Source organism: Microtus pennsylvanicus, chromosome 2 (assembly GCF_037038515.1).
Source record: "Microtus pennsylvanicus isolate mMicPen1 chromosome 2, mMicPen1.hap1, whole genome shotgun sequence".
NCBI lineage: Eukaryota > Metazoa > Chordata > Mammalia > Rodentia > Cricetidae > Microtus > Microtus pennsylvanicus.
The window spans coordinates 130,398,341-130,539,332 of NC_134580.1; the positions used below are offsets into that span (position 1 = coordinate 130,398,341).

General features: G+C 42.0%; 2 protein-coding genes across 3 annotated transcripts; both read left to right on the top strand.

Annotated features, from left to right (window-relative positions):
* Window positions 1-7,017: 7,017 nt before the first annotated feature.
* Itch (itchy E3 ubiquitin protein ligase) lies at window positions 7,018-96,777 on the top strand. Its single transcript, XM_075962650.1, has 25 exons — window positions 7,018-7,111; window positions 12,048-12,124; window positions 28,031-28,121; window positions 33,144-33,285; window positions 36,036-36,160; window positions 37,323-37,460; window positions 44,064-44,109; window positions 48,607-48,764; window positions 49,978-50,179; window positions 52,659-52,754; window positions 53,324-53,498; window positions 56,560-56,629; window positions 59,794-59,878; window positions 64,370-64,498; window positions 68,478-68,550; window positions 70,128-70,199; window positions 72,699-72,787; window positions 76,340-76,499; window positions 77,288-77,421; window positions 77,715-77,855; window positions 81,160-81,280; window positions 81,795-81,899; window positions 86,061-86,157; window positions 92,456-92,528; window positions 94,123-96,777. The coding sequence occupies exons 3-25, from the start codon at window positions 28,052-28,054 to the stop codon at window positions 94,220-94,222; spliced, it is 2,601 nt and encodes an 866-aa protein (XP_075818765.1). The 5' UTR covers window positions 7,018-7,111; window positions 12,048-12,124; window positions 28,031-28,051; the 3' UTR covers window positions 94,223-96,777.
* Window positions 96,778-102,032: 5,255 nt separating this feature from the next.
* Dynlrb1 (dynein light chain roadblock-type 1) lies at window positions 102,033-121,352 on the top strand. 2 transcript variants are annotated; one of them, XM_075962652.1, is made up of 4 exons: window positions 102,033-102,106; window positions 109,941-110,016; window positions 116,459-116,626; window positions 120,993-121,352. In XM_075962652.1, exons 1-4 carry the CDS (start codon window positions 102,104-102,106, stop codon window positions 121,034-121,036), a joined length of 291 nt encoding a protein of 96 aa, XP_075818767.1. In that variant the 5' UTR covers window positions 102,033-102,103; the 3' UTR covers window positions 121,037-121,352. The 2 variants fall into 2 exon arrangements, with proteins under 2 accessions (XP_075818767.1, XP_075818766.1); XM_075962651.1 differs by lacking the exon at window positions 102,033-102,106 and adding an exon at window positions 102,199-102,443.
* The last annotated feature ends 19,640 nt before the right edge of the window (window positions 121,353-140,992 follow it).

Sequence of the window (140,992 nt, forward strand, 5' to 3'; positions counted from 1 at the left end):
TCCACCTCCCAATGTGCTAGGATTGAAGGCCTGTGCCACCACTGCCTGGCCTCTATGGTTAGCTGGTGGGTAGTTCTGCCTTCTGATCCCCAGGTAAGCTTTATTTGTCAGAACACAAACAAAATATCATGCAACAGCTTGTTTGGAGACAGGGGTTTCTCTGTGTAGCTCCCTGGCTGTCCTGGAACTAGCTGTGTAGGCCAGGCTGACCTTGAACTCACAGAGATCCGCCTGCCTCCGCCTTCCAGTGCTGGGATTAAAGGCTGTGCCACCACGACTGGCTTCAACACAGGTTTTAAACAAGAGGGCTCTGAGGAAGAAGGTGCTTGTGGTGGTGGTGGGGGAACTTGGGGAGAGCATGGGCGTGGGCTGCTCAAAGGTGGAGTAGCTTTTTGTTTGTTTGTTTGAGACAGGGTTTCTCTGTGTAGTTTTTGGCTGTCCTAGAACTTGCTCAGACTGGCCTTGAACTCATAGAGAGTCACCAGCCTCTGCCTCCCAGTGCTGGTATTAAAGGTGTGCGTAGCCACCACCGGGCTTGGAGTAGCCTTTATAATAACTGTGCATAAAGCATTTTGGAGGCTTTTCAAAGTGTTGCTTAAAAACCTAGTGAGATGGCAGTGTGGTTCCTGGGCCCATCTGGCAGGGCTGCAGTTGATGAGGAAAGCATCTGGATCACACGGATGCAGGTTAGCAAAGACTTCTTGTAAACAAAGTGACAGGAGAGATGGCTCAGTGGTTAAGAGTATTGCCTGCTCTTCCAAAGGTCCTGAGTTCAATTCCCAGCAACCACATGGTGGCTCACAACCATCTGTAATAAGGTCCGGTGCCCTCTTCTGGCCTGTAGGCATACACACAGATAGAATATTGTATACATAACAAATAAATAAATATTTTAAAAAAAAGCAAAAACAAAAACCAAAGTGAATAGTCTTGTTTGTGGGTTTCCCAGAAGTGTCTGGGAGAGGAACACGGTCCTTTCCAAGGTCATATACTTTCAGGCCTGGAGCCTGGTTCATCGCTATTTTAACACAAAATACCTGTAAATGAAAGAAATATCTTTGTATTTGCCACCTTCTCAGTAAACATTGTTGATTATGCTCAAATTCTCAGCTGTAGAGAGACTTCAACCCCATTCTTAGTGTTCTTCCCATGTCCTTACGATTTTTTTTTTGTCTTTTATCCTGACTCATTCTGCAGGTGAGGAAACAGCCTCAAAGAAAGGAAATGATATAGCTATAGCCTCAGGGGTTCCCCTTCACATACTGCAGGGTCACAAGCAGTCAAGGCTCACCTGGAGCTCAGTGTATAGCTGAGGATGACCTTAAACTCTTGGTTCTGCTATCTCCACCTCTCTGGTGCGGATTACAGGTCTAAGACACCATGCCCAGCAAAAGGCTGATTTTCAGTATTTTATTGTGTGTGTGTGTGTGTTGTGTAGGTGCTTGTATATATATCAAGATGTACTGTACGGAAAGTCAGGACAACTTGTAGGAGTCTATTTTCTCTTTCCTCCATGTGGGTAGGTTCTATGGATTGAATTTAGATGATTAAAAATTTGTGGGCATAAGTTTCTGTCCTGCAAGCCACTCCCAAGTAACCACACAGAGGCTTAATGTTAATTATAAATGCTTGGCCAATAGCTTGGGCTTGTTATTAGCTAACTCTTCATTTTCTTTTTTTTTTTTTTTTTTTTTTTTGGTTTTTCGAGACAGGGTTTCTCTGTGGCTTTGGAGCCTGTCCTGGAACTAGCTCTGTAGACCAGGCTGGTCTCTAACTCTTCATTTTCAATGCACCCAAATTTTTATGCTTTGGCATAGCTTGGTACCTTTTCTCAGTATGTCATGTCTGTCTTGCATCTCTCTGCATCTGCTCACTACTCCTCTGACTCTGTCCTTCTTCCCATCATTCTCGGTTTGGCTCTCCTGCCTAACTTTATCCTGTTTAGCTATTGGCCAGTCAGCTTCTTTATTAAACCAATCACAGTAGCATATAGTCATACAGTGTAAAGGAATATTCCATATTTCCCCCTTTTTGTCTATTTAAAAAGAAGCTCTTAAACTTTAACATAGTAAGATTATACACCACAAAAATAATTATCAAGTAAGAATTACAATATCTTGTATTTGGCGAAATTAGAGAAAATATTCTATCATCTATTTATTTTACCTTTGTGACTCTAAAGTTTTATACCTAATTTTATTTTCATAGGCAAGGTCTAATGGTACCTCAGGGTAGCCTCAAACTCCCTTTGTAGTAGTCACAGATGACTTTGAAGCCATCCTCCCCAATGCTTGGATTACAGGCACCTAGCACTATACATGGCTTACATGGTACAAAGGAAGAAGCCCAGGGCTGAATGTAAACTAGGCAAGCACTCTACCAACCAAGCTTCAACCTCAGCTCCCCAGCCTTAGTTCCTAATTAGTTTCTGGGTCCAGATCCCAGCTCTCTGAAGCCCTGTAGAGTTTCTCTCTCCATCAGCACAGTTTTTTCAACCCTTCCCTGCCTGTGGCAATTAAAAGTGGAGCAAATCCAGGCAAGAAAGGGACAAAGGGACAGCAGCGTAAGTGTTCTGTAGGGACAGTCAGGAAGGGACAGGTGGCATGTGGGCCATTGGAGTGTCTTTCTCGATTCCTCCCAGTTCTCAGATGGGCTTCCTTCTTCCCCTCTTTCTCTTCTCTCCCCTCTTTCTGCTTCCTCATCACCCTCCTTCCCCTTCCCCCTCCCCCCCTTCTGTTCTTTGAGACAGGTTCTTATGTCCCTCATGCTGTCCTCAGACTCACTGTGTAGCCAAGGGTGACCTTAAGCTTTTGATCCTCTTGCCTCTGTCTTCAAAGTGCAGGTATTACAGGCATGCAGCCCCCTGCACATATGGGCACCGCCTCCCCTTGCCTATAGTCGGCTCGTTTAGACTTTGAGGCTTTGCTGTTGCAAGGGCTTTCTTTCCTGGCTGACCTGGTGTCCTAGACAGAAGGAAAATGAAAGTGGTTTGAGGTTTTATTAACCACCGTTTCTGCATTTTAATTTTTTCAGTCAGGCCAAGCCTGGGGTAGTTCTGAGTAAAGGAAACCGAGAGTCAGAACCACACAGAGTGAAAGAGTGAGGAAATGGCCTGGCTGTGATTTGCTGCCATGACCAATATAGCTTCTTGGAGAGCCATCAAGTGCTTATCTTAGGTCTGCCTGAATCTTCACAATATCCTGGGAGATGGGCTTGTAACCATCCTGGCAGGAGTGAAGACATTGAACGAGGTATTTGTACCCATCCCTTCAGCTATCAAACTACTGGGACAAGGGACCCCAAGAAATTAGAATAGAATCTTCCAAGAAGCCTCATTCGGGTGAAGGGAAAGGCCGTGGAGCCAGGCAGAGGAGAGCTTGTCTCTCAAAAAGTTGCCGCAGCGTTCTGACAACTTACTCTTTAAGAGAGACTGGAGTCCAGACAATGACCCAATGACCTCGCCTTAACCATGACTGCTTAGCTATGCATACCCCTTGCCCTCTATTTAAACCTAAACCTCACCTTAACCATGACTGCTTAGCTATGCATACCCCTTGCCCTCTATTTAAACCTAAACCCCACGGCATGACCCTAAATTTGGACTCGAGGGGTTCACTGGACCTCTTTGTTGTTCTTGTCAAGGTATTCATAGTGCATCAAATCTCCTTTTTCTGCTTGTCAATATTACTTTGTCTCTTTAGTTGGCTTTTTGGGGATAGATGGGCTAGCCTAGCTTGTGATGGCTGCCATGCGCTGGCTCTGACCCTCATGTCTCTGTTATAGGATCTACTATTTTCAAATGGTGATTTGGTTGTGGATGCTCAGATGACGGTGTCTGAGACTTTGAGAGCAAAGCAGCGTTGACTGCTCACTTGAGTGTCTCCATTGGCTCAGTTACTTTTTGTTTCCCTCCTTCTGCTGGGTATTCTAAATTCTCATTCTAAATTCCCAACTTTTACTTAGCCGATTAAGATGATAACTGTTAAGTAATCTTACTTTAAATTTACAGAACCTTGACCTTCATACAACATCGGAATGTTTACTGCCATTCCATATTCTCTGATTCTGGGCATCAGATAACACAAAACATGTAAGTTGCTATGATGCTTAGCTTGTAGGAAGTAGTATGTTTGTTCTAGGAGTTGCCCATTGCCACCACTGCCTTTTTCCCCTTCTTATAAAAGTCCTTCGTTGGGCTGGGAAGATAGCTTAGTGGGTAGAGTATGAGGATAAGATTCCCAGCACCCACGTAAAAAGTTGGCCTTGGTGGCACATACCTGCAATCCCCGCAGTGGGGAGGGAGAGAGAGGAAGATCCTGGGGTTTCCTGCCAGGCAGACTAACTGAATCAGTGAGCTCTTGGTTTTGTTAGTGACCGTGTCTCAGAAAATAGTGATTGAGGAAGACACTTGGCATCAACCTCTCTCCACTGTGCCCCTCCCCCACAGACACCACACACACCACAAACTTTGTGCCCCCAAGTTTCCTAGATAGGGCTCTGAGGCAATATGCCATATCTCCTCAGGGTGCCTGTCTCTGAATAGAATTGGTTTCTTTTCACTCAGTCTCTTCTCTCTAGAAGAGGGCTGGCATTCAGTGGCAAGCACCTGGACAGGGGTCCAGTAACTGCAAGGTGTTGGTAGAGGGACTGGATTTTTATATTTCTCGGAAGTCTGCATTGCTAATCCTAGTCAGTTCCTGCTCCGCAGATTGCAGCTAGCTCACCCTGTTGACACTGGCAGGAAGCTTATATGGCAGCACAAATTCAATGGTCACAAACCGTGACTTCTGGGGGTCAGCATCACCTGGAAATGTGCTTGTTAGAAATGCCCATTCTTGGTTTCATCCTGGAACTTTCGAATAACTTCTAGGGGTTGGGTACCATTCAGGGACACAACACACACCTAGCATGTCCAAGTCCCCCAGAACAATAATTTTTAAAAAAGACATTCCTGGGAGAGGTTTGGAGTATAGCTTTTGACTTTCAATACCACACGTTTACCTACTCTTATAGAATTTTTAAATTGTGGGGATGGCCAAATAATCTACAAATCTGACTACCAACCGTCCTTGCTTGATCCCTGGATCCCACAGTGGGAGTAGAGAGCCATTTCCTGAAAGTTATCCTTTGGCTTCTGCACTGATAATAAATAAAATAGGAAGGGAAACACACATGCAGAGAGGTTGAGGGTGGTGATATACGCTTGGAATCCCAGTGCTGGGAAGGTGGAGGGTGAAGGATCCTGAGTTTGAGGCCAGTTTGAGCTACATAGTGAAAATGTGTGCCCAAAACAAAGAAAACTTGTAGATAAAGACTACTTGGAAGTAGATGACTTGGCTCCTTTCCTTTTTTTCCTTTTTTTAAATTTTTATTTATTTGTTTTTTTAAGAAAGGGTTTCTCCGTAGCTTTGGAGCCTATCCTGGGCTAGCTCTTGTAGACCAGGCTGGCCTCGAACTCACAGAGATTCACCTACCTCTGCCTCCCGAGTGCTGGGATTAAAGATGTGCACCACCACCGCCCAGCTGACTTGGCTCCTTTCTTAGAGATCTTGAGCCAGTTAGCAATTTCTTCCATACTCGGCTTTCTTCTCTGTATAAAGTAATTAAGCACTTAATCTTATAGTGTGCCTGGTGACAAGAATCATCTGGGATGCTAGTTTAAAAAAACCCAGATTCCCCTGGAGCACACCACCATCTGGGGATAGAATCTTTGGGCCTCACCAATGCTAGGCAAGCATTCTACCAGTGAGCTACATCCCTCCCCTCCCCTCACAGCAGCATTCTTACCAGGGCAAACATTTGTTGGATGTACAGAAGAACTTTAAAATACTTAAAATTAAAAAAAAAAACAACCTCAAAAACCAACACCCCATGTAACCCCAGATGGCCTAGAACTCTTTATTTAGACCTGGCTAACTGCGAGCTATCAGAGATTCAGCTGCCTTTGCTTTTTCCTTGAACCTGAAGTTGTGTGGTCTAAGCTGGTTGATTAAGGGAGCTCCTGTCTCTGGCCCCAGTGCTGGTGTGTGGAGTGTGTGTGTGTGTGTCTATGTCAGCTTTTACATGGATGCTGGGGATCCAAGTTTAAGTGCTTGCAAGGCAAATGCTCTTACCTACTGAGCCATCTTTCTAGCCTGTAATCTTTATTTTATAATAACTCTCCTAGCACATAAAGCAGAATATGGTAGTCTCAAAGGTACTCCAAAAGTATGTGACTTCCTAGCTGGTTTCCTTAGGAGGAAACAGGCTATAACAATAGTAGCAAAAATGGATATTCACCAAGCGCCTAAGTAGTGCCTCTGACTGTTTGCACAGCCTATTAATTCTCTCATACGCGTCTGAGGGAGGTTGAGAATAGGCAAGATGCTCTTGCCTGGGTTTCTTATCCTACCTGCAGCTTAGCTTAAGTATCTGAAAAGGTAACAAATGGCATTTTCCTCATAGTTCTGGGGTAAGGATTAAAAAGTATGTTTTTCATTTTTTAGAACTCCTGCCGCTTTGGCACTATCAAGCTGTCACCGTCCTAAGAACGCCCTGTCAAAAGGTGGAGTAAGGAGAATCTGAGCCCAATCAGTGTAACCAGAAGGACTGAACCGGCATAGCGATTCCCAAATTGTGCTTCCTGCTGTCAGTAGTATCACTAGAGCGCTTGTTAAACATGAAAATTATAAAACACTCCCCACCCCATCCCAGATCTTCGGAGTTAGAAACTGGCGGTGGGGGCTCAGCAATCTGTTTTTAAAAGCTGTTGAAGTGATTCGAAGGCACACTAGAGTTTGGTAACAGTCTTTAGGGGTTCTAGCGAGGGGCGGGGGTTGGTGAGAAGTGTTCAGAAAAGAAGGGAGGAAAGAAAAAGGAAGACGGGAGGAAAAAGAAGGAAGAATATAAAAAAAGCCTTGGAGAATAAGGCTGGAGCGGCTTCACCTGGAGGTGAGGTAAACGAAATAGCGGGCTGGCGCGCAAGGCCTGCTGGAACCTGTAGTCCCGACTGAGCCTGAGGGGACGCGCCTGCGCACTGGATGCGAACTCGCTCTAATCGCTGTAGTCGGGGCTCGGGACCGGCTGCCATCTTAGTGGAGGGACCGAGGAGTCGTCGCCGCCCCGAGTCCCGGTAAACACCCGCGGGCGGACTGGGAGCAGTTCTGTGGTTAGGAGGGAGATTGGGTGGAAAGGCGCAGAGAGTGCGAGGGATAGCAGGGTGCGGTGCGCGAGTCGGGACCCAGAGCCGAGGCTGCTCTTCCCGCAGCCGGTGTCCGCGGGGGGCGCCCGGAGCTCCGGCTTGTGGCCCGAGCCGGGCGGCGGGTGGGTCAGCGGGGCGAGGCGAGCTGCTAGTGCCTGGCCTGGACGTCCCGAGACGGTGGCCGCTCGAACCCCAACTTGGGAGAGAGCCGAGCCGCGGCGGACGTGGGCAGGGTCCGGCCCCGCGCCCCGCTGCCGCGCCGGGGGGCTCCTCTCCTGCGGCCCGGCCTGTGCGCGGGGCCCGGTGGCAGCGGCCCGCCCGGGCGACGTGGCCCTCTGAGGGGCGGTGGCCGGGCCCACCAGCCACCTGGCAAGCTCTCCTGGGACTTTTCCAAGCTCCCACTCGCAGAGGACCCTCTCCCGTGGCTGCCTCCCCTTCTAGTCTTTCACTCCCCTCCTCCCTCCATTGTCCCCACTCATGGTGGTCCCGGCCCAGGCCGGCGCCGCCGACTTTTGCAGACGTGGAGCTGTCACTGTCCTTCCTTCCGAGAGCGGACTTTTCTTTAGCAAAGAAAAAAGTAGAGGCGAGCGTTATTTGAAGGGTCGAAGCCTGATGAGGACATGACTTTAAAAGTAGAAGATTGGAGTTTTGAGACATGGTTCAGGGCTGCAGCTTCAGAAGAGAAAAATATGTGTAAGGGTCAGTGCACCCGAAGTAGGCATTGGGCCTAAAGTTAGAGATGTGACCAGGTGAACTTTCAAAGTACCTGAAACTCAGGGTCTCCCAATCTCTTGTTTTCTTGGTTGTGTCTAGAATCCTAATCTTGTTGAATTTTCTGTTTCTCTTTAACAGCTGTAGTAAACTTGTTCTGCAAGGAGGAGTGGGGAGAAAAGAGTGAGGCCCCCCCCCCAAAGTTAGAGAACACAACCTAGCCACCCATCACTGTGCTCTTAGGTGCGGTGCTTCTGTATCCGTGAGATCTCCTAGAAGTAGGTACAGCCGTGTATGTTCACTCTCAGGGTTGGCAACTGGCTTGGTTCTCATCTGAAATGAAGTTTTTTTGGGGGAGGGGCAAATTGGATGAGATTCAGCCTTGTGTATCACACACAGGTTTACTTACGGCTTCATTTTCCAGGTTTTAGAAAAGATGAGATTCTTTTTTGAACAGTGAATGTACATTGTGAGTTCCTGACTTCAGACTTTAGAATAGACATCAACAAGGATATAATACGAAACCAAAAGCAAGTATTCTAGAGTAAAGAAGTCCTACATTCTTTTAAAAATGGCTTTATATTCATTAAGAGACAGACTCACCAATGATCCCAAAATTTATCCATTGGCATATTGCAAGAGCCTTTAATTTTTTTTGTTTTTGTTTTGAGACATGATCTTGCTATATAGCTGTGGAACGTACTGTAAACAGAGACTGGCATCAGACTTCATCTTATCTCCCTTTCTCTGCCTCCTCAGTGCTGGGATTAAGGTACACGCTGCCTCAGTGGGCTCAGGAAATTTTTAGTGTGTGTCATGAGATCAGAAGGTAATCCTCAAAAGTGTTTCCTCCTTCCACCCTGTGGGTTCCAGGGATCAAACTCAGGTCATCAGGCAAGTGCCCTAACTCGATGAGCTATTCTGCTGGACCAGGAGAGATTTGTTTTTTTTGTTTGCTTGTTTTTTCTTTCCTTTTTCTTTGGGGGGGGGGTGTTTTCTCTGTGGTTTTGGAGCCTGTCCTGGAACTAGCTCTTGTAGACCAGGCTCTCGAACTCACAGAGATCCGCCTGCCTCTGCCTCCCAAGTGCTGGGATTAAAGGCGTGCACCACCACCGCCTGGCTTGTTTTTTAGAGACAGTTTCTCTGTGTAGCCTTGACTGATCTGGAACTCACTCTGTGTCTAGACTGGCCTTGAATTTACAGAGATCCCCCTGCCTTTGCTTCCTGAGTGCTGGGAATAAAGGCATGTGCAACCACTGCCCAGCTCAGGAAAGATTTTTTAAAAGTAGGGTAGGCAGCTCAGTCGGTAGAGTGCTTGCTTGCCAAATACAAGGCCCAGGATTCTAAGTCCCAGTAGCGTGGGGAGGGGAGGCCAGCCTGGACTACTTGAGACCTTTTGGGAAAAAAAAGGGAAGATGTTTTCAGGTTTCATGTTTGAGATTGATTTGTAATCAGGATTGGCTTCTACCAGTTTATTTGAAAATATGCCTCAGGTATTTGGGATGGTCTTGGGAACTACTGAGGCAAACAATGGTTTGGCTGTACCAAGGACAGCTCAAAAAGCTTTGAGACAGGAGAGGAAGTGGCAGTGACCAGTGTGGGAATTATTGAAGGAAGTGGCAAGACCCATCTGTGAGGGCTAGGCTTGGTGGTGTATGAACTCAAGGTCAGTCTGGTCAACATAGTGGCCAGCCAGAGTTACACAGTGAGACTTTGTCTCAAAAAAAAAATTGCTATCTCAAGTTCTGTCTAGAATATCAATTCTCAATCACTTTGACAAACCTCTATCTCCAAAAATATTTACATTATGATTCATAACAGTAGTAAATTACATTTATGAAGTGGCAATGAAATAATTTTATGGTTGGGGGGTTACCACAACATGAGGAACTGTGTTAAAGGGTTGCAGCATTAGGAAGGTTGAACACCGTTGGCCTAGGGTTAAGTAGGAATGTGGCAGAGGTGAAGGAAGCGAAGGCAGCGCAGAAAGGAAATACCTTCATGTCTCAAGGCTGTGTGTCAGGCAGAATGTGGGAGAAAAGGAGTGCAGGAAGCAAGAAGCAGAGTGGAGGAGGGCATTGTGAGACTCAAGGCCAGAAAGGTAAAAGGAGCCAGTTCTAGAAAACTTCTAAGTTCAATGCTAATCGTTTTGAATTTTATGTAGTTACGAGGTGAAGGTTTTGAGGAAAGGAAGTGGTGAGGAAGTGATGTAAGTTGGTGTTTGTTTTAAGAAGACGGCTTTGGTGGTAAAAGCGAAAGGGCGAAAGCGACTGTAGCCGGTCTCCCTCATTTTGCTGACACAATAGTGTTGCCATGCTTTTTGATAGGATTGTTTTAGGGCTGGGCTGGTTAAAGGGTTCTTTTTCTCTTAGAATATGGTCATTAGCATCTTTGGGAAATAAGAGTCAAATCTCTGGAAGAGAGCTTGAAGTTTTGGACTATATGACATCAGCACATCAATTCATGTTTGCTCAATGTATTTTCCTTGTAGTCACAGAAACTTGGTTCTTGAGCCTTACAGTCGGAAGAGATTGTCTGCTTTATAGTAGCAAATATGTTTTAGGTTGTAGGCCAGCTTTGGTTGGAAATAACTTCTGGAAGTACTTACTGTTAGGGAGGATCCAGGCCAATCTATCCTTCAGTGTGAGATCCTTACTTCCCTTCCCCCACCAAAAAAAGTGGATTCTTGTGTTAGTTCTCTGGGGAAGTATGCTATGATTGATGACTGATATCTCCAGTGAACAGTTATCTAGTAGGTAGTCTGTGTGTATATGTGCATGCACATGCGTGCATCTGCCACATACATACTATTACATTGGCCCAGTCTCTTAGCATTCTGCTTTTGTGTTTGAAGACAGTCTACTCTGCCGGGCGGTGGTGGCGCACGCCTTTAATCCCAGCACTTGGGAGGCAGAGGCAGGCGGATCTCTGTGAGTTCGAGAACAGCCTGGTCTACAAGAGCTAGTTCCAGGACAGACTCCAAAACCACAGAGAAACCCTGTCTCGAAAAACCACAAAAAAAAAAAAAAAAAAAAAAAAAAAAAGAAGACAGTCTACTCACAAAGATCCATCTGTCTGGCTTGCATAGCTAGTTCCAGGTGAGCCAGATATACACAGTGAGAGCTTGTCTCAAAAAAAAAAAAAAGAAGAAGAAGAAGAAGAAGATAAAGAAGATAAATATTTTACCTAAAACTAGTCAAGAGTCAGAGCTAGATGAGAACCAAATGTTAAACTCTGGAGTTCTCCAGTTTGCCTAAGTGAGTGTATACCACTAAAAGCATCTATTGTCACTTCTGGTCTGTGCCTATTTATTGCTTAGAGAAGAGGTTAATGAGGAATTTTAGCTTAGAAACGAGTTTAGTTTACTCCTTTTGACTCAGGAGATTGGGTTAATATTAACAGGAAACTGCTAGTCATGAGGCTCCCTTTCCTTTCTTGGGTCGTACCTCTCTTAGTTTGGGGATTGGTTCCACTATAAGAACTAAGGTAAAAGTATTTAAGTTTGTTTTTTCTTTCTTTCTTTATAGTGCTTAGCCAAATGATGGGTTCATAATAAGCATTCAGTAAAGATATGCTAATTGTTGATAATGATACTGATTTTGAGTCAGTATAGATTAGTAAGGGACTCACCCAATAGAGTTGTGGCCTTCCCTGGTTGAGAGGTTTGCACTCCTGAAAATGAAGTTGCAGCTGTTCTCATGAGCAGCAGCACTGATGAGAAGCTGTCCTGGGCCCTGCCCTCCTCCAGTCTGTAGTGACCGTTGTTGGAAAGCCACGGCCAGCTTAGCTCTTTTGTTGCTTTTTAAAACCAATGATACTCAGCTAATCAGTGCTCCCCAGCTGTGCTCCTGTCTCCAGAGCATCCGACTTGTAGTAATCGACTTTACAGTGACCCTGTGGAGAGAATATGTGTATATACGGCCGTCCTTATTTGCAGATGTCCATCATATCCAAGTGGCTGTTTTCCCATACTGTGCATGAGTCATTTCCCCAGAAGTTTTGTTTATTCTATATACAAAATCTTTCTCATGGACTTTTTTTGAAGGTGTTATGCTGGGGCAAATAAAGACCTTTTTTCTTTTTTTTAGATTCCCACAGTAATCACAGGTCTATTTAACCAGAGTACTTTGTTAATGGATCCTTTTTTCTCTTTCAGGTAACATGCATTTCACAGTGGCCTTCCGGAAACAACGCCTTAACCCAAAAAAGTGACTCAGCCAGTGAAAACTTCAGGTGTGCTGACATTTCTGGTAGAGACATTTGGGGACATTTTGGAACAGGGGGCAAGTCTTGGTCTCATAACTGCTGTGGAGAGCTGTGTGGGAGAGAATGTTAGTTAGTGGTTATACCAACTGACTTTTTCCACTTGTGCTGTGTTATAAATATTTATCTCTTTAAACATACTCAAACATACGCATGTGATGGATAAGAGGTGGAGAAATTGCTGGGTGGTGGTGTGGCGCGTGCCTTTAATCCCAGCACTCAGGAGGCAGAGGCAGGTGGATCTCTGAGTTTGAGGCTAGTCTGGTCTACACAGTGATTTCCAGAACACCTAGGGCTGCACAGTGAAACCGTGTCTCTGATTGTTTATTTGTTTTGTTTTTCAAGACAGGGTTTCCTTGTGTAGTTCAGCTGTCCTGGAATTTGCTTTATAAACTAGGCTGGCCTTGAACTCACAGAGATCCATTTGCCTCTGCCTCTTGAGTGCTGGGACTAAAGGTGTGCACTACCACTGCCCGGCAAAACCCTGTCTTTGGGAAAAAAAAAATGGAAGAATTAACAATAAGGCAGCATAGTATAGTGTAGAAAATAGAAAAGATTGGGGCTCTGATTTGATTTTGCACTGTGTAACAACAGTTTGTGTAACTTCTTAGTCCTGCTGGCCTCAGGTTATCTCTCCTATATAAATATATTGATTCTGTTCTACCTTTCTGCGATTATTGTGAGGACTAAATGAAATAATACATATTAAATCTTCAGAATTGAAGATAAGGGGCTGGAGTTCACTTGTCGCCTAACATGCATGAAGCCCTAAATTCAGTCCCTAGTGCACAAGCCTGTGGTCTCAGGATCATCAGCAGTTCAAGGTCACCTTTGGCTGTGTAGTAGATTTGAGGCTATCCTGGGATACATGAGACCTGTTTGGAAAAAAAGGAAAGAAAATGAATTCATAGCTTAAGACATCTAGTTCTATAATATAGGATAAATTGGTATTATTATTAAGGAAAACGTAATATAGACTCACTTTAAGAGGACATAAAAGGGGCTGGAGAAATGACTTGAAAGTTAAAAACACCGACTGTTCTTCCAGAGGTCCTGAGTTCAGTTCCCAGCATCCACATGGTGGCTCCCAACCATCTGTAATGGGATCTGGCGCCCTCTTCTGGTGTGCAGGCAGACATGCAGACATGTTTATAAACATAGATCAAGAAAGAGCAGAGCTGTGGGTGGTGGTACACCTTTAATCCCAACATTCTAGAATCAGAGGCAGGTGGATCTCTGTGAGTTTGAAGCCAGCCTGTTTACAGAGCAAGCTCTGGTCAGCCAGTGTCACACAGTAAGACTCTGTCTCCTTAAAACAAAACAGAGTAGAGAAAGATGGGGGGAAGGGTAATGAGAAAAATATAAAATGAAGTAGTGCAGGTGAAAGTGAACTACCACTGTTAGGTAAGGAAACTTAAGAGGGAATTTGGGGGTATATGCCCAAAGGAATTATAATCACTACCTCTGAGAAATACCTGCACTGCTACAATAACCAAGATAATAGAAACATAGCTATGTCTGTTAATAGATAAATGGGTAGATGTGAACATACACACATATATGATGTGATGTATATGTGTAATAGGAAGTATCACTTGGCCTTAAAATAGAAGGAAGTCTGCCTATTTGGAAGAACATAGATAAACCTGAAAGACATTATGTCAGGTAAAATAGTGCACTGACAAATGTATGATTTCACTTATATATAGAATAAAGGCACTCTTAGAAATGGAGAGAAGGGTGCTACCAAGAGTTATGTATAGAAAATGGGGAAGTATTGGACAAAGGATACAAACTTAGAGTTACAAATGAATACAATTTGAATACCTGTTGGACATAGTGGCTAATAACTGTAATCCCAGCTCTTGTAAGACTGAAGTAGGAAACTTGTGAATTTGAGGTTAGCCTGGGCTACCTGGTGAGACTTTCTGTCTTCTTATCTCCTTCAAAACCCAATAATAATAAGGGACTTGAAATTCACTAATAGTAAAATTTGAGCTCTGGAAATGGCTTAGTTGGTATAGTGTCTGCCTAAAACTAGCATGAGGACCGGAGTTTGGGTCACCAGAACCCACCTAAAAGGCCAGGCACAGTGGCTTGTGCCTGTAACTCCCGCCCACACTGGGGAGTGTGGAACAGAGACAGACAAATCTCTTAAACTCATTCACTAGCCTGCCTAGAAATATCAGTGGGCCTCAGGATCAGTGAGAGTGATCCAGTCTCAAGAAATAAAGATGTAAAACAGGAGAGAACTGGGCAGTTGCTTATGGAACTAAGGCCACATAACTGTGTTAAATGTACCCTCTTCTCTGAGTCTTTCCTTTTCCTTTCCCTCTGTCTCTTTCCAAATCACACTTTCCATGGTACGCTGGGCTTTCACTCTTTTCTTTGTTTTTGAAGTTATAGCCCTCTCCCCACTTTCATCCGTACTGCTTGTCCATCACACGGCTAACCTCCAGTGCTGAACATGTTGGTGTAAATGGCATGCCTTTTTCTCTTCCTCTTGTCATTTCCCTTCTGACAGCTGCTGGAATTTGCAGCTTGCCTGTTCTCAGATTCTTCTTTTTTAAATTCTAATAAAATTGTCCTCAGGCTTAAAGATAGAAAGCAAGCAAGCAAGCTGACATCTGTCTACTTCTAGCTTCAATACTTATGTACCCAAAATACATGTATCCTATACTACACACATGAACAAGTGAGTGCACGCACACACACATATATACACATACACACAGAGCATTCATTACCAGTGAGATGGGGCAGCAAATATAAGTGCTTGTTGAACATCTTGGTGACTCAAGTTAGATTCCAAGACTCCATGGTAGAAGGAGAAAGCTGACTCCCAGGAGTTGTCCTGTGACCATCATATGCACACCCAGGGCATCATGGCACATTCTTCCTTTAATCCTAGCTCTTGGGGAGGCAGAGACTGGCAGATCTTTGTAAGTTACAGTCTACATAGTGAGTTCTAGAGCAACCTAAGCTGGATGATCCAGAGTGTAAGGCTATCCTTGTTTACATAGCAAGTATGAGGTAGCCTGCACTACCTGAGACCTCATCTCAAAAAATACACACAAATATACACCAAAAGAAGAAAAGCAAAGGCTGGGCGGTGGTGGCGCATGCCTTTAATCCCAGCACTCAGGAGGCAGAGGCAGGTGGATCTCTGTGAGTTCGAGGCCAGCCTGGTCTACAAGAGCTAGTTCCGGGATGGGCACCAAAGCTACAGAGAAACCCTGTCTCCAAAAACCAAAAAAAAAAAAAAAAAAAAAAAGAAGAAGAAGAAAAGCAAAGAATGAAAGAACAGAAAAGAAAGGGGTTCCTGAGGATTAATGCCTCATAACCTGGAGACTTAGTTGCCAATCACCGTCATTACCACGTGTGTTGGCATACCCATTCATGCTTTGTCCTCACTGTGAGTTAGTGTTTGTTACTCTCTCACCTGTGTGACCTTTTGATTTAGTTTATGTTTGTGTTAACTAGTTGCTTTATAAATGCTTAAGACAGAAGGCTTTGATTGGCTTATGTAAAGGAATCTCATTTGCTGTAATCAAATGCTTGCTTAACTGTGCTGCTCTTTTTGATAGCTATGGAGAGAAAGGAAGGATATGATGATGTAATTTGTGACTGATAATAGAGAGGAAATGGGTACAAGGGAGAGTAGTTAAATGAGGTCGCAAAGAAGTTGTTTCAGGTTGTTACAAGGTGTGAAAATGAAATATGTAGACTTTAAAAAGGGGGAAAAGAAGGTGTTATCTACAATAAAAGAAGCAAATTAACTTCCATCCCTTCAGTGATGGCCTATCTTACCAGAAGTAAAGAAGTTTCCTAAAAAGAAGTGTACTGATAAAGATTGTTTCTTTTTCCAAATATCTTCAAAATGTTCCTCAAAGTAGCCTTTTTACCCCAGCTCATGAAGCAGCTCTTTTTGGAAAGATACTTGGAAGACGTAAATTGTAGTTTTTGTATTCTGTAATCTTGAGCAGTTGATTTAAATCTTTCAGAGTCTTATATCCACCCACCACCACATCCCTAAAAAAAAAAAAAAAAGAAAAAAAAAGATTGGGTAGCTTAAAGCTGGCCTTCAGCTCACCGCTTAGCTAAGGATGGCCTTGAAGTTTGATCCTCCCAAGTGCTGGAGTTCCAAGGGTGCCCCACGCTCCCTTGTCTACTGAATGTTTGCCCGCGACCTCTCAGATGCCTTCTTGTCCACTTTGACTATGCCCTGGGTTTCGTGTGCTGAGTCACTACTTTTCTAGGGCTTTGTTGACATCATGATATGACTGTTACCAGTAATGTGAGGTTTTCTAATAGTCACTGTTTTACAAATGAGAAGCCAGAGCCAGACATAATTCCAACACTTGGAGACAGAGGCAGGTGGCTATCTCTGAGTTTGAGGCCAGCCTGGTCTGCCTGGTCTACATAGAGACCCTGTCTTCAAAAGAGTAAAATAATGAAAGGCTATGTTGTCTTAACTTCTGCTTTAAACTTTGGCACAAAGACTTGAAGGAAACAAAGCATAGAAATGTTAGTGGGTTTGTTATTGTTTGGAAGAGGGTCTCATGTAATCCAGATTGGCCTCTAAGTTGCTGTGTAGCTGATGCTGGTCCTGCACTCGTTAACCCCCTGCCTTTACCTCCCAGTGCTGGGATTACAGACGTGGACCACAACACTGGCTTAAGTTGATAATACTTCACAAGTGTTTGTTGAACTGCTTCTGTATGAGGTCCCGAAGGTTACTCAAACGTGAAATTCCCCCTGCTTTAAGGACTTTGTAGGGTTTTGGGTTTTTGTTTAGGAAAATAAAGCTACTTGCCACACTTCAATATAATAAATATTATTAAAAGGTTGGGTGGTATTGAAATTTAAGATGTTTATCTCATGGTTCCTGGTTTCTTTAAAATAATTGAATGTTATTCTAAGTGCCATTCTGCTAAGTACCAACCTGGACTGTATTTAAAAACAATAGTGAATTATGGTTCTGAGAGTGTAGGTAGACCACTGAGCCATTGCTTCAGCCCACAAGCATGGCAGAGTGATCCCAGCACTTAGGAGGATCAGAAATTCATAGTCGTTTTCAGTTATATAGCAAGTTTGAAACCCCTGGGTCTACTGAGACCCTTCTTAAGAGAAGAAAGGAAAAGAGAAAGCAAGAATAAAAAGCAGTGTTTGCTATGAAGAAACGTGTAGTCCCCACACCTAGAAACATTATCCTAATATTTAGATATTTTTCTATTCCAGAAAAGAGCAGCGTTTTCATACCCTGACATTTATAGTAGGAACTCCTGTGTATTGAGCTTAGTCACAGAAAGTCTAACAATGGCTGTCTTTCTCTTTTTTGTTTTTGTTTGGTGTGTGTTTGTGTGTGGTGACTGTACATGTGTGTGCCTATACTCAAAGGACAGAGGAGGACGTCAGCTGTCTTGTCACTCTGCACCTTATGCCCCTGACATAGAGTCCCTCACAGCAGTTGTCTTGCCTGGTGTTTGTGGTGTGGTCATCCCTGGCTTTTTATGTGGGTGCTTAGGTTTGACCTCAGTTTCTCACGCTTGTGCACAGCAAGTGTTTTATCCACTAAACCATCCTTCAGCCTCACATAAGGTTATTATCTGAAGAAATAGTTATTATTTTATTGGGTTTCACATTTATTAAAGAAAACTTTTTTCTTTTCTTTTTCCTCTCTCTCTCTCTCTCTCTCTCTCTCTCTCTCTCTCTCTCTCTCTCTCTTTTTCCTTGAGACAGGGTTTCTTTGTGTTACATCCCTGGCTATCCTGGAACTCTGTAGACCAGGCTGGTCTCAAACTCAGAAATCTCCCTGCCTCTGCCTCTCAAGTGCTGGGATTAAAGGTGTGTGCCACCATCACCCAGCAAAACTTTTTTATTGCGTGTGTTTGTGTCGGGGCAGACGTACTATAGTGCACGTGTGGAGGTCGGAGGATAAATTGCAGGAGTCAGTTCTCCCCTTCCACCCTGTGAGTTTTGGGGATCAAACTTGAATTGTTGGATTTGGCAGCAAGCACCTTTATTTGTCCTCTACATTTAGGTAAATTATTTTGTTTCTTAGTCCTTAGTGTAAATAAGGACAAAGCTCTAAAGTGCAGTCTTTATTATAGGAAAGGACACTAATCACATTATAGGGATTGACTGCTTTAGAGTTAGGGAGACTGGGGTTTTCATATGTTTGCAGTATGACCTTGGCCAAATTGTTTAACCTGTTTGTGCCCTAGTTTTCTCATCTGTAAATTAACACACACACACAATCCTAATTTTCATCTGTGATTTAGGGATATTCTTAGGGGTCATGTCTCTCCTTGAACCAGACTTAGCTTACAGAAAGCATGAAATGCTGTTTGTTATGGGCTGCCAGCATCACCTCAGCTTTGCTTGTCATTTAGAAAAACCTTGACTTCAAAGTTATATAGATGTAGAAAACCTTTGTAGGGAGAATGTTGTAGATTTGAGTGTTTGAAAAGCTAGATAAACATTTAAGTCTGTAATGGTATACCAGATTGAAACCTTTTGAACTTGAGAACTCTTGCTTTTCTAAGGGGACAACTGTTCGGGTAGCATTGGCTTCTTATTATTACCAGTGCTTGTTTGTTTGAAAGAAAGACTTGTGTTGTAGGTGGGCTTTGTGCTCCTCACATAGCAAAGAATGACCTTGAACTTTACAAATTTTATTTATTATTATTATTGGGTATGGGTGGGGTCATTTTCCAGTGGAGGTCAAAATATGTTTTGTTGATAATTCTTAGTTTTATTTTATATGCATTGGTATTTTGCCTACCCTTATGCCTGTGTGACAGTTGTGGGTGCTTTAGAAGAGCAGTCGGTGCTCTTAACCACTGAGCCATCTCTTCAGCCCCCAGAATATGTTTTAGAGTTGCTTCTCTCCTTTTACCATTATATGGGTTCCAGGTATTGAACATAAATTGTAAAACTTGTGCAGCAAGTGTTTTGCCGGCTGAGTCACTCACCAGTCCCTTTGACTTTGAACTTGTTGAACTTCTACTACCACTTTGTGATACTGGGGAATCAAAACTAGGTCTGCTTACCTGAGGAACTGTACCAACTGAGCCACATCCCTACCCTTTCTTGTTCTTTTTGAGCCAGGATCTTACTTGGAAGCCCAAGCTGGTATGCCATTCATGGGAATCCTCCTCCTCCAACCTCTCAAACATATTAATTAATTCTCTAGAAATAGAAGGCATACTTTTTTAAAATTTATTTATTATGTATACAATATTCTGTCTGTGTGTATGACTGCAGGCCAGAAGAGGGTACCAGTCCTCATTACAGGTGGTTGTGAGCCACCATGTGGTTGCTGGGAATTGAACTCAGGACCTTTGGAAGAGCAGGCAATGCTCTTAACCTCTGAGCCATCTCTCCAGCCCAGAAGGCATACTTTTTAAAAAAGGTGATAAATCTTTTTTTAAATATTTTTATGGTCTATTTAACTTTATTTTATATGCATTGTTGTGAAGGTGTCAGATCCCTTGCAACTGGATCTTCAGACAGTTATGAGCTGCCATGTGGGTGCTGGGAACTGAACCCAGGTCCTCTGGAAGAGCAGTCAGTGCTCTTAACCGCTGAGCCATCTCTCCAGCCCCCGAGGTGATAAATCTTGCTTATATGAAAATATATTACTGAGTTACTTTGGAAAATGTGTCTGTATTCCTCTGCATTCTTCTCTTCTTTGTCTTTCAGGAAGATATTAAGGTTTATTTTTCCTCTCATGTTGTAGCTCTTCCTTTCTACATTAGACATTCTGCGTGTCATATTTTCTAGCATAATAAGAAATGTTTCCAAATGATAGGAAGTATTAAGAATTGGCCCTATTTTAAGATTGTTTCTAGGCCGGGTGGTGGTGGCACACTCAGGAGGCAGAGGCAGGCGTATCTCTGAGTTCGAGGCCAGACTGGTCTACAAGAGCTAGTTCCAGGATAGGCAACAAAGCTACAGAGAAACCTTGTCTTGAAAACAAAAAGATTGTTTCTAATTGATATACTTATAAGCAATAGATTAGATTTAGAACTCTTATTTTCACTAGGTCGAGCACAGTGATTTACTAAGTTGTGTATTTCCTGTAAACTGAGACTGCTCTTTTGTTCTTGACTACCCAGACCTGAATAATCAGACAAAAACAATATTAATTGCTGGGCGGTGGTGGCACACATATTTAATTCCAGCACTTGGGAGACAGAGGCAGGCGGATCTCTGTGAGTTCGAGGCCAGCCTGGTCTACAAGAGCTAGCTCCAGGACAGGCTCCAAAGCTACAGAGAAAGTTTGTCTCAAAAAACAAAACAAACAAACAAAAAACCAAAACCAATATTAATTATAACACTGTTTGGCCAATGACTCAGGCATATTTTTAGTTAACTCTTATAATTTGAAATAACCCATTTTTATTAATCTGTGTATTGTCATGAGACAGCAGCTTACCAGAAAGGTTCCTAGTTCTCCTTTGGTAGCTACATGGCATCTCCTTGACTCTGCCTACTCTCTTGCTATATCTCTGTTCAGATTTCCTGCCTTGCTTTGTTCTGGCCTGATATAGGCCAAAATAGTTTCTTTATTAACCAATGGTAATAAAACATATTCATAGCGTACAGAGGGGAATCCTACATCATCTCTTTTGAAAGGTTTGAAGAATATCTGTCTATACGAAATATATCTCTGTACATCTAGAAAACCTAACAAACATGACTACAAGTTTGACTGCTATAAATGACTATTAATCTGTAATTTTAATTATACATTACACTTTTAAATGAGCTGCACAAACATAATACCTTAAACAAGAGGAGAAATACATATACAGTGTTACAAATTGATCTTAAATTTGTATTATTAGACCAAACTCCATACCAGTGTAAACTATTCATTTCTATCGTATATCCCCCCCCTTTTTTTTAGAAATTGGGTGTGACCATTCATTACTTATAATCAACCCCCTTTAAATGAAAACAGACATTTATAAACAACCATTTTGGGAATTTGGGCGTAGTTTTCTTATTTTAAACTTTTTTGCTGTGTGTTGGGTAAAGTATTTTTAAGGTTTATGGAGACCTTTTGGGGGGGGGTCTTGTTTTATTAAACCACATTAGTCTGGAAGGAATTTACAGGTTTTTATCTTTTGTGGAACCAAAAGCAGAACCTCTTTTTAAGCAACATTCTTAGACCCAAATTTTGAAGTCAAGATACCTTTAACACACATATGTTGGTTTAGCTTAGCATCCCCCAGAATCAAATGTCTCTCTGTTGATTGTGAAGGCCCCCCAAAAAATCATATATGCCACTTTTGGAGGCTTTGAAGTTTGAGATTAGTCAATACTACAGGACTCTGAGACTGTCTTAAAAAACTTATACATGGAAAGGCATTTTACCTCATAGGAAATTCATGCAGAGCCTCTATCTGTTTACCTTACATATTTTAGAGCTATGAGATGGAAACAGAGTTGAAATGTGGTTTAAAAATTCAGTATTTTGGGGGGTGGAGAAATGGCTCTATGGTCAAGATTTCTTGTAGAGGCTCCAGGTTCATTTCTCAGCACCCACACAACCTAAAATCTTCTGGTGCTCTCTTCTGACTCCTTGAGTATCAGGCATATGTGAAGTGTATACATGCATGCAGGTAAAATACCTATAAATAACAATACTTCATTAAGAAAAAAATCAGTGTCAGGAATGGAGAAATGGCTCAAGAGTGCTTCCTCTAACTAGATAGTGGTGATGCACACTCTTATTTCCAGCACTTGGAAGTTGGAGGCAGGTGGATCTCTTTGAATTTGAGGCCAGCCTGGCTACAGAGCGAGTTCCAGGACATCCAGGGCTATGCAGAGAAACCCTGTCTTGAAACCAATAAGTAAATAAAAAGGATTTTGGAGACATAAATTAATCAGATGTGGGTGGAAAGGAGGCTCTGCAAAAAGAGAATGAATCTTAGATCTTCCTAAGATGCAGGGGAGGGTTAAGGGTAATTTTGCTTTTTCTTTTTAATCTTTACTTATGTTTTTATTTAATGTATATGAATGTTTTGCCTGCGTGTATATAAGTATACTGTGTGTGTGTATGCAGAGTCTATGGAGGCCAGAAGAGGGCATCAGATCTCCTGGAACTAGAGTAACAGACATTTCAAGCTGCCATGTGGTACTGGGGATTGGTCCTCTGCAAGAGTAGCCAGTGATCTGAACCATGGAACCATCTCCCCTGCTCAGTTTTGATTTTTTCTTTTTAATTATATAAACAAGATTAACAGCTTTTTGTTTGTTTTAGACAGTGTCTTACGTTGGCCTGAACCCACTTTGTGGACCAACCAGTCCTTGGTTGGCCTGGACCCACTATGTGGACCAGCCTGTCCAGGCTGGAACTGAGATCCACTTGCCTTTGCCTTCTGAGTACTGGGATTAAAGTGGTTTGCCATCATGCCTGGCAGTAGCATGTTTTTGCTCATCACATTTGGAATACAGTTTTGCTTTCTTGGAATCAACCCTATTTTTTTTTTTTTTGATTTTTTTCGAGACAGGGTTTCTCTGTAGTTTTTGGTGCCTGTCCTGGAACTAGCTCTTGTAGACCAGGCTGGCCTCTAACTCACAGAGATCCGCCTGCCTCTGCCTCCCAAGTGCTGGGATTAAAGGCGTGCGCCACCACCGCCCGGCTTGGAATCAACCCTATTAAGATTATACTATATTTATCTTTTCAGTACACACAGTTCTTGGAATTTTGACAAACACATGTAAGAAGTCCTTTACTTTCCATCTTTTGTAGTTGTTTCCACCTTCACCTCCTAGGAAACACTTGTATTCTGACCCAGCAATTTTTACTCTTTTTGGTTTTTTGTTTGTTTGTTTTGAGACAGGGTTTCTTTGTGTAGTGCTGACTGTCCTTGAACTAACTCTGTATACCAGGCTGGCCTCAAACTCAAAGTGACCTCCTGCCTCTGCCTTCAGAGTGGTGGGATTAATGGCATGCACCACTACTGCTTGACTATGCTGCTTTTGAGCTACGGTGTTTTTTTCAATTTTGACATTTAAAGTGATATATACATATTTCTTTATGTAGCACCACATACATACACACAGACATACGAATAATTAAAGAGGCCATGAATTTGAGAGTAAGGGAAGAGGTTATATGGGGAGCATGGGGAGGGATTGGAGGGAAGAAAGAGGAGGGAATGATGTAATTATATTATAATCTACAGTAATTTTTAAAACAGAATTGTAGTGTGATTTCTTATTTGTCTTAATAGTAAAAATCCGGAGTCAGATAGTAGAGGGTGAAAACTGAAAGATTGGAGAAGCAGAGCAGCCAACCTCTAGTTCTTACCTCTATAAAATCCCCTGAACCAAGGGAGCAAGATCCAGTCTCCACGAATCCTCAGCCTGAATGCCTTGAGCTCCTGTCTCTTCCCACCTTATATTCCTCTTTCCACACAGCTGTAACCCTTCTTGTCTGCATCTCCCAAATGTTGGGATTAAAAGCAGGTGACTCTCAAGTATTCGGATTAAAGGGGTGTGAGCCACCACTGCCTGGCTTCTACGGCTAGCTAGTGGCTCGTTTCACACTGATTTCTTTTTTTTAAGGCAAGCTTTATTTGTTACAGTACAAACAAGATATCATCACACAGAGTACTATATGAAGCTGGTTCCTGTCTGTCATCCCAGCACTTGGGAGCCTGATAGGGGAGCATTGCCATGAGTTTTAGGCTAGCTTGAACTACAAGTATAAGAATCTACCTTAAAAAAAGAATGTTGTAGGGCTGGAGAGATGGCTCAGAGGTTAAGAGTGCTTCCTGCTCTTCCAAAGGTCCTGAGTTCAATTCCCAGCAACCACATGGTGGCTCACAACCATCTGTAATGAGATCTGGCGCCCTCTTCTGGCCTGCAGACACACATGCAGACAGAATACTGTATACATAATAAATAAATAAATCTTAACAAAAAAAAAGAATGTTGTATAAATACGAATGTGGGATATGGGTGTGTTGGTTTCCTAGGTCTACTGTAACAGTATAAGCTGGGCATGGTGGTTCATTCCTGCAATGCCAGCACTTTAGAGACTGAATTTGAGACCAGATGGGACCATGGAGTGAAACTTTGTCTTGTAAAAGCAGAAAGAAGCATCCCCTCCCTCAATTGCCCCAAAGTTGGAAGGTTATAAGTGATAAAACTTTAATCTTTCACAGTTTAGGTAAAAGTCCAGAATCTAAAACAGTATTTTAACCACTCAGGGGGAAAAAAAAAGCTGTCATCTTTTCCCTAATTGGTCTTAATCTTGCTGCTTACCAGCAATCTTTGGTGTTCCTTGACTTGCATATGCATCTTTCTTGTCTGTGACTCCTTTCTGCATGGCATTCTTCTGTGCCTCACACCTGCACTCTGTGCATGCCCTATGTCTGAATCTTCTCAGAATTAGGACCCAGCCTAATCCAGGGTGACTATATTGGATTGTGTTTGCAAAGACCCTACAAGAACAAAGTCACATTTTAAGATTCTGAGTGGATATGAATCTTGGGCAAGTACACTACTTAACTCATTTTCCACAGTATTGGACACACACATCCACACAATGCTGGGGCTTCATTCTAGGATCTTGAGCACATTGCTGGAGTTTAAACCCAAGGCTTTGTGCATGATAGACAGTTGCTTTACTACCAGTCTACCAGCCCAAGTGCTGTTTTATGATGTCCTGTCTGTCAGCCTACCTACCTGTCAATCTATTGCTCTATTGTTTTTGACAGAGTCTTACTGTGTAGGACATTCTCTCCTGACTCAAGCCTGCTGATTGCATTTTGGGATTATAGTCTTGTACTACTATGCCCTACTAATGGTTTTGTGTATGTACATACGTGAAAATGTGCATGTGCTTGTGGAGGCCAGAAGTCAGTGTCTGGTATTTTTCTTCTATTGTTTACCCCCATTCCACCTCCACTTTTTTGAGACATGGTCTCTTTCTGAACATGGAGCTCACCAATTGGCTACACAGTCTGGCAAGCAAGCCTGGGTGATCCTTCTGTCTCTGCCCATGCTACTCTCCCTATTTTTATGAGGGTTCTGGAGGTTGATCTTAGATCCCTGTGCTTGTATGTCAATTCAGCCAGCACTGCAGTAGCCTCCCATCCCCAAGTGATGTTTTTGTTTATTTAATTTTAAAAGTTTTTCAACATTTTTTTGTGGTACTAGTACTTAAGCAAGTGTTTTACCTCTGAGTTATGCTTCCAGATCCAGGGAAATTGTGTGTGTGTGTGAGAGAGGGAGGGGGTGTATGTAGAGTCAGGGCAGTGCAGGTAGTGGTCAGGATTTTTTTTGGAGTCATTTCTCATTTTTCCACCTTGTTGAGACAGTCTCTTTTGTCCCTTTCTGCTGTGTACAAGCGTCTAAGCTCATGCCTTCACTCCTAATATTTGGGAGGCTGAGGCAGGAGGATTGCTGGGATTTCAAGGCTAGTCTGGATTATGCAGTGAGTTTCAGAACAGGTGAGACCCTGTGTCAAAACAAACAAACAAAAATAGCAAACTAAAGAACGGGGTTGGAGAGATGGCTTGTGGTTAAGAGTGCTTGCTTGCACAATTGTGAGGACCTGAGTTTGGATCTCCGCATCTGTGTGACAAATTGCGTATCACCTGTTCCTCCAGCACCAATGAGGAGTCATAGCCAGGAGGATCACTGGGACTTGCAGGCTAAAAAACAAAACAACAACAACAACAACAACAGAAATACAAGCTTCAGGTTCAGGGAGAGACTCAGCCCCAAAGGAATAAGGCAGTAAATGATAGAGGATGGAAACCTTATGGCCTCTAATCTCCACACATGCATATGCCTGCATACACAAATGTGTGTACACCAAATATAATGCACAAAATTAGACAAGCAGTCTCAAAAAAAAAAAGAAACTAAATAAACGAAGCTTATAGTCATTATCTTACGTCAAAGTTTTTGTACTACTTCTGAGAAGAAGAAATTTTCCCATGTTCTTGGGGAGATTCAAACAATTGTCTAGTCACGCCAGATAGGGAGTCAACAATAGATGAAAGTACAGATACAAACCGGGCGGTGGTGGCGCACGCCTTTAATCTCAGCACTCAGGAGGCAGAGGCAGGCTGATCTCTGTGAGGTCGAGGCCAGCCTGGTCTACAAGAGCTAGTTCCGGGATGGGCACCAAAGCTACAGAGAAACCCTGTCTCGAAAAACCAAAAAAAAAAAAAAAATTGGGATGGAGAGATGGCTCAGAGGCAAAGAGCACTGGCTGCTCTTCCAGAGGTCCTGAGTTCAATTCCCAGCAACCACATGGTGGCTCACAACCACCTGTAATAAAATCTGGTGTCCTCTTCTGTACTGTAGGATACATGCAGGAAGAACCCTGTATACATAATAAATAAAAATCTTTAGCCAGGCAGTGGTGGCGCACGCCTTTAATCCCAGCACTCGGGAGGCAGAGGCAGGCGGATCTCTGTGAGTTCGAGACCAGCCTGGTCTACAAGAGCTAGTTCCAGGACAGGCTCCAAAACCACAGAGAAACCCTGTCTCAAAAAACAAAAACAAAAAAAACTTTGAAAAGTCCAGTTTAGTGAACCAATGAAGTTTTATTGGGCTTACTTACAGGAGTATGGGTGAAGGTATTTACAGGAGCAGAAATGGCCCAAAGATGGCTGCATCATCAAAAGCCACCCCAGCATGGGAGACAACAGAACATGAAAGTTGGAAACCTGGAGCTCACCGCACAATTTGGAGACAGCTCAATGGGTTGGAGAGTCTTTCTCAGGCAGTTCTGCTGGCCTGAGGAGTCTCTAAGCTGTCTTTCAGGAGGGAAGGGTTTAGTGAATGGCCAGCTTCAGAGACTTCCTGAATTTCCCCTCTAAGATGGTATGGAATATTTTGTTTTGTTTTGGAGGAAATTGCTACACAACAGTAACTATAATAGTGTAATAGTATTAACACATCTTGTTTTATACACACACACACACACACACACACACACAAACAAAATCTTACTATGTAGCACTGGCTGACCTGGAATTGACTATGTAGAACAAGCTGGTGTCCAACTCCTGGAGATCCGCAGTTGTCTCCAGAGTTACAGTAGTCTAAGAGGAGTTGTATACAATAAGGAGTCAATAGGAAGGAAAAAGGAAGAAATAATATTTAAATTACAAGGTTTCCTACCTACTCCCCTCTGTCTTATTTTAAGATCTCAAGGAATTTTGCTTCTTGCTTGCTTCTGTATTTCCTTATTTTTTTGTCATAGATCTTTGGTAAATAGTTTTTGGATATTGAGGACTAGGTAATAAACTAAAGAATGTTGGTGATGTTTCTGAGGTTCCCTTGGGGAATAGACAGTAACATCATACAATGCAGAGTTGAAACTTTTACATTATATCTCATTTCTCTCAAGATTAGGTGACTACTAATGCATCAGATATACTTAATTTGTAGGCAGGGAAGTTGTCAAGATAGATCCCAAAGTTTTTAGCTTGAACATCTAAAAGATAGAATTGAGACCTACTGATTCTCCATGTGGGTGCTGGGAACAGACCTGGGGGCCTCAGTAAGAGCAGCAAGTGTTCTTAGGCATAGAACCATCTCTTCTGCCCCAAGAAAAGGAATCTTTAAGGCAGTGGAGAAGAAATAATCAGAAGACCATAGAGCTAGAAAATGGGTCTTGGGAACTCAAGGGAAGAGCATTGTTTATACTAGAGGAAGAAGTTTAAATTTTACTGATAACAGACCAAATACTAGAGTTAAAAATTGTGTTTAGCAATGTGAAGACCACTGATTATTATGAAGCATTTAGTATGAAAGGCCAGGTCTAGCTATTTACATATTTTTAAATGGAAAATTTTGATGCTAATAGTATCTCATTTGTCTTGTTTTCAGGTTTGCTGTCTTATTGATGGTATGTCTGACAGTGGATTGCAGTTTAATTCAGTGGGTAGCTTGACCATGAAATCACAACTTCAGATCACTGGTAAGACTTAAAAAGGTACAATACCTTATATCTCTGCCTCTTCTATTAAAAAATAATCTTGGTGACTAGAGAGATGGCTCAGTGGTTAAGAGCACTTACTCTTCTTCTAGTAGACCCTGGTTCACTTTCTAGTACCAAGATCATACGTGGAGGTTCACAATTCCAACTCCAGAGGACCCAATAACCTCATCTGACCTTTGAGGATACCTAAACTCATATGTGACATTCACATACACATATATGCGTCTAAATTTAAAAAAAGAAATCAGCCGGGCGATGGTGGCGCACGCCTTTAATCCCAGCACTCGGGAGGCAGAGGCGGATCTCTGTGAGTTCGAGACCAGCCTGGTCTACAAGAGCTAGTTCCAGGAAAGGCTCCAAAGCCACAGAGAAACCCTGTCCCCAAAAAACCAAAAAAAAAAAAAAAAAAGAAAGAAAGAAATCAAAGTTTTCTTAAATCTTATGAGAACAAAATCTTTAGTGGACTATTACATCTTAGGCACCTAATCAATATTTGATGAATGAATACATGAACAGAATGTTGAGATATATAAAAATCATTTTTATCTCAAAATATTTTATAGATACATTCTCCTCCATTAAACTGGTATCTAGGCAATCACTGTTGGTTATTAATAATTTTATTGATTTATAAACAATTGAACCATTATCATCACAATCAATTTTATTATTTATTTATCTGTAAAAAAATTTGAGAATTTTGTGTATAAGTACTGCATTTACATTATTTCCCTTCCTCCCCTGTAGACAGGTTTCCAGTCCTGGCAGCTGCTTCCCAAATAACTATAAGAGAGTATTATTATTATAAATGCTCTGCCAGTAGGTCAGGCTTGTTACTTGCTAACTCTTGCATTTTAATTAACCTATTTATTTTATTTTTTTAAATAACAGAAAAAAATCTTTTTTCATTTTACATACCAATCCCATTTCCCACTCCCTCCCCTCCCCTTATTCCCTCCACCTTTCTCCTCCCACCCCTATCCACTCCTCAGAGAGGGTAAGGCGCATTGCTTTGGGGAAGGTCTGAGACCCTCCCTACTATATCCAGGCAAAGAGAGTAGGTTCCAAAAAGCCAGTACAAACAGGCATAAATCCAGTGGCCCCACAGTCTTCCCCAGCCACACAACTGTCACCCACATTCAGAGGGTTTAGTTTGGCCTATTCTGGTTCCTTCCCTGTCTAGCTGGAGTTGGTGAGCTCCCATTTGCTCAGGTAGACTGTTTCAGTAGGAGTCCCATCATGGTCTTGACCCCTTTGTTATATTCTCACTCTTTCTACCCTTCAGCTGGGCTGGGAGCTTAGCCCAGTGCTCTGCTGTGGTCTCTGCCCCTGTTTCCATCAGTAGCTGGATAAAGGTGTTCTGTGGTAACATGTAAGATAGTCATCAATCTGACTACAAAATTAGCCCATTTCTGTTAATCTGGTTGTTGCCCTGTGGCTCGTGGCTTTACCTGTCTTTCAAGCATGTCTTGTTCCCTCTGTTTCTCCTGGCAACTCTTATGACTCTGCCCTTCTTCTTCCTAGCATCCTTAGTTTGGTTCTTCTGCCTATTCTGCTCGCTTGGCTACTGGCCAGTCAGTTATTTTTATTATTAAACCAATCACAGCAACAAATCTTACACAGTTTACAAAGGGATTATTCCACAGCATTTCCCCTTTTGTCTAATTAAAAAGGAGAATTTTAACTTTAACATAGTAAAACTATATATAACAAAAGTAGTTATTAAGTAAGAATTGCAGTTACAATATCTAGGTCATTTGTATTTAGCAAATTTAGAGAAAATATTCTTAATTCTTACACTCCCCCTAACTCCTTTGTTCTTCCCTACTCAAATGTTTGACCTCTTCGGGCTGACTACTTGGAGTTGGGTAACTTAGGGTGTTTGTTCCTGGAGAAGACTGATTCTCCCTATTGTAGCAGTCATTAGTTGTCTATGGCTCTTCATCTAGGGGTGAGTCTTACAAGATTTCCCCTGAACCATGTTGGTGTCGCCTGATATTGTCATTGTGCAGGACTTGTTTAGGTGACAATATTGTTGAGATTTTATGTGTATAACTTTCCTGTCGTATATAGAAGAAAGCACTGTCTTGCAGCTGATCTGTTTAATCTCCATGAGTTTATATAATTACTAGAGATTGATGTTTATTTTAGATTTTATTGCATTGTGGCTAGATAGTATCCACAGAGTCGTTTCAGTTGCTCTGAATTTGTTATGATTGGTTTTGTGTCCTGGTTTGTGGTCTATTTTAGAGAAGCATCCATGGGCTCCTGAGATTTTATGTTCTTTGGTGTTTGGTGGAATAGTCTGTAGATGTTAGGTACATTTGATGTACCACGCTGTTTTTATCTATTTAGTGTTTTGTTTTGTTAGACAAGGTCTCCTAGTGCCACATATGATATGTGACCAAGGATGACCTGTTGTATGTAAGAAGGCCGCTTGTTCGTTTTCTGGCTGCTCAGCCCCAAAATAATCACACAGAAACTATATTAATTTTTTTTTTTGATTTTTCGAGACAGGGTTTCTCCATAGCTTTTGGTTCCTGTCCTGGAACTAGCTCTTGTGACCAGGCTGGCCTCGAACTCACAGAGATCCGCCTGCCTCTGCCTCCTGAGTGCTGGGATTAAAGGCGTGCGCCACCACTGCCTGGCTAGAAACTATATTAATTAAATCACTGCTTGGCCCATTAGCTCTAGCTTCTTATTGGCTAACTCTTACATATTAATTTAACCCATCTCCATTAATCTGTGTATCACCATGTGGCAGTAGCTTACTGGGTAAAGTTCTGGCATCTCTCTCCAACAGGGCTACATGGTTTCTCTCTAACTCCACCTTCCTTCTCCCAGAGTTCAATTTACTTTTTCCTGCCTATTTAAATTCTGTCCTATCAACAGGCCAAGGCAGCTTCTTTATTCACCAATGGTATTCACAACATACAGAGGAGAATCCCACATCAATGACCTTGTACAGGGGACCTCCTGCTTCCCTCCTAAGTGCTGGGATTGCAGATGTGCTGCCAAGCTTGCTTTAACAATTTTTGAATGACTTTTGACTCTCCAGAAAGAATCTTTATATCCATTAGCATCACAAACCATTTACTCTGAATAGTAACCCCAAATCTAGGCACTCACCTACTTTTTAAAATGGATTTGGAGCTCTCTTACACAATTTGTGACCTTTTATATCTTCTTTCACTTAGCATGTTTTCAAGGTTCATTCACATTGTAGCATGGATCAGTACTTCATTTCTTTTTATTGCCAAATAATATTCCATCATGTTAGTATACAATATTTTATTTATATATTTCTTAGTTGATGGATATTTGGATTGTTTCTGCTTTCATTTTCTAGATTTATTTGGTGTGTGTTTGTGTGTGTTCATTTGTGTGTGCATGCATATGGAAGCCAGTGAGCAGTGGTTCTCTCCTTCTATCTTGGGGTTCTTTGGATCAAGCTAAAGTCCTTAGCAGGCCGGGCGGTGGTGGCGCATGCCTTTAATCCCAGCACTCGGGAGGCAGAGGCAGGCGGATCTCTAGGAGTTCGAGACCAACCTGGTCTACAAGAGCTAGTTCCATTCCAGGACAGGCACCAAAGCTACAGAGAAACCCTGTCCCGAAAAACATAAATAAATAAATAAAGTCCTTAGCAATCACCTGTATTCTCTGTACTGTCTCGATAGACTTCTACTTTTTATTTATTATGGATAATACTCTATGGATAATGTTATGAATGTTTGTACAGTTTTTGTGAAAATGGGTGCTTTCTGTTTCTTTGGGTATGTATGTAGGAGTTGAATTGCTTGGTCATATAGTATCGACTCATGTTTAGCACTTTGAGGATTCCAAATTATTTTTCAAAGCCACTGTAATTTCATCAGCAATTTAAGAGGTTTCTAATTTCTCCATCTCTTGCCAATGCTTGTTATTTGTCATTTTGATTATATCCATCCTGCTAGCTGTGGTTTTGTTTCCCCAATAGCTAAGATGTTCAGCATGTTTTTGTGTACTTTTTGGCTATTTTTATAACTGTCTGGGTAAAATGGCCATTCAAATTTTTTGGTTTCTATTGGTAAGTAACACCTTTATCTTTGTTTATCCCCTCAACCATACTGTACATCATTTTTAAGATTAATATTTTAACTTGCCACCTCTTACGTTGTGTTTCTGCTCAGAGACCTGCACTGCTTCTTTTCATTGAGGTGTAGAATTTCTTAGTCTTAGCTAAAACTTTCTACATTGTAGCTCCGTGTGGTTAAGATGAGTTGCTAGATTCTTTTTTTTTTTTCATAACAAATGTGTTAGTTACTAGATTCTTTAGGTATGGCAGGCACCTATTACATAGTGACCCTCAGTCTCTTTCCCTTTAATACTTGTTGAATACAGAACAGTTCACGTCCTGATGTATTACTTAGTTTCTGCTATTCCTGGCTTATATCATCTTCTGGATTGTGAATGTGTTAGGCCACAAACCATATCCTTTTAAAAATTATGCATATATATGTATGTAAACATATGTGTGGCCTCTAACACATAATTGCTACATTCAATTCATCAAAACCCAAGGGCAAACCAGACTGTAGTGGACATGTCTTTTTCCCAGCACGCTGGTCAAAGTCATGCTAGAAAACTACTTGATCTGTGGAAGTCAGAGATTAGGGCCATCCCCTGGGCCTGTACTTGCTCAGTTCCTAGATGTTAGACTGCATGCTATGCTGACTGAGGAGCCAGGCATGGTGGACATGGTGGTCCTGGCACTGGTTATGGGAGCGGGGTCTCTTGGAAGTTATTTGAGTATCTGATGCGTAGAAGTCCTGTATGTATGTATATATTTACTAAGATAGGAAAAATATAATAAATATAAATATCATAAATAAGAATTATTAATAAACATTTTAGGGAACAGCTACTTCTAAATACAAATAACTGGCTTAATCTTTAATGAAATTTCATTGATCAAGGAGTAAAACTAATATTTCAAATGCTATTTTCTCGTTTCTTTTACAGTCATCTCAGCCAAACTTAAGGAAAATAAGAAGAATTGGTTTGGACCAAGTCCTTATGTAGAAGTCACAGTAGATGGGCAGTCAAAGAAGACAGAAAAATGCAACAATACAAACAGTCCCAAGTGGAAGCAACCACTTACAGTGTAAGTTCCCACTGTGGTCCTCGTTTAGTCCATGAGCAGAGATGTGACTCTGACATGCTTCTTTCTTTGCATTCCCTTTTCTCTTTTTCCTTTCCCCACCTGCTCCTAGGACCCCTTGTTTCCTTTTTGCTTTTCTTTAGATAATATCCTGTCAGTTCTGGCCTGTCTTCATCATCCCCAGTTTAGTTGGTAATGGTATCACAGTTGCCATGAAGAAAAGGAAGAGATCTATGTAATAGCTTTCCTTTTTAATTTCAGTTTTCTTAAAAAAAGCCATAAATTAGTATTATATTTATATCATTATAATAGCCTTTTTAAATTATTATTATTAAAATATAATAGCCTTCATAAAAGATTTTATTTTATGTGTATGTGTGTTTTGCCTGCGTATGTGACTATGCACCAAATGTTTATAGTGCCCTGGGCAGTCAGAAAAAGGTGTCAGAACTGGAGTTACAAATGGTTGTTAGCCACCGTGTATATGCTAGGGAGATAATCCAGTTCCTCTGCAAAAAGTAGCAAGTGCTCTTAACCCTTAAGCCATCTTTCTAGTTCCAGTAGCCCATTTCTTTAACCGGGGCTAAATCAGGCTCAGAGATTAACTCACTTTTTTATTTTATTTTATTTTTTAACTTTTTTGTTTTTGCTTTGTTCTGTTTGGAGACAGGCTTTTGCTTCATAGTTCAGGCTTGCCTGGAACTTGCTATGTAGCTTAGACTGGCCTTGAATTCTTTATTCCTTTTGCCTCAAGCCTCCTGAATGCATTTACTGTAGGTCTGTGCTTCTATGCCCTGCACCTAATGTAGTAATAAGGGCGGCGGGGCTGCGTCCCCAACACCCCGGCCGCCTGAACGGCTAGCTTTACCCTAAATAATTACATGGATACTGTATTCATTTAAACACTGCTTGGCCCTTTAGCTCTAGCCCTTACTGGCTAATTCTGATATCCCGATCAACCCATCTCTAATAAACTGTGAGCACCGGTCTTACCGAGAAAGATTCAGCATGTCTGACCTGGTGGCTTGCTTCATCGCGTGCATCTTCCTGGGAGCTGGGAGCATGGCGTCTCCCTGAGGCGTCTGCTCCCGAGAGGAGAGCTGTGGAGTCTGAGTTCACTTCCTCTTCCTCCCAGCGTTCTGTTCTGTTTACTCCTCCCACCTATCTTCTAACCAATGAGGACCAAGCAGTTTCTTTTTATTTAACCAATGACCTTCCTCCATCATTTCCCCTTTTTCGGTTTAAACAAAAAAAAAAGGCTTTAACTTTAACATAGCAAAATTACATATAACGACACAGTTATCAAGTAAAAGTTACAATAATCTTTATCATAACTAAGGAAAACTATAACTGTAACTAACTATTCTTAACTTCATCAAAGACTCCAGAAAGATACAATACTACCTAAGCAAACAAGAAAGCAACTTTTAAAACTCTAGAAATGACAGAGACATCTCGCTGCCTGGACAGTCACCCAAAGTTCCTCTGTACCGTTGGGGCATCCATCTTCAGCCTTCAGGCCCATGGTATCCAGCAGACATTTCCATAAAGCAGGAAAATTCAAAGTTAGTTCAGTCACTATCTGTTGTGTCCTGCAGAATGTCTCGCAGACTCTTTCATGAATCAGGAACCCCGAAAGATCATCTCATCTTAGGCAAGTTCAGTAGTCCTCTCTCTGTGGGTTCTCTGTGTCCAGTTTATGCAATAGTCCAGGCAAGAGCAGTTTCTTGCCCAAATGGCTATCAAACTCCACAACGAGCCTCTTCGATGCCCATCTTCCTCTTGAAGTAGATTGGTGCTGCCAGGAGCAGAGTGTCTCATTGTCATGAAAAGTCCTTAGTTATTAAAACATTAAATGTCCTATTCTGTAATCTTTGAAAGACATGAAGAATGTCTATCCCACTGGCCCCTATTTTAATTTATTTAAATTAATTTATTATTTTGTGCGATTATGAAGGGATACATGCTGTGGTATTCATGAAATTAGGGGAACAACTTTGTAGTCGATTTTTTCTTTGTGGGTTCCAGGGACTTCAGGTATTTGGATGACCTTGGCAGTTTACTCAACTTCTCTGAGGAGTTCATTTTTGTATTAATTGTTATATGATACACTTAAAGTGGGGATTAATGAAATTACTTCAAGTTCAGTGAAATACATGGTATAAGTAAGGATTTAATTTGTAAATTCACTATTTCAGAAAGTGCATTTTAAAATTGACACATAAAATTATGTATATTTATGAGGCATATTTTGTTTCTTTAAATATACTCCTTTAATAATTTGTTGCCTTATAAGCAGTTTTGTTTTGTGTGTGCGTGTGTGTGTGGGGGGGTATTATAGTACAATTGTATCCAAATATAGTTTTCATGAGATTTCAGAGCATAGACCACCTGGTTAATAGTAGACTTTAAGAGGCACAGTAGGGGGTTGTCCACATATATACCTCAGTAGGTAAAGTAGGGGACTGTCCACATACATACTTCAGTAGGTAAAGTAGGGGACTGTCCACATACATACCTCAGTAGGTAAAGGTGCTTGTCTCCAAGACTGACCGAATGGTGGAAGGAGAGAACCAACTCCTGCAAGCTGTTCGTTAACCTCCCTATCCAACTAAATAAATGTAATTTTTTTTTAATTTAAGAAAAATAGGCAAAATAAAAAGATTTTAGATATTAAAGCTTTATTGTAACTTATTACGGATCTCATTGTGATGTTTAATGAAAACACTCTTTTCCTCCTGTTTTACTTCCAGTATCGTTACCCCTACAAGTAAATTACATTTTCGTGTGTGGAGTCACCAGACCCTGAAATCTGATGTTTTGTTGGGAACTGCTGCATTAGATATTTATGAAACATTGAAGTCAAACAATATGAAACGTATGTATGTAAGAGTAACAGAAAATGTACCTTGCTGTTTTTTGGAAGACATTCTTATGTTACACATGTGGAGCATCTCACATTATTATTTGTCCTTAAACTTAAATGTTTATTGAGCTGGGGGTGGTTGACACGTTTAATTATAGCATCCAGGAAGCAGAGGCAGATGGATCTCTATAAGGTCAAGGCCAGCCTGGCCAATATATTAAGTTCCAGCTAGCCAGGGCTACACTGTGAGACCAAAGAAAATAAAAAAAAAAAAACTACAACAAGTATCTGTGTGGCTATTTAAAGCACTCTGAATAATCTTGGTTTGGTTATTCATTTTGGATGTACTATGTTAGTAAATATGTATTTCCTTAGTAAATAAATATTAATAAAGTAATACATGGTGAATTATAGAAAAAGTAAAAGATTTAAAGCAGAAATGAAGGAAAAATAATTCAGAGAAACAAATGTGATGTTAGGGTAAAGGCGTAGGAAAATTTCCCAGTGTTTGTTTATAATGCTTAATTTTGAAGTTTCCTTATTTTAGATGGTTGTTTTATTTTCATTTATAAAATCATAATTCATTTTAGTTAGATCTTATACTTTAAATGAATTGTTTTTCTATGCTTGACATAATTTTAAGAATTTTTTTCTAGCTGGGAGGTGGTGGTACACGCCTTTAATCCCAGCACTAGGGAGGCAGAGGCAGGTGGATCTCTGTGAGTTCGAGGCCAGCTTCGTCTACAAGAGCTAGTTTCCAGGACGGGCTCCAAAGCTACAGAGCAAACATTGTCTTAAAAAGTAAAAAAAAAAAAAAAAAAAAAGAATTTTTTTTTTCTTATTTAGGTCTTTATGATATATAAGCCATTTTTAAATTTTGTTTTCAATGTAACTCAAGTTTATATTGCTAAATAATCAATGTAACCCAAGTTTATATTCCTAAATCATGCTAGTTTGATTTATACTGTTTTTACAAGTGTGGAATAAATATAATAGATGATTTGGATTATTTAATATTTTGTATTTTATCTATTAAATATTATATATATTGGTGAAGTTTGTTTTCTTTTTAAAAAGCAATGTTCTGGTCTTATAGTTCTTAAACCTTTGTCTAGTAAAACAGTTTACACATAATTGAAAGAGTGATCTTTCTTGTATAATCGTTCTTTTTCAGTTGAAGAAGTAGTTATGACTTTGCAGCTTCTAGGTGACAAAGAGCCAACAGAGACAATGGGAGATTTGTCAGTTTGTCTTGATGGGCTGCAAGTAGAAGCTGAAGTTGTTACTAATGGTGAAACTTCATGCTCAGAAGGTAAGTGATTACTTGTTTGTTTGTTTTTGTTTTTGGATTCTGGTTTTGGTTTTTGTTTATTCAAGACACGGTTTCTCTGTATAGCCCTGACTGTCTTGGAACTCACTTTGTAGATCAGGCTGGCCTCAACTCAGAGATCCACCTGCTTCTGCCTCCCAAGTGCTGGGATTAAAGGTGTGCACCACCAACACCTGGCTAAATGGTTACATATGGAAGTCAGAGGACAATTCATAAGAGTCAGTTCTTCTACCATGTTGGTTTCAAGCATTGAACTCAGCCGATCAGGCTTGGTGGCAAGTGCCTTAACGGACTGAGCCACCTTGTGTCCTTCCCCCACCCCTCTCTCTCTTTTAAAAAGAAATTATACAATAGAAGAAAAATTCAGAAATGGTTATACTGCTTCAGAGTTGAAGTTCTGTTGAATGTTATTCACAGGAAATCTTTAATAGTTACGTTTTTGGATGTACACACATGCACGCACACACAAAATATAAATAAATCATGTTGTTAAGATACCCTAATTTATGCCAGGTGGTGGTGGCGCATGCTTTTAATCCTAGCACTCGGGAGGCAGAAGTGAATCTCTGTGAGTTCGAGGCCAGCCTGGTCTACAAGAACTAGTTCCAAGACAGGTACCAAAGCTACAGGAAACCTTGTCACGAAAAACTAAAAGAAAAAAAAAGAAAAAAGAAAAGGAAAAAAAGATACCCTAATAAGATACTTTAATTTACTTACAGCTTCATGTTTGTTTGTTTTCTCAGTAGCTGGCACTTCAATGCAAAAGTCATGCTAGTGAGTCTTTCATTTTAGAGTAAATCCACAGGTGTAAGCCATCTTGTCTGGCTTAGGTTTTTGTCATTATTTTGTTTTTTGAGAAAGGGTCTCTCTCACTTTGTGGGTTAGGCTGTCCTTGAATTTACTTTGTACCATGTATTGGTCTTGAATTTGAAGCAGTTGTGTTTTTTTGAAAAGGTTTTTATTATATTTATTTAAGTGTGTAGATGCATTGATGCATTTGTATACTATAACACCAGTGTGGAGGTCCAAGGACAACTTGCAGCTTGGTTCTCTCCTACCATGTGAATCCTGTGAATCATACTCTTGTCACTAGGCTTGGTAATAATTGCCTTTCCTAGCTGAGATGTCTCACCGCTCTGAAACAGTTCTTTTGTGTGTAGCTTCCTTAGCGCTAGAATTATACACATGAGTTGCCATACCCAGTTCAGCCCCAGGATCTTCTCTTTGTTATATATACTCTGAATCAGGGAAGGCTGATGAGATAGCTTAGCGTGAGGACCTTAATTTAATCCCCAGAACCCATGAAAAGGTGGAAAGAACTTCCAAAAGCTGTCCTCTGACCTCCACACGTACCGTGGAACACACATACAGTAAATAAAAATAAAATAAGCTGGGAACTCGGCTTCTATTAAATAACAAATGTGGTGCACACACATTTAATCTCAGTGTTCAGGAGGCAGACACTGGTAGATCTTTGTTGAGTTTGAGCCCAGATTGGTCTATATAGTGAATTCTAGGCTAGTCAGCACTACATAATGAGACTTTGTCTCAAAAAACAAGATAAAATCTCTGCTTATTATATGTGCCTCGTTACTTTTAATTTTAGCCTCTTGTATTAGACTTCAGTTTTTTTGGTTCCATTAAGCTTCCAGGTAAGCAGTTATTTCAGGTCTAAGTGTATTATTAGTACTTCTTACCAGGTTAGTAAGTTCTAAGGAACCCGCCTGAGTTCTTTACTTCATCATGTATTACTTCAGCTTACCAAATTGAGGGATTAATCAATTCATTAAGTCAGATGAACTCATCATCTTTGGAAATGCTTTACTAACCTCATAGGCATTTCTTTCCTTCCTTCCTTCCTTCCTTCCTTCCTTCCTTCCTTCCTTCCTTCCTTCCTTCCTTCCTTTCTTTCTTTCTCTTTCTTTCTTTTTTTATATTTTCGAGACAGGGTTTCTCCAAAGCTTTTGGTTCCTGTCCTGGAACTAGCTCTTGTAGACCAGGCTGGCCTCGAACTCACAGAGATCCTCCTGCCTCTGCCTCCCGAGTGCTGGGCTCTCATAGGCATTTCTTAATCCAGTTAAGTTGACAATGAAAAGTAACTGTTGTATCATATTAAATCATAGCTGAATTTTTGTGAGTGTATGTGTGTGCTCATCTGTGCTCGTATGTCCAGCTATGCACATGGCAGCTAGGTGACAACAGTGTTTGTCCTCTATCATCCTGCAAGGTCTTCTGTACTTGGAGCTCTGATATTTTGGCTAACTGACTACCAGCAAGCTCCAGCACTAACTCCTATCTCCTCTCCTCTCAGCCTGTGTTGTAGGCATGTGCTGGGTCACATACCGCTTCTTATGTGAGTGCTAGGTTCTGAGTAATGGTCCTTATGCTTGCACAGCAAACAGTTTTCTCCTCTGAGCCCCATCGTTGACATTTAGTGTTTAAACTTGTAGTGTATATCAGTACCTTTTTGAAGCTGAATAATATTTCATTGTATATGTACACTGCAATTTACCCATCTACTGATGGACATTTAGCTATTATAAGTTATAACTACTGCTATTAACTTTCAGGAAAACATTCTCTGTGGTGGTTTACTGTCTCTTGGTTTATACTCATGAGAAGAATTGTTCTTGCTTGTTTCACATTTTCTGGCTTTATGTGGGGGTGTTAAAAGATTGATTTAGTTTTTAGATAGAGTCTCATGTAGAACAAGCCTCATGTTCACTATGTAACTAAGGATTACCTTGAATTTCTGATCCTCAGCCTTCACTTCCCCAATGCCAGGATCAAGATGTGCGTGCTACCGTTCTTGATTCACCTGCTGGGGATGCTAGGCATCAGATCCAGGGCTGCTAGCATGCTGGGCAAGCATTCTGAGCTCTACTCCCAGCCCTCATCTTCAGGTTTTGGGGATAGGGTCTCCCTAAGTAGTTCAGGCTGACCTCAAATTCAGCACCCTGTCTCTAATTCTCAAGTACTGGGATTTCAATCATGTTCTACCATGCTCCATATATTAATTTTCTTTTAATCCACAATTTTCCTCTATATCTTCCAGTTAATAGTTATACTTTCTAAAACTTTTGGGGATATAAGTGATTTTTATTTTTTTTATTTTTTGGTGTTTTCATAGTCTTGGTATATAAAACTGACTGCCCCGGAGCTCACTATGTAGACAACCAGGATGGCCTGAAGTTTGCAACAGTTTTTTTGAATGCTCCTCTTGAGTGCTGAGTGCTAAAATTATAGGCATGCACCACCATGTTAACTTAGAAATGTTTTTGTTGTTCCCTTTATGGGGTTTGTTTTGATTTTTATTTCATGTTCTTTGATTGCAAATTTCCATTTTATCTTAGTCTATCAGAATTTTAAAGGCCTAATTTGGGAGTTCTTTGCTTCAGAGAAAATGTCTTTTGCTTTGGATAGTGCCAGAGTTTGCTGCATCTGAAAACATTTTATCTACTTTCTACAGTCCCTAGCCTAACGTCTGCTTCAGCACTCCCCACCTTGCTGCTGGCCTGAGGCCTTGTACTTCCTCATAGCTGGTAACTGCCACACGATAAAGTGTTATAAAGCTGTGTTCTGCTTCTATTCTGGTATGTTAGATCAAGTTTTTGTTCACCCTTGAGGTTGCCTGATGGCCAAGGACTATATGTTAATTTTTTTTGGAACTAGTTACTTTGTGGTGGGAGTGCTCTTTTAATTCAGCTCTCTGAGGCGGAGTCTTTATAGCTTTCCCAGAGTTCCCTGTGAAAACATGTGCATTTAGAATTTGGATGTTTTTCTTGTTTATTTATTGTGGTGTGTGTTGCACATGCATGAATGTGTGTGTGTGATGTATGTATGAATGAGATACCCCTATGCTGCAGCACATGTGTGGTGGTCAGTTGTGTAGAAGACAAGTTTTAGAGTTGGTTTTCACCTCCTACCTAGATAAGACAGGGCTTCTTCTTTTGGCTGCTGTGCTGCACACTCCAGGCAGCTGGCTTGAGAGATTCTAGACATTTCTCTCTGCCTCTGTCTTGCTCTAGGAGTGTTGGATTATGGATGCACTGTGTCTTGACTTTTCATGCAGATTCTAGAATTGAACTTCGGTTATGAGGGTTGTCAAATTCTTTTATCTGCCAAGCTACCCCCACCCCCACCAGTGGCTTTTTTATTATATATGTATGGTATAGTTTTCTTGTTCCACTTATGTCCCATATATCAGTCATTATAAGAAAATATAATACACATAAAAATACTGTTTCATTTTATTTTGAGACAATTTGACAGTGGAGCTCAGACTGACCTGTAATATATTGTGTGTCCCAGACTGACCTTGAATTCATGGCAGTCTCTTTCTTGGTGAGATAACTAATGGGAACTATCCACCTGGTGTGTGCAAGTGCTGGGGCTCAGAGCCCGGGTTTTATGCATGTTAAACAAACATTCTGCCAAGTGAGTTTTATCCACAACCCCATTTTGGTGTGACTTTTTTGTTAAGATTATAAAAACTCCTCTTTAATCAAGCTTATAACATGTAACAGATTTGTCAAGTAAAATGGAAAGTTTCCAATATATTGAAACGTAAATCCATAAGTCACCATAAATACAACTCCCAATACAGGAAAACCACAACAACAAATTCATACTTTCCCTGTAACAGCCATGAACTGATCCTTGGACACTTGCTCAGTGTAGCAGATGTGGCCTGCTGGATATGGAGCACACTATGGCTTTGGAGTCACATACATCTGACAGGGCTGTGGCATTGTTGGCTTGACTCAAGAAGCAAAGCAGGTACCAGCACATTCAAACAGTGGATTGAACGTCCTTTAAATATCACAGTGAGAAGAAAGCGGTATAGTCCCGCTGTCAGGAAGATGTGAGAGTAGGGACAGATGCATAAAGCTTGATGCTGAAAGGTGGCTCACAGCTTCCTTTCTTTGGCTTCTTGGATAATGGCTGCTAGAACAGTAAGATATGAGGTTACCCACCCTCCTGACTCTGCTGAATGCCAAGATCTCTTCAATCAGATTCAGACATCAAATGTGTTCTAGGAACCAATATGGCTGTGTCCTTGGCCAAGCTGATACGCTGGTGCTTGAACTCCTCAAGTCTATCTATCTACATGGTAAATTTGTTTGTACTATGTGATGGCTCTGCTGGCGGTCACTCAACCCCTCACCACCAACTTCAGAGAACTTTCTGCCAAACACTATGTCATGATTTTAGAGACCTCTCTTAACACTTATTAGAGTACATTTTGTATATCATAAGGCTCATTTCAGATGTATAGTTAATGGGTTTCTATAAAAATTGTTATTGTATTTATTACATGTGTTTGTATGTATATAGGTGTATGAGTATGGTGAAAGTATGGAGGTGAGAGGCCAACTTTTTTGAGTTGGTTCTCTGCTTCCATCAGATGGGGTCCAGGGATCACATTCAAGTCATCAGGTTTAGTAGCATTTACTTTTGCCTGTCATCTTGCCAGCCCATACTTGGCATATTTTTGAGGTAAAATGTTTTGTTCATTTGTTTTTAATTTTTTTATTTTTGGGGGACAGGGTTTCTCTGTAGCTTTGGAGCCTGTCCTGGAACTAGCTCTTGTAGACCAGGCTGGCCTCGACCTCACGAGATTCGCCTGACTCTGCCTCCCTAGTGCTGGAATTAAAAGCGAGCGCCACTACCACCGGCTCATTTGTTTTTAATACTGTAGATTTTTAAACATTTTTAATTACAAAGCAACTCCACATTTTATCTGTTCTACTGTGTCATTTTTAACTGTATATTTCTATAATCCCCAGTACTTAAAAAAGAAAAATAGTAGACTTTTACCACTCTTGCTAGCTGTGGCATAATACAGTTACGTGCTATGGTATGGTGTTCTAGTAATTTTACTGCTGGAATTGTGGCTGTATCTTGGGAGTTTTGTTCTTTGCCTGTTGTGCCTAGACTGTTCACCTTGAGTTCGTAAGCAGTTTTCAGTTTTCCTCTTCTTTCTGTGAATAAAATTGGAAGAATGCATGAACATTATGGCATGCCTTTGGGCCTCTTTGAAACTTACTTGGTTTTTGTTTTTTCAGATAGTCTTCCTCTCAGAGAGTTCTTGGCGTCTTTCATTTTCTCTGAGTTCTTTTTTTTCCAGCTCCTTTATATCAGGAAAGTTATTAATTGGCTTTGCTATCTCAGAGTTGTTTATATTGTCCGTTTGCTATTGTAGTAATTTTCTCCCGTATTTCAGATAAAATGGTTAAAAGTTGTGTATGAGCTCTTAACCCTAACAAAGCTGAGGCAGAAACATGAGGAGTTCAGTGCCAGCCTGAGGTTGGAAAATGACTTAATACTGGGTTTGAATTAGAGTAAAAAATATATCTAAAAAAAAATGCAGAAGTAGGGTGTGGGTAAAACAACTAATCTCCTATTGAATAACAATATGTATAGAATTGAACAATTTGAGCATCTTTGTATTTTCCCTTTAAAATTTATGTTTGGATAAGTACTAGAAAGGTTTAATCATTTAATAAAAGGTTTTGCTTTTCTTTTAGTTTTAGTTGAAAATTACTCTCTTGAATCTTATTTTGTTTAAATTTGTTGTTAAAGGTCCTTCACAGAATGATGATGGTTGCAGACCCAAAGATGAAACAAGGTAAGTGTTCATTGATTACTTACTACGGAATGCAGAAATATACAAGAAGGAATTAAGCTGTTTTAATTAATTTAAACTCAGGTTCAGGGGGTTGGAAAGTTGGCTCAGGAGTTCTGAAGTCTTCTGGCTTTCACAGACACTCATGTGTACACCTCTGTACACACATTCACTCACACACAGGCACACATGGGTGGGCACACACACACATATATGAATAAATCATTGCCAGTTTTCAGGTTCAGATTGATAAATTGTGGGCCAAGAATGCTGACTTATCTATGTGATCCCAGCATTTCGGTGGTTAAGGTAAGAGGCTGTCTGTGAGTTTAAAACCAGTTTGGATTGCATAGTGTAGATTTGGGCTAGCTTGGGTTACAAAATGAGAAATCCTGTCTTTAAAAAAATCATTACAAAGTTTGAGGTGTTGGTACACACCTGTAATCCAGCATTTTGGAGAAGAAGATAAGATTAGGAATTCAAAACCAGCTTGAGTTATGAGAAGTGTAGTCTCAGCAAAACCACAAAAAAGGGAGAGCTGGCTCAGCATTAAGGAATGCATGCTGCTCTTCCAAAAGATCCTAGTTCTGCCAGCACCCATGTTAGTGGCTCACAAACTACCTGTAGCTCAAGTTCCAGTGGATTCAACATGTCTTTGGCCTCTGTGGACATCCACATGAATGCATGTGCCTACATATGGATACAAAACCTACATATAAATAAATAATAAAATAAATCTTAAAATTTAAATAGGAGAACCAAAAAACCAGTGTCACAGGTCATAAAAGAAAAATCATCCTGAAAAGGTGCACCATGTTATTTCATTGCTGCAGGGATATCAGAGTTAGGGAACATGCTGCGAATCCCAGTACTTGGGAGGTAGAGTCAGGGGGGCCAGGGCTCAAAGACCAACTTGATTGCTTGAGTTAAAGACTAGCTTCTGCTATGTAAAGGGAAATAGCGTATAATATGGTTTGGAAGTTGGATAAACTAGTACAACAGGCTCCCATGTTATCTTTCTACTTCTTTAATGTGTAGAAAATTTCATGATAAAAATGTTTTAAAGGGCTTGGATATAATTCAGTGTTGGAACATTTTCCCAGTGTGTCCAAAGCCAGGGATTCTATTCCAAACAGGGCAAAAAAATATTTGACTGGGATTTGATATAATCAGAATTCTATAAAATTAAATTTATTTGGCAGTGATGTGTGGTGTAGTTTGTGTTTTGTGGTTATGAGTCTTGTCAGCAACAACAGGAAGACACGCCCCCATATGCTACTAACTACTTGAAGAGTTCCCTTTTCTCTTAGGATTTCCACACATTTAAAGCCTTACCCTGAGTATAAAGAGTTGAGAATGAGCCAGGGTGAATTGGACTCAGTTTATACGTGCTTAGACATACAGGAAAAGGAACAGAACATAATTCCAAGATGTGACTATGGGCTTCTTAAGATCGCCCTGTGCTTACATGGCTTTATAGTAGTGTTGTTTATGATCCTGTGGCTTTCTAAGTCTCATTCCTCAAAGGATGTAACTTATTAACAAAGTTTAAAAATCAAGCAAAACTTAAAATTTAAATAAAGTTTATAAACTAGGGCAGTGAGGTGATTCGACGGATAAAAAGCATTTGGTGTGTTTGCTCTAAAGACTTGAGTTTGATTTCTAGAACCTTGGTAAAAGAGGAAAGAGAGAACTCATTCCACAGCATTGTCCTCCAATCTCCACACACATGCCTCGTGACTCGAACCCCCCCCCCCAGACACACATACTCCATGGCTCGAACCTCCCCTCACACACACTTTGGATGCAAACAATAATAATAAATAAAATTTAAAATATTCTAATTAAATAAAAATGTATAAGCAAGTTCTCATTTCTCGCATCTTAAGGACTCTTGTAAATGAACCTGTAAAGTCATTTATGAGGTATGTGGTTTGTATTTAGGGACAAGCGTGAACAGTCTGGTAAAGCTCATGGTTACAAACATTCTAGCCCTCATAAGCATGGTTTGTTTGTTTTTATTATACTTTAAAAAGTTGTCTTTAGGAAAGTAAATGTTATCTCTCAAAGTAATTTGAGCTTTCTCGGTTGTGTTTAAGTTTCTTGACTCATCGACAGACATGGTAAAGTAGATCTCATGTCTGCTTTAAATTTTCCTCTTTCTATTGCCTCAAGTGAAGATTGGGAAAACAGACAGAAAATTAATATAGTAGACTACTAAAAGGTAATGAGGCGGGTGTAGTGGGAGAGTAGAGGGACTATGAAAGCAGAATCAAGTGGACTTGGAAATTAAGAATAACTGGAAGGAATGCCTTAGAGCTGGAGAGCTGTATTGTCTGCATTTTGTTAATAACTTGATACTTGGAGTTGGGAGAGAGTTCCACTAATTATAGAAATTTTGGCTTGTAGATAATTTTTAGAGATAATCTTTGAAATTATGAGATATGAGATCCTAGAGAAAAATCTGAAGAAGAGGAAGAATCAGAGGGTGATTAGAAATCTAAGTACAAGATTATAAAAGCAGAGTGACAGAAGTTAGAGAAAAATGGCTTTTAAAGACGGGATGAAGGGGCTGCAGAGATAGCTCAGATTAAGAGCTGAGATTAAGACTCAGGTTAAATTTCCAACTTGGTACATGGTGGCTCACAACCATTCATAACCTCAGCTCCAGGGGTCCAACAAACACACATGTGGTATACATGTATGCATGTCGGCAAAACATTCATACACATAAAGTAAGATAAATTCAACTTAAAAATCTACAAAAAAAATCTAACCTAAATGTTTAAGATGAAATAGCTGGACTTGGTGGCTCATTTTTTTTTTTTCTCCCCAGTACTGTGGAGGCAGAAGGGGATCTGTGAGTTTGAGACTTAAATACATAGTTAGTTCCAGGCAGTCAAGGCTACAAAGTGAGACTATACCCTGCCTCCCCAAAAAAGAGATGGGGTAGTACTGCATATGGTGGTATATTTGTAGTCCCTGTACTTGGGAGGTTGAGGCAGGAAATCTTCAGTTGGATGCCAGCCTGGGCTGCTTATTAGAAAAAGGCTCTTGTCTCACGAGAACAAAAACAAAACAGTAACAATAATAACAACAAAAAACCAAGAGTTTAATGAACATTGTCAAATGCTACAGAAGTTATTATGACCATAGGTTAATAGTCTAGGATAGTTGGCCATCTGGCAAAAGAAAAATGTAGCTACTGCCTTTATCCCAACACAAAAGTAAATTCTAAGTTGATTTTAAATAAATTAAAAAAAAATGAAAATATAAAACCATTGAAATAAAATGTAGCTAATTTATTGCTGAATTAATTTAATTACATAGAAATGCAACAATTGCATATTTAAAAATATAGCATGGAACTGGGCAGTGGTGATACATGCCTTTAATCTCAGTACTCAGGAGGCAGAGGTGAGTGGATCTCTGTGAGTTTGAAGCCAACCTGATCTACAGAGCAAATTCCAGGACAGCTCAGGCATTGAACAGGAAAACCCTGCCCTGCAAAACCAAAATAAATAAACAAATAAATAAGTGAATGAATGGATAAGGGGAGATATACACACAAACGTATGTATATATGTATATACACATACATACACATAAATTTAATGTATACTAATTTTATAGAAATATAAATAATGTAAATATATAATATAAATAATATATGTGTGTGTTTATATAGCATTGAAAACCAAAAGGAAAACCCCTTTCAAACCAGTGTACTAAGTCAGTATCCTTGGACTGTTTGACACTCTTATAGATGGTGACTTTTCTCATAGGAAATATAGAGGGGTGTTCATAGGCCTGTAGGTATTTTGACTATAGGCAGTAGGATTTTGAAGAACTTGATTTCATTCCTGCTTATACAGGGCATTCTGAAGCCTTTCTGCAGTCACATCTAGTAATTTCGAATGGACTCCAGTTGTATCCTTGAGTAACTCCTCACTGTCTAAAGGGTTGTTACTCTTCTATTGCTGTGAAGAAACATTGTGCCCAAGGCAACTCTTAGAAAAGAAAGAATTTAGTTGGGAGCTTGCTCATAGTTTCAGAGGTTTAATCCATTGTCATAATAGCAGGAAGCAGACAGTCAGGACACTGGAACAGGAGCTGAGAGCTTTCTGTCCTGATCCACAGGCAGCAGGCTGAGAGAGACTGGATCTCACATGGGTTTTTTAAACTAAAAACTGCCTTCAGTGACGCACCTACTCCAACAAGGCCATTACCTCTAATTTTTCTGATCTTTCTAAAATGGTTCCACTCCTTGGAAACAGCTAAGCATTCACACAAGCCTATGTGCAAGTCTCATTCAAACCACTCCAAGGAGTTGTATAAGACTTTCACCTATGGCCTCTTTATTTGATAAGACTGGCCTGAAATTAGAAAGAAAAAGATTTTTTCTCCAATTCTTAAAATATTAAATTTTTAGTTTCCTGCTGTTCTTAAATAAAGGAAGAACATTTGTTTTGTTTCCCTGCTCTCTCCCCTCTTTGCCAGAGTGAGCACAAATGGATCAGATGACCCTGAGGCTGCAGTGTCCGCAGATAACAAGAGGACAAATGGGAACAATTCTCCATCCCTTTCAAATGGTGGTTTTAAGCCTTCTAGACCTCCTAGACCTTCGAGACCACCTCCACCCACCCCACGAAGACCAGGTATATATCTCAGCCTTCATTGCTGTTTTGTAAATACTGTTCTTTTGGTAGGTAGGAAGAGTTGATACAGAGTCTCCAGGTGTTGCCTGTGCTAGCCTCAAATGTTTCCTTCCTTATCCTGGGATCATGAGTATGCACTACCATGCCTAGTGTTTTTAAATGTGTTCTGTTTGGAAACTGATCAACAGGTACGTATCAGGTCATTGGTGTTTTGTTTAAGTAGAATCTTACTCTGTAACATAGACTGGCCTCAAACCTAGAAATCCCTCTGCTTCAGCCCTCTTAAGATCTGGGATTGCAGGTATGAGCCACCGTGTCTGGCTTCTGGCTTTATATTTACATTTAAAGACTTGACTAAGAATGATCTTTCCATAGGCAACTAAGAATTGCTTTTTTCCTTTAAGTTTTTCTTCCAGGAATGAAGTTCTATAAGGAAATGCTTTATTAAGAATGAAAATAATATGTGTTATATAAATCATAGACAGTACAGTTAGATGGAAATCTGTGTGACTATAACTGGCATATCTTATAGTTAAAAAAATTGGTTGCTTAGTCCATTTTATCTTTGAAAGAGCTGACTGGGGGCTTGGAGAAAAGGACTCAGCAGTTAAGAGCACTTGTTGCTCTTGGAGAGGACCTGTGTTAGATTCCCAACACCCACGTGGTAGTTCTCCAGCATCCATAATTGTGTTTCCTCTTCTGACCTTTGCAGGAACACACATGGTGCACAGCCATACATGCAGGCCAAAGAAAAAAAAAGGGGAATAAATCTGATAATTTTGTTTGTTTTCTTTTGTTTTCAAGGCAGAGTTTCTCTGTAGCTTTGGGGCCTGTCGTGGAACTAGCTTTTGTAGACCAGGCTCACAGAGATTTCACAGAGCTTCACCTGCCTCTGCTGGGATTAAAAGCATGCACAACCACTGCCTGACTACTTTTAAATTCTTTTTTTTTAAAATTTATTTATTATGTATACATATTCTGTCTGTGTGCATGCCTGCAGGCCAGAAGAGGGCACCAGACCCCATTGTAGATGGTTGTGAGCCACCCTGTGGTTGCTGGGAATTGAACTCAGGACCTTTGGAAGAGCAGGCAATGCTCTCAACCACTGAGCCATCTCTCCAGCCCTACTTTTAAATTCTTAAGTTAAAATTTGATCCTGATTTTAGATTTCAGAAAACAAAAGCTTTTCTTACGTTATCCAAATCTCTCGTAGCATCTGTCAACGGTTCACCATCCACTAGTTCTGAAAGTGACGGTTCTAGTACAGGCTCTTTGCCACCAACAAATACAAATGTAAATACAAACACAAGTACATCTGAAGGAGCAACATCTGGGTTAATAATTCCTCTTACTATATCAGGAGGCTCAGGCCCAAGGCCACTGAATACTGTAAGTCAAGCTCCCCTACCACCTGGGTAAGTAACTGCTAACATTTGTTTTCTTTAAACTTTTGTGTGTACTTAGTAATTTACAAAAGATTATACTATATTCTTTCATTAATTGTCTTTTAAGTAATTGTAATTGATTTCTGGAAGTATGGAATCCAAGAAAGCTTATCATATTTTAAATACTACATCTTCCTTTTTTGGAAGAACAAAAATGAGCTAGGTATGTTAGCACATGCCTGTAACTTCAGTACTTGGGAATCTGAGACAGGAGGATTGTTGTGAGTTCCAGGTCAGCTTGGACTACAGCAGGAGACTGTCTCAAAAATGTTTTGTTGTTGTTGTTGTTTGGTGTTTTGAGGCAGAGTGTGATACAGCCCTCACTGACCTCAAACTCACGATGTAGTTGTGGATAGCATTGATCCTTCTGCTGCTGTTGCTAAAGTGTGGGTTGCAGGTGTGCACCATTACACCTGGAAAACAAAACAATTGTTAAAGGACACACACCACCACCCACAGAAAGTTAATGAGAGTCAAGCAATAGCCATGTGACTAACTGCTGCTTCTCTACATAGGGAAAAAGCAAATGCCCCTTTAAAATAGTTTTTATTATAAAATCATAGCAGCATAAAATTTAAACTGGTAAACTAGTTCCATAATTCCATTTTAATTTGTACTTAAAAGGTTTTTTTTAATTGGTATGTGTGTGTTCACATGTGTGTACACTTGTGCCTGCCTGCTTGCCTTGTCTCTGTGTGTACCACATGTGGACAGTGCCTGTAGAGGAAGGACATTGGACCCCCTGGAACTTGAGTTGTAGGCAGCTCTGAGCCATCTGATGTGGATTCTGGATACTGAGCCTGGGTCCTCTGTAAGAACAGAAAGTGTTCTTAACTACTGAGCCATCTCCCCAACCTCTATGGCTTTTGTGTTTTGTTTTGTTTTTAACAAAGATTTATTTATTATATATACAATGTTCTGACTGCATGTATGCCTGTAGTCCAGAAGAGGGCACCAAATCTCATTACAGATGGTTGTGAGCCATCATGTGGTTGCTGGAAATTGAACTCAGGACCTCTGAAAGAAGATCCTCAGACCCCTATTTTTAACATTAATAGTTTGATCAAATTGAGAGCTCAGTCAGGGCTAAGAGTTTAGCTTAGTGGTAGAGCATGTGTCTAGTATATGTAAAGTTCCAAGTTCTACCTTAAAACCATACACACAAATTGAAACAAAACCTCATGTTCAGGGCTCTGCGTGCCAATCAGTTATTTGACTGACAGGTAAATTAATAAACTCGTGCTGGGGATTTTAACTACTTACACAGATTATACTTGTTGGTAACCAGGCATTTTCATTTTGGAAAGCTTATGTGCTCACCAGTGCGACAGACCTGACAGAACCACTTGGGGGAGAGATTTTTCTTGGAACTGGTCTCCTCGCTGTGGTAGTTTGAAAGCAGAGAGCTTAAGTAGAAGCCAGTCTGGTTACAGCCTTCAAAGAGTCCTAACCCCAGCAATCTACTTCCTCTAGGTAGAATCTGTGTCCTGAAGGTTCTACAACCTTCCAAATAGTACCACTAGCTGCGGATCAAATATTCAAAAACATGAGCCAGTATAGTAGGTGGGGTGGTAAGAAAGGAACAGTTTATATCTAAACCATACTACAATGGCAAGGTAAATTAGAAGATTGTGCTTAAGAACAAACGATCCGGTACTGAGAGCTAGCTAGCCCTTGCTGCTCTCACAGAAGGCCTGGGCTCATCTTCCACATGCACATGGTGGCTTACAACCACCCATAACTCCAGTTCCAGGAGATTCAGGACCCTCTTCTGATCTCTGTGGGTACCAGGCATATACATGGTGCACATATAAACACAGGCAAAACACTGATACACATACAATAAAATAAATCTTAAAAAAATTAAAAAAAAAGATTTTAAGATTTGAAATAATGGTTTTGATTCTCAGTACCCACATGGCTACTTACTTATATTTGTCTGTAATTCTACTCTTAGGGAATCTAGTGCTCTCTTCTGACTTCTGTGGGTACCAGGCACAAGCATGATATACAAATATATATGCAGTCAAAGTACCCAAACACATAAAAATAAGTAAGCAAATAAATAATGGTGAAATTAACAGACTCTGATGGTTTATAGCTATTCTCTTCTCGTTGGCAACAAACCTTCCCAGCAGACTGGAGTACTTAGAGTGGGTAGTCTGTAACTCTTGTCTTATGTCTGATAGGGATATGCTTTGATTTCAGTTCTTCTAGAATATAGTCAGAATTTTGAGTATAGTCTGATGAGATTGAGGAACTTTGGTCTTCTGAGTGGATGGACTGACTCTGAAATGCATGTTATTTCCAGAGCACACACTTAGGAAAAGAAACCTCATTCGCTGTTGTGTGTGTGTCACGGATGGTCATTTAAAGTGAGACTGTGTAGACAGGGTTAGAAAGCCAAATAATACACAGTGCCCTCACCAGTCTTTGGTTTGTATTTAAGGTGGGAGCAGAGAGTAGACCAGCATGGGCGTGTTTACTATGTAGACCATGTTGAAAAGCGAACAACATGGGATAGACCAGAACCTCTACCTCCTGGGTAAGTGTCTGAATTTACAAACAAAGAAGAACAAATTGCATCTGTACCCAGTGTGCCCTACAATCCTCTTGTTCTCCTCTGTTTTGCTTTTTGTTAGACCCAGACTAGAAAGAAGAGAGCTAGAGAACTTCCAGCATGCTGAGGGGTATTGCTGTTGTGACTTATTCTCTTTTCGCAGACAGAGTCTTGCTGTGTATTGCAGAAGGAACTCTTGGTCCTTCTGCCTCAGCCTCTAGCCTTGCAAGTTCTGGGGTTGCATACCATGGCCAATGAATTTTACTGTTAGCACTTCTAATTTAAAGATTCCACGGTTCAAGCTGGGCGGTGGTGGCGCATGCCTTTAATTCCAGCACTCAGGAGGCAGAGGCAGCTGCATCTTTGTGAGTTTGAGGCCAGCCTGGTCTACAGAGTGAGTTCCAGGACAGCCAGGGCTACACAGAGGAATTCTGTCTCACAAAAAAAAAAAAAAAAAAAAGTCAAGGTATGTAGGCTAGAGAGGTAGCCCCAAGGTAAAAGTTTCACGTTTTTCACAGGTTTTTCTTAAATTAGTTGTTTCTTTTCTGGTTTAGTTGGGAACGGCGTGTGGACAATATGGGACGTATTTATTATGTTGACCATTTCACAAGAACAACAACATGGCAGAGGCCAACAGTGGAATCTGTCCGGAACTATGAACAGTGGCAGCTACAACGTAGTCAGCTTCAGGGAGCAATGCAGCAGTTTAACCAGAGATTCATCTATGGGGTAAGCAATCTATTGAATTATTGGTTATTGTAACTAATAAAAATCTTTAGTGTTTAAAAAGTTGCCTGCATGTGTCATCTAAAGCACTAAAAAGATGACATAGGTAGATGCTGATTTTGTTGTGAGTTCGGTGTTTTCTGTCATTGTTAAAAATAAACACGAAACAGAAAACAAGTTAACTGGGTGGCAGTGGCGCACGCCTTTAATCTCAGCACTTGGGAGGCAGAGGCAAGTGAATCTCTGTGATTTTGAGGCTAGCCTGGTTTATAAGAGTTAGTTTAGTTCCAGGACAGACCCCAAAGGTACACAGAGAAACCCTGTCTCGAAAAACAAAAATAAACCAACCAACAAACAATCAAAAACAGAAAACAAGTTAGAGCAATTTAAAGTTCATGGAGAAGATTAATAATAAGAATAGACCCAAGCAGTTTGAAAAGAATCAAAACAATTCAGTATGCAGAACTGCCTATAACTTCAGTTTCAGGGAACCTGATTTAAGTGGTTGCATAGAATTGACAGTGGGGTTGAGTCACTGAACACTCACAGATGAAGCTTACTGAATAAATTTTTTGGTGTGCTGCTCCTTTCATTCCTTATAGTAATACACTGTACATATATTTATACTGTATATGTTTGTAAAGTATTTTCTTTACAAAGCTGGGTTTGATGGTGTTCATCTATTACCCTAGCATTTGGGAAGTTAAGGTGGACAACTCACTTGAGCTCAAGAGTTCAAGGCCAGCCCAGACAATCAAGACACTGCTCAAAAACAAAACATAAAATAAATTACCCAGATATGGTGGTAAATGGCTTTAACTCTGGTACTCAGGGGACTTCGGAAGGCAGAAGTTAGATCTCTGAATTCTAATCCATTCTGGCCTAAGTTGTGAGTTCCAGGTTAGCCAGGGCTACTACAGGCTGTGTACAGAGACACTGTGTGGGGTGGGGATAGACACACACACACATACAAAGCACCCTTTTCTATATATAAATAAATGGATTAAATATATATTTTCCTTCAGACTAATAGTGCCAAAATAGTGAAAAATATATTAGTGCTTTCCTTGCTGTGGTTTGCTGCTGGGAATTTTTGTAATCTCAAGTCATAATGTATCACCTATCTTTCTCTGAGAAAAGTGAAATAGTCCATGCCAAAATAAGTAGGTTTGTTAGAGTAGTATATAGAACGTAAAGCAAAGAAAACCAGCTCTACCAGAGGCCTGGAGAAGCTGGGCACTCGGCATTGCAATTGCTTAGCATCATGAGATCTTCCCTTTAGAATGTGCCAGAGTAAAGCATCTTTACTCTTCTTCGTTGGGCTACCTTTTCTCCATTTTCCTGTGCGCTCTCTTTCTCTCTCTCTCTCTCTCTCTCCCCCCCCCCTTCCCTCCTTTCTTTTTCGAAGATTTATTTATTTATTATGTATACAGTGTTTTGCCTGCTGGCTAGAAGAGAACACTAGATCTCCCTATGGATGGTTGTGGGCCATCAGGTGGTTGCTGGGTATTGAACTCAGAACCTCTGGAATAGCAGCCAGTGTTCTTAACTGTTAGCAATCTCTCCAGCCTCTCCTGCCTTTTTCTTGGATCTGATCGTTAGAATAGTTCCCACTCGATGCCGTGGACAAGCTCATCCTTATCAGCAGCCTTCTCTGCACTGCTTTGTTATGATCAAGACACTGTTCACTCTAGTAAGTTTCCCACCACTGCTTGTGGAAACATGACACTAGAGTTCCTTTCCTAGTAGTTTTAGAGAGTAAAGTAGCTTTTGTTTCTTGTTTGGTGTGTGTGTGTGTGTGTGTGTGTGTGTGTGTGTGTGTTTGTGTGTGTGTGATGGAGGAATGCTTTCATGGGGGTGGTTATTGAGGGAAAGGATATGTAGACTTAGACTGTGGTGTCTGCTTTTCTCATGGCTGCCAACAAAATACTCAGCTTCTTGCACTTCCTCTGGGCCTGGGTGTACATCTCTACCTTCTGCTTCATGAGCTTGAAGGCTTATTTGGCTTTAAGAACCTCTCTAACAGTGACATAGTACACTGCTCTTAGGGCACAAAGCCACATACCCCCCAAATCATGTACCACACAAATCTGGTGTGCTTGGTAAGGTGTCTGCAGAATTGGCCGTGCCTCAGCTTGCTCCCATCATTCATCACCTTCTGTCTGTTAGAGCCACTACCATGGGGTACTGCAGAGCCATTGGTGCAACTCTTCAAGGTTATCATGGCTGCTCTAGACTCTTTACATTTTATTTGGAAACATGGTTTCACTAAATTCCCAGGCTGACCTTCAACTTGAGATCCTCTTGGCTAAACCTTCTAAACAACTAAGATTATAAGCTTGTGTCAGTCATATCCTGTCCAATTTCTTTTTAGGTTTGTTCTGTTTTACATTTTAGTTTCTGTCTAAATTATTATAGGCAAATTTCTTGTTATGGATCCTTAACCTGCCTGTTTTTTCAACCCTAGTTCCATATGAATCTCCAGTGGCTTTGGAGTCAGGTACATCTGTCTGGTTCCTGTCCACAGTTACTTTGAGTAATTTTGGATGAGCTACTTAACCTCACCTGGACTCATTTACCTTGTGTGTGAAATAGACAAACCCTTCACTGCCTCGCTGGCATTTTGTTGTTGTCTTTCTGCCCCCAGTTCTCTTCCATCTGCACGTGTGATCTTTCGGCTTTCAGTATACATGCAAGACTTTTCTCAACTGTCTGGTCACTCCAGTTACTGCTTTTATAAATGACTGGGGTGTGTGTGATATATGGTTCTCTAATTTTTATGTTACTAGTAGAGGAAACTTTGTAGCACTCGGGAAAAACTAGTAATTTTCAGGTAAGAATTTATATAGTTTATGTACTTCCTTAATTTTACATAATTTTAAGTGTTAGCTAATATTACATAGTTTTCAAAGTTTTTTTTTTTTAACAAAAATAAAACTTCTCTAAGTGTGAATTCTGTAAGAATATGTTGTACATACCAGGGAAGCCATATTGAAATTCATACATTTGCTCTGAAATGTATTTGTTGTAAATTATGTCTAATTAATGTTTTTATTCTTTATAGAATCAAGATTTGTTTGCTACATCACAAAATAAAGAATTTGATCCCCTTGGTCCTCTGCCCCCTGGATGGGGTAAGCACATCAGTTTTAATTAAAGTCATTTATTAGAATATCAGGCTAGAGAGACTGCTCAGAGGATAGAATGCTTGGCTAGCATAGGCACAACTCTGGTTTGAGTCATTAGCATTGCAAAGTGAAAAGAAACAGATCATTGATACAGCAGTCTGGAAGGACCTCAATGATGCTATTACTTAGAGAAGAAAGTCAGTTTCACAAGATTACTCTTTTGGTTTTGTTGTTGTGTTTATTGTTTTTTGAAATAGGGTTTCTCTGTGTAACTCTGGCTGTCCTGGAACTCACTCTGTGAACCAGGCTGACCTCGAACTCACAGAGATCCTCCTGCCCGTGTCTCTCAAGTGCTGGGATTAAAGGCGTGAACCACTACTTCCCAGCAATTGTATTACTCTTGCAGCTCCAGTTTCTATTACTATACCGAATTTTTTCTTTTTTTTTTTTTTTTTGTGGTTTTTCGAGACAGGGTTTCTCTGTGGTTTTGGAGCCTGTCCTGGAACTAGCTCTTGTAGACCAGGCTGGTCTCGAACTCACAGAGATCCGCCTGCCTCTGCCTCCCGAGTGCTGGGATTAAAGGCGTGCGCCACCACCGCCCGGCTATATACCGAATATTTGAGACAAGATCCTTTATAATGAAAACAGGCTGTGTTGGGGAAATGGCTCAAATCAGAAAGGTGTTTGCCATGCAAACAGGAGGACCTTCAATTGGATTCCCAAAATTCATGTAAAAAGCCAGGTGTGGTAGCACATGTCTGCAATCCCATGGAGGTTGAGGAGACCAACAGATCCAGGAAGCTCATTTGGTCAACTCACCTAGTCAGATTGATGACCAGCTAGTTCATTTAGAGACTTGTCTCAAAAACTAAAGGGAGCCAAGTATGGTGGTACACATGTAATTCATTTTGAAAAATCCTATTTTTCCCCTTAAATCATTTATACTCTGTAGGCAGAGTTTTCTGTCTAAACTGCTGATCAGCACTGTCCCACCAGCCCGTCCGCACATAACCACACAGAGACTTAATATTAATTATAAAAGCTTGGCCGATAGCTCAGGCTTGTTTTTAGCTAGCTCTTATCACTTAAACTAACCCATTTCTATTCATCTATGTGCTACCTTGAGGCTTGTTTATCTCATCTACTTATTTCTCATTCTGCTTGCTCTGCCCTTCATGGCCTCTCCTCTGACTCTGCCCTTCTTCTCCCCAGCATTTTCTCTACCCTGAAAATCCTGCCTACCCACTGGCCAATCAGTTTTTTATTAACAATCGGAGCAACTCATTTTCAGAGTGTATAGAAGGATTATTCCACAGCAGTACTCAAAACATTTTGGTGCTAGCCCAACATGATGGTTGGTACGTGCCTGTAATCCCAGCATCTTTGGGCAGTTAGAGGTTAAAGGATCAGGAGTTCTGATCCTGTCTTGGCTATACAGTGAGTTTAAGACCAGCCTAAACTGTTGGAAACCCTGACCCACCAAACAAAGGCAGAGAGATAGTCAGTAAAGTACTTCCTGTGCAAGCATGAGAGTCTGAATTAACTCCCCAGTATCTATGGGGGAAAAAAAAAAAAGCTAGGTGTGGTGCCAGGTCCTTGTAGTCTTGGAGATATCTGAGAGGATCCCTTGAGTTTGCTGACAGAGCAGGCCAGCTGCATCAAGTGAGTCCTAGGTCAGTGAGAGACTCTTGTGTCAAAGAAACCAGATAGTACCTGAGAAGCAACATACCTTCGGACTCCATATGCATGTGCATAAATGGGCTTGTACACGCACATCCATGTCCACTTGACATGTAAACAATCACATGCACCCACCAGAAAACAAAACAAAATAAATGACTTCTCCAAGTGAAGACGGTTAAAACAAAGTGTATTGGGCTGTCCTTAGAACTTGTCATTATTTTGTGATAAGAAGAGAAGATACATGAAAGTTGTTCCTGTCTTCTCCAAAGCCAGAGATGGAGTTTTGGTGGTTAGGATAGTGGAATGGTCAGTGTATGGTTGATGCAAAACAAAACACAATGCTTTAGAAAAGGCGAGGTCCTTAGGTGTTGAACCTAACCTGTCAGATTGCATTCTCAGACAGAGATTGTATGCTTTGTTTCTATAATTTTGTTGTGTGTTTTACATAGACACTCACTAAAAGAATATAGCTGAAGGTTATAAGTTTATACCCTGTCCTCAATTTACTTATTTTTTAAAATTATGTGCATGGATGTTTTGCCTGCATGTATATCTGTATACCATGTGCATGCCTGGTACCCACAGAAGATGGCGACAATCTAGAACTGGAGTTACAAGCAGCTGTGAGCCACTACATGGGTGCTGGGAATGAACTCGAGTCCTTTGTAAGAGAAACCATTGCTCTTAACCACTAAGCCATCTCTCCAGCCCTCACCCTTCATTTTATGGCAGAAGAGCTATGACTCATTTTTATGGGGATGATTATTAACAGACCATTTTTACTCTTTTGAAAGAGCTCCAGGAAAAAACACTTCCTAGCCTCAGAAGCTTGAGTTGTGGACTTTGTCACTGTTATAGGAAAGCTTGTCTTTGTCTGCTGTGTTTGTGTGAAGTAGCGCTAAGGTCTAAATTGCTTACCTCATACTTGGAATACCTTAAATTATACCTACTTTAACACATAAACCCAGCTGTCATTTGTGAAAAGCTAAATAGCTGAGAGGTCTTATGGGCAGGGAGGGCATTATGAATGAAATCTTTTTAGTGTCTTAGAAATTTTATTTTTAAAAAAATTGTTTTTTTAATTATGTGTAGGTATGTATTTTATATGTGGAATTGTGTGCATAAGCTCTGGTACCCTTGAGTTACAGTTGGGCTTGAACTGATGTGGGTGCTGGGAACTGAACTTGGGTCTTCTAGAAGAGCATAAGTGCTCTTAACTGCTAAGCCATCTCTGCAGCCCAGAAATAATAATTAACAACTTCATTAAGAAAGAGAAAACGCTCTCAAAAGTGTGAATGGACTAATGAGATGGAAGAAAGGCATATATGTTTCAAAGGCTAGGATAAGCTTTCGTGTATGTAATATAATAGAGAAATTATAAAATCAAGTAGTCACTAAATAGGCAGATTCAACTTATTTTTATCTTAGTTTGAGGGGAAAGGACTATTCCAACATTAATGTTGTGTTTTTCATTTTGTTTAATAAAGAGAAGAGAACTGATAGCAATGGCAGAGTGTATTTTGTCAACCACAACACTCGAATTACACAGTGGGAAGACCCCAGAAGCCAAGGGTAAGAACTTTAGTGTATATATGGCTTCTCGCAATTGTTTACCTATTTCTGACTCATTTATGTATTCTTTCCTCAAAACCCTTAAACATTAATCACCTATATACCTTGGAAGAAGAAAAATGATTACTTTCATATAATGAAAAGCTTGAGTTTTATGAGAATGAACTGGGGATGAGTTGGCACAACTCACTGGTTTTCTTTTTTTCCCCACCAATAGAATTACAGAACTTTAAAAAAAACATAAAAATATGTTTATGTTATATTATATGATAGAATGTTTATGTATATTATAAGAATTTGCTGATTAATATACCAAGAGATATTATCACAAGTTTACTTAATGTTTTGATTACAGTATACAGTGATTTATGTTACATAAATTATGTCATTCTGTGTGTTAAAGTTAGCTAAGGCCTTGTTTTTTTTTAAAAAAAAAAAATACCACTCAAAGTATTTCTCAGGCCGAAAGTGGCGGTGCACACCGTTAATCCTAGCACAGAGGAGGCAGAGGTAGTCAGATCTCTGTGAGTTCAAGGCCAGCCAAGGCTACATAGTGAGACACTGTTTCAAAAAAAAAAAAAAAGAAGGAAACTAATTCTCAGTTTCTGTTTCAAACAAAAGCTTAGAGTTCTGGAAGAAGTCAGAAATCAAGGTGTCAGCAGACTATGTGCCTCTGATGGCCAGGGAAAAGGGGTGCTCCAGTCCTCTTAACCACTACTATCTCCTCCCACTGACTCCTCTTCCTCATTTTGTTTTCTGAGGCAAGGCCTCTCTATGCAACTCCTGCAGTCCTGGAACTCACTATGAAGACCAGGCTGGCCTCAAACTCACAGAGATTCTCCTGCCTCTGCCTCAAGTACTAGGATGAAAGGTGTGAGCCAGCATGCCTGGCTTCTCCCAATTTATAGTTTGCTGGCTAGTGTCAGCAGTATTTCAGTCTTCACCTCTCTCTCTGTCTCTCTCTCTGTCTCTCTCTCTGTCTCTCTCTCTCTGTCTCTCTCTCTCTGTCTCTCTCTCTCTCTCTCTCTCTCTCTCTCTGTCTCTCTCTCTAAACAGGGTCTCTCTGTATAGCTCTGGCTGTCTTAGAACTTACTCCATAGACCAGGCTGGCCTTAGACTCAAAGGGACCTGCCTGCCTGTGCCTCCCAAGTGCTGGGATCAAAGGTGTGCACCTCCACTACCTGGCCACATAGCTTTCTTTTATATTTTTGTTCCAATTTTCTCTTTTTATACAAGCACCAGTCCTATAAGATGTGACTCCAAGTATGGATTCATCTTTATACATCTTTGGTGACACTGTTTCCAAATAAGGTCCTATCCTTGGGTGCTGGTCCCTAGGACTTAGACATAAGTATTTGGAAGCGAAGCATAGTCACCTCATGACAGAATGATATTAACTATCAAATGGTTCTATTTTTCAAGGAATATGGCAAACTGTGCAGTTTACATGTTAATCACAAATGCGGGCATGTTCCTTACACCTTTCTCACTTCAAACATCTATCTACAAATTCTGTCACAACTACTCTTTAAGTGTGATAGAGATATTAATAGTAGTGTACATTTGTAATCCAAACATTGGGGAGACTTAAGTAGGAAATCTTCAATTCCAGGCTGGCCTGGGGTACTTAGTGAGCTCTTGTCTAAGAACAACATAAAACTATAATTACAACATAAAAATATAATTACTGGCTGGGCAGTGGTGGCGCACGCCTTTAATCCCAGCACTTGGGAGGCAGAGGCAGGCGGATCTCTGTGAGTTCGAGACCAGCCTGGTCTACAAGAGCTAGTTCCAGAACAGGCTCCAAAACCACAGAGAAACCCTGTCTCGAAAAAACCAAAAAAAAAAAATAATAATAATATATATAATATATATATAATTACTGAATTATATTCAGTCACATTTTTTTATAGAGAAATAATAGAGACAGTAGGAGGAAGAATATGCAAAGAAGAGGCTGGGAAGATTCTAAATTTCTGTTGCTAATGGAGAGTCATGTACTTTGATGTTGGTAATATGTAAATGCTGACAACAGGGAGGTCTGTGGATTCCACTCAAGTGTCCATTTGCCCTTTTGGGTGAAATAAAACAGTCTGTATTTCCTCCAGAGACCAAAACTGTTGCAGTGTGTCCCAGGCCTCTCTCCTCTTTGTAGGATGCCCAGTGGGGAAATCCTCCAGGCAAAAAAGGGCATTCCTGATAGGCACAGCTACCCCTACTAGCAAATCACTTTCTAGTAGTTGAGAACAAGAGCAGCCTTCTGTAGGTATGATTAATTCCTCATGATACAAATCCCATGATTCACATTTCAATAGTTCTATCAGTTCACTCATTTAAAATACTTTATCTAAAAAAGAGGTGCTTATATCCCTTAATGCATTAGTCCATTGTTTGAATAGCATGGGATAATTCACCAATACTGTATGCCAATTTATCTTAATTTATTTTAATAGTTTTCAAGACAACTGATCATTGAGCTTATCTAGGAACTATAATCACAGTGGAAGTGAATTTTTTGAATTTTTTTTATATTTTTGGTTAGTCTTCCCTGACATTTGCGTTGAATTATATAAATAAGACTAAATAGTCTTAATATTTTGGTAGTTTGTAAAGCATGGTTTAAGGCAGTGTTCTTCTGAATATAGCACTTTGTCTTTCCAAAGTGTACTTGATGAAAACAACAATCAAAACTAAGAGTGTTTCTCTATAATAGTGAGCTTGAGTGTCTTCAGATCTCCATTTTTCTTCCTTTGTGATAGAAACTTTAGTATTCCCAGTGTTCCCTCTTATCAAGTCCATTAGATAAGAAACTTAAAGCTATGAAGCCACGCTGGAGGGGTGATGATGTAGCTCGGTTGGTATAGTGTTGTTTGGCATGCATGAAACCCTGGTTTTGATCTCTAAGAACCCCACAGGTGATATGTGCGTATAATTCCAGTGCTTGAGAAGTAGAGGCAGGAAGGTCAGAAGGTCAGGGTTATCCTAGGCTATGTGAGCTAAATCCAGGATATATGAGACCCTATCTCAAAAGAAAAAAGGGGGAAAAGTGAACTGGTATACATGAATAAATATTGCATTTATTTTATTCAACCAACTGAGAAGTCTGGTTGCCTTTATGTTTAAAAAGGACAGTAAGTTCATAGGTACGAGTATCCATTTTAATATTTATGCTAATGCATTGATTTTTTTGGGTGCTGTAATGGATCATTTATATAGGTCATTGTTGATTTATGATCTAGTTTAGGAAACCAGGTGGTGATGGTTTAATTCTACACTTGGGAAGCAGAGGCAGGCGATCTCTGAATTTGAGGCCAGCCTGGTCTACAGAGTTAGTTCTAGAACAGTCTCCAAAGCTACACAGAGAAATCTTATCTTGAACACCCCCTGCCCCCCAAAAAATCTAGTTTAGTTTCTAAAACTCATGTAATAGTTGCAGAGTAGAGAATTTTGCCAGCATACAACCTGAGGGATGATGACACCATGCAAGCAGCACATAGGAGAGACCTGGACAGAATGATTAATTTGTAGTAGGAGAAAGAGTGGACAGTTACTGTTGGAAGGCTTTCTTTCTACTAGGCCATTTTCTTGCTTCATTTCTCATATGGTCTTATTATGTAGTATTGTCTTGATTGTTTTAATATTTTTATTCATTTTTTGAGAATTTCATATGTGTGTAATGCATGTAGGTCTTATCCACTTCCTCCTCCTCCCTCCAGTTCTCCTCAGTGCATCTCCTCAGGGCTGGCCTCCAACTCAGAGATCTGCCTGCTTCTGCCTCAGCCTCAGCCTCCTGGGTACTGAGATTAAAGGCGTGCACCACCACATCTGACTGTTGCCTGCATTTTATGGATAAAAAAAAGCCTGAAGTTTAAAGAGGGCAGCCCAGAGTTTTCAGGATATAAAGATATATGTTCAGGAAAAAGATAGGGACATTTTGTAAAGAACTTTCAAGTTGCCTTAACAGAGAAAACAGATTTGTCAGTGGGAGAAGATGACATTCAGAACGATGACAGATGTGACTTGTTTGGGAAAATGGTCACTGGCCATGAAATCTCAGGGTTCCTAAGAGGGAGTCTAAAAGAGAAACTGAGTTGATGAAATCTGACTTAGGGAGATACTCTGTCAACCATATCGTGTAGGTTTAGATGGAGAAGACCTGAGTAATGGTGAGAATCAAAGATAAGGGATGGCTAGAAAGACTTAAAAGGCAGAATGAGTTAACTTGGGTACCATGGCTATTGAAGTGAGTTATTAAATAAATGGGAGAACATAGGCCAATAATGTGATGATGATTCATTTTTAATATTGTTGATGATGACTTTAATGTGTTGTAGAATGTCTAGGTAGGGATATATATTATCTGAAAATACGGGATTATGTAGGTTTTCTGAAAGATTTTTATTCTGTTTACAGGTGTTTTTAGTTTCTGGTTTGGGGCAAAGAAGCATGCCTTTGATAGTTTTTGTTTATGTTTTCCTTTGTATTTTATAGTCAATTAAATGAAAAGCCCTTACCTGAAGGCTGGGAAATGAGATTCACAGTGGATGGGATTCCATATTTTGTGGACCACAATAAAAGAACAACCACCTACATAGATCCACGTACAGGAAAATCTGCCCTGTAAGTTTTCTTAACATTATTAATTAAAAACACAACTAATTTCTTGGATTTTGACAAATATCTTAGTTAGCAAAGACTGGAGGTGTATGTGAGTTGGCCCATAGGTCTCTGAATACTGAATTTTGTTGTTGTTTGGGGGTGGGGCAGGTTGGGGAACAGTTCTTATCTTGTAGCTCTGGTTGGCCTTGAAGTCACTCTATAGACCAGGCTGGCCTTGAACTCATAGAGATCACCTTTCTCTTTTTCTCTGCTTCTACTGGCGTTAAAGAGATATACCATCATAATACCATCATGCTCAGTTTAGGAGTTCTTTATATACTGACAGGAGTCACTTGATCATTGTGTGGGCCTTGAAGAATATGCTTTCAGAAGCCTAGATGAATTAAGCCTGCTACATGGCTAGACTATATGCCATGTACACTCAGTATAGGTGTGTATGACCTATTATTCCTAAAATCCTGATGAACAAAACATGGGATTAAATAAAGCACTGGAAAAAATGATGCAGTCAAGACACACAGGAAGCACAAAGTGTGTGATGTTCAGCCAGCATTATATGGCTGTTTTATAGTAAACTGGTTTTTGTTATTGTTGCTTTGTTTTGTTTTGCTTTTTTAATTTCTTTTGAGACAGTCTCACTATGCAAATCTGGCAATGTAGACTGTTGCAGCTGTCACGCTTAGCTGAACTTTTATGATAGTAGTAGAAGTACACTCTAAAATAATAGTTTAAAACAGGGCACTAAGCCTGGTGTAGTGGTACACACCTTTAATCCCAGCACTCAGGAGGCAAAGGCAAGTGGATGGATCTGTGAGTTCAAGGACAGCCTGGTCTACATGGTTCCAGAATAGCACTTGCTGTCAGGGAGACAACACAAGATGGCTCAGTGGGTAAAAGCACCTACTGCCAAGCCTAAGAACCTGAGTTTGATATCTGGGATCCACATGGTGGAAGACGAGAAATGACTTCCACAAGTTGTCCTCTTGACACTCGAGCACCATGGTATGAGCATGCCTATACACATAGACATGTACGTACATACTAAATAAGTAAGTAAATAAAAGTGTTCAAAAGAAGTAGAGCTGGAATTGTAGTTTCCCAATAGGTAAATAAATAAGTAGATGGAATTGTTTTTCCTTTTATTGGAAGAAAGTGTATTGATTGAGTGCATTGCCAGTGACTAAGTAGTATCAAAGGGGTTAGAGGTGTAGCTCAGTTGGAATAATGCTTGCCTGCGTGCATGAAGCCCTGAGTTCAGTCTTCAGTAGTACGTACAACCAGACATGCCTGTAAGACCAGCATTTGGGAGATGGAGACAGGAGAATCAGAATCTTGAGGCCAGCCTGGGCTATATGAGACCTTACGTCAAAACAAAACAAAAGTACAAAAAGATCCCTCTCAATAACAAGAGTACTGCCCTGGCCAATTAGATGGTTTTCTTCATTTCTTATTCAGATTCATTGCTAATGTGTAGAAATATAACTGATAATATGTTAACGTATTCTGATACTTACTGGATTTGCTTTTCTTTTAAAGTGATCTTCATTTTCTACATAAAAGATTTTATCTGGAAACAAATCATTACACTTATTGCTAGTGTGCCCTTTGTTCTTCTTGCCAATACTAGACATCCTTTCATTGCTTCTGACCTGATCTTGTTAGATGTTTCTACCTTCTTTTAACTAAAAAAAAAATGCCACTGTGTGGTATTGCTCTTCTTTAATGTAGCACTTGGGAGAGAGGCAGGCAGATTTCTTTGAGTTCAAAGCCAGGCAAGACTACATAGGAAGTTCCTGCCTCAAAAACCATTTTGTGTGTGTCCATGATGGATCCTTGTTTTACAGACATTTGTAAACCACCCACCTGTGTTAGGATCTGAGCTCTTGTCCTCTGAGAGAACAGGAAGTCTTCTAACCACTGAGCCGTCTTTCTGACCCCGTTTGTTGTCATTAGCTTGATACATGATTGTTACATGATTTCATACGTTGAGCTATCCTTATAGTCTAATGATAAATCCCATTTGGTATGTGATATAAAGGATTAAAGCATCAATCCTTTAATATTCTGCCAAAATCCTTTTGCTAATTTTGACTGAGAATTTTATTCTTCTGCATATTAAAAGCTTGTGTGCTTACAGCAGAAACTGAGAATTCAGTTCAGTTAGGCACCAGTGAAAAATTATAGAAATAATCTATTCTTTTTTTTTTTTTGTTTGTTTGTTTTTTGAGACAGGGTTTCTCTGTAGCTTTGGTACCTGTCCTGGAACTAGCTCTTGTAGACCAGGCTGGCCTCAAACTCCCAGAGATCTGCCTGCCTCTGCCTCCCGAGTGCTGGGATTAAAGGCGTGTGCCACCACCGCCCGGCTTAAGAAATAATCTAGATGTGAAAATAAATTATAAGTAGATAATATAGTTATAATAAAGGTTGGGTGCATATAACAGAAAGTCCTATAATTGAATATAACACCTTATATTCAATAGTAGTATATTTCTCTATATTATTTAAGAATAACCTGGACCAGATAATGATATATGCCTGTAATCATAACTACCTGTAACTCAAGCTCCAGGAGATTCAGTAACCTCTTTTGCCTTTTCTGGCACACACTCTTTCCCCTACATAGAATTAAAATAAAAAGAATGTAACTCAGCCAGATGGTGGTGGTATACATCTTTAATCCCAGCACTTGGGAGCCAGAGGCAGGCAGATCTCTGAATTCGAGGCCAGTCTGGTCTACAGAGCAAGTTCCAGGACAGCTAGGGCTGTTACAGAGAGAAACCCTGTCTTGAAACAACAACAACAACAACAAAAATATAACTCACCATAAAATAGAGGAGAAAAATCATATGATCAGTGACTGGAGCAATGCCTCATTACTTCAAAGCACTTGCTGCTCTTAGAGAGGATTCCAGGTCAGTTTATGGCATCCACTCGGCATCTACCAGCACTCTGTAAATTCAGTTCCAGGGGATCCAGTGCCCTCTCTGGCCTCGTTGGGCATCAGGGATTCAACATGGTCACAGACACATATACATGTCAACACTCACATACATACAAATTAATGAATCTTTTAAGATAAATCATGATTATTCGGTAAAAGTTTTTGATGAATCACAAAACACTTTTGTGGTCCTCTTTCACTTGCCTTGGAAATGTTCTTATAAAAATACGGATAAAAGCCTCCATTGTGCTTAATGATGAAATAATTACTCCATCCAGGATGTGTATCACCACTCTGCCACTCAGCATCATAGTGGCAATCAACTGTAGAAGAGATAGGCTAGAGAGGAGGAAGTAAGGCTGTCTGTCTTTCATAAGAATCATATGTAGTGAAAATTATGAGTAATGTAGAGAAAATTACTAGAGCTAGTAAATTTTCCAGGATTGCAGGGCATAAAATCAGATGTAATTCTACATTAAAACAGCCAAACAGCGGCTTCCAGTGATCTGGAATTCTTCCTATTCTTTGGCCCTAGATCATGGTTTTCATCCTCATTGTACTTGTCATTTGAAGAAAGAACACACTGGAATGAAAACAAAACCCTGAACCAATATTTTGTTCCTTAAAAAAATGACTTCTTGAAAGCCCCCTCCAGCGCTTATGGTTCGAGCTCCTTAGACAGAGCTGAAGTCTCACGGAAACACTAGGAAATGTTGCTTGACCTTGAGTTTCATGAGGACTAAAGGATAGATAGAGTAGGAGCTCTTCTGTCCAGCCCTGTTAGATCACCTGCACACAGAAAAAGCCTCCCTAGCAGTGGCTTCAACAAGAGTTTACTTAAAAATAGTCCTTAGGGAACATTCAAAAAAGAAAAGGGGAAAGATGTATTAGGAATATGCTCTGTTGGGTGCTTTTGTATCTGTCTGCTGAGTGCTGGGTAGCAACGGGTGGGGATGTGGGGAGTGTATTTGCTTTCCTGTAGCATTCCTTTGACAAGCAGTTTCATGTGTTGTGTTAATGTTAATCTTTGTTCTTCAGAGACAATGGACCCCAGATAGCATATGTTCGGGACTTCAAGGCAAAGGTTCAATATTTCCGTTTCTGGTGTCAGGTTAGTGTTGGTTCTGTGTCTCTGTATCTCCTTCCTTTGTTACATTGCTATGTTACACTGCAGTTCTGCGAATGTGTACTGACAATAAAAGTATGAGGCATTGGAGCCATCCATTTTTAGGACAATGAAATATTTATCAACTAGATAATTACCAAAAGATTAAGCTAGAAACCATTTAAATAAGAAAATATTGTGACTTTTCTTGGGAACCTATTGTTTTCAAGTTGCATAAATCCTTTTTTTTTTTCAAGACAGGGTTTCTCTGTAGCTTTTGGAGCCTGTCCTGGAGCTAGCTCTTGTAGACCAGGCTGACTTCGAACTCACAGAGATCCGCCTGCCTCTGCTGCGATTAAAGGCGTGCGCCACCACTGCCCGGCAAATATTGAAACAAAATATTTTCTGATAGATTGCAGTTGTTCACTTTCCTATCTAGTAGTGTGTGTATGTGTGTGTTTGAGTCAGGACAATCTAAATAACCCACACTGATTCGGACTCAAAATCTTCCTACCACAACCTTCTCAATGCTGCAGTTATAGGTGTTTGCCTCATTCATAACTCCATGTCTAATGTTTGATAGAAATGTCTTTGATAAGTACACATATGATCAAATACATACAAACATATATTTAATGTTTTATGATATCTAAATAAATGATTTTCTGTATGGGCTCTAAATAAAATGAATGCATTAATTGAAGTATTATATTAAATACCCAAAATCAAGTTTTTATGAAGAATTTTTTTAAGATTTATTTATTATGTATACAGTTTTCTGTCTCTCCCCCCCCTTTTTTAAGATTTATTTACTTATTTATTATGTATACAACTTTCTGCCTCCATGTATACCCACACTCCAGAGGAGGGCGCCAGATCTCATTACAGATGGTTTGGAGCCACCATGTGGTTGCTGGGAATTGAACTCAGGACCTCTGGAAGAGCAGACAGTGCTCTTAACCACTGAGCCATCTCTCCAGCCCTTTCCTCCCCTTTTTTTGAGACAGGGTTTCTTTGTGTAATAACCTTGTTTGTTTTGGAACTCACTCTGTAGACCAGGCTGGCTTGAACTCACAGAGATCTGCCAACCTCTGCTCCCCGAGTCCAGGGATTAAAGGCGTGCGCCACCACTGTCTAGCATGTATACAGTTTTCTGCCTGCATGGCAAAAAGACAGCACCAGATCTCATTATAGATGCCTGTGAGCCACCATGTGGTTACTGGGAATTGAACTCAGAACCTCTGGAAGAGTGACCAGTGCTCTTAACCTCTGAGCCATCTCTTCAGCCCTTAATTCAAATTTTTATAATTAACTGGGAAACATAATTCTGAATTAAAATTTGAAAATCAAAAGACTTACTTGAGTTCTTAAATATAAGCATTTTACATACACGACCTGATTTTCTTCTTACTCATATGGAAAAGAATCAACATGAATGCTGACAAATGTGTTGGCAGTCATAGTATAAATTATTCAAAGTGTGTTCTCGTTTGCAAAGATAAAAGTAAGTAAAACTTTCCTTCTTGGTTTTTGCTAGGCTATTTTAATGGTGAGAATTGACTTCAGTTGTTCTTACATTTCAGCAACTGGCCATGCCACAGCATATAAAGATCACAGTGACAAGAAAAACATTGTTTGAGGATTCCTTTCAACAGGTATTGTCTTGGTCACTCAGTAATTACTACCTTCTGGTACTCAGGGTTTGTGTATGGGTATACACACATACACATGCTGGTGTTCTTGCCTATGCATGTAAGTGTAGAGGCCAGAGGTGTACTTCTGGTGTCCTGTTCCAATACTGTCTACCTTGTATTTTGAGACAGGGTCCCTCACTGAACCTAATGCTAACATTTGGGCTAAATCAGCTAGCCAGCAAACCCTTAGGATCTGTCTATCTTTGCCCCTCTGGTGCCAGGGGTACAGGCATGTGCTGTCATACCATGTTCCTATGTGGGTTGCTGGGAATTTGAGCTTAGGTTCTGAAGGTTGCACAGTAAGCACCTTATCCCCGAGCCATTTCCCCAGCCCCTGACCTTGAATTTTTCAGTTTAATTTTGTTGCCAACTATCTTACATCACATTAGGAGTGTACAAGTGCTCCTGTGCAGTATTCTGTGAGTTTAAGTTCCCTAAGCTGCTAAGTGTGTGATCAGAATGGTACACAGGTGGAACATCATCAGTCACTAGATGGAGGGCTGGGAATAACCTTGTGAACATGTGATATATAGGGAAAAGAGGAAAGATTTTATTTTATGCTTTTGTATTACTTTGGATTTTTATGCTAAACATGTGTTTCTCTTAGAAGTATATTTTAAGTAGGAAAGAAATTAGCCATTGGTAACAGTTTTCTAAAAAATGCTCTATGAATTTTCAGTAGTCAATAAAGTTTTCATTTCCTGTCAGTGAGTGAGTTTGTTCACTATTTACCTTTACACCGTAGACATCACTCTCAAGCCAATCGCAATTAAGTGTTAGATTATGTATATTAAAACATCCTGAGGGTGGAATTTTCTTTAAAACACCTTGCTGGTCTTTGTCTTATTACTAGATGTGAATGTGGTGATTTTCAAGTCTCTCAGTCTGTTGTGATAGGTAGTTTTGTAAGCACTGAACTGAGTGCAGAGGAAGAGGTTGGATCCATTGGCCTCAGCTGGCTGCTCAATTTCAGGAAGAGTTTTGTTCCTTTTCTGATGGTGCCTCAGTTATTAACATTAAAGAGAAAAACCAGTTGGCATCCTGCTGCATAGGAGAAGAGAGTGAGCCTTGGCAATTAACTGAGGCACTTAGAGAATTATGTTTATACATGGCCTGATGTAAGCCTCCGCGGCCATCTTTAGCCCAGCCCTTATACTCATGGCTCTCTTGTCATTGAGTAGTCAGTGTCGTTTGAACCATTTGTTTTGTGTGTGTGTGTGTGGGCGGGAGGGGGGTGTTATAACTCGCTAGTACTTGTAATGACAAGATGCAAACAGTGACTAACTAAGCCTTTCGTCTTTGTGCCCTTACACTGAAAGGCTTTTGCAGTGACATGATGATGTGCTAAAATATTTAAAACTCATCTTAGATTTTACATCCACCAAATAAATGGGCAGTTATAATGTAAGGAAAATATGGCTGCTTAGAGGTAATCTAATATCAAAATAGGACATAATTTAAAAGTTAGCAATAGGTTTTCTTCATAGGTATTGGCTAACATTGCTTTAAATGGTGTTTTTTTACTAGCACAGCACAGTACAAGTGTTTATGGTGGAAAGTGTAGAAGAAAAGTCTCTTCTCATTAGCCCTGGTAGAGGGAACTGTTTAAACTAGTTGTAACCTTGTGGCATCTCTCAGATATGTGTAGCTCAGTGCCCAGCTTATGGTGCTTGTGGGGTGTTTGTCATAAACGTGCATGTCAGCATAGACTGTCTGTCACACCTGCATGCTGTTTGTCTGTTCTCTTTCACAGGGAACTGAGAACTTACTGATCCTCTTTGGATTTTTAAGTGTTAACAATTTACTCTCTATATAATAGGCATTATATCAAATTGTCTATCCCCCTCAGGCCTCTATGAGTTCTAAGCAGAAGTAATTACATAATTTTACCGAGGGAGAAACAGATGGGCCTATCTACCGTAGCTCGATAATGCTGCTGCCCTTCACATCTGAAGATGGCACTGTTAGCCCCCTTGTAGGAGGCAGAGTAGTAGTTTTCCTGTTTAATTTTAGACTCCCACTGAGTGTATTTCCAAAGATAAGTGAATCTGCAGTAACTGTTAGTCAGTTAGTTAATAAGTGGATATTTTGACTGTGAAACAATACCAAACCTAACCAGCCCTACTGCTCTTTCCTCCCTAAGTGGAGGAAGAGGAGAAAAACAGGTAATCCCCAACCAGTGTATACTACACAATTGATAGATCAGCTTCATAAGTTTCATGGAGAAGTGTATAAAGTATGTAAAAAATAGATGCATATAGTAACTATATGGAACATGAATGTATTTCTGTATGTGTACTGTTAACTAGATTGTAAATGCTCTATTTCATGTGTTAACTAGACTGTATTTCATGTTAACTAGACTGTAAACGCTCTATTTCATGCCTATACTGGAGTAAGTGGGAAATGACAGCGATGTTTCCACAATTGCAGTCACAGTTCTCTTACTTTGTTTTGTAGATAATGAGCTTCAGCCCGCAAGATCTGAGAAGACGTTTGTGGGTGATTTTCCCAGGAGAAGAAGGTTTAGATTATGGAGGTGTAGCAAGGTAGTGATATATGAATACTCAGAACTTAGTCCTTTCCTCCAAAGGTATCTTCACACTTTGTTCACAAGTGCTATTTTCCCAGTCCATTGTTTCAGGAAAATGAAATATATAAAATTATTTTAGCTTTATTACACTGCAACTACAGAATTTCAACAAGCATTACCTCAGTGCCTATTGTCTAAGAACTGCTAGTACCTGCCTCATTCACATGGTCCTCAGATTAACCTTGTGCGAAAGAATTTTACAGACGATGAAATTTTTTTTTTTTTTTTTTTTGTTTTGTTTTGTTTTGGTTTGGTTTTTTTTTGGTTTTTCGAGACAGGGTTTCTCTGTGGCTTTGGAGCCTGTCCTGGAACTAGCTCTGTAGACCAGGCTGGTCTCGAACTCACAGAGATCCGCCTGCCTCTGCCTCCCAAGTGCTGGAATTAAAGGCGTGTGCCACCATCGCCCGGCTCAGACGATGAAATTTAAAGAGTCACCTAGGTCACATAAGTTGTAGCCAGTTGTAAACTTTCCATTTTCTGACCAGTGACTAGTGTCTGTCAACCAGCCTCTGTCTTTTCCATAGATGACCTAGAGCCCTGTAGTGTCAAATCTTTCTTCCTCGCTAGAGCTCTGAGAAAGTTGGTAGCGCCACGGTTCCTCCCTAGGATTAACTTAGTGTTGAGAATATAGAGTTCTAGGGGAAAAAAAGAGTTGAATGTCTTTGTTTTTTCACTTTGAAACATCTGTTCAGACTCTAAAAGACTTTGCTTATTCCGTGACAGTACTGTACTGGTTTACAGCATTTATTTATTTATTTATTTATCTATTTATCTATTTATTTATTTATTTATTATGTGCGCAGTATTCTGTCTGCGTGTATATCTGCAGGCCAGAAGAGGGCACCAGACTTCATTACAGATGGTTGTAAGCCACCATGTGGTTGCCGGGAATTGAACTCAGGACCTTTGGAAGAGCAGGCAATGCTCTTAACCACTGAGCCATCTTTCCAGCCCCTGGTTTACAGTTTTAAACTAGGGCCACAGCATGGCTCAGTGGATAAAAGTGCCTGCCACAAACCCTGGCACCTACAGGAGAAGAGAGACCAACTCCCCCAAACTGTCACGTAACCTCCGCATGCACATTGTGGCCTTTCTGTGCTTTGATACACATACATACGTACGTACATACATGTACTTGCACATACTCACATGCAGCATAGCCAGTGGTAGCGCATGTCTTTAATCTTAGCACTTAGGAGGCAGAGGCTGGTGCATCTCTGAGTTCGAGACCGGCCTGGTCTACAGAGTGAGTTCCAAGACAGCCAGGGCTACACAGAGGAACGCTGTCTCAAAAAACCATACATGATAGATAGATAGATAGATAGATAGATAGATAGATAAGATAGATAAGATAGATAGGGAAGACAAATATTTAAAGCTAAATAGATAATAAAATTTAAAAATTTTAAGCTGCATGTGGTGGCAAATGACTGATCCCAGCATTTGGGAGATAATACTAGGGAGGATCAAATCTAGCCTAGGCTACAGAGGGCATTTGAAGCCAGCCTGGGTACATGAAACCCTCTCTCAAATAAAATTAAATAAAAATCACATACAAAGCTGTAGCAATGTGGAAGGGGAAGAATTTTTTTAAAAGACAGCTTGAGTTGTCTTTTGAGCAAATAACTGTTTCTAGGATTATTTTGAAGGGTAGAAGCACTTTGGGTTTTTTGTTTTGTTTTTTAAATTCTTTTTTTTTAATGGTGAAAAAGTGTATATTTAGAATTAGCCGGCTTTGGGAGGGGCAGGAGCTTCCTTTTTTCCCCGCTTTCAATGCCATCTTGATGAAAAGGGTGGCCTACCCTCGTTCCCATAAGCTTATCGTTTTTTAAATTCTTTATATTTTTTTATGTGCATGAGCTTTAGCCTGCATGTATGTGTGTGCCTGGTGTACTTAGAGGTCAGAAGAGGGTGTTGGTTCCTTAGAAGTGGAATTACAGATGACCATGAGCCACCATGTAAGTGCTGGGAACTGCAGTTAGATTGCAGCCAGTTAGTTGTCTTAACTACTAAGGCATTTTTCTAACCTCTGAAGTACTGTTTGTTTTGTTTGTTTTTTTGAGGCAAGGTTTCTCTATAGCTTTGGAGCGTGTCCTGGAACTCACTCTGTAGACCAGGTTGCCTCAAACTCACAGAGATCCATCTGTCTCTGCCTCATGAGTGCTGAGATTACAGGCGTGTGCCACCACTGCTTGGCTTGTTTACAAAGTTTCTGTATAGCCCTGGATGTCTTGAATTCGCAGAGATCCTACTCTCTCTGCATTCTGAATGCTGGGAATAAAGGCATGGGTCACCATGCCTAACTGAAATGCTGTTTGTTTTTTTTAATGACTTAAAAGTTTTTTTTGAGGAATCATTTGTGCTAACTGGTGAGTACATCTTACTAGTTACTCTTTTTATAAAAAGGATTTTATTTGTAATTATGTGTGTATGTTTGGGGGGGGGGTTACATAGGAACGAAGTTCTTCAAGAGTCCAGAAGATAGCATCAGATCACTGGGATAAGAGTTACAGCCAGTTGTGAGCTGCCTGATGTGAGCTGAACTCTGGTCCTCTAAAAGAGCAGTTTGTGCTCTTAACCAGTGAGCCATTTCTCTAGCCTGAGTAATTTTTTTATAGCTTAATAAATTATAAAATGCAAGTAAACTATTTGAAAATACATGAAATAATCCTAAGAAATAAATGTGCAGAGAAACATTTAGATAATTCAGGAGGCAGTCAAATCACTCTTTCATAATCAGAAGAATGCCAATTAAAATATTTGCAGAATTCTCACCAACAGTTGCACTTAGGCTAACAGAAAAGAGGTCTAGGGTACATACTGATGGCACAGTATATTGGACCAGATAACCCATCCATGTTATATAGTGACCATGATCTTATGTTGGTGTTGTCAAGTCACTTTGATTAGCGCTTCAGGGAGACTGGTGAAATTGCTACACAAACCTGTCAGCCAGAGTTCAGTCCCAGGAACCAAACAAAGGTAGAAGGAGAGGCAACTTTGCCTTCTGAATTTTTGCGCTTGTGCCTACTCTCTCTCTCTCTCTCTTTTCCTCCCTCCCGACCCCCCAGCAAGAATAAAATAAACTTCTTGGAGCATTTTTCTAGTAAACGACTGGCTAGAAGTGCTTTCTCTCTGAAAATGCCATGTCTGGCGCAGTGGCTCTGCTGAAGTGCACTAGGAGACTGAATTGATGATGTCGTGGTTCTGGTTCGGCTGCTCTCATTGCCTGGGCCAATAGGAAATCTTAAACTAGGATGTATGGTTATGATTAGAAAAATTTTAGTTGGCAGTCAAGTAAGGGTCTTTAAAGTTATTGATATCTTAGATTATTTGAAATTTAAGAGCATATAAATAAACTGTATAACATAACAAAGAAAATACAAGAAATTAGAAGAGCTTTGCAGTTGAGACAGTCAGGTTCCTAATAACTCTGTAACACTGCTCTGTGATTTGTTGACATGGTTTCCTACAAGATTTTTCATCCTAAGTTTTCTTTTGATTTCAGAGAATGGTTCTTTCTTTTGTCACATGAGGTGTTGAACCCAATGTATTGCCTGTTTGAATACGCAGGGAAGGATAACTACTGTCTGCAGATAAACCCAGCTTCCTACATCAATCCAGACCACCTGAAATATTTCCGTTTTATTGGCAGATTTATTGCCATGGTAAGTACAGGTGCAAAACTGTGCATTTACTCATTCAACAATACTAAACTTTTGTGTATTATATATCATGTGACAGAATTTTTTTTCTTTCTGTCTCACTCGCTCTTTTTTTTTGTTTTGTTTTGTTTTCGAGACAGCTTTTCTTTGTGTAGCTCTGACTGTCCTGGCACTCACTATGTAGGCCATGCTGGCCTCGAACCCACATCTGCCTGCCTCTGCTTCCTGAGTGCTAGGATTAAAGGCGTGCACCACGACCTCCCGTCGTGACAAGAATTTTAATTTTTTTAATTTACTTTATGTGTCTTGCTGTTTTGCCTGCATGTATGTCTGTGCACCATGTGCATGCCTGGTGCCTGTAGAGACTAGAAGGAAGCCTGAGAGCCTCTGGTACTTGAGTTACAGACAGTAGTAAGCCACCATGTAGGTACTGGGAATCAAACCTGGTCCTCTGGAAGAGCAGCAAGTGCTCTTTCTGAGCCATCTGTCTAGCTGAAAAGGTTTTAGAGAAACGGGTTCTTCGTGTGTGTGTGTGTGTGTGTGTGTGTGTGTGTGTGTGTGTGTGTGTGTATGCGCACGTATGTGCTTGCTTGCTTGTTTGTTTTATTTTTTGAGGTAACTTGGTTTCCAATTCATGGAGATCAGCCTACCTTGGCCTTTGAGTGCTATTAAAGGCATGTGTCACCACGCCCAACCTCAACAGTTTTTCAAATGGAGAATTTATACAATGTTTTGATGTTTAATAACTTTTGAATTGTTATCTTAAATGCTATTGCTTCCTTTCTGTATAGGCTCTATTCCATGGGAAATTCATAGATACTGGGTTTTCTTTGCCATTCTATAAACGCATTTTGAACAAACCAGTTGGACTTAAGGACTTAGAATCTATTGATCCAGAATTTTACAATTCTCTCATCTGGGTTAAGTAAGTTTCTTTTTATACTATTAAAATATAGTCTGTGTGCTTTCATTGTGGTGCTAATAGACTGTTCTACATTATAGTCATGTAATTGTTTTATTAAATTTAAATGCTATGGACTTAATCTTTCTCATGTTCAGTATGATTAATCTTACAAGGTCTTATGTAATATGATTATAATATTCCACTACTTTGAATTTGATGTCATATTACTTAAATTCAGAGTTGAATTAAATAAAAACTTCTGAATTATGATTGAGTTGTATATATGACAAATAGTGCCAATTTCATTTGTGCAGAGAAAACAATATTGAAGAATGTGGTTTGGAAATGTACTTCTCTGTTGATAAAGAAATTCTAGGTGAAATTAAGAGTCATGATTTGAAACCCAATGGAGGCAATATTCTTGTGACAGAAGAAAATAAGGAGGAATACATCAGGTAAGAGACAGTGTTCCTAAAAGGGGATAAGAGGGATAATGGAAGCGGGGTGGCAGGGTGGCTCAACAGGGAACAGGACTTGCTGTGTTTCCAGAGGACCCTGAGTTTGTTCACAGCATCCATATCAGGCTGCTCACAACTGTCTGGAACTCCAGCTCCAGGGGACCAACACTTTCTGTCCTCTGCACACTCACACGCATGGCATACACAACATACCCATAAATAAAAATAAATAAGTCTTCTGTTTTAGAAAATGAGACAGTGTGTGAGTTCGAGGCCAGCCTGGTCTACGAGAGCTAGTTCCAGGACAGGCTCCAAAGCCACAGAAAAACCCTGTCTCGAAAAACGAGAAAGAAAAATAGAAAAAGTGACACAGTGTTCCTTTAGCCTTTTTGTCTAATAATAGCTAAAACGTGGTATTTTAAAAATAATGTTTGCTTTTTATAAGAATCACTTTTTTGTAAACAGTTTTCATTTCTAGGATTTTAAAAATAGAATGTCATGGTAAATCATTTTATTTATTTATTTATTTATTTATTTGAGATATGGTCTATGTAGCCATGGGTAGCCTGGACCTTGTTATGCAGATCAGGCTGGTCTCAAACTCACAGAGATCCACCCACCTCTGCTTTCCTAGTGCTGGGATTAAAGACCAGGCATCACCACTCCCTGCCGGGGTCCAACCTCTGCTTGGGTTCAGGTCATGAGACAGGATAGGGACGTTGGTACAAGGAAAGCTTATGAACACCAAGTAGATTGTACTCAAGTGGCCCCAAATAGCTCAGGCCGTATTTATTTGTACTCAAACAGAATTTTTCTTAGCAGGGTTACACAAAGAGCTTTATAATTGACTTCTGATTTTGCCTTTAAAAAATACATCACAAGCCGGGCGATGGTGGCGCACGCCTTTAATCCCAGCCCTCGGGAGGCAGAGGTAGGCGGATCTCTGTGAGTTTGAGACCAGCCTGGTCTACAAGAGCTAGTTCCAGGACAGGCTCCAAAGCCACAGAGAAACCCTGTCTCGAAAAAGCAAAAAAAAAAAAGAAAAAAAAAGAAAAAATAATACATCACAATTTAAGTAATACATCATGATCATTATAAAAGTCCCCGTTTTTCCCCTTTATGCTTCCCCAATACACCTTCCCACCCCCTGCATAGTCTTATTCTAGACATAGAGTTCAGCATTTTTGCAGGCCTAACTAAATATCGAGTCAGATACATCCTGCTCTTGCAACACTTAGTCAGCGACCACCACTTGTGGTTACAGAGTTAAAAATTAATACACATGGGCACAATGCTTTAAGGACAGCAATATTCAAATCCAGACAGTTATTTCATGTCTGCAAGATATGCTTTTATAGAGTTCCCTTCTCTACAAGAGGGTCCCATGTCTCCATCTCTGTAAAAAGCAGACTTTGACAAGGCACTCTTTCCCTGTCTTAATATACCACACTTCTTCCACCAATATAAGCTCCTGTGGTAAAGATGGGTCTGTCCATCCCTTATTTATTTATTTATTTATTCATTCATTCATTTATTTTGGTTTCTCAAGACAGGGTTTCTCTGTGGTTTTGGAGCCTGTCCTGGAACTAGCTCTTGTAGACCAGGCTGGTCTCGAACTCACAGAGATCTGCCTGCCTCTGCCTCCCGAGTGCTGGGATTAAAGGCGTGAGCCACCAACGCCCGGCTTCCATCCCATATTTATATTGCATTATTCTTCTCATCAGAATATGCTAGATCATTTCATTGATTCTGTATGATTGGTTTGTAGAGAACTTACTCTCAACAGTTAACACTGTGTGAATTTCCTGAGGCTTTTCCCTATTCTGTGTATGTTTGCCCTACTTCCCTTTCCAGAACATGGTTAATGTTCCAAGTGTTGTTTTCTTATATGTGCCTAACTATCTCTATTGAGTCAGAGTAGCTCCCAAGATTAGGAGTTGTAATTAGTAATTCCAGATAAGAAATTTGAGAAACATTAACCCCCTGTTGAATCTTTGAGGAAAATATTTGAAAAGGAACAGAGTTTCCAGGGAAAATTGCAGCTGTTGCATGTGTGACTGATAAGTAAAAGTAAAAACCCCCAGAGAATCACCAATATAATGAAAGAGAGAAAAGCCTGTAAGCTGCACGAATTTTACAAGTTTCTACACTGTCCTGTGAGAATCTGTTTCCACAGGTGCCTTCTTCTGTGGAAACCCATTGGACAGGTAGTCAGATGCTGATTCGAGACTAGGCTGCATGTCTCTAACAACTCCTGGCATGGATATCCTCTTTTACATAGTAGTTTGTTTGTTTGTTTTTCTTCTTTTGAGACAGGGTTTCTCTGTGTAGCCCTGGCTGCCCTGGAACTCACTCTCTAGACCATGCTGGCCTCAAACTCACAGAGATCCACCTGCCTCTGCTTCCTGAGTGCTGGGATCCAAGGAATGCGCCACCATTGCAGGCTTGCTTTTTGCTTTCTAAGAGATTTAATTTGTTCCAGGCATTGTAGCATACACCTGCTGTTCAGCACTTATTAGGCAGAGGAAAAAAAGGTCAGAATCATCTTTGGCTATAGAACAAATTCTAGGCAAGCCAGAACTATTTGAGAGTCTGCCTAAAACAAGCAAATCTCAGTGGGCCCTTGTGTGTGTGGGGGGGGGCTCATAAGTGGTAACTGGAATAGATGAAAAGACAAAAGTGAGTCCTTAACATGCCAGTCGACCACCTTGACCCAATTGCTTTTATTCTCTTGTTTTTCTAACTTGATACTAGCTTGGTCAGAAAACAATCTTTAAAATGTCATTTTGTTTTGAAACTTTTAGTGTAAGCCAGTGTGTGGTCTGTCTTGTGCACATAATGTGTTCCTGTTGTTGGATTAGTTATTGTCAAGAACTCAGATACCTAAAGTATACCCATTGGTTTGCTTGGTAATTTTTTTAAAGAAAATATTCTGAAACAAAATAAAATTTTATATATTAGCTTTTGAGAGATGTAGATAAGAATTGAAATCTACAATTTTATGGTAAGGAAGAGATTAAAGAAAGTAATTCTCTTTCAAAAGTACTTTTTAGCATGGCATGGTGATGCATACCTGTTATCATAGCCATTGGGAAGCTTGAGGCCAGCCTGGGCTACATTGTGAGTTATAGGACAGCCTGAGTTACATTGTGAGACCCTCTTTCAAACAAAGGCGTTCATGCTACTCTAGTTTTTATGTGTATTTCAGGGCTTTACAATAAAGTTTACATTTTTTAATTTTATGCAGTATTTAAAAGTAAAATCTTAACTTCCTGATAAAATTTCCATTCTTATTTGCCAGGATGGTAGCTGAGTGGAGATTGTCTCGAGGTGTTGAAGAACAGACACAAGCTTTCTTTGAGGGCTTTAATGAAATTCTTCCCCAGCAATATTTACAATATTTTGATGCAAAAGAATTAGAGGTAATGAGTTTTTCTTTATTCCAACACACTAGTAAATGCCTTCAGGTATTTATTTTTGAATCAGTATTTATATTTTTTATGCAAGCAGATGTTTGAAACACCCTTAGTTTATACTGAAACAAAAAAAAAAAAGAATATTACTTTTAAAAAAAGGTATTGTTGTGGCTGGAGAGGTGGCTAAGCTTATGCAACTGCCTGCTCTTCCAGAGGACCCAGGTCTCATCTGAGGGTACCAGGCTCTCTAGCGGGTGCACAGACACGCATACAGACAAACATACATACACATAAAATAAGTCAATACTTTTTAAAGTGTCTTGTTATTAAGGTTTTTTCTGCAATTCAGTAACCATTTCCCTCGATATGTGACCCCACACATGGGAGCTGCCCTCCCGGAATCATGTGACTAGGACTCTGGGTATAGAGTCAGTCTGTCTTTAAGTCGGCATGTTCCATGTTAGTCTTACATGAAACAGTTTTGGTTGCCTAAAGTTCTGTTCTTGTTTTATTGCTGTAGGTCCTTTTGTGTGGAATGCAAGAGATCGATTTGAATGACTGGCAGAGACATGCCATCTATCGCCACTACACAAGGACGAGCAAACAGATCATGTGGTTTTGGCAGGTTTGTTTCTAATTTTTTTTTTAACATTTATTTATTTTATGTATATGGTACTCTATCTGCAGGTACACCTGCATGCCAAAAGAGGGTATCAGATCCCATTATAGAAGCTGTGAGCCATTATGTGGTTGTTGGAACCTGAACTTCCAGGACCTCTGGAAGTGCTGCCAATGCTCTTAACCACTGAGTCTTCTCTCCAGCCCCTCTAAATTTATTTCTATAGATAGGCACAACATGCATTTTATTCATTCATTTGTTTATTTATTTTTTTAGAATTTACCAAAATAAGTAACTCGAAAATGTGCAAGCCCTTTGTTCTGGCTGTGCATCACAGGAATATGTTATAAGAAATGAGTATGATTTTAACCGAGTCCTCTAAAGACCTTTGCCAGAGGATAAGCTAGTTTCACAGATAAGATTCATTCATTAGGGGCTGGAGAGATAGTTCACTGGTAAAGAGCCCTTGTGCTTATAGCAGCTCCTACGCCCACACAAAGACTCACAGTCATCTGTAGCCATGTTTGTGCTACACACACGTGCAGCTTAGCCACTCCTGAACATAAGTAAGTAGGAAAAAATGTTTAAAACAGAGATTCATTTGTTTATGTTTGATATTAATACTTTTGAAATCTTATGAAACTATAAAGTATGGCTTTGATCATTGCTACTTCATTAAGAATTATGTAAATTTAGATGGCAGATTTAGCAGATCTGGTTAGGTTTTGAGAGATCTTATAGTGAGATCTCTCAAAAAATGCCTGCTGTCGGGCAGGTGAAATGCTTACTACAGAAGCACAAGTACCTGAGTCTGGATATTCAGCACTCACGTGGAAAAGAGCTGGGCCCAGATACATGCTCCTAACCACAGTGCTGGGGAGCACAGATTGGAGGATCCTAGGGACTCAGTAGCCAGTCTAGCTGGTCAGTGAGCTCCAAGTTCAGTGAGAGACCATGACTCAAAAACAAAAACAAAACAGAAAAACAAAAAACAAATAAAAAATCTGGAGAATGTTACAGGAAAATTTCTAACATTGATCTCTGACCTAAACACATACTCAGACATGCATGCATACCTACACACAACATGTATATACCATCACCTAAAAGAATAAGATTGAGGACCAGAGAGATGGTTAGCCCGTATGGGGTGCCTGCTGCCAACCCTGCTGACCTGAATTTGAATCCTGGGTTGCAGGAAAGAACCAGTTTCTTCTGAAGTTGTCCTCTGCCTTCCATATGCACTGGAGCGCTCCTGTGCACACACTCAATGAATAAAATACAATTAAAGACTTAAAAGAAAATAAAATGGGGCTGGAGCAAGGGCCAGGCAATTTAGAGTATTTGTTGCTCTTGCAAAGGATCCAGGTTTGATCTTCAACATCCACATTGGTGCTCACAAACATCTGTGCTTCCAGTTCCAGGGAATGATGTTTTCTTCCCTTCTTGGTCACTTGCACACTTGTGGTACACATACATAAACTCAGGCACAAACACACAGAAAATATGTTCCTTTTTTCTTCTTTTTATGTAAAGGGAACTGACAAGATGGCTTAGTGGGCCAGGACACTTGCCAGCAAGGGTGATGACCTAAATTTGATCCCCAGGACCCAGCTGGTAGAATGAGAGAACAGACTCGTGGGATTTGTCCTCTGACTCTCACACGCACTCAGTATCACCCCCTCTGCACAGAGTCACACAAAAAAGAGTCATTTCAACAATAGGGCTGGAGAGATGGCTCAGCGGTTAAGAGCACTGACTGCTCTTTCAGAGGTCCTGAGTTCAATTCCCAGCAACCACATGGTGACTCACAACGACCTATAATGAGATCTGGTGCCCTCTTCTGGCCTACAGACAGGATACTGTATAAATAAATAAATAGATAAATAAATAGGATAGATAGATAGATAGATAGATAGATAGATAGATAGATAGATAGATAGATAGATAGATAGGAGAGATGACTCAGCATTTAAGAACACTTGCTGCTGTTCTGGAGAACCCATTGGTTCCTAGTATCCATATTAGTGACTCAGAAGTTCCAGCGTATCCAGTGCCTCTGACCTCCACAAGCACCTCTACTCGCTAGTGCATACCTACATGTAGACACACTTACCTATACATAAAACAAATGACTGATGCTCAAGAATCTTTAATTCTTAAGGAAATACAAAATAAAATCCCACTTGATAGGACTTTGTGCACATTAGGAAATAGGAGAGGCATAATCTTTGGTGAACGTTTGGAAAACTTGAAATCCTCATTCATTTCTGATAAGAGTGTAATGTACTAAAATGGCAAATAGTGCTGCAGCTCACCAAAAAGGTAAATATAGCCAAGCAGGGTAGCCTCATCTCTGTAATATCACTTGGGAGGAGGAGGAGGATCAGAAGTTAAAGGCAAGCCTCAGCTTCATGAGACCTTGACTTAAAAACACCTTTAATCCCAGCTCTCAGGCAGAGGCAGGTGGATTTCTCCATTCAAGGCCAGCCTGGTTTAGAGTGAGTTCCAGGACAGCCAAAGCTACATAGAAATCTTGTCTTGAACTTCCCTCCTCCACCAATTAAAACAAAAACACCAAAAGCCAAAACAAGACCAGTTTAAATAAATATACAGTTATCATACATGACTTACCAGTTTCACTTCAAAAGAATTAAATCCAGAGACCCAAGCAGATAATAGTGATTTATGCTGGTATTTATAACAGTGCTGTTCCAGCTCACCCAGAGGCAAAATGAACCTATCTGCATATTAATATGAAAATGAGTCTATCTGCATATTAATGGATGAACAGAGTAGTTTGAACGTATAATGGAAATAATTTAGCCCTAAAAATGATTGAAACTTTTGATGCACGTTACAATGTTGAGGCTTTAAAGCAGTATGAATTTGAGCTGGGCATGGTATGTAATCACAGGTTTTAGCCCAGTGGCTCTCAACCTTCCCAATGCTGCAACCCTTTAATACAGTTCCTTATCTTGTGGTGACCCCATAAAATTATTTTCATTACTACTTCATAACTGTAATTTTGCTACTGTTATGAATCATAATGTAAATATTTTTTTGGAGATAAAGGTTTGCCAAAGCGATTGTGGCTCACAGGGTGAGAACCACTGTCTTAGAGGCTAGGCAAAAGGATTGAGTTCAAGAGAAACCGAGGTTACTTAACAGCCCATCTCAGAAGTAGAAAAAACATGAATTTTGTGCTGGAAATATAGCTTACCTAGCAGGCTCCAGGCCCCAAATTCAGTCATAAACACTGAGGCTCGGGGAGATGTTCAAGAAATAATCAGGGGCTGGGAACATAGCTCAGATGTAGAGCACTTGCCAAGTGCACACAGGCCCTGGTCAGTTCCCTGCACATGGCTTGGTGGCACATACCTGTAACCTCAGTCCTCAGGAAGCTGGAGGAATACTGCAAATTCAAGACCATCCTGGTCTACAAAGTGAGTTCCAGTACAGCCAGTGCTACACAGAGAAACCCTGTCTCTGAGAACAAAAGAAAAAAGGAAAGAAACAAAGAGATGAAATGAAATAATGACAGGAAACCAGATTAGTGGCTCATGCCTATAATTCTAACACTTAGGAGAGTCTAAAATGGTGATTTTGGAATGTTAGGACATTCTCATCTATATAACAAGTTTGAGGCCAGTCTGGATTACATAAAACCCCTCTTCAAAAATTAACTAACTAAATATTGACATTAGTAAATAGGGTAACATATTTGTTACAAAAACATATTTCACTCAGCCAAAATATGCTTCAGGATATAAAGATCTGCCAGAAACTCTATATTTCTGGCTACATGTGACTTACAAATATCCTAAATATTGAGAAAAGGGTTATTGCATTTTATGAGCTTGATCTGATTTGTTCCTGAAACCAAGAGATTTATTCATACTAGATATTTGTGTCCTATGTAACCACAGGAATGTGCTATAGGACAGACAGGACTAAGGGGAATGGGAAAGGCTGCTCTAGAGCAATAGAGCCAAGAGCATTCAGAGATCTATCCTGAGGTCCAGTCAAAGATGCTGCTGAGGCTCTGACAGGTCTAGTGTCGTTGACACCCAATTTCATTTAAGAGTTGAAATGATCATTTTCTGTCTTGTTCACTGTGCTGTATATAACGTGACTTGTATTTCTCCTTGAATGTGATGTTAACAGTTTGTTAAAGAAATTGATAACGAGAAGAGGATGAGACTTCTGCAGTTTGTTACTGGAACCTGCCGCCTGCCAGTGGGAGGATTTGCTGACCTCATGGGTGTGTATAAAGGGTTCTTTTCTGTAGAGAAGACTGTTGACCTTCCTGCCCTTGGATGATTGTCTGTGCAGCTTATCGGAAACAACAGGTGTAGATGTTCTTAATTGTCCACTGGTGACCTTCATTTTATAGACTGGGGATGACTTTTTAGTTCTTACTTTAGTAAGGTTTTTTTTTTTCTTCTGTTTTTAAAGACACAGTCTCATGCATCCTAGACTGGCCTCAAATTCACTATGTAGCCAAGGAGAACCCTGAATTCCTGACCTCCTGCCTCCGCATGTATGTTTGATAAGAGCTGTGTTAGAAGATATATCTAAATAGACAAATACTTATTTCTATTTGGGGCTACCTTTATCTTTCTTTCTTTCCTTTTTTTTTTGTTTTTTGTTTTTTGTTTTTCGAGACAGGGTTTCTCTGTAGCTTTGGAGCCTGTTCTGGAGCTAGCTCTTGTAGACCAGGCTGGCCTGGAACTCACAGAGATCCACCTGCCTCTGCCTCCCGAGTGCTGGGATTAAAGGCGTGCGCCACCACCGCCCGGCTTTTTCTTTTAATTTTTTTTTTTTAATGTGCATTATAGGAGCCAGCTAGGGTTTCTGGATAAGGAATCCTCGAAATCCTCGAGGCCAAAGAAAAGTCAGAAGAAACAGGAGACAGGATAAAATCGGGAGGTTTGTCTGATTATGCCAAAGCAGCCAAACAGCCCTGAATTTATTTCAGAGCTTGCATATGTACAAAAGCAGAACAAAGCACAACACAGACGGTCGGTCAGTGTCTGACCACAAGAGCATCCCTGTCCCTGAGTGAGCGGCCTCCTTTCCATCATGTGCTTGCTGCTCAGAAGCAGCCTTACCTTCTATCTTGATGTTCCTGAGGTTTATCTTCAGCAGTATACAGTCTACTAGATAGAGTGTTCTTTTCTCTTGGGCTAAATCAGAAGTCTCTCACAGCCCTCAAGGTTATAAAAAAAAGCTGAGCAGGCAAGCTTGAACTCAAAGGACTTAAGTCAGAAATTACTCCAGATATTCACGTGGGTTCCCACAATCCCCCTCCCCCCCTTTTCATTATATTTTAAGGACCTTTCAGAGCTCCTCAGAAGACTGCATCTGCCTTGGGGGTTCCTTACTGCACTCTAATCTTAGCCGTCATGGGAAAATGGGTCCTAGAGATCCAGCTCCTATCTTAGGTTGAAAAGAGGCAAAGAAATCTCAGTGTCTTTGACTGCAAGTCTCTGGTGTCAATTTTTTAGGGAAGTGTTTGGAGTTTTACTCCATGAAGTTTTGAGCCCACTTTTCACAGTGAGTTTATAATCAGCTTGAAAACTATAGGTAAGCAAATTATGCCCCAAAGAGCACTGCTAAGAGTGACCTAAATGCTGACCATGATGGAACAGTCTTTTTAGATTGTTTTATAATATTTTTAACTGCTTTTGATGTATCAAAATTTATGTTAGCATTTTTGAATTTTAAAATCTCTTGATGTAATTTAGCCAAATCTAAAGATTCATTAGAATCATGCCAAATTCCCCCACAATGTGCTTTAATTCTTTTTCACACGGTAACACTTTTATTATACACAAAAGATGTAACACAAATTCATTCATAGTTAGCATGGCATTTTAACTGGACTCTGGAGCTTTGGAGCTTATTCCCTAAAGATTATACCATATCATACAAGGCATTTAATTATTTACATTATGTCTTCTTGTGTTTTCAGTGTCAGAAACATTCTTAGATAATTGATTAACAAATCCAGCATTTTGAATAGACTGAGACAAAGCCACTGAAGCAACTGCAGTAGTGGTCAGCATAACAGGAAGAGCAGAAATTCCTGCTTCAGCTAATACAATAGCATATTTTTGTCTACCTAAAGCTTTTAAAATTTTCATCAAACCATGGATCATTTACTTCACAGGCAACATTACAAAAGAAGGTTATTTTAACATCAATACATGGATATGATCGTCCACTTGAGAAATACAATTAGTCAAAAAACAATCAGGGCCTGAAACATTAAACACAATACCATTTATGGAGATTTTTATCTCTCCAATCAAAAGAACATAAGGTGTTTTGACACAAGCCAAAACAGTTCCTTTTAGGAGGCAAACAGGTTCTGAAGAACTAGATTGTCTTGCCATTTTCCCCATGGCAGCAGCAAGTTTTCAAGTATAAGTTTGTGGAAATTTTGTACTGGAATACCAAATTTCAGCTAGCAGTCCTTGATCCCAAGTTTATGCTGTAGACAAAGGATAAGAGTTGCTATAGTCTTCTTGATTTTTAGACCAGTTAAGAATGTACTACAATTTCCTTACACCACACAACTGCTTGGTTTTTTTATATTTACAACCGCGCAACGGCTGATACTCTCAGGATATACTTACCACACCTCCGAGCACCCTTGGATTCTGCATTGTCCCTATGAAGACACCCCTCCCCAAAAGGCCCCATGTTGGGCACCACTTGTGGGAGCCAGCTCCAAGATCAGCTAGGGTTTCCGGATAGGGGATCCTCGAGGCCAAAGAAAAGTCAGAAGAAACAGGAGACAGGATAAAATTGGGAGGTTTGTCTGATTATGCCAAAGCAGCCAAACAGCCCTGAATTTATTTCAGAGCTTGCTTATATACTTATATAAAAGCAGAACAAAGCACAACACAGACGGTCGGTCAGTGTCTGACCACAAGACCATCCCTGTCCTTGAGTGAGTGGCCTCCTTTCCATCATGTGCTTGCTGCTCAGAAGCAGCCTTACCTTCTATCTTGATGTTCCTGAGGTTTATCTTCAGCAGTATACAGTCTACTAGATAGAGTGTTCTTTTCTCTTGGGCTAAATCAGAAGTCTCTCACAGCCCTCAAGGTTATAAAAAAAAAAAAAAAGTAGAGCAGGCAAGCTTGGACTCAAAGGACTTCTTTAAGTCAAAATGACTCCAGATAAAAACAGAGTCACACGTTGGCTTCCACACTGCTTTGGTGTTTTGCCTCCATGTATATACACCTGTGGAGAATGTCAGATTTTGGAACTGGAGTTACAGATAGTTGTTAGCTGCCATGTGGTTGCTGTGGAATTGAACCCTGGTCCTTGGAAGAACAGCCAGCCACTTAACCACTGAACCATCTCTCTATCCCCACTTGTTCCTATTTTTAAGAACGTATTTGAGTTTAAGAAAGATAATCCTCTAAGCATTGGAATATTTCCGGGTGGTAGTGGCACATGCCTTTAATCCCAATACTAGAGAGGCAGAGGCAGGCGGATCTCTGTGAATTCAAGGCCAGCCCGGTCTACAAGAGCTAGTTCCAGGACGGGCACCAAAACCACAGAGAAACCGTGTCTCAAAAATCAAAAAAAGAAAAAAACACTAGAATATCATAAAGCATATAGAAAAGATGAGAAAGAGCTGGATGTGTTGGCAAATGTCTGTAATCGTCGAACTTGGGAGGCGTAGGCAGAAGGCTCGGGAGTCAAGTCATCCTTAACTGCCTTAACTACATAGTATGATTGAGTCCAACCTGAACTACATAAGACCCAGTTTCAAAACAAAAGAAGCCAAGGTGTGGTGGTACATGCCTTCATGCCAGCACTTGGGACACAGAGTCAGATGGGTCTCTGGGAATTCAAGGCCAGCCTGGTCTACAGAGTGAATTCCAGGACAGCTTGGGCATTACACAGAGAAATTCTGTATTGAAAAACAAAATAAGAAAGAAAAAGAAATAAATGCCATAGGATAATAATACACTTGTCAGGTAAACTATAAAAGATCAATTTGGGGAAAAATAAAATGGATTTTATTTAGAAGTGTAGGCCTGACTGAGTGGTGTTGGTACACACCTTTAATACCAGCACTCAGGAGGCCGAGGCAGGTGGATCTCTGAGTTCAAGGCCAGCCTGGTTTACAAGAGCTAGTTTCAGGATAGGCAACAAAGCTACAGAGAAATCCTGTCTCTAAAACCAAAAACAAAACAAAACAAAAAGTGTGGCCCTTGCTGAGCATACGTGACATCCTGGATCTTGTCCCTAAAAGGAATAAATAAATTAGCATCAAAACATCTTCTTAGGGACTGGAGTGCTCTTCCAGAGGACCTGGGTTTAATTCCCAGCCACCACATGGCCGCTCATAACCATCTGTAACTGCAGTTCAGTTGCTCTTAAGGAGTTTTCAGGCACCAGTGACACGTGGGGCACAGACATACACAGAAAATAAAATAAATATAAAGTAAATGCATGCATACATCTATACATACATCTTCTTGGGGCTAATCAGATGTCTCAGCAGATAAAGGTACCCATGCAAACCTGATCATTTTAGTTTAATCCCAGGAACCCACATAAAGGTAGAAAGAGAGATCCAACCACAGTTTTTTCCTGGCTTCCACATGTCCATGTGCATGCATGCAGTATACACACATACATATATTACTATGCAAATAAGTTCATTCATACACACTCACACCCCATACATGCTTTATTATTGTATTTTTGCACAAAATTCTACCACAGAGCCGGGCGGTGGTGGTGCACGCCTTTAATCCCAGCACTCGGGAGGCAGAGGCAGGCGGATCTCTTGGAGTTCGAGGCCATCCTGATCTAGGGATAGGCACCAAAAGCTACAGAGAAACCCTGTCTCGAAAAAAACAAAAACAAAAACCAAAAAAAAAATTCTATCACAGGTCAATCTTCTAAGATTTAAATATTTAATTTTAGGTGCATTGGTGGGAGTGTGTCAGAAGAGTTACAGATGATGAGCTGCCATGTGGGTGCTGGGAATTGAGCCTGGGTCTTCTGGAAGAACAACCAGTGCTCTTGATTACTGAGCCATCTCTCCAACCCTTTTTTTTTTTTTTTTTTGGTTATTTGAAATATGGAAGGAGCTGGGCTGTGGTGGCGCACGCCTTTAATCCCAGCAGTCGGGAGGCAGAGGCAGGCGGATCTTTGTGAGTTCGAGGCCAGCCTACAAGAGAAACTCTGTCTCGAAAAACCAAAAAAAGAAAGAAAGAAAAGAAATGTGGAAGGGACTGGGAGATTGCTCAGTGGTCAGAGGTACTGGTTTCTCTTTCAGAAGGCCTGGCTTCAATTCCCACCGCCCATATGGCAGCTTACCACTGTTTGTAATTTTAGTTCCAGGAAACTGATACCCTCACAGACATAAATGCAGGCAAAACACCAGTGGACATAATAAAGAAATCATTAAAAAAATATTTTTTTTTTTTTGATTTTTCAAGACAGGGTTTCTCTGTAGCTTTTGGTTCCTGTCCTGGAACTAGCTCTGTAGACCAGGCTGGCCTCGAACTCACAGAGATCCGCCTGCCTCTGCCTCCCGAGTGCTGGGATTAAAGGCATGCGCCACCACCGCCCGACAAAATATTTTTTTTTTAAAGTGACTAAAAATAGGAATGTAGGGTTGCTGGAGAGATGGCTCCATGGTTAAGAGCCATTGATTGCAGAATTCATTGTTGAAGAATCCAAAAGAACTGACAGTCTCTTATTCTGGATTTAGTCATTAAGAATAGAGGAACTCTTGGTGCATGGCTGTCCCGTATGCTTAGAACATTTAGTGTCCTGACAGTTTGAGTTCACAAGGCCCGCAGCACCCACTACCAGCCATTTAGACTGCCTCCTAAGGAGCAGAAGGGCCCTTTTAATACAGCGGCGCTTGGTGCTGCTGAACAGCACAGCTTCTCTAACAGGAAGGAGGAGGCCGGCAGCATGGAGGGTGAGTGTGTTTAAAGGTCGATTGGATAGGACCTGTGAGCACAGGCCTTGCTATTATAGTGAGTTCTCTGGATGTTTACATTTGAAAAGTTTTGACAATAGATATTTATGTGTTCTTTTGTGGACGATTACTAATCATGGCATGCTATTTTAGCTAAGGATTAATAAAGCTGCAGATTTTCTTCTTGGCATACATGAACAAAATGATTCTCAAATTTCACTACTTGTTGGAAGCACCTGGGAGCTTGTTAAAATGTGTATCTAAGCTCCTGCCCCTAAAGTTGTTGATGCAGTAGGTTTGGGACAGGCCTGTATGTCTGTGATTCCGAATGGCAATGCTGCTGCTAAACTGTGATGCATAATTTTGTTTTATTTATTTCTTCTTCTTTTTTTAATATATTTTGAGACAGGGTTTCTCTGTGGCTTTCGAGCCTGTCCTGGTGCTATTTCTTATAGACCAGGCTGGCCTTGAACTCACAGAGATCTGCCTGCCCCTGCCTCCCAAGTGCTGGGATTAAAGGTGTGCACCACCATCGCCCAGTTGGGATGCATAATTTAAGGGCTTTATAATTAACAATTTTTTTCCTGTGCTTTAGGGAGTAATGGACCACAGAAGTTCTGCATCGAGAAAGTTGGGAAAGAAAATTGGTTACCCAGAAGCCATACTTGGTAAGCATAATCAGAAATACAGAAAATGAACTTATATCCATTTAACCTCTGGCTACTTATTAGAAAGGAAATAATTTCCCCATCTCTTAACAGTTCTACAGAGGCAGAATTTATGTCTCACAAAATAAATTCTCTTACCTCCTTTTAAAAGATTTTTTTCATTTTTATTTGTGTATGTGACTTCCTGAGTACATGTACACTATGTGTAAGTTACAGGTGTTGTGAGCCACCTGATGGGGGTACTGGGAATTGAACCCCCAGGTTCTCTGGAAGAGCAATATGAGCTCTTAATAGTTCCCCACCCCCTTTTACTGAGAAAAGATTTCATAGCCAAAGCTGCCCTTGAACACCTCATCTTCCTGCCTCTGCTTCCCAAGTGCTGGGATTACAAATGTACCAGGCAAATTAACCCATTTTGATCCATGATACCTAGTAGTTTTACAGAGCAATGCAGCCAGCCCTGAAGTTGTTGTAGAGCCTTGCCCTCCAGTCAAGAGGATCCCATTTGTGCTCATTTGCCATGTGTGCCTTTTCCTCCCTCTTCAAGTTTTAACACGGGAAGTTTGAAGTTAGAATCCTTACTTAGTATATAGTGAACAGAATTCCTGCTCTTTTGGGTTTTTCTTTTTCAGTACTGGGAGTTGAACCCAGCCAGGGCCTGTCACTTCCCAGGCAGCCCTCTATATCGGAGCTGTATGCCCAGACCTTGTTTTCTGGTTTAAAATGCAGTTTAACCTCATTTCCCAAAATGGACCAACCTTAACTTCAAATATAGTTTATGTTGGAATTTAATCTACTGTCAATCACATTTAGATTTGAACCATTTGTAGGGGTGTGTAGGGGCGTGTGTAGCTGTTAAGTGGAATCGCGTGCTTATGTAGGCATCCCTGTTACCCGCTGTTATATGTGTTACTAAACACACACTTCCACCCTCCAGCTCCAGTGACCAACATTCTCCAGTGACCAATGTTCTCAGTATGGAATCACATCCTTTCTGACTGGTTTATTTTAATAGCTTCAAATGATAGGTTACAGTACACATCACATTTTTTTCCTTTTATTTAACCAACTATTTGTTCTGTGTGTCCTTAGGGAATAAACCCAGCACCTTAAATTTTGTTAGGCTAATATTTTGTTGAGCCATATCCCCAGCCTCGCAATAATTTTTTATGGATTGACACAAAATAATTGTACATATTTTTATGTGCGTTGGTTTTTGAGACAAGGTCTCATGAAGCCTAGACCTACTTTGAATTCCTGGTCATCCTGCCTGTAATGCCCAAATCCTGGAATTATAGGCATTGAGTATCATGCCTAACTATTTATGGATCTGGAGAGATGGACACATTTGCTGAGTGTCGGCTGAGCACTAGCACTGTGCTGTGTGCTTGGTTCAAACTCTACCACAGGGTGGTGTTGCTATCCCAGTTTACCAGAGAAGGCACCATAGTGAATCTTGGAAAGGTGAAGAGCCGTTGGTCAAAGGCTTTGGTTCAAGCCCACGTTGTTAGAACTTTAACATGTTGCTGCCGGGCACTGCCCACTTCTGTCTTTTTATTCTTCCCTTTCTCAAGCCAGCAATTCTTACTTTCAGTTTTAACCGTCTGGACCTCCCACCCTACAAGAGCTATGAGCAACTGAAGGAAAAGCTGTTGTTTGCCATTGAAGAAACAGAAGGATTTGGACAAGAGTAACTGTTGAGACCTTGGGCCACCAGAGGACAGGGACTCACCTGCAGTGCCTGTCCCTTCCTTCTCTGCCTGTCGCACATCTTATTGTAAACTTGGACTCTGACTAGAGAGTTATCTGAGTGTAAGTAGATTAATGTTGTTGGGATTTACCTTCCAGTGATTCTGGATTTCTCCTCAGCGTTTCCAGAAAGCAGATCTACAGACAGTAGTCAGAAACTTACTTAACAAGAGATTTAACACAGCAACGAAATCTCCCTTGTCTTATTCCACTAGATTGTTCCCTTAACAACAGTTTTCTGTGTGTCAGTATCACTTGGGAGTCGGTCTCTTGATGACTATTGTAACGATTCTGCAGACACACAAGGATGTCTCCAAAACTGCAATACACAAGTCTTCCTGGAAAGCCTCTAGCTAGGAGGTGCTCGACAACAGTGCAAGCTCAGCCGCTTGTGCTCTCCCTCATTTCAGCCTGGCCTGACTGTTGTGTTCATTCCTGGAGCATGAACCTGTGCGTCCTTCTGATGTTATTCCTGGAAGCGACGCAGGATCTTACCCTTTCTACAAAGTAGTTTTGTCTATTTGAATTCAGGGAAAACTTGGTCCCCGCTGACATAGCTTCATACCTCTCTCCATTCAGTTTATAATTATTTGATTGCCTTTCAGATACTAAATTTTACAAACAGTATCAGCATCATGGTTCCTTCACGGTTTTTTGTTGTTTTTTTTTTTTTGTTTTTTTGTTTTTCGAGACAGGGTTTCTCTGTGGTTTTGGAGCCTGTCCTGGAACTAGCTCTGTAGACCAGGCTGGTCTGGAACTCATAGAGATCCGCCTGCCTCTGCCTCCCAAGTGCTAGGATTAAAGGCGTGCGCCACCACCGCCCGGCTGGTTCCTTCACGTTTTAACCTAGAATCAAAATTAATTTGAATTTATCAAGATCATTTTTGTTTTTTTAAATCCTACACATAAATTGAAGTTTAGTGGTTTTATCATAATCCAACACCCTGGTTACTTATCATTATCGCTAACGTATTCACGTTGCAGTCATTTCTAATCCAAATAGAGGTCAGTGGTGCAGTCTTTGAAATCAGGACAGTGTCCAGCAGCAAGTTTGTGCTGTCTCCGCATGTCCCGCCTCCTCCACACACAGGAACAGGTGCCTCCATCTTACATGGCCCTGCTCCGCAATATTTTCCTTACTCCTAAAAATTCTAGATTTTCCATTTTTCTTCATGACTCATTGGTTTTAGACTCCCCCTTTAGTAACTGATGAATGCACTTTTACTTTCTCTGTAGTTAATTTACTCTGGTTTAGCTTAGACTGTCAGGGTGACTGCTGCCACAGATATGACTTTATGGGCAGTGAGATGAAGCCTCAGCCAGTCGAGTCCCTATTGTAGCCAAATCCCAAGAACAGCCTTATAACTCTAACAGGGACTTACGACATGTGTCGGTGGCATAGCATGAACATGTAGCATGAAGCCAAGAATACACAGAGAGTGACAAACCCCTGTCCCATAGGAAAGAAAATGTTTTTATGTCCCTAGCTGCTCTTCTTGTTCTCATCCTGGAACAACATTTTGAACATGCGCAGCTGGACTCTTTAACACTGCCATTGTCAGCAGAGACATGCGTGACTCAGCTAGAAACGGTCAGTGAAGGGAAAGCTCAGCTTCCTCCAGCCCTCTTTCTTACCCTGTACACCACAGGACATACACGACACCTCTAGAAGCCCTAGTTATTTCCAAAGTAGGATCTCTCTGCCTTTTTGTTGGTAGGGTTAAAAATACATATGCTATTGCTTTGTCTTACAGAGCGAATGTCTGCCAACCACCCGTTCACTACATAGGCCTGGACTTTAATATATGGCTATAAATACTAAGCCTTCTACAAAGACCTCCCATTGGATCAAATTCTTGTACTAAAATGTAGTCATCTACCATATCCACTAGAGACTTATGAGATTAAGAGATAATGTAAGAAAATAGGCTTTGTTGATTCTGCATAATGCTTCATGATTCATTTAGGGACCTAGAGATATTATGTGAAAATGTATAAATATCACCCAAAAGGCTTTCTGCCCTATATTTTTAAAATACAGAAGTTATATTTGAAGTAGTCCTGGCCCTAGTTCTATAGGGCTTGGCTATTTAATATTTTTATGGAAGAACTGTTTAGTTCTGGAAAAGGTAAATGCTTGTATATATTTTTGCAGCCCTGGGGTCTCCCAAACTCCATTTCTTCCTTTAATTTAAATGGTCACATGTATATGTCTTCCCTGCTGTGTTAGGAAAATGGGGGCTGGATATCCCAAGAATCAGAGATTATATAAAATAATGCAACTAAGCAGCAGACATAAATATTTACCAAATGCTCTCACAGTTTGGTTCAGAGTGAGCATTTGGAAATAGGTTTATTGTGTTTAATTTGCGCTTTTCCTTAAATCTGGACTAAGTTGCTTTTAAGAACTTTTTTCTCTTTAAGCATTGTAAATGCTAATCAATCCTGTGAAGTTTTTTCTTACTGCATGTTACATTGAAATAAAAACAGAGTAAAATGAGCATTTGCCTTTTCTTCTGCTCTTTGGTGGGTTCCACAGCAGTTCAGAGGGAAGGGGCTTGGGGATTTGACCAGAGGAAGTGATTTATAGTGAGGAGCAGTTGACAGCAGTGACCTGGGCGCAGAAACATTTAAATGTAGTTGTTATTTAAGTAGCTCTGCTCATCTGCCTACAAACTCTCACTCTAAATTACTCTTACAGCCAAGCCCTCTCTGCCACTTTTTACTTACCTGGTGAAATTACCTGAAATGTTATTGTGGCGACTTGGGGCCTTTTGCCTCTTTTGGGGTTCACTACTTGGGTGTGGTAGCATTGGTATTGCAGTCGCCACCCTCTTCTGGTTTTCTCTTGGACTTTGAAGTGTCTGTGTATACTTTTATCATGTCAGCCAGGGAGCGGCACCCTCTTCTGTCCCCGTGCTCGCCTCCCTTGCTGTGATTTCTGTGATTTCAAATGCGCAGGTAACTACACATACCACAGAGTCCTTCAAGAGGCTGCCTCGCTTGGGTTTCCTTAGAAGATGTAAGACTGTTTATAATTAAAGTTTTTTGACTTCTTCATTTTTCATACTTTCCTGTTGGTTTTGTTAGGAAATGGTATATAACACATGTAGTAAAGCCTTTTACGTGACTTCTTTTGGGCAGTTGACAGCCTGTATGCTGTGAGTGTATAGAAAAAAATTCAGATCTGCTGCATCAGAAAGTGGTCAAAGCACTTGCTGCACAAGCATGCTGGACTCCAGCATCCATGTGAAGCCTGGAGTTGTGGTGTGCAGCAGAGCAGAGCAACGCAACGACAGCTAGATAGCCAAGCAAACTAAATAAACTTGAGGTTCAGCAAGACCGTGTCTCAAAAGAGACAAAACATACCCACTGGTGAGTTACAGTGGGCAGTGTCATGCTCATGACCACACACATACACAAGGCTCTGTTTCAAACCATTGATTGGGTCACCAAGCAAAAACTAAGACATGACAGTGGAATTGAGAGGGTGTGAGGGGCAAGTGTGACTAGAATGCATTGTATGTGTGCATGAAACTGTCAGTAAGCTTTTCAGTGGAGCCAGGATTGGTGGCGCACACCTTTCATTCCAGCACTGGAAAGGCAGAGGCAAGCAGACTCTGTGAGTTCCTGAACAGCTGGGTTACATAGTGAGACTGTCTCACAAACAAAAACCAAACAGCTGGAGAGAGAAGCTCAGTGGTTCCGAGTGTTTACACCCCAGGGGTGGTGGTAGCAATGTATGCTTTTGACACTCAGACTGGTGGATCTCTGAGTTCAAGGCCAGCCTGGTCAACAGAGCAAGTTGCAGGACAGCCAGGACTATACAGAAAAACCCTGTCTTAAAAGAAGAAAAGAAGGTGCTTACTTCCTACTCTACCCGGGGAGCACAATTCCGATTCTAGAGCCGATCAAGAGCAGCTCATAGCCACCTGCAGCTCCAGTTTCAAGAGATCTGAGGCCTCCTCAACCCCATGAGACCAGGCATGCACATGGTGCACATACATGCACATATACATATATGCAGGTAAAACACTCAAAAATCAATTTTTTTTTTTGTAGAAAAGACTGACCATTCTCCACAGTCTGCCCCCTAACCCCTTAAGTACACCTCATCAGAAATCCAAGCTTGAGGGTTGGTGAGATGGTTGGGCTCAGAGACTCACTGCCAAGCAAGCCTATGGATCTGAAATTAATCCCAGGGACCCACTGGGTGTGAGGAGAGAACCACTCCTGTTGTAAGGAGGCTGCTTGTTTCATTCCCGGTTGCTCAGTCCCGAAATAATCACACAGAAATCATATTATTTAAATCACTGCTTGGCCCCTTACTTAGTTCTAGCTTCTTATTGGCTAACTCTTACATATTAATTTAACCCATTTCTATTAATCTGTGTATCGCCTTGCGGCTGTGGCTTACCAGCTAAACTTCCAGCATCTGTCTCCGGCTGGGCTGCATGGCTTCTCTCTAAGTCCTTCTTCTTTCTCCCAGCATTCAGTTTAGTTTTCCCCACCTAGCTCTGTCCTACCCTATCAGGCCAAGTCAGTTTTCTTTATTCATTAATGGTAATCACAGCATACAGAGGGGAATGACACATCACACTCCCAAAATTGTCCTCTGACTGTCACAGACTTGTCCTGTGGCATATAGGAGCCCATATATATACAGACAAAAATGTTTAGAAAAACATGGATAAGTTTAGCAAATTGCTCACTGGGTCAAGGTATTTGCTACACAAACCTAAGTTTAGTCCCTGGAGCAGATGGAAAAAGTAGAAAGAAAGAAAGAACCAATTCCACAAATGGTGCTCAAGCCTCCACACACAATTGTCTAGGAAAGAAGGCGGAGCCAGCAGAGAAAAACTTACGGAAGTAGGCAGAAACTACAGACCCCTCCCAGATCCTGGTTGTTACTCACTTCTGAGTGGGTTTCCTCTTCAGCAGAGTGGCTCTAGGCTATAGGGCTTCTTCAGAATTTCAGAGAAACGGCCATGTTATTCTTTTTCCTCTTCTCTAACTCAGACCTGTTCTATTTAACTTCCGTGGTATAGCAAGAGATAGCATATCCACAGCGACATTATCCCAGACTGTCAATATGTGACTGGCTATACTACACTTAGAAAGGAATGATTCTCTAAAGAATTATTTTTGGTTTTTCGAGACAGGGTTTCTCTGTGGTTTTGGAGCCTGTCCTGGAACTAGCTCTTGTAGACCAGGCTGGCCTCTGCCTCCCGAGTGCTGGGATTAAAGGAGTGCGCCACCACCGCCCGGCTGCTCCAAAGTATTAATAGCATCCAAAGAATTAAATGGAGAGTACAAATTGGAATCCAGGGTTGATTTGAACTCCAAACCCCTTTATACTCCATTGCTACTACAAGCTGAAGTCTTTCCCCAGAGGCAACTCTGCCATCCTAATTAGACTTCAAGTCCTATCAAATTAATGGCCATGACTGAATCCTCACCACAGAGCTGCCCCATCCTGCATCTGCCTGGTTTATGTCCTTCCTGTAGCTAACCCCTGGATTTCTAGGGACCTATTCAATATGGCACTTCTACCCTATTTGGAATGAAGAGGTCCCCTGGAGGTGAGGTGTACTCCTAATGTTCCTAGTATTCCATAACCATTTCTTTACTTTTTTTTTTTTGAAACAGGTTTCTCTGTGTAGCCTTGGCTGTCCTGGAACTTACTCTGTAGCTCAGGCTGGCCTCCAGATGTGAGATCAGCCTGCCTCTGCCACCTTAAAGGCATGTGCTACCACACCCAGCCTCCAATCTTTTCTTTTTAATGTATGAGTATTTTTCCTGCCTGTATTTGCGTACACCGTGTGTGTGCCTGTTGCTCTCGGGGTCAGAAGAGGTCATCAGATACCTCGGAATGGAGCTATAGTTAGTTGACTGTGAGCTGCCATTTGGGTGCTGGAAATTGAACCCAGGCCCTCAGCAAGAGCATCAACTGCTCTTACTAGGTGAGTTCCCATGTAGCAGGAGATCCCGCAGAGTATTGCACCTAGCTTGAATACCGGAGTGTTATCATCTAGGTCTTTAAAGGACTTTATTCAGTGTGTCTTTCACATCATGCATCTCAATCCCATTCATTTCCTGTCCCTTCACATCTGCTCCCCGCCCCTGCACTCCCCCCTCGAAGTAAAACAAAATTTAAGAGAAAAAAATAACAAAAGACTGGGCGGTGGTGGCGCACGCCTTTAATCCCAGCACTTGGGAGGCAGAGGCAGGCGGATCTGTGTGAGTTGGAGACCAGCCTGGCCTACAGAGCTAGTGCCAGGACAGGCTCCAAAGCTACAGAGAAACCCTGTCTCGAAAAACCAAAAATAAACCCCCCCCCAAAAAAAATTAAAAATCTTGTCATGGAAGCTGCAGTGTGACAAAGTAAGTCACACAGTAAACCTTTTAGCCTTTGTGTGTTTGTTTGAGACAGGGTTTCTCTGGAGTTCTGGGTCACCTAGAACTCGCTCTGTAGATCAGACCGGTCTCGAATTCACAGAGATCCGCCTGCCATTGACTCCCTAGTCCTGGGATAAAGATGTGTGTCACCACCGCCTGGCACAGTACAAACCCTTTGAACACATATTTGCAAGAGTCATTGGTCTGGTTCAAGACCTCTGGTTTCTACTACACTGTTGATGCTAGGCCCTCCTTGGGACTCTTGGATATCCTGTTGTCCTGTGTCCCGTGGAGATCCTGCTCCTTTGGATCTACAAGTCAGGCCCCTTCACCTGCTCCAGCAGGTCATAGATGGGGTGGATGCTGCGGGGAGGGTGTCAGGTCATAACCCTGGTTCTGGGCTTGGGCAGCTGCAGGGTTGGCCCACCCACCAGTTCTCCCCGGTCCTCACCACCAGGATGAGTTCTCCAACACTGTCCCAGCTAGTTCACCCTTGCAGCAGTGAGCGAGGACCAAGGCCAGTTCTACTTTCGGGCCCTCAGGGTCAGCTCTCTTGTGTTGCCCAGGGGAGGGGCAGGGGCCACTCTCCCGAGTGCTGCAGCTGGTGAGGGGCAGGGACAGTCCTGGTCTTATGACCCCCAGGGCCAGCTCCTCCACTGTCTCAGGCCCACACAGCCACATGCCAGATGAGTGGGACAGCCTTGCTGGCACCATCTGCATCACCTAAGCTTTTAGCTGACTTTGTGATTGTTGCCTTTTGGCTAAGTTTTTTGGTTTTTCGAGACAGGGTTTCTCTGTGTAGCTTTGGAGCCTGCTCTAGAACTTGATCTGTAGACCAGACTGGTCTTGAACTCACAGAGGTCCACCTGCCTCTGCCTTCTGAGTGCTGGGATTAAGGGAGTGCGCTGCTACCACCGGCTTAACCTAAATTTTCTGTTAGAAACCCAGATGTTTTTCGTAACCTGCAAAAGTAAACTTCTAGAGCAGAGGACAAGACAGGAAAATGCGTTCTCTTTTAGAAGCGAGAAACTAGTAGGGCAGAGATAAGGTGCAGCGCAGTCCCGACCAGTTCATGCCAGAGCTTGTTCCTAAGACGCCCAGCTCCGGGGCTGCCCATGTCTTCAGTTTATTTGGGTTCTTGTCTCTGCCTCAGTCTGGGCCAAAGGGAGTTTCAGCAACAGTCGGCCTCCGCCCGGGGCCCTCGGTGGAATATTGAAAACCAACCCGGCATCTCTCGGCACAGCAGCTGGAGCCTTTCCTGACGGGAGCGTCCCTGCCCAGCTGACTCACATCAGCCCGCCCTTATCCCCCACTGGCTCCTGATAGGCTGTCCGAGCTGTCCGTCTCCACAGAGAACTGTGCGCAGGCTCAGAAGGGCGGGGACCTCGCTGAGCGTCGGCGACTCGGAGCTGCTGGATCGGTCCGAGATGGTGAGTGTCCTCCCTGGGCTGCGGTGGGGGGCGCGGCCACCCCCGAGAGGCGCGCGTCCGTCGCCGGCCGGGGTCCCGGTCGCTGGCGTCGCCTCGCGGGACGCGCACTGTGGGCCTTTAGTCCGGGCCCAGGCGGAGCGACCGGATGCCGCAGGCTCTTGACCGGAAGCCGGTCTGTGAGGCGACGCCCCGGAGGCCCGCCCTCTGCTTCGCTTGTAGCCTAGCTTTTCAGGCGGTTTGGGGCGACCCCAGCCAGGCTACTGCGTTCGCTGGAGTCCAGGGGCCGGCAGGCGCCCTAGGCGCTACGTGCGTTTCCTCCCCTCCTCCGCTTTGTGAAGTAGGTACGGCCCCTAGCTCCAGCCTTGCTGGGGAATCGAACTCCATGGAGCTTGGCTGCCGCCTGTGAGCTCAGTCCGGTGTGCGGGTTGTTAGGAACCGCGGGGTCCATCCTGGGCATCCCAAAGCCGCCCGCTCCCTTCCCAGGGCGGTCCTTTCAGTCCTCACGAGTTGTAGACAACTTAAAAGGCCCTTTCCAACCTAAAGCATACCCCAGAATCTCACTCAGGCGTGGGGGTGCACGCCTGAAATCCCAGCACCGGGAAGGCGACGATTTGCACTTCAAGGCGAGTTCGTGTCGCAAAACAAAAACTTTATTAGAAACTTTTTCTTCAGTTTGTATGTATATGAATAGTGTTTTCCGTTAGCGTGCCTGGTGCTGGCACAGGGGCCAGAAGAGGGGGTTGGGTCCTTTGGACCTGTGTGGTTGTGAGCCACCATATGAGTGCTGGGAGTCAAATTCCGGGCCTTTGGAAAAGCGTTGAGTGCTTTTAGGTACTGAGCCGTCTCTTCAGCCTGCAGAAAACTATAAACATGTAAGAAACTGAGACGGAAAACGGAAGGGCATCACCTAGAGCAGTTTCTCAAGCTGTGGGTTGAGACCTCTTGAGGTTGAATGCCCCTTCCACAGGGGTCGTCTAAGACCATCTATCAGATATTTACGTTACAGTTGGTAACAGTAGCAAATTAGTTACGAACTGGAAATGAAATAATGTGTGTTTGGGGCTCACCACAGTGTGAGGAACCTCTATTAACGGCTCGACGCATTAGGCAGGTTGAGAACAGCTGACCTAGAGGCAACAGCTACATAGGCGCATTGCTTACTGTGTTTTTATTTGCTGTAACCATCATCGACCATTCAATTGGGGCTTCTACGCTTTTCATTATACCACAAAGAATGTCTCCACACTTCAGGCTGCTTCAGGAACAGCCAGTTTCTTGTATATTTACACAAGCATGTGTGTGCCGTTTTTTCTATAATCAGTGCTGTACTGTTTGCACTCATAAAATTGTTACATATTTAGGTGAACATTCCACCTCGAGCAGCACGGTCGTGTGTAATCTATAGGAAGTGCATGTGGTCCCCTCTTACTCTCCCAAGCTAAATAGTGTTGACAGTCGGGTATGCTTCCTTCTGGATTTGTTTGGTACATAAGGACTATTTTATGCTCTGTGCCTTTTATAGACCAGGTTACTTCAACTTGCCACTTAACCAAGGATGACCTTGAACTTCCAATCCTTCAACTACCTCTAACGTGCTGGAATTTTTGGATATGAGCCACTATGCCCAGCAATATTATATATAGATAAGCTGTTTATTGCACGAGACTGGAGCAATTTGTGCATGTTTGTCATAAGGTTTACTTTATGATATGTTTATTTTAGTCAGGTGGTGGTGGCACACACCTTTAGTCCCAGCACTCGGGAGACAGACAGGTGGATCTCTTGAGAGTTTGAGGCCAGCCTGATCTATGGAGCTAATTCCAGGACAGCTAGGACTGTTACACAGAGAAACCTTGTCTCAGAAAAAAAATAAGTGTTTATTTTGATCTGGAGCCATGACTCAGTGATATGAGCATGTTCTTCCAAAGGACCAGAGTTAGGTTCCCAGTGCCCATATTAGGCAGTCACAACTGCCTGTAATCCCAGCACCCTCTTCTGGACTTCTGGGTCACTACACTCATTTATACAAACCTATAGACATGATTACAAAATAATATTTTTATATATAATATGTATACGTATATTTTCATTCATTCCTCCACTCACTTAAAGAGATCTACCATTGACAGGCGTGGTGGGTGACTCACATCTTTACTACCAGCACTTGGGAAGCAGAGGCAGGGCAGGTCTCTGAGTTCAGTGCCAGCCTGGTCTACATAGTAAGACTGTGTCTTTAAAAAAAAAAAGTCAGGTGGTGGTGGCACATGCCATTAATCCTAGCACTCAGGAGGCAGAGAAAGATGGATCTCTGAGTTTGAGGCCAGCCTGGTCTATAAAGCGAGAAACCCTTTCTCAGAAAACAGCAAGAACCCTATATTACAAGAGTCTGTAGATTTGAACCCAGGACTCATGCTCATTCCAAACACACACACTTTTCCAAACCTACTTCATTTTAAGGCTGCATAGTCCCCTATGCCCATATACACATTTAGTTTACAGTCTCCTCTCCCTTGTCTTTGACACTCCTGCCAGTATCTACAGGACAGTCTATAATGGTGGAAACTGCTCATTAGTACAATTACATAACATCATCCACACCTTTTGTTCAGTTTTTATCTACCATGCTGTTTTCCCCTTTTCCTGATCATTTTTTACATATGTATCTTTCAAGGTGTTCATTTTTTTAATTTAATGTTCAAAAGCATTTAACCATGTTACATCATTCCCTCCCCCTCCTCGGTTTTTTGAGACAGGGTTTCTATGTGTAGCTTTGGAACCTGTTCTGGAACTTCCTCTATAGACCAATCTGGCCTCAAACTCACAGAGATCCGCTGGCCTCTGCCTCCCAAGTGCTGGGATTAAAGGCATGTTCTACCACTGCCTGGCTTGTTACATCATCTTTATGATAAATTATTTTTATTTACTACATAGTAGTTGGAAATAAGTTTGGGTGTGTATTTTGACAAGGTCTCAGTGTGGAGCACTAGCTGTCCAGGAACTATAGAGGCCAGGCCAGCCTTGAGCTCACAAAAATTTACTGCCTCTGACACCTGAGTGCTGGGATTAAATGTGTCCCCCACCATGCCCAGCCACGGTTGTATGAGAATTTGCCAAACTATTTCCCTGGAGTACAAGTTGCTTCCAGTTCCTAACTCAAAGTCATAATACTTTGGTCTATAATTTTTTATTGGTATTTTAAATTTTATTAGATTATTTCCTTATAATAATTTTCAGAGTTGAGGCAAAGAACCAGTACTTGGCATTCCCACCTTGTATTGTGTCCCTTCCCCAGGCGGTTACTTACCTCAAGAGCCTTGCCTCAGTGAGCCCAGCATTCAGACAGTGCTGCATCGCTGACTGCCATTCCTTTACAAGGAGTGAAGATCTTGTGTTTGTAATTTATCTTAGATTTGTTTTCTACCTCTTATTGGAAACTTGTTATTTTTCTTAATTATTTTATGTAATGTAATGTTTTTAAAGTTATTTTTTCTATTAAATTTTGCTCTGCTAGGGATGGAACTCAAGGTCTCATGCCTACTGGGCAAATCTGCCACTGACCTACATCAGCCACCAGTTTTTGAGACAAGCTCCTTATGTAGCTCAGGCAGGCCTTAAATTCACTATGTAGCTTAGGCTAGCCTAAACCTCATGACTCTTCCTAAATGCTAAGATACTGAGATACTGGGTGTGGTGGCCCCAGACCCCATGCATCCTGGGGCTTTATTGACGCATATACATCTAACTAGAGAACGCATAACTTGTCCCCTCTTCGCCATTGCATAGAGGACATTTTTTCACATGATTTAGCTTTATTGGGGGTGAGAGAGAGATGGACTCAGAAGTTAAAAGTACTCGCTGCTCCGCCGTGAGGACTAATCTTTGGATACGGCACCTGTCTTGGGCAGTTCACAAATACCTTCAACTCCAAGGAGCCTGCTGCCATCTTTGGCCTCTGCAAGCATCTGCGCACACAAATGCACATATACTCAAACAAATCTTAGTTTTGTTTTTCGAGATAGCGTTTCTCAGTGTAGCCTTGGTTGTCCTGGAACTCACTCTGTAGACCATGCCGGCCTCAAATGCAGAGATCCACCTGCCTCTGCCTCCCAAGTGCAGGGATTGAAGGTGTGTGCCGCCACCACCACCCAGCTACAAATAAATCTTAAAGATAAAAATAGGCTATATAATCAGGCCCTGTCTCCACAGACTAAAAAGAAATAAAAAATATCAAGAGGCTGAGACAGAAGGACAAATTGGAGGCCTGCCTGGGCTATAAAATGAAAATCTCACACACACACACACACACACACACACACACACACACACACCTAGCAGTAACAGGCTGTCTAGTTATCTTTCTAGTGTGTTTTGAGACTGCTCATGAAAGAAAGCATTCATTGGGGCTGGCTTGCAGAGTTTCGGAGGGTGAGTTTATTATCTGTCTCCATGGCAGGAAGCAGACAGGCCTGGAGCAAGCAGACACAGCAGACAGAGGGCCTGGCATGGGCTTTGGAATCCTTGAAAGCCCTCTGCAGTGACACACCTTTAACAGTCTCACACCTTTACGTTCCCACCTCCTAATCCTTCCCAGCAGTCCACCAGCTAGGAGCCAAGGATTCAACTAACTACAGCAGTTTATACAAGAAAGTGTTTCATTTGGGCTATGATTTCAGAGGGTTAGAGTCCATGATGGCAGTAAAAGGCATGTCAGTGGGAACGCCTGCAGATTAGAGGCACACACTGGGAATGGCCCCAGTCTCTTGAAGCCTCAAAGCCTGCATAGTGACATACATCTTCCCACAAGATTACACCTCTTAATACTCCCAAAACAGTTTTACTAACGGGCAAACATTCACATATAGGAGCCTCTGGAGGCCATTCTAATTCAAGCCACCACATGTTACATATTCTCAAGATGTTGAGTGTGTTGCTGTGGAGAGGCAAACACAGGTGACTTTCTGTGAGTTCAAGGCCAGCCTGGTCTACAGAGGGAGTTCTAGGCTAGCCAGTGCTGCACAGAAAAACCCTGTCTTAAAAAAAAAAAAAGATTTGAATGTGTCAAGCCCCACAGCCTCCATAGTAGAGACCTCTCAGAAGGAATGAAGCTAGCTAACATTGTGTTTTTCGGCGTGTATGTATGAACATCACATGTGTGCCTGCTACCCAAATATGTCTGAACAGTATGATGAATCTCCTGGAACTTGAGTTACAGGTAGTTGTGAATTGCCGTGTGGGTGCTGGGAACTGAACCCAGGTCCTCTGCAGAGTCGCCAGTGCTCGTAACTGCTGAGGTATTTCTCCAGCTCCAATTAAATCTGTGCATGTTTAAGAAATATACAATAAGTCGGGCAGTGGTGGCGCATGCCTTTAATCCCAGCACTCGGGAGGCAGAGGCAGGCGGATCTCTGTGAGTTCGAGGCCAGCCTGGTCTACAAGAGCTAGTTCCAGGACAGGAACCAAAAGCTACCGAGAAACCCTGTCTCGAAAATCAACATATATATATACACACACATACACAATAGAATTAAAAAAATACTTAGGTAACGGTTTGGTTAGAATATTTATATCTTTTTTGAGATAGGATCATGTAGCCCAAGCTGACCCTAAATTTTCCTCATATCTGATTTTAAGCGCCTGATTCCTTTTATGCCTTTGCTTCCCAAGTGCTGGGATTACAGACCTACAGCACCACCATTGGCTGACTAATGTTTGTTTATTCATGTTCTCCTGCTTCTGGCTTTCAAATGCTAGTGTTTATTGGTGGAACCACAATGGTTAGCAAAAATGACTGTTTTGAAAAAAGAAAATAAACCCAGTCTATAATTCCATGTTCTGCATGGCTTTATTTTTTAGGAAGTTGTAGCCACATGGAAAGCACTGTTTGTACTTTATTATTTCTGTGGAATATCAATCTCAGACTTTGGAGGTAAACATCGCCTGCAGTGGATGCTGGTGTCCTCCTTGGTCATTTCCTGAGGACTGGGCATTTCTGTTCTGCTCTTGCAGGTGGCACTGCCCTGGGCATCTTGCTACATTCCTTTGTTTCTTTGGCATTGTTTGCGTAGGGTGGATTTTCAGTAGGGTGACCAGGACCTACAGTGGTTCCCCTTCCATCCAGAGCAGTACCTAGTATGTAGTCGGAGGTCAGGGAGTCTGCCATGACCAGGATCTGAGACATGAGACATGCATGTCACCCTCACTGTCCTCTCCTCCACAGAGGCATCAGGGCTGCTTGCCACTTTGTAGGAGTGCCCCACCATCCTTGCCCCTGCAGCACCTGGTGCTGTTCTTACAGGAAGTGGGTGGTGGTGACTGGATTGTCAGCCTGTGCTCTGCAGAAAAACAATCCATTGTGCTATCTTCAGTTGTTCAGGAGCCCCAGCCCTAGCCCTTTTGCCCCAGAAAAAGAATGGTGTGAATTTCTGTGAATGGTACCCATTTCCAAAGACCATCTGCCTTTTTTTTTTTTTTTTGACACAAGGGTTGTAGACTAGGCTGACCTTGAACTCTGCATTTGAGGAGCTTGACTAGATTCTGAACCTCTGGAGGAGACACCCTAGGAGAAAGTATACTACAAGACCAGGTTCCCAGCCATAGGGAGAGGAAGGTCAGTTAGACTTCTGTTTATGGGCTCCTACTCTACTGACCTCTGTAGAGCCTGAGTAATTAGTTACAGTACCTGATATATGTCTCACAGAAGCGTAGTTGAAGAGTTGGAGGCAAGATCATTGATTATAGGCTTCAAACAAGACATGATCTTCACGGAAGAGGTGGTCTGGAAGACTTGGGCATCAGAGGAGAAGAAGCCTTCTAAGTTTAAGTTTTTTCTTTTCTTTTTTTGGTTGTTGTTCTTTGGTACAGGGTTTCTGTGTAATAGCCCTGGCTGTCCTGGATAGCTCTTCTAGACCAGGCTGGCCTTGAACTCAGAGATCTCCCTGTCTCTGCCTCCAGAGTGTTGGGATTAAGGGTGTGTGCCACCACCAACTCCCCACCCCCAGGTTTCCTTTTTTTTTTAAAGGGGTAGGGGAGGGCCGGTGTGGTAGTACACACCTTTAATCCCAGCACTCAAGAGGCAGAGGGAGGCCAATCCTTGTGTCTGAGGCCAGCCTCATCTACATAGTGAGTTCCAGAAAAGCCAGGGCTATGTAGAGACCATCTCAAAAACAAAAAATAGATGGACAAGAGATATAACTCTCAGCTGGAGAACAGATGGCAGGGCAGAGTTAGAAGCATGTATGACAGGAAGACTCAGGCATCTCATTGTGTGTCCACAAGCTCCAAGTGCTAGGACGGCCCACTTGAGCGCTTTCTGGGTTATCAGAATTAGTGAGCCCCTTCCTAGGACACGTTCCTGTGCCTGTGTGCCGAGCGTTACCCTGTCTGGATGACACATTGAGTCAGCGGGTTTACTGTGGGGTCATTTTGCTCCCTGGCAGTATTTTCATTTGTGATGTTTGAGCCACAAATAAAGTGCCTCCTTCCTGTTAGAAGCTACTATTTAGGGCTGTTTTGTTTTTCAAATCATCAGAGTACTGTACCGTCTGTGTGTGTCCTGGGTGTGTCTGTACTCCAGAAATGGTGTTTATAGTCTGCTCTCAAATAGCTGATGGGCAGGGAAGGGATAACTGCCTGGTGGTAAAGGGCCAGAAGCAGCTCCTCGTGGCTGAGGCTGAAGCTCTGGGTGCCGGTGTTGGCCTAAGGAGCACTCTGCGTGGGCCTGGCCTGGGCAGCTTTGGAGCAGTGCCAAGTGGCTGGGTGTTACTTGCTTGTCAGATGGATGTGTCATTCATCTGCTGGGATCTGAGGACCTAATCTTGGTCTCCTTTTCTGGCAGGCGGAGGTGGAGGAAACACTCAAGAGACTTCAGAGCCAGAAAGGAGTGCAGGGAATCATCGTGGTGAACACTGAAGGTAGGCCCTCACCCATGGCCCCGACCCAGGCAGGCCTCCAGAGAACAGCCCAGACACCACACCATTGCCCCTCCTCAGTCCCTTCACAGACCCAGATTCGTTTAGTTTTTCTTTTTGCTTGTTTTATTTTCAACATTTCCAAGGTTCTGATACTATTCCTGGGATTTTCCCCCTTTTTTTGTGAAAAGGTCTTGCTGTGTAACCTAAGTTGTCCTGGAACTCACAATCCTCCTCTCACCTCCCACATGCTAGAGCTACAGGCACGCACCACGTGTCTCAGACATCTTTGTTTCTCAGTCCCACCGCACTGAGGTGCAGCTGTTAGTAACCCATGGTTACCTCTCTCTTGTGGCGATCAGAGTTGCTAAGACTTGTGTTTTGAGATGAAGTCTCACTGTTCTCAACTCAGTGATATCCTTTGCCTCCTGGGTGTTGGGATTAAAGTGTGCACCATTAGAGCCAGGAATAGTGCCAAATGCCTTTAATCCCAGCACTTGGAAGGTAGAGGCTGGTTGGATTTCTGAGTTTGAGGCCAGCCTGGTCTACATAGTTCAAGGACAGCTGTCTCAGAAAGAAAAAAAAGTAAAAAAAGTCTTTTCCATCGCACCTAATTGTTGTTACTCTTTTAAAATATGTTTACCTTGAGGTTTTGTTTTGTAGATTTCACATAAGCAAAAACTTTTTTTAAAAAAAATTCTTTTTTTTTGTAAGCACTAAGAATTGAAGCCAGGCCTCACACCCACTAAGCAAGTGCTTTACCACTGAACTGCTCCTTCAGCCCCTTTAAGCAAAAAATTTAAAGTGTCAGTCCTAGCCTGAAACTCACTGTGTAGCCCAGAGTGGCCTAGAATTTATGGCATTCCTTGTGAATCTATCTTTGTTAGGGTGACAAATTTGAGTCACTTCCCAACTAAGCACAGTGTTGATTACTCTAGTTGCTACTTTTGTGTGCTCACTAGATAGACGTTATGTATCCATCTGTGTGATTTTACTTTTCTGTGTGTAATTCTCTGGTTGGTCTTCCTGTGCCCAGAGCTCTTTCCAGGAATGAGTTTACTTGAGTGGCTGATGAGATGTGGATGCTGAGTCTCCCTGCACCAAAGATGTGTGAAGGGAGCTAGCAGGAAACACCGTATTATTCCTTCCAGCAGCCCTGCTGCCTCTGTTTATTGACAAAACTTGAATTTATCAATTTGATTGATTGCCTCTCATTTCAAAGCTAAGATCTTTTCTAAGATAAGTATTCAACATGTGTGTGCAGTGCATAAGGAGGCCAGACGAGTGTCTGCTCCCCTACAATTGTAGTTATAGAAGGTTGTGACTGGGACTTGAATTCAGGTCCTCTGGAAGAGCCATCTTTCTAGTCTGCCAAGGCAGGGTTTAAATCTAAGTCTGAGCATACCTGTGTGCTCTGTGGGCCATGGTGGTCCCAGCTGCCCTAAGTGCAAAGGCTGAGCTTCCTGAACTTGTGCTCTGCTTTCCCCACAGCCCTGCAAGGATGGCCTCAGCAGTGTACTTAGGCCTGTAACCTATGTGTCTCCATGCTTGGTTACAAAGACTTCAGACAGCAGCATGCGGCGCTTTGCACTTACCCTCATTTCTGACCCCATGACACTAAGAGTCTTTACCTAGTCAGGTTCCTCTGTTGGTTGAAGGCGTCACCACATGCTTCCTGCCTCTAGACTACACACACAGTTGAGACAGGATTTCCTGTAGCCACGGTAGCTCTGAACTTGCTCTGTAAGCTACCTCCATCTTCCAGGTGCTAGTGTAGGACTCCAGGTGTGGGTCACCACTGTTTAGAGCTTTTCTTTGTCTTTTTAAACTTTTTTCTTGTTTTTTGAGACAAGGTTCCACTGTGTGTACCCCTGGCTGTCCTGGAACTTGCTCAGTAGATCAGGCTGGCCTTGAACTCACAGATACTCCACCTGCCTCAGCCTGCTGAGTGCTAGGATGAAAGGCATGACCTGGCTGGCTAAACTATTATTTGTTGACAATTTCATGTATTCAGTATATCTTGATTATACCCGTGTCCTCTCTCCCAGCCTCCCAACAACACTCAACTGTCTACCCTCTCATCTTCATGTACTTTTCCCCGTTTTGTTTTGTAACCCACTGAGTCTACAATTAATTATCACTGCCTACTAGAATGCTTACTGATCTTAATGGCGTGAGCTTGTGCAGGTAACCAGAGCAGTGAGTTTGTGAGCGCAATGCCCATGTCATGTCAGAAGGCAGCATTTCACCACCACTCTCCCATCCTTTCTGCCCTCTCTTTCCTGATGTTCGCTGAGCCTGGGCTTAGTCTGAGCACTCAACACTCACGTTAATAAGATGGGGGTGTCTGCAGTGCTGCCCACTATAAAGGTTTCCTTGGCTAAGTTGGAGAAGAGCACTAATCTGTGGGTATGAACAAATATTTAGACGGCAGTCTGGCAATATGTCCATTTAGCAAAATAATTGTAGTAGTATCTCCCCTAGGGTTTGTGACCTCCCAAGCCATGCATTTTGACCAGACTTGTAGTACCAAGCATGAATTTCCTCTTATGGAGCCAGCTTCAGATCTAAGCAGAAAATGGTCATCCCCATATTCATGCTACTATTAACACCGGTAGACCTATCCTGCTTGGCATGCATTTAAAGCCTGTGTTTTAAATCTACAGCTTTGGACTAGGGATGTAGAGCAGTTGGTAGAGTGTTCACCTAACATTCAGGGAACATTGAGTTCAACCCCCAGCAACAAATACAGTGGGTAACTTGGCACAACTTGTAACCCCAGCACTCTGGAAGCTTCAAGCTGCTGATACCACCATCCAGAAGCGGCCAATTTTAAAACAAAAGCTAGGCATGGTGGCACACACCTTAACCTCAGTGCTCACGAGGCAGAGGCAGGCAAATCTCTGAATGAAAGGCCTAGCCAGGACTAGTGAAAACAACAAAACCTTACTTACCAAAGAAAGACTGGAAAGACAAACCTGTTAGCAAATACAAAAATAACATAAACCATTCTCCAGGGCTAGAAGACAGGTGTATACCAAGACACTGCTGCCAACACCAGCAGTTTGGCTATGAAAGGACTATGAAGGCAAGACCTTGTCTGAGTCACTGCTGAAACTCCTGCTGTCCACCCTGCACAGTGATATTTGTTAAATGAAAAAGCCTCAGTCAACACACTGAGGAATGTGTTCCAGGATGGCCTAGTAGAGGAAAAGGCAAGCGTGAACACGTTAGATGCCATTCTCCTTCCATTAGTAATCATGGTAATGGCGTGCTAGCAGCATGCTGGAAAAGGACAGGTTTCTGGTCACCATTACACTCTGTGAGAATCAAGTATTAACACCTTCCAAAATGAGGAGCCAGCCTTGGAGAGAGGTTCATAAACCTATCCAAAAGACAGTGAGGAGAACTCCCACTAAGTCTTGTAGCCCCTTCCTCTGGCCTCTGGCCCAATATGTAGACAGACAGCTAGCTGACAGACTAGTGTGCCATGGCAGCAAACACAGCTTGTGGGTGTGAGTAGGCCAAGAAGATGAATGTCTGAGACAGCTAAAGCTGGCAGTCTTCATCATTTAAGTCTATTCTCTTAGTCCATGTTTTTACCCTTACTTAGAATGCACCTTCTACTGTTCCCAGTATCACCCTCCTTCCTCCTAGTCTCATCTTTAAGGAAGCTAAGCTCTAGGGCTGGAAGACGGCTCAGCACTTAAGAGTACTTACTGCTGTTGCAGAGGGTTCATGGTGGTTCACAACCACCTGTAACTCTAGTTCTGGGGCATCTGATCCCGTCTTCTAACCTCCACAGGCTCCTGCATGTACACGGTACACATATATGCACACACACAAACATGCTCAGGAACACATACATAGACAGTATTTTAGAAAAAGGAGCAGCAGCTAAGTCCTTATCCAGGTGTGGCAGTATACCTGTAATGTCTACTCAAGAGAACGACCAAGCAGATTCCAAGTTATTCTGGTCCTCATTATGACTTCTAGGTCAGTCAAGGCTACGTAATGAGACCCTAGTTCAAAGAGGTGGGGGGGGATGTGAGTGGTGGTAGGCAATCTTTTTAGCCATAACCCACTTCGCCAACAAGGAAGTTGAAATTGAGAGAGATCAAATCGGCACCTGGCATAGAGGCACCAGCCTGTACCCAGCACTTGGAAGACAGTGGCCCAAGAAAGTCATCCTCAGCTTCATAGTGAGTTTAAGGACAACTCAAAATGAGACCCTGGGGTCCAAAAATGGGGGTTAGGGATGGATGTACCTAGTAGGATTGTGCTGGCTTTGCATTGTCAACAACAAAGTATCTGCTCTTTTGCTCCCAGCACACCTAGGTTAGTACAGAATGTGTGCTGGACAGCAGCATCTAGTAAAATTTTCTTTTTTCATGGCTTTGTGCACACTAGGTAAATACTCTACCCATCAGCTCCATTAAAGGTTTCGGGCAGGCTTTTTTGTAGCTGTGTGGCATGCCTAGAACTTGTGCTTCCTCTGTAACTAGCTACTTATGCAAGCTACACAGTATTGTGAAGGAAAAGGATTGAACTAGGTTGCCTAATAGCAGGCCATCTGTGAGGTTCCCAGCTCTGTCATCCTTGAATATGGGCTTTTGTCCTTATTTGAAGTTCTTCTGAATTTTGGTTCCTTGCCTCCTTACCTCCCCCTTTTTTTAGATCGAGCCACTGTGGGTTAAGTTTGTTGGTCCTTTTACATTAGCCTACTTGATATATAACCACATTTATTCTGTTATCTGAACCACTGGAAGTAAACCCAGAAACAACTCAGATACCAACATCAGTAAATGCTTAACGTGTGAGCACAGATGAGACTAGGCCCTGCTCTGAGGGAACTTAGGGTCTAGTGAGAGATGGGTAAAATGTTTACTTTCCTAATAGTGTGGTCTGGGATCCTGACTAAAGGAAAACTGACTGGTACTGGGATGTCCCCAGACGTGAGGGTCCTTCCTCTAGGATCATCCCATTATGGACAGACTATAGTACATATCAGTTCCACTGTCACCTTCAGAAAGGTACAGCTGTAGAGGCCTCATGAGCTCAGGTGTACACATTATTGCTATCTAGGACCCAGTAGCAGCACCGAGGCCCCAGCTTGGTCCCTTAAAGGCAGATGGCTATTGTAGCTCATTCTTGTGGCGTCACTTGGCACACAAAAGCCTATTCCGCTCAGCCGCTTCATATTCCTGGTGCCTTAATCAAGTAGGTTGAATGCCTACCTTTGGCTAATCTGTAAGATGGTCACTTGTTGGCCAGATTCACAGGGTCCTGGGCCACTTGGATACTACATTCTTCATAAGTGTTACAGTCACCTGTGGACTTGACTTAGATGGAGCTTTCTGCCAGCTCACAGGCACCTGATGGTCATCAGGTTGAACTGCATTCCTCATCTCCATGACAGCAGGACACCCAGTAATGTCCATTTAATCGTTCAGTCTTCAGAGAGAGACTTGATACACAATGATAGTCATTAGCTGGTTCATTGAACCAGTAAAATCCTAGCCTAAGCATCCAGCAATAGGGGAATGTTGGATCTAAGAACTGTTTGTGGACTCTGTTTTTTGTTGTGTTGTGCTAGGTATTGGACCCAGGTCTCAGAAAGTACTCTCTTTAACCACTCCACTATACCTCTGACCCCTTAGTGGGCTCTTTTAAAAGACAGCAGTGCTGCTTACATAGCAGCCCACTGGAGTGGGGCGGTAACTTCATGTATATGTGGTTACAGCTGAGCCCTGAGCCAGTCCTTACAATAATGGTTTTTGTTTTGTTTTTCAAGACAGGGTTTCTCTGTAGCTTTGGTGCCTGTCCTGGTGCCTCTTATGGACCAGGCTGACCTCAAACTCAGAGATCTACCTGTCTTTGCCTCCTGATTGCTGGGACTAAAGGCGTGCGCCACCTCTACCCAGCTAATAATGGGTTTTGTCTGGTATGTCTCGGTGCAAGCTGTTACCTTTTCTTTCTTCTTCCTTTTCAGTCTCTCTTCTTTTTGATACAGGGTCTGTGTAGCCCTAACTGGCCTTGAGATCTGTCCAGAGAGCTCTGCCTGCCTTTGCTTACCAAGTGATGACTGCGTTCAAGCTTTAAGTGTTGCAAGAATACCTCTCCTATTATTTGAACCCTCGGGAAGGAGCACTGAACTGAACCAGGCCTACATTTAAATCCTTACCATTTGTGTACCTATAGGCAGGTCACCCCATTATTCAGCTCTGTTGCCTGGTAGCAATGGAGATGGTGATACCACTCACAGATGCTCTGGCATGGGTACACAAGGTCAGCGCTGTGCCTATCATGTAATAAGCCTTCTGTAAATAGTGGCATTGGCTGCTAACTGCCAGCCCAATTTTCTAGAATTAGGGATTGCGAGGTGAGACACTGAACAGAAAGGGGCTCCCATAAACTTCTTGGTTTTCATTTATTCTTCCTGCAGGCATTCCCATCAAGAGCACCATGGACAACCCCACTACTACACAATATGCCAACCTCATGCACAACTTCATCTTGAAGGCACGGAGCACTGTGCGTGAAATTGACCCCCAGAATGACCTAACCTTCCTTCGAATTCGCTCCAAGAAAAATGAAATTATGGTTGCACCAGGTAAGAGTTCTTGCGCCTCCATGCTTAGTTTCAGAACCCATTGCAGGTTCCCTGTGGCTTATCTGGAAGTGTGGTACAGTGGTGTCTCCACAGCTTCAAGGTAGGCCTAGGGGTGCAAAGTGTCTTCAGCAGGCCTCACGTGAGAATTGGAGAAAGACACAAATATTAGCACTGGTCACTCTCAGCGTGGTTAAGAACTCCATAAGAATTTAGGACATGGAAGGGTTGATCAGCTCTGCTTGGGCAATCAACAAAGACTTTTCAGAAGCAGGATGTTAGAACTGATCTTAAGGGCCAGGAAAATATGAGTCAGAGGGGTGGAAAAGCTATTTCTATATGAAAAAGAATTTATAGTCCTGTCTCCACCCCGTGCAGCCAGCCCCCACCAGCAGTGGAGCAGATCGCTGTTCTGACTCATCAGTGAAGAGCTTGTCTGGGTAGCACAAGCATGGCTGTGTTTAGGCCTTAGGATCAGTCTCAGTGTAATGAGATGCTCACACTTGGAGGAGTCCACAAGGGTGGGAACTGCAGAGGGGAGGCATGGGGTTGCCTCCTGCTCTGCCTCATCTAACTCAAACTCACAGACTTCCGTGGTTACCTCTTTTCCCTGTCTTTCAGCCAAGCCATGGCTGGGACATGCACGAGGTCTTACACATTGATGCCTCAGGTTGTAGAACAACTTGTCTATGAAGACAAGGTGTGAAAAGTGTGACTTGGGTTCAGCCTAGAAGGGGCCATAGACTCCAGACTCATCTATGCATGGATCTGATCCTGAGCAGAGGTGCTTAGAGCATAAGTGATGATTAGGAGCTCGGGTGAGGGTCGATGGCACACACCTTTAATCCCAGCACTCAGGGGGCAGAGGCAGGCGGATCTCTGTGAATTTTGAGGCCAGCCTGGTCTACAAGAGCTAGTTCCAGGACAGGCTCCAAAGTTACAGAGAAACCCTATCTAGAAAAAACAAAAGGGAAAAAAAGAATCAGGTGCTGTTGTAATCCTGAGACACATCAGGAAGAGTAGGTTAAGATCAGGTTAGAGCTCAGACTTGCAATCCTAATTGAATAGAAAGTCCATACCCACCCCAGCTTCTTTCTATGGGACTACGGAAGACAGATCTCCATGTCCCTAAAACTGGTATTGGAATCATCTTCCCGTTAGTAGTTACCAGTGCACACCTAGAAACTAGATGTCTGGAAGTCCTATTCATGCAGGTCTCAGCTCAGTGCAATAGTACCTCCAGTTTGTCCTCGGGGGCCCATGGACATTCAGGGTCCCTGTGGGTAGTTGATGCTTGTTCTCATTGGGGTTCACGGGTTCAGTGGTTCTAACATCAGTGAAGTTAAATGGCCAGACCCTCACATGGCCAGCATACAGAGAGGTGCAGGGAGTACACATCCTGGCACTTGATCTGGCTGGTGGTTGGTATATCTCAAGTTATGTTGGAGGTGTGTGACGTGTTAACCATAACCAGTGGTGTTTCTTGGGGCCACCACACTGCCGCATCTCCCTTCCTGGGACCTTCTCACGCACCATCCTCCTGTTGGAACATGCCATCATTCCTTATTGCCTGGCTAGCCAGCTACTTAGCTACATTTCTACTGTTTTCTATTTTCCATAGTAAGTTTTATTGGGGCAGGGACCCATAAGCACAGTGTTTAACAAACACATTAAACAGGTGACTTTTGTTGTTTTGAGATAAGATTTCTCTACATAGCCCTGGCTGTTCTGAAATTATGTAGTCCAAGCCAGCCTTGAATTGAGAGGTCCACTTACCTCTGCCTCCCAAGTGCTGGGATCAAGGGCACATGCCCCCATGCTTGGCACCCCCATTGTAGATACCCCTTGTTATGGATTAGACTGGTAGAGTTAAGGATGTTTGGGATATGGTATTTAAATATTTATGTATGTGTGCCTGGGAATATGAATGTGTGTGCAGTACCAGTGGAGGTCAGAAGAGGGTACCAGATCCCCCTAGAATTGGAGCAACAGAACATTGTGAGCTGCCATGTGAATGCTAGGAACTAATGGCAGGTCCTCTACAAGAGCAGTGCACGCTCTTAACCAGCTGTTGGGCCGTCTCTCCAGCCCCCAGGACACAGTATTTCAAGTGAAAATCAGTGGCACATACTGATTTGTTTACCCAGTTTTATGTGGTCAATACAGAGCAGGGGCCACTGACAGCTTTGTTAGAGCTCTCTCAGAGGCAGTAGGGCTAGAATGCCTGAGGATCACCTTAGGGCAGCCACAGCAGGGGTCAGGCCTAGCTGAGTCTTGTGGTCTCACCACTCAGTGTGAGCAGACTGGAGTGAAGGAAGGAAGGAAGAGGTCCAGTCTCTTTCTTACTCACTTGCAGCTTCCTGGGCCAAAAGTTTAACTCTTCATATTCCAACAAATCAAGAAATTCCACAGTTGACCTTACTAACCTCACTGATGCAGGACAAACCACTACGTCCCTGGCTGTCCAAACGGCTCAGCCAGTAAAGGTCCTTGTTGCCAAGCCTGACCACCTGTGCCTGAGTCCTAGAATCCACATGGTAAAAGGTTAACCATTTCTAAAAGTTCCTGCAGGAACCCCTCTTCTGACCTCTCTTTGGCATACTCCAGCATGTGTGCGTGCATAGTTTAAAATTTAAAATGTACAATTTTTAAAACACTGCCTCACAAATGGTACTGTAGGATTTAGAACTTGATAGCCTGGTTTTGCTGGTAGCTTGTTAATTGTGTGTGAAGACTACTTACCTACAAAACAGTTACTTCTCACTTGAAACAGCCAGTTGTCATGGGTTTATTAGTAAAATGGTAGGCCACTAGCATCTGCCTAGAGTGATGCTAGGGTTCACTGAGGTGCCACCTGAGCTGGCAGAGATACAGTCAGATGCCGAGAACATAATGGCAACTTCTGTATACCTGTAGAACCTGCAGTCTTTGTCCTCAAGAGGAGAGTTTTCAGCCTGGAGAGATGGCTCAGCAGTTAAGAGCATGGCTGCTCTTGCTGAGGTCCTAAGTTCAGTTCCCAGAACCCACGTGGTGGCTCACAACCATCTATAGTGGGATCTGATGCCCTCTTCTGGCATGGGGTTGCACATGCAGACAGAGCACTCATACATAAAATAAATCTTTAAAAAAAAAGAGTTTTCATGGCATGAGCTCATCATGTTGCACACTGCTTCATCCTCACCAGATCTGAGGCACCTCTGTTAAGCTCAGTTAAGCTTCAGTTGACATGCTGTGCTGAACACAGTGCCTGCATCTAAAGTCCATAAATGGATTTGGGATTGAGAGTATAGCTCAATGCACTTGCCTAGCATTTACAAGACCCTGGCTTTGACCCTTAGTACTGCCAAATAAATAATAATAACGATAAAGGGAACAGACTGATTCAAACATAACCAAAATCTGAGTTTTGCCTTGACGGATGGCACTTTGCCATGTTTTATTGATAACTGAGATCTATCATCTCTATGGAGCGTGATTCATGAGATTCTATCACTGGAAAATGCTTCAAAGAAGCAAATAACTTCCTGTGATCTTTCAAAATGTTGGGTTTTTGGGGGGGCATATGTTGTAGAAGGCAGAGATCAGCAACAGGCTTATTAAGATGAACTAAGGCTGTGCTTCTCAACCTTCCTAATTCTGCGAGCTTTTAATACAGTTCCTCATGTTCTGGTGACCACAGCCATGAAATTATTTCATTGTTACTTCATAACTCTAATTTTGCTGCTGTTAGGAATTGTGACATAAATATCTGATAGACAGACCCATAAGTTGAGAACCACTGAACTAAGGCATCTGTCAATCATATTAAAATCTCATTTATACTAATGTGTGCGTACACACATTCAAGTGCAGAGGCAGAGTATAACCCTTAGGAGTTGGTTGTTTCTTTCCACCATTTGAGTCCTGAGGTTTGACACTCATATTATTAGGCCATTTTGCCAGTCCCAACTCTTACTTATTAATAAAAACTAAAGTATGAGCCGGGCGGTGGTGGCGCACGCCTTTAATCCCAGCACTTGGGAGGCAGAGGCAGGTGGATCTCTGTGAGTTCGAGGCCAGCCTGCTCTACAAGAGCTAGTTCCAGGACAAACTCCAAGACAAACTCCAAAGCTACAGAGAAACCCTGTCTTGAAAAAAAGAAAAGTGTCCACTGCCCTGCACATGTAGACTCCATTTTCTAGTAGCCACTTGTCATGAGGCAATAAACGTGTAGATTATCTCCTGTTCCCAGCTGTGGAAAATCACCACCACCGGCGCTCTTCTGAAAGCTTTCTCCTCTCCTGCACTGTATGCTTAGTGAGTAAAAAGATACTGTGATCTTTCTCCTGGTTTATATTTAGTGATGTTTTTCTGCTTTTTTCTTTTTCAGATAAAGACTATTTCCTGATTGTGATTCAGAATCCAACCGAATAAACCACCATCTCGGCTTCCTATGTCATTCCTTAATTTAATGTCCCCCAGAATAAGTGTTAATCATGTCAGTGGGCACATGGTGGTTGCCTGAGAGCCCATGTAGACCATGCCATTGATCAAGGGTAGCTCTGACCACCCCAACAAGGAATGTCTCTGGCATCCAGTCAGTTCCTGGGAAAGCTTGGATCTCATTTCCAGGCTTTGGGAGTAAGAGCTTATGATAAGCCCACACCCAGCTTCCTTCTGACCTTCAGTTCACTTTGTCACCTTTGGAAAGCCTGCTTTTTTCTTTTACTAAAAATAACTTCAAAACCTGCCTGGCTGTTCTGTCTTTACTTGATTGGAAAGGCCTGTTCCTAAGTCAGCGAATGGTCACTGACCAAACCCATGGCCTCTATTCCATGGCAGGTTTTCATGGTTCCTGGGTTTATTCCTCATTGTGGCACACTTCCTAAATAAGCCTTTATATACTGGTTGGTGCCCTGGTTCCTGGGCCTTTACCTCTTAGATTCCTGTTTGATCAAATCCTACTCCTGCTAATGTTTTCTTTTTTCAAGACAGGGTTTCTCTGTAGCTTTGGAGCCTGTCCTGGAACTAGCTCTTGTAGACCAGGCTGACCTTGAACTCTCAGAGATCTGCCTGCCTCTGCCTCTGGAGTGCTGGGATTAAAGGCTTGCGCCACCACTGCCCGGCACGCTTGCAGTGGCCTATGCGAGGAAGAAAATGGTGTCTACCAAGTGCCCACAGTGCACCTGGTGTGCCTGAGGTGCTCACATCACTGTGTTAGAACTACCGGACAGCCGAGTGTGCAGGTGGGAGGAAACGGGTAGTTTCCAGGACCTCATGGCTGCACACATGGGTCTGTAGGTAGCCTGCTCTTTCACACTGTTTTCCGGAAAACAACCTGATTTCACTGGTAAGCTCATTCTGGGTGATCATCCTTCTACCTGTAGCATGTATGGGGGAGGGGTCCTTACCAGGAGGTCTCCTCGAGGCTCTAGACTACCACTCTGCTCCTCCTCCCCCTGAAAGCCACATGTGTTTGCTGTTACCTGTCGTTACGTTTACCTGGTGCAGCTTTGTAATTCTAGTGGGTCATACAGTGACTTAGAAGAATATACTGTGTAAAAAATAGAATGCTCAGGAGCTGGAGCAATTGCTTCACATCTAAGAGTGTGCACTGTTCTTACAAAGGACCTGATTTCAGTTCCTAGCATCTCTGTCAAACTCTAGCTGCAGGGGATGCCACACCCTCGACTAGCCTCAACGTGCGCTGGGTCATATGCATATACCCACACACAGACATACACCTAAGAACCTTTTAAAAAGTGTTCTAAAGGATCGTGGTTGGGCTCAGGAAAGCACTCACCTGGCATGTGCAAGGCCCTGGATTCAATCCCCAGAATCCAGTAAACAGTACGTATCTAGTTAGAGTTATGAAACTCTGCCTAAAAAAAAAAGATTAAGAATTAATGAAAAGAGACTGAATTTGAAAGAAAGCAAGGAAGTTGAACAGGAGGCTCTAGTTGAAGGAAAGGGGGGGGGTAATGATGTAATTATAACCTCAAAAATAAAAGATATAAAAAAGGGTTGGGGCTGGAGAGATGGCTCAGAGATTAAGAGCACTGGCTGCTCTTCCAGAGGAACTGAGTTCAATTCCCAGCAACCCACATGGTGGCTCACAATCATCTATAGCGAGACTTGGTGTCCTTGTCTGGCATGCAGGCAGAACACTGTATACATAATAAATCTTTTTTTAAAAATGAAAAAAGGGCCGGGTGGTGGTGGCGCACGCCTTTAATCCCAGCACTCGGGAGGCAGAGGCAGGCGGATCTCTGTGAGTTCGAGACCAGCCTGGTCTACAGAGCTAGTTCCAGGACAGGCTCCAAAGCCACAGAGAAACCCTGTCTCGAAAAAAACAAATGAAAAAGGGTTGGGGCTGAAGAGATGGCACAGCAATTCAGAGCAGCTTGTGCTGTCCTAGAAGGACCAAACTCACTTCCCAGCACCTAAGCTGTGTGGTTCACAACTGTCTGTCATATACATGCTGCAAATAAAACGGTGGCTTAAATTAGCAATCCCAGCACTCAAGAGGCAGAGCGTTCAAGAGTTTGGAGCCTGGCCCAGGAGGGTGAGGGATGGGGCAGGTAGCTCAGTTGGTAAAAGCACTTGCTACCAAGCCTGATGACCTGAGTTTGATTTCTGGAACCTATATGTTGGAAGCGAAAACCAATGTCTGAGTTGAATATGGTTGCTATGGCACACATACCCCACAAATACATTTTTATTTTTGTGTGTGCACATGTGTAGGTCAGAGGGTGAGGCCTGACCCAGTTATCTCTGCCCTACTTGGCTGGTCTCCTAACTGAGAGAACAAACTTAAAAACTGTCCTGACTCCCTCAGGTGGGTTTGATCCTGAGGGGCTCACTAGATGTTGTACAAATCCATCCTGTGACTGACAATAAAATCCTGAAAATCCTTCAAGACAAAACCCCTGCCCCTGAGAAGTTGTTTACAAGTATCTTGAGAGGAACAGAAAGGGTAAGTATGCTCAGTTAAGGTTTTGATTGCTGTGAAGACACACTATGGCCATAGCAACTCTTCTGAAGAAAAACATTTAATGGGGTGGCTTACATTTTCAGAGATTTAGCCCATTTTCATCCTGGAGGGACATGGTAGCCTGTAGGCAGACATGGTCATGCTGGAGAAGGAGCTGAGAATTCTACATCTTGACTTGCAACAGGAAATGGTGTGTCTCACTGGGTGTAGCTTAAAGCCTATCCCCACACTGACACACTTCCTCCAACAAGGCTAATAATAGTGCCACTCCCTTTGGGAGCCATTTTTTCTCAAACCACCATATTCTACTACCTGGCTCCCAAAGGCTTGTAGCCCTATCATAATGCAAAAATACATTCAGTTCAAATTCAAAAGTCCCCATCTATCACAGTCTCAACAATATTTTAAAGATCAAAGTCTCTTCTTTTTTTTTTTTTTTTTCCGAGACAGGGTTTCTCTGTGGCTTTGGAGCCTATCCTGGAACTAGCTCTGTAGACCAGGCTGGTCTCGAACTCACAGAGATCCGCCTGCCTCTGCCTCCCGAGTGCTGGGATTAAAGGCGTGCGCCACCATCGCCCGGCTTCAAAGTCTCTTCTGAGATTCATGTTATCTCTTAACTATGATCTGTAAAATCAAAATTAAAAGGCAGACCACATACTTCCAACATGATATACATTACCATTCCAAACATAGGGAAGAGAGCATAGTGAGAAAATACTGGACCAAGCCTAAACTGCATCTCTACATCTGATGTCAAAGTGTTCTTCAGAGCTCCAACACTTTTCTCTCAGGCTGGTTCTTTTCCTTGTTAGCAGCTTTCCTTGGCTGGTATCCCATGGCTCTGGCACCTCCAACATCTTGGGGTCTCCAAGGCTTCAACTTCACAGTTTCACAAAAATGACTTCTCGGGGCCCCCATTCAGGAACACCCCTGACACAGGGCTAGCCTCAGTGGCTTTCCTTAATCCTGGAGGCAAATTCCATAGTCCCTTTCTTCTATCCGTACATCCAGAACCACGTGGCCAAAGCTGCCAAGTTGTGTTGCTTCTTGAGGCTGTATCATGACTCCCTTGTTCAATTGCGTCTTTGTAGACCAGACTGCCCTCAAACTCAAAGATCCACCAGCCTTTGTCTTTTTAGTGCTGGGATTAAAAGCAGGTCTCTCTCTCTCTCTTCTCTCCTCTCTCCCCACCCCCACAGAGTTTAGAGCAACAGAGACAAGATTCTATCTCAAAAAAAAACCAAAAAACAAAAACCCAAAACTTTAGATGTACCTGGGAAAGCAAGACCAAGTACAAAAGCAGCTTGATTTTGTGAGCCTACCCTCCTCAACTGTGACATAGCCCTGTGTCTGGTCTTAGCCTTCCTGCCCACCTTATGCATCACTTTCCCCCAGTATTGCTAAGAGGCTGTTGAGCTGGAAGAGGCAATTCACCACACTGCCGTGAGCTCATTTCTAACTTGCCTAGCGTGTATCTGCTCCCCTCCTCTGCTGACCCAAACTGAAGCCAGATCACCCCTCCCTGATTATGGGTTTCACAGCATGAAGCCTCCAAGAAGCCACCTCTGTCTTCCACCCCACTCCACACACACACACACACACACACACACACACACACACACACACACAGCCCAGGCAAAAGTATAAGGCCACATGGCCCATTTGGCTGTGGTCCTGACCCAGTCTATTGTCTCTTTGCATGTGGACAAAGAACTAGGTCTTGTGGTGTCGGCAGAAACAAGATGATACTAAGTCCAATTTAACATCCAAATTCACAGCAAATGGGAATTGGGAGGTGTTTCAAACTTTCTGGGGTTCTGAATACCTTCCTGATGTGCATTCAATTTTAGTATCCTATTAGGAAAACAAAATACAATGTCTGTGCTTTCCTTTTAATCATCCTTCATGGACAGGCTTCATCTGATTATTCACTCAGCTGGTACTTAGTGAATGCCTTCTATGTGCCAGAAGCCAGTCTACACATAAGGACATAGCAATAAGAGTAGTTTAATGTAGATAAGACAGCCAACTAAAAACAAAGCGTAACTATGCTTGGGTTCCACCCCAGACAGACAATTCTTCAGAGTGAGCCTTTGGACACTTGTAGCCTACACTATGTTAAGAACCAATAACATCGGGCAGTGGTGGCACACGTCTTTCATCCCAGCACTCAGGAGGCAGAGGCAGGCCTGGTCTAGAGACCAAGTTACAGGACAGCCTTGGCTGTCGAAAAACAAAACAAACACAACGAAAAACCACTAACATGAGTCAGGTAAGCCATGGTTAGTGTCCATATAGAAGGCTAACAACACAGAGAGGTAGGAAAAAAACCAATAAAACATGAAGAAGGGGTCAAGAAGATAGCCTTTACGGGGAGGGGGGACTAAAAATATGAAAAGGAATAGAAAAATGGCTCAGCAGGTAAGCATTTTTTTTTTTGAGTAACTGTAAAGATCTGAGTTCAGATCCTCAGTTCCTACAGGTGTGAGCCTGTAGCCCAAGCACTATGGAGGCTGACAAGATTATTGCTGGGGCGTGCTGGTGTTGTGTGATATTTTTTGTTCTGACTAATAAAACTTGCCTGAAAATCAGAGGGCGGAGCTAACTACTAGTTAACCACAGAGGCCAGGCAGTGGTGGCACACACCTTTAATCCCAACACTTGGGAGAAGTAGGGAGATCAGGAATTCAAGGCACCCTGGCCTCAAAAGACAACCAGTCTAAAAGAGAAAAACAGAGCCAGGTGGTGGAGACTCACATCTGTGCCCCCAGCACTTGGGGTCTCATGCTTTCTGCTGTTGCTGTTAATTATTTATTGGTTTAGGGTTTTCAGGACAGCGTTTCTTTGTGTAGCTTTGAAGCCTGTCCTGGAACTGACTTTACAGACCAGACTGGTATTGAATTCACAGATAGCTGCCTGCCTCTGCCTCCCAAGTGCTGGGATTAAAAGCTTGTGCCACTGCCACCTGGCATGAGATCTCAAGCCTTTGATACCAACACTGGGGAGGTAGAGACAGGATCTCTCCCATTCAGTTTGAGGATTTGCAGAGAGAGGATGACCCCCATTCTGTCTGAGATTTTATAGAGGTAATAAGTCTGCTAATCCATCAATATGGACAATAATTAGTCATAGAAAACATTAAATAAAAAAATCTGCTGTGTAGTGGTGGCGCACGCCTTTAATCCCAGCACTTGGGAGGCAGAGGTAGGAGGATCTCTGAGGCCAGCCTGGTTTCAGGGCAGGCAGACTGTTTGACAGAGAAATACGGTCTCTAAGTAAATAAATAGATAAATAGGTAGACAGACAAACAGGCAGACAAAATCTGAGAACCCAATATGCAGGAACTGGGGGATACTATAAAACAGATTTAAGGAAATTATGACTTCTAAACCAGCTCTAGAGAAAACAATGGAAAGACACAAAGGTCTGAAAATGAGGTTACACACACCCAAGAACGAACAAATAAGCCACAACACCAAATCTGAAGAGGTCATCAAGACACAAAATGTTAATATACATTGTTCAATAACAACTCTTTTTTTTAATATTTATTTATGTATTATGTATACAATGTTCTGTCTGTGTGTATGCCTGCAGGCCAGAAGAGGGCACCAGACCTCATTACAGATGGTTGTGAGCCCCCATGTGGTTGCTGGGAATTGAACTCAGGACCTTTGGAAGAGCAGGCAGTGCTCTTAACCGCTGAGCCCCTCAATAACAACTCTTAATATTAATTCCAACTTCTCAATGAGGAGATGCAGATTAACAGACTGGATCAGAAAATTGCATCCATCTTTCTGTTGCCTCCAAGAAACACACTTCACAACCAATGAAAACACTAATTGCTTTGTGTTTCTACTGCTGTGATAAAACAGCATGACCTTACAGCAGCTTGGGGAGAAAAGGCATATTCCACCTTACAGTTTACAGTTGGTCATCCAGGGAAGTCAGTACAGGAAACCAAAGCAGGAATCTGGAGGCAGGAACTGAAGCACAGACCATGGAGGAACACTACTTACTGGCTTGCTCCTTGTAGCTTGCTCAACTTGCTTTCTTCTAGCACCAGGTGTGTGGCATCACCAATAGTGAACTGGGCTCTCCCACATCAATCCTAAATCAAGGAAAGGCCCTATAGAGGTGGAGAGATGGCTGAGTGAGTGAGAACTCTCACTGCTCTTTGACAGGACCCAGGTTAGATTTCCAGCACCCACATGGCAGCTCAAAGCCATCGGTATCTCCATGACCAAAGGATCCAATGACTCCTTCTGGCCTCCGTGAGTGCTAGGCACATGTGACACAGATATACACATAAAACACACACAGTTTGAATGTAATTGGCCCCCACTGGGAATGGCTCTATTAGGAGGTAATTTTGTTGGAGTGGTATGGCCTTGTTGGAGAAGTAGGTAGGGGTGGATCTGAGGTCTCCTTTGCTCGAGATATGCCCAGTGTCTTGGACCACTTCCTGTTGCCTGCACAAGATGTAGAAGAGCTACCTCTTAGGCATCATGTCTGCCTGCACGCCACCATGTCCCACTACAATGATAATGGACTGAACCTCTGAACTGTAAGCTTCCTGATGGAATGTTTTCCTTTATAAGAATTGTTGTGGTCATGGTGTCTCTTCACAGCAACAGAAACCCTAAGACAGACACACACACACACTAAACCAAACTGAAAAATTGGGGAAAAATTTTTTCTAGATAAATGCAACCAACCTAAGTTAAATCAAGATGAAGATGAAATACATAATTTAACAGCCTGGTCTACAAGAGCTAGTTCCAGGACAAGCTCCAAAACCACAGAGAAACCCTGTCTTGAAAAACAAAACAAAACAAAAAAAAGAAATACATAATTTAAGTAGATCCTCAATACCGCTAGAGTCATTTTGGAATAGGGTACCTCAGTTGAAGAAATGCCCTGAATAGTTTAGCCTGTGGGCAAGCGGTACATTTTCTTGATTGATAATTAGCGTGGGAGGCCCAGCACGCTGTGGGCAATGGTACTCTCGGGCTGGTGCTCCTAGGTGCTATAAGGAAGCAGGCTGGGCAAGCCATGGGGAGCAAGCCAGTGTGCAGTGCTCTTCCATGGCCTCTGCATCAGCTCCTGCCCTGACTTACTTTAACATGGAAATGTAAGCAAAATAAGCCCTTTCCTCCCAAGTTACTTATGGTCATCGTGTTTTATGATAGCAGTAGAAATCCTTTTTTTTTAAGTAATAATTATTTATTATGTATACAATAGTAAGTCTGTGTATATGTCTACAGTCCAGAAGAGGGCACCAGACCTCATTATAGATGGTTGTGAGCCACCATGTGGTTGCTGGGAATTGAACTCAGGACCTTTGGAAGAGCAGGCAATGCTCTTAACCACTGAGCCATCTCTCCAGCCCAGCAATAAAAATCCTAAGACATCTCCTAAATCTCCTAACAAAAACAAAACAAAAAAAAAACAAAAACAACAACAAAAAAAACCCTCAAATCCAGACAGATTAAGTGTAGATCTTTACCAGACTTTCAAAGAAGAATTAATAACAATATTCTTCAAATGATTCTGCAAAATAGAAAAGGAAGGAACATTTTCAAATTCTTTCTACAAAGCCAGTAATTATCATGATACTAAAACCAAAGAACCAAAACAACAACAAAGGAAAGAAAAAGAAAGTTACAGGCCACCATCTCTGATGAGCATAGATATAAAATTTCTGAACAAGATGCTGCGAACCAAATTCAGGAATATATCAAAATGATTATCTACCATGACCAAGTTGGTTTCATCCCAGAGATATAAGAATGGTTCAACATACGTAAATCAGTAAGTAGAATTCACCACATAATAAACATCTCATTAGACGCAGAAAAGGCCTTTGACAAAATCCAGCATTCATTCATGGAGAGAGCAGGGCCAGATCTCAACATAATGAGGCAATATACAAGCCTATACAACCGCCTATACCACCGCCTATAACATCATAAATGGAGAAAAACTCAAAAGCATCCAGTAAAGCCAGGAACAAGATAAGGATTCCATTATTCCCACCCCTGTTCAACATAGTACTTGAAGCAGTAAGACAAATGAAGGAGACAAGGGGGATACAAATAGGAAAGGGAAGAAGCCAAAATATATTTGTAGACTATACAGTTCTATATTTAAAGACCCTAAAGACTCCACCAGAAAACTCCTATAGCTGATAAATACATTAAGTAAAGTAGCAAGATACAAAATTAACATATAAAAATATCAGTAGTGTTCATGTATACAAATGACAAACCAAGACTATTCACAATTGATTCAAAAATATCTTGAAATAAATCTAACCAAAGAAGGGAAAATTTGTACAATGAAAACTTTAAGACTCTTAAAAAAGAAAAAAGAAATGGATTGGCAGAATCACTACTATAAAATTGATCAAAAGCAAGCTACAGATTCAATGAAATCACCAACAAAATTCCAATGTAATTTTTAACAAAAATTGAAAAAAATCTTAAATTTCATATGGAAATATATTTTTTTAAAAATCACCAAAAGAATACCAAACAGATAATCTGCTGGAGGTGTCTTTCTCCTATCACTGTGATAAAACACCATGACCAAAGCAACTTATAAAAGAAAACATTTCATTTGGCTTTTCAGAGAGTCAGTCCATGCTGACAGAAATGAAGGCCATCTGGAAGCTCACGTTTTCATCAATTACTGAGTGGAGAGCACTGGCAATCACAGGAACCACAAAGCCTGCCCATGACACCCCCGAGCAAGGATGCACCTCATCGACCAGTTGTTCAAATATGTGAGCTTATGGGTGGGGACGTTCTCACTCAAACCACCCCAGATTTCTTTCTTTTTTTGGTTTTTTGAGACAGAGGTTCTCTGTAGCTTTGGAGCTTGTCCTGGAACTAGCTCTTGTAGACCAGGCTGACCTCGAACTCACAGAGATCCGCCTGCCTCTGCCTGAGTACTGGGATTAAAAGCATGCCACCACCGCCTGGCACACCCCAGATTTCAAGTTCCACTACACAGCTATAGTAGTGAAAATAATGGTATTAGCATAAAAACAGACCTATTGATCAATGGATTAGAACTGAGTCACAGATTTACAGCCACTTGATTTTTTTTCTGCCCCCTCTCCCCCCCCCCCCGCTCCACCCAGACAGGGTTTCTCTGTGTATCTCTAGCTGTTCTGGAGAGCTCATTCTGTAGACCAGGTTGGCCTCAAATTCAAGAGATCCGTCTGCCTCTGCCTCCCAAATGCTGGATTGAAGGCATGCACCACCACGCCCAGCCAGCCACCTGCTTTTTGACAAAGAAGTCAACAATAAACATCGAAGGGACAGCATCTTTAACATCTTTTGTGGAGGGGGGTGGTTGGAAATCATTATATAGACCAGGCTAGTCTAGAACTCACAGAGATCCTCTTGCCTGTCCTTGGGGTATCAGAGTGTGAGCACTGGGATTAAAGGCATATGCCACCTACCAGGGTTTTCTGCAGTAGCTGCCAAGAATGCAGAATTGGGCTTTTTGCGGCCTTTCCTTGGTTCAGGAATTTCTGAGTGGGTGGGGCATGGAGAGAAAGAGGAATGGGTTTTCTGGATCATGCTGGGCCAGACTTCAACCAAGCACCACTATGCATCTTTTTAAAATTATTTATTTTATGTGCATTGGTGTTTTGCCTACATATATGTCTGTGTGAGGCCGTCAGATCTTGGAGTTATAGACAGTTGTGAGCTGTCATGTGAGTTCTGAGAATTAAACCCAGGTCCTTTGGAAGAACAGCCAGTGATCTTAACCATGAGCCATCTTTCCAGTCCCTATCACCATGAATCTTTAATAAATGGTGCTGGTCCGGACATAAATCTCAAGGTCCAAATCAGGAGCAGAAGGAGAGAGAGCACGAGCAAGGAACTCAGGACCGCGAGGGGTGCACCCACACACTGAGAAAATGGGGATGTCCTATCAGGAACCCACTAAGGCCACCTGGCCTGGGTCTGAAAAAGCCTGGAATAAAACCGGACTTGCTGAACATAGCGGACAATGAGGACTACTGAGAACTCAAAAACAATGGCAATGGGTTGTTGATCCTACTGCACGTACTGGCTTTGTGGGAGCCTAGGTGCTCACCTTACTAGACCTGGATGGAGGTGGGTGGTCCTTGGACTTCCCACAGGTCAGGGAACCCTGATTGCTCTTAGAGCTGATGAGGGAGAGGGATTTGATTGGGGGAGGGGAGGGAAATGGGAGGCGGTGGCGGGGAGGAGGCAGAAATCCTAAATAAATAAATAAATAAAATGTGGAGCACGGAACCACAATTCTTAGTTAAGGGAGCCACTTTAGGGTTGGCAAGAGACCTGACCCTAGAGGGGCTCCCAGGTGCCCAAGCCGAGGTCCCTAGTTAGTTCCTTGGGCAGCTGAGGATAGGGAACCTGAAATGACCCTATCCTAGAGCAATACTGACGAATATCTTGCATATCATCATAGAACCTTCATCTGGTGATGGATGGAGATAGAGACAGAGACCCACACTGGAGCACTGGACTGAGCTCCCAAGGTCCCAATGAGGAGCAGAAGGAGGGAGAACATGAGCAAAGAAGTCGGGACCACGAGGGGTGCACCCACCCACTGAGACAGTGGAGCTGATCTATTGGGAGCTCACCAAGGCCAGCTGGACTGTGACTGAAAAAGCATGGGATAAAACTGGACTCTCTGAACATGGCGAACAATGAGGGCTGATGAGACGCAAAGGACAATGGCACGGGGTTTTGATCCTACTTCATGTTCTGGCTTTGTGGGAGCCTAGCCAGTTTGGTGTTCACCTTCCTAGATATGGACGGAGGGGGGAGGACCTAGGATTTACCACAGGGCAGAAAACCCTGACTGCTCTTTGGACTGGAGACGGAGGGGGAAAGGAGTGGGGGGGAGGGGGGGAAAGGGGAGGCTGGGAGGAGGTGGAAACTTGTTTGTTTTTTTCTCCTTTTCTCAATAAAAAAAAAGTATTTGGGGGGAAATTGTTGGATACAGATCACCGTGTTTTCTTTAGAGAAAATTCAGAATTTTAATTTTAGAAATTGAAATCTATATACCACATGTGAGAAAACTTTATTTTAGTTTTACTTTTCTGATCAAGATGGAGAAACAACTTAATTCTCAGGGGAGATAGAAGTTAGGCAGATTACTTGATAGGTTGATGGACTGTGGGGAGTGGGGTCATGACTGGACAACAAAGATGGGGGAAACCCAAGATTGGTGGGCTTCCTTCTCACCATTCCACTTCAACCCTAATAAAAGCCTTTCTTCTCCAGGTGAAAAATAAATAAATAAATAAAAATAAAATAAATAAATAAATGGTGCTGGTCAAATTGAATAGATACATGTAGAAGAATGAAACTCAGTCTTTATCTCTCACTGCAGAAAACTCAACTCAGAATAGATCAAGAACCTCAACAGCACATCTGACAGAGGAGAAAGCAGAGAATATGCTTGAACTAACTGCTTGGTGTCTACTGATGTAACCCTCAATAACATATACATTTGTCTAAAAATTTGTTTCCAAATTCTAGAGTCCGATACTTCAGCTGCTGCTGACCCTGTGTTACCATCCACGAGGACACACGTGTGCTAGTCTGGCTCCTGCACATAAATGGACATCTATTCTCCTGCTCTCTAGGCCCCTAAATTCCATGTGGCTCTGACTCTTTTGGCCTGCTGACCCACGTAGACATCTCCCTTCTTCTCTCTTCTGATTTTCTCTTGTCTTGCAGCCAGGCTGACCACCAAAGTACAATTACTTTGATACCTTCTCTCGCTTCCTCCATGGACTTTTTTTTTTTTTGGTTTTTCAAGACAGGGTTTCTCTGTGGCTTTGGAGCCTGTCCTGTCCTCTTGTAGACCAGGCTGGCCTCGAACTCACAGAAATCCACCTGTCTCTGCCTCCCGAGTGCGGGGATTAAAGGCGTGCGCCACCACCACACAGCTTTGGTTGGACTCAAGATTTTATTTTATCAACTTGGCCTCAATACTAATCAATGACCAAAATTGGTGAACTTGATCCAAATTCTCACAATTTGTTAACTGTCACTGCTTTAAGCAATGGCCCCCAAATACCTTACACCTAAACTTGCTCTGCTACACTTCCAAAGTCCCTTACATCTGAGGCTCTACTTCTCGCTCCTAAAAATCTTCTATTCCTACGATTTTTTTTTACATGCTGCTCTAATATTAAGACTATACTATTAACTTGACGGGCAGTGGTGGCGCACGCCTTTAATCCCAGCACTCAGGAGGCAGGCAGATCTCTCTGAGTTTGAGGCCAATCTAGTCATCAAAGTAAGTCCCAGGACAGTCAGAGAAACCCTGCCTCGAGAAACAAAAACACAGTTTAAAATCTATAATATGTCAGCCGGGCGGTGGTGGCGCACGCCTTTAATCCCAGCACTCGGGAGGCAGAGGCAGGTGGATCTCTGTGAGTTCGAGACCAGCCTGGTCTACAAGAGCTAGTTCCAGGACAGGCTCCAAAACCACAGAGAAACCCTGTTTCGAAAAACCAAAAAAAAAAAAAAAAACTATAATATGTCACAAAGGAGAGTTCTGTGTTGCTGCTGGAAAAGCTGTCTATTTTGTGTGTATGGATCTGTGCCTGTAGGGTTTCCTGTGGACACAGGACCACACAAAATTACATCAGGCTCAGTTAAATGTATCAATGTATGTGGCCACTGCATGTTTGTTCCTGACTGATCCTGGATGTGTGAGTTTACTATACTCTTTGTGTCCTGATGATAGCTTGACTGTAGCTGTTGTAACTAGCTGTCTGGGCTCAGAATTTGCCTCTGGGATTTCTGGCCACTGAGTCTGATGTAATGACAGAGATTTATATATCATTTGGGTATAAATAATATGAAAGTTGTTTTATGCTGTGCTACTTTATTTAAAAAATCAGCTAAGGAGCAGGGCGATGGTGGCGCACGCCTTTAATCCCAGCACTCGGGAGGCAGAGGCAGGCGGATCTCTGTGAGTTCAAGACCAGCCTGGTCTACAGAGCTAGTTCCAGGAGAGGCTCCAAAGCCACAGAGAAACCCTGTCTCGAAAAAGCAAAAAAATAAATAAATAAATAAAATAAAAAATAAAATAAAAATCAGCTAAGGGAATTAGGTATGGTTAACAATCTGAAACACTAGTTGGCACAGGAAAGGATCCCAACAGCAGAGGCCTTAAATAAATGGGACCTCATAAAACTAAAATGTTTCTGTATAGCAAAGGAAACAATCACACAAGTGAAGAAGCAGCCTAGAGAATGAGAAAAATACCAGTTAGACATCTGACAGAGGGTTAGTGCCTACAACATAAAGAACTCAAAATCAAACAAGAAAACAAACAATCCAATTTAAAATGGGATATAGACCTAAACAGAGTTCTCAAAAAACAAAATACAAATGGCTGAGAGACTTTTTAAAAAATATTCAACATCCTTTGCCATCAGGGAAATGCAAACTAAAAGTTGAGATTTCATTTTAGCCCAGTGAGAATGACTAAAATAAAAACATCAAACAACAAAAACATTGATTGAAATCAGGCAGTGGCGGTGTGCACACCTTTAATCCCAGCACTGGGGAGGCAGAGACAGATGAGTCCTGTAAATTCGAAGCCAGCCTGGTCTACAGAGCTATTTCCAGGACAACCGTGACTGTTTCGCAGAGGAACCCTGTCTCAAAAACCAACCCTCCACCCCAACAAAGAAGACTATCCAGGTATGGTGGCACTGGCTTTTAATCCCAACATTCCATTTGCAGAAGCAGGTAGATCTCTGTGACTTCAAGGACAGCCTGATCTAATTTCACAGCAGCCAGGGCAACAGTCAGATCCTCCCATCGCAATAAAACCAAACCACACCACAATGACAAGAGGTGCTGCTGTGGATGTGGAAACAGAACACTATTCACCGCTCCACCCCGTGAACCAGTGCAGGCTTCCTCCAGAAGCTGGGCAGAGCTGCTACATGCTCCAGCTCAACCGCCCTGGTGCACACCGGGGACTCCACAGTCTACTGCAGAGATAATGCTCACCCACTGATGTTTACTGTTCTGTAGTCACAGTAGCCAAGAAATGAAGACAAATTAGATGTCCATCAACTGAAGAATGGGTGCAAATACGGCATATTTACACAACAGAGCATTTTAGCTATTAATAAAGATGAAATTGTAATTTTCTTCTCATATCAGTAGTCATTTGGAATACTCATGAAGGTCAGGAAGTTACTCGGTGCCGCGTTCAAGGGAGAGGAGACCAACTGCACTGGTATGAAGGAATCGTGGAAGAGGAATGTGAAACTAGGGTGAGGCAGTGGGAGGCAGAGGACAGAGTGGAGCAAGGGATAAACAATACTGAAGACCTTTTTAAAAAGACATAAGGAAAGGTACTACTGCAGGGCCTTCCTAAACCTGTCTATCCCCCCCATACACAAGTTAAAAATGGACTTACCCTGGAACAGAGCAACAGTGTTCCTACTAGACATCGGACGCTACCAAAAACCCAGGGCCAGCTATGAGTTGCCTATTGGTGTTGTTGGCCAGTGAGGTCCCTTAGATCCCCCACAACTGCCACTACTCTTGGTTACCCTCCAGGAGGAAGAACCTATTGCTGAAGGCAGCATATGCTTGAGTCATAGAACATGGCAAAAGTCAAGCTGGGAAGCACCTGGAAGCTTTCTGCCTGCTGACCAGCTAGCTTTGACAGTCCAGAACAGTGCTGCGCAAGTCACTGAGGGAGAAAGGTTATTATTTATGCTCAGTTATGAACTCTAAAGCTACAAAAGTGACTGGCTTGGAAATACAGGCTCACTAGTTTAATAGTGGCACAAATATCATGGGAAGAACCAACCACCTTTGACTGAATCTAAATCCCTCTCTACAGGATGAAACCCAAACCAGGCACCATTATCAGACTAAGAGCCTATGGCTAAACAATTATAAGCCCAAGCTGGGCAGTGGTAACACATGCTTTTAATCCCAGCACTTGGGAGGCAGAGACAGGTGGATCTCTTTGAGTTCAAAGCCAGCCTGAACTATACAGCAAGTTCCAAGACAGACTCTAGAGCTACACAGAGAAACCCTGTTTCAAAAACAAAACGAAAAAAGAAAAGGAAAGAAAAAAAAAGAGAAATATCTCAAAGGTAGGGAGCAAATTGTTGTGAATGACTGAGGTTTGGTGTTGCGGGAGATCCTACTGCTCCTCCAGCCAATAGCCGCTGAGATACCAGCCCATTGGGGCGTGGTCTCTCTTTTAAAAAGCGGCCACTTCCCTCCTCGCTCTCTTACTTCCTGCTCCGCCTACCTAATTTTCTGTCCTATCAGGCCAAGCAGTTTTATTAGTTAACCAATGAAAGCAACAGATAAGATACAAGACCCACCTCCATAATTTCCTCTTTTTCTGTTTAAACAAAAAAGAAAGGCTTTAACTTTAACATAGTAAAATTACATATAACAAAACAGTTATCAAGTAAGAATTACAGTTACAATATTTATATCTACTTTATCTTTTATCATAACTAAGGAAAACTATAACTATAACTAACCATTCTTCAACTCCATCAAAGACTCCAGAAGGATATAATATTACCTAAGCAAACAAGAAGTAAGAAAACTCTAGAAATGACAGAGACATCTCGCTGCCTGGACAGTCACCCAAAGTTCCTCTGTACCGTTGGGGCATTCATCTTCGGCCTACAGGCCCATATTTTCCAGCAGACATTTCCATAAAGCAGGAAATTTAAAAGACAATTCAGTCACTTTCTGCTGTGTCCTGCAGAATGTCTCGCAGACTCTTTAATGAGTCAGGAATCCCGAAAGACCATCTCACCTTTAGGCAAGTTCAGCAGTCCTCTTTCTGCGGCCAGCCCTCCTGCCTCAAACAGTCAGAGTTTGCCCTGGCAGGAAGGTCCAGAAAGCCGGCATTTTTAAACGGCGCAGCTTTTTTCCTGCTATAGCTGAAAACCAAAAAGCATGCATTCAGCTTTTCATCAACACCGTTTAAGTGTTTCTTGGTAGGACCTTTTAAAGAGTTACAGGGTTTTGCAGCTAAAGCTGAGTCAGGAAGCCTCTCTTAGATGAGAGTGCTTGCTTGCTTCTAGCAAGCAGAGCAGACCCGAGCCTATGGCTAAACAATTATAAGCCCAAGCTGGGCAGTGGTAACACACGCTTTTAATCTCAGCACTTGGGAGGCAGAGACAGGTGGATCTCTTTGAGTTCAAAGCCAGCCTGAACTATACAGCAAGTTCCAAGACAGACTCTAGAGCTACACAGAGAAACCCTGTTTCAAAAAACAAAACAAAACGAAAAAAGAGAAGGAAAGAAAAAAAAGAGAAATATCTCAAAGGTAGGGAGCAAATTGTTGTGAATGACTGAGGTTTGGAGTACATTTTGGGAGATCTGGACCGGAACTGGTCAAGTTTAAGGCATCAGTGGGACATTTCACTTAGAGAACTTGAGGAGGCTAGGCTGTTGAATTCTGGGGAAATAGGGTGGCCCAGGGACCAAAGGTATGAGGCCTAGAGGGAGGCAGCATATAGGTGTGTCAGGCAGATCAAGGCACACCTTTAGGACAGAGTCTGACGACAGACAGGGCCACGGCTGACCCACTTCTCCAAGCTGCCCTTCCTGGCTGCAAGAACACTCAATCTCCCGTGACACTGTTTATGGGACATAGCTCTCTACCAAGAGCAAACTGAGGCCAATATGTCAAGACTCAAACTTGACTGTAGCATGCTGTGCCATTCAGGCTAAGGCTGCCCCTCAGGATGCTGCAGAACTGAGAAGTTGCCAGAGACTTGGGTACAACCATGAGAATAAAAATCTAAACCCTTTAACCCCTGTCACTTCAAATGAGCTTTGTTGATGTCTGCTCCCTGCTTCACGGTCAGAGTCTATTCTCCTATAACAAGATGTTTAAGTGAGTCTCATGTATTGGGACAGTGTCTGGCTTTGTAGCACAGGTCAGCTCTGAAGTCACAGTAACCCTCTGACTTTAGTCTCCAGAGTCCTGGGATAACAGCATTTTTTTTTCTGGGACTGGACCTCACATTCCAGACTGACCTTGACCTTTGGATTCCCTGACTGCCTCAACCTCCCAAATGCTAGGATTACAGGTAGGTAGCACCACAACAGCCAGTCAGCCTTTCAGAAGCTCTTCCTAGAGAGGTTCCATTGCTCCGTAGGGACCCTCTTAACCCTTTAGTGACCGTCTGTCGGCACCTTCTTGTTTTCTGTGCACCTTTCCCACATTACATTTGGTACCCTGATTATTTTAAAAACATTTATTTTGAATTGTTTGTATTCACACCAGAAACTGGTTCTCCCCTTTCACTACATGGGTTTCAGGGATTGAACTCAGGTGGTTAGGTTTGGCAGAAAGCACCTTTACCCACAATCATCTCACTGGCCCACACTTTGATTTTATTATTTTTTTTTTTACTTAGTATACAAAGAAACTGGTCTTTGACATTCTCATACATATATTCACCTCTGCTCCTATTCTTTCCTCTTGTAAACACTATAGCCTTCCTTCTTACTTTTCTTGGCCAATCAGATAATATGGGATCATAGACATGTGCCACCGCATCCCACCTATGTGACCCAGGGTTTTCTGCATTCGAGGCAAGCACTCGACCAAGTGATCATTTTGTGTTTTCATAGGTGAATGTAATGAATGTAAGGTTTCTCCAGCTCTGGTTTGTGCTATTTACCGCCCTATTCACGTCCCTTCGTAAGCTGCTTCTGGCTTCCCTGTTTCAGTGACCTTCACTACCCCCACCCCTTTCTCCTTCTGTGTTTGAACCGTAGTTTACATTTCTATTCTCTTAATGATCCCTCCTGTTTTAAGTGTTATTTTTACATTTCTCTTTTTACGGTATGTGGAGATCAGAGGACAGCTTGTAGGTGTTCTCCTATCATTAAAAACTCTTTGCAGGTTCAGCAGAGAGATGCCCTGAGACAGACTTCAGTCTGCTGGCCACAGGGAAGCTGGAATGCCACAGAGAGCCAGCAGCAACCCCAGTACGAAAGCGAACCCTTCTCTAGGGGGAATGTCTCAGATTAGCATAATGAAGGCACTAAATAAATACGATTTAAGGCCATAACTAGGAAACCAATCCTCCCTAACCTGTAGCTGCTATATACTAGGAGCTTAGCATTTTAGGGAAAGAAGGCCTGGCTAATCTCCTCGGCAAGGGCAGCCTCTTTGCTCTAACAGATCCTGGAAATTGAACTCCGGCCCTCATGCTGGAGGGCAAGCACTCTTATCCACAGTGCCAGCTAGGGGCCTCCCCTTTTAGTTTTTGAAATATATACCTGGCCAAGCAGGCAATAATATACTTCTAAACAAATCCAGCGTCCTAGGACATTTAAAAAACAAAACAAACAAAAAACCCAGAGTCTCCTTATCTAGACCAAGCCGGTACTGAACTCAGAGATGAACCCACCTCTGCCTACAGAGTGCTAGGATTAAGGTGTGCCCCACCACTGCGCAGCCTCCCTAAAGCAGTCTTGGCGCCACTGCTCTCTTCTGTTCTAGGAATTCTTGTGACCCAAGCAACTTGTTCTCTCTCTTTTTTTTTTAAAGATTTATTTATTACATATACAGTACTCTGTCTGCTTGTATGCCTACAGTCAAGGAGAGGGCACCAGATCTCATTACAGATGGCTGTGAGCCACCATGTGGTTGCTGGGAATTGAACTCAGGACCTCTGGAAGAGCAGCCAGTACTCCTAACATCTGAGCCATCTCTCCAGCCCCCAGCAACTTGTTCTGTACCCCACAATCAGTACTATTTTTCTCTATATTAACTACCTGCCTAGTTTACTTATATATCCATCAGTTAATTTACCAGTTTTCATCTAACGTCTTCCTCCATGAAATTATACGCTGTTCCTGAAATACATCCTTTTTTCCCAAAACAATGGCCTTTTGTAAATTTATCCTTTTTTCTTCCTTACCTCAACTCTAGCCCATCTTTCTGCCTCAAACTCCCACAGAGCTAGGATTATAAGTATGAGCTACATCTGGCATTAATCTATTTTAAAAGTGCCTCTCCATGTCAATGCTCCCCACCTTGCGCAAAACCGGGTAGTTGAATTTAAGCTTTACACAGGCTAGGAAAGTACTCTACCCTGAGTAACATTCCTAGACCATACTTCTTTCTACTCTCAAGGGACTCCTCTCCCCGTGAATGCTCACTTTGTATGTTGTCAGTTCTGCGTGTTCTCTATCGTCTGGTTAGCGTCTTCGGATACACACTCCATTCAGTGATTTTACTCTTCTGCTTTATCTAATTCGCCTATCAACCTCGCATTGTGAAGACTATGCTTCCTGTGGCTGTTTCAGAATTTTTTGAAAGCCGGCGGGACGGAGGAGTGACGA

Coding starts and splice junctions, on each gene's coding strand:
- Itch (XM_075962650.1), top strand. CDS start 28,052: ATGTCTGACAGTGGATTGCAGTTTAATTCAGTGGGTAGCTTGACCATG. Junction 33,286..36,035: donor TGGAAGCAACCACTTACAGT/GTAAGTTCCCAC, acceptor TTTTACTTCCAG/TATCGTTACCCCTACAAGTA. Junction 50,180..52,658: donor CAAGCTCCCCTACCACCTGG/GTAAGTAACTGC, acceptor TTTGTATTTAAG/GTGGGAGCAGAGAGTAGACC.
- Dynlrb1 (XM_075962651.1), top strand. CDS start 102,252: ATGCCGCAGGCTCTTGACCGGAAGCCGGTCTGTGAGGCGACGCCCCGG. Junction 110,017..116,458: donor CATCGTGGTGAACACTGAAG/GTAGGCCCTCAC, acceptor TTCTTCCTGCAG/GCATTCCCATCAAGAGCACC. Junction 116,627..120,992: donor TGAAATTATGGTTGCACCAG/GTAAGAGTTCTT, acceptor TTTCTTTTTCAG/ATAAAGACTATTTCCTGATT.